This window comes from Anolis sagrei, chromosome 12, assembly GCF_037176765.1.
Source record: "Anolis sagrei isolate rAnoSag1 chromosome 12, rAnoSag1.mat, whole genome shotgun sequence".
NCBI classification, from domain to species: Eukaryota; Metazoa; Chordata; class Lepidosauria; order Squamata; family Dactyloidae; genus Anolis; species Anolis sagrei.
Window position 1 is genome coordinate 21,191,466 of NC_090032.1, and position 128,644 is coordinate 21,320,109.

The window sequence follows — 128,644 nt, forward strand, 5'->3', positions numbered from 1 at the left end:
GTAAACAGTCAGAGAGAAGACCGAGTAAACAGTCAGAGAGAAGGCCGAGTAAACTTTCAGAAAGAAGGTCGAGTAAACTTTCAGAAAGAAGGTCGAGTAACCTTTCAGAAAGATGGAGTAACCTTTCAGAAAGACGACTAAGTAAACAGTCAGAAAGAAGACCGAATAACTTTCAGAAAGAAGGTCGAGTAAACTTTCAGAAAGATGGAGCAACCTTTCAGAAAGACGACTAAGTAAACAGTCAGAAAGAAGACCGAATAACTTTCAGAAAGACAGAGTAAACAGTCAGAGAGAAGACTGAGTAAAGTCAGAAAGAAGACCGAGTAAACTTTCAGAAAGAAAACCAAGTAAACTTTCAGAAAGACAGAGTAAACAGTCAGAGAAGACCGAGTAACCTTTCAGAAAGATGGAGTAAACTGTCAGAAAGAAGGCAGAGTAAACTTTCAGAAAGAAGGTCGAGTAACCTTTCAGAAAGACGACTGAGTAAACTTTCAGAAAGAAGACCGAGTAAACTTTCAGAAAGAAGACCGAGTAAACTTTCAGAAAGAAGATAGAGTAAACAGTCAGAAAGACAGAGTAAATTCTCAGAAAACAAGAGTGCAGAAATGATAGAAAAGACAGAGTAAATTGCCAAGACTGGACAGAATGAGTAAATGAGAAACTGTTACAGAAAGCAGGAGTAATTCCGGATGTTTTCTCCACGTTGCCGTATCCCAGCCTCCTCAGCGCCACCCTCCTTCCCGTTAGAGGGGGCCTCCGCTGGCTAGGAAATCAAGACAAGGGGGTGCTCATAGCACACTCGGGTTTCTTTATTCATGCCTGACGACCGTCACAATCTCTCTCCTCCTCTCGGGGTTTCTACTACTGGCGGAGGGCGCGGGAAACGCCCCCGCCGCATTGAGGTCCATGTTTGGGGGAGCGTTTGGGGCCGCCCCCGGGAGCGGCATCACTTGAAGATCTTGCCCTGGTTGACGGACTTGCCCACGTGCTTGAACTCCCCTTCCCACAGGAAGTACTCCTTCACCAGCGTCTTGCACTCGGCGCTCTCCGGGTCCAGCTTCCTCCAAGTGTAGGATTCGTAGTCCACCTGCCAGTCGGGGCTCAGCTGCAGGAGATACACACAGACAGAGGACCCAAGGGTTACAAGAGGAGGGCTTCTCATCCCTTATCCCAGATGGATGGAAGTTCATGCTATCAGTAGCGATGGCAGACACTCTGGCTTTACGGGGTACTGGATGGTCCTCTCATAGCAACTCTTTAGATCAGTGGTTCTCAACCTTCCTAATGCCGTGACCCCTTAATACAGTTCCTCATGTTGTGGTGACCCCCCAAAATAGAATTATTTTCGTTGCTACTTCATAACTGTAATTTTACTACTGTTATGAATAGTAATGTAAGTATCTGATATGCAGGGTGTATTTTCATTCACTGGACCAAATTTGGCACAAATACCCAATACGCCCAAATTGGGGTTGGGGGGAATTGCTTCTGTCATTTGAGAGTTTTAGTTGCTGGGATTCATAGTTCGCCTACAATCAAATTGCATTCTGAACTCCGCCAACAATGGAATTGAACTGATCTTGGTACACGAAACTCCCATGACCAACAGAAAATTCTGAAAGGGTTTGGTGGGCAATGATCTTGAATTTTGGAGTTGTAGTTCACCTACATCCAGAGAGCACTGTGGACTCAAACAATGATGGATCAGGACCAAACTTAGCACGAATACCTAATATGCCAAAATAAGAACACTAGTGGAGTTTGGGGAAAATAGACCTTCACATTTGGGAGTTGTAGTTGCTGGGATTTATAGTTCACCTACAATCACAGAGCATTCTGAACTCCACCAATGATAGAATTGGGCCAAACTTCCCATAAGAGAACACCTATGACCAAAAGAAAATACTATGTTTTCTGATGGTCTTCAGTGACCCCTCTGAAACCCCCTCATGACCCCTCCAGGGGTCCCGACCCCCAGGTTGAGAAACACTGCCTTATCCCAACTAAACATGGCTCCCCAAGCCAAAACCGGACATATTTTGTTGACGTGGGATCACCAAGTAGCAGTATACCCTGAAGCCAGCGTTCTGCATTGTTATGGTTAATAAATAAACTACAAGAGAGGAGATTCCATCTGAATATGAGGAAGAACTTCCTGACTGTGAGAGCCGTTCAGCAGTGGAACTCTCTGCCCCGGAGTGTGGTGGAGGCTCCTTCTTTGGAAGCTTTTAAGCAGAGGCTGGATGGCCATCTGTCAGGGGTGATTTGAATGCAATATTCCTGCTTCTGGGCAGAATGGGGTTGGACTGGATGGCCCAGGAGGTCTCTTCCAACTCTTTGATTCTATGACTCTATGATTCTATTACTTTATTATATTAGTATTACCATATTATATTATTAATATTACATTATTTATTTATTTACGGCATTTATACGCCGCCCTTCTCGGGGACTCAGAGAAGCTTACAAGATATATATACATACAATATATTATATTATTAGCATAGTACAATATCAGTATTAAATATTACTATATTGTACTAGACCATTATATTTTAATATTCGTAATATTACATGCAATATAAATATATTATTATAATATTATTATTATTACATTGCATTACTTATTTTAACATAATAATATATTGTACTATACCATTATATTTTAGTATTAGTAATGTTACATGCAATATAAATATATAATTATAATATATTATTATTAGTATTATAATGCATTACTTATTTTAATATAATAATATAATATATTGTACTATACCATTATATTTTAGTATTAGTAATATTACATGCAATATAAATATATAATTATAATATATTATTATTAGTATTATATTGCATTACTTATTTTAATATAATAATATAATATATTGTACTATACCATATTTTAATATTAGTAATGTTACATGCAATATAAATATATAATTATATTATTATTATTATTATTACATTGCATTACTTATTTTAACATAATATAATAATATATTGTACCATACCATTGTATTGTAATATTAGTAATATTACATGCAATATAAATATATAATTATAATATATTATTATTAGTATTACATTGCATTACTTATTTTAATATAATAATATGTTATACCATACCATTATATTTTAATATTGGTAATATTACATGCTATAAAATATATAATTATAATATTATTATTATTACATTGCATTACTTATTTTAATATAATACTATATTGTACTATACCATACTTTAATATTAGTAATATTACATGCAATATAAATATGTAATTATAATACATTATGATTATATTGCATCCTACTTATTTTAATATAATAATGTAATGCAATATAATACTACTAATAATATATTATAATTATATATTTATATTACATGTAATACTACATGTACATGTACATATTTATATTACATGTAATACTACATGTACATTGATTTGATTTGATACCATTATATTTTAATATTAGTAATATTAGTGTAATATAAATATATAATTATAATATATTATGATTATATTGCATTATTTATATAATATAATATATTGTACTATACCATTATATTTTAGTATTAGTAATATTACATGCAATATAAATATATAATTATATTATTATTATTACATTGCATTACTTATTTTAATATAATAATATAATAATATACCATACCATTATATTTTAATATTAGTAATATTACATGCTATATATATATATATATATATAATATCATATTAGTATTATATTGCATTACTATTATGTACTGTGTTGCTATTGTTATTATTATTATTACAATATGTTCAAGGCTTTCATGGCCAGAAGCACTAGGTTGCTGTGAGATTTCCGGGCTGTCTGGCCCTGCTCCAGAAGCATTCTCTCCTGACATTTCTCCCACATCTATGCAGGTACCCTCAGAGGTTGTTGGAAAAGAGGCAAGTGGGGTTGAGATATCTGTGGAATGATGCCCAGGGTGGGAGAAAGAACTCTTGTCTGTTGGGGCAAGTATGAATGTTGCCATTGGCCACCCTGATTAGCACTGAATGGCTTTGCAGCTTCAAAGCCTGGCTGCTTCCTGCCTGGGGGAATCCTATATATATATCTGTGGAAAGATGTCCAGGGTGGGAGAAAGAACTCTTGTCTGTTGGGGCAAGTATGAATGTTGCCATTGGCCAGCTTGATTAGCACTGAATGGCCTTGCAGCTTCAAAGCCTGGGGGAATCCTATATATATATATCTGTGGAATGATGTCCAGGGTTGGAGAAAGAACTCTTGTCTGTTGGGGCAAGTATGAATGTTGCCATTGGCCAGCTTGATTAGCACTGAATGGCCTTGCAGCTTCAAAGCCTGGCTGCTTCCTGCCTGGGGGAATCCTATATATATCTCTGTGGAAAGATGTCCAGGGTGGGAGAAAGAACTCTTGTCTGTTGGGGCAAGTATGAACGTTGCCACTGGCCACCTTGATTAGCACTGAATGGCCTTGCTGCTTCAAAGCCTGGCTGCTTCCTGCCCGGGGGGGGGGGGGGGGGGAATCCTTTGTCAGGAGGTGTTAGCTGGCCCTGATTTAATATTATTATAATATAATAATATGATTATTATATTAGTATTATATTATAATAATATAATAAGTATTATATTATAATAATTAGTGAAGGTCACAATTGGCCAGATTGTTTAGTACTGAATAGCTTCGCAGCTTCAAAGCCTGGCTGCTTCCTGCCTGGGGGGGGGGAATCCTTTGTCAGGAGGTGTTAGCTGGCCCCGATTTAATATTATTATAATATAATAATATATTTTTTGTATTAGTATTATATTATAATAATATAATAAGTATTATATTATAATAATTAGTGAATGTCACAATTGGCCAGATTGTTTAGTACTGAATGGCCTCGCAGCTTCAAAGCCTGGCTGCTTCCTGCTTCCTGCCTGGGGGGGGGAATCCTTTGTCAGGAGGTGTTAGCTGGCCCTGATTTAATATTATAATAATATAATATGATTATTCTATTAGTATTATATTATAATAATATAATAAGTATTATTTTATAATAATTATTATATTATTCGTATTATATTGCATTACTTATTTTAATATAATAATTTTTGTTTCTTGTCTAGAATTCCCATGTTTTGTGAGTGTTTCGTTGTGAGTCCATCCGATGGGTACAATATTTTTACTCGAGGGTTTGCGCTACCGTCGTATCTATCGTTCCCTGGACTGGAAAGCAATGGCAAAAATATTCCGGAGCCTGGGAAAGACTCACCGGGAAAGCCAGCTCCTGCCCGCGGAAGACCCACACGCCCGAAATGCTGCTGTCGTTGTTGGCGCCGAAGAGGATGACGGAGGCGAAGGCGTTCTTGCGCAGCTTGTCCAGGCGCTGGAACATGCCTGGCGGAGGGGAGCAAAGAGACGTTACTCCGAGCCTTGACCAACTTGGGCTCTCCGGGCGTTTTGGACTTCGACTCCCACAATTCCTAACAGCCGGTAGGCTGTTAGGAATTGTGGGAGTCGAAGTCCAAAACGCCCGGAGAGCCCAAGTTGGTCTCGAACGAGGAACTAAGGCAGTAGCCCCTACCACTAGCTATATACACTATGGGGCAAGTGGGCGGGGCTAACACCTAAGATTCGCAGTTGACCACGATGGGGAAACCGAGGCGCAACTCACCGGTGATGAGGTTGCAGCTCATGAAGGTCTGGGCCAGCTCCTCGGGGAAGCGGTACTCGGCGTACCAGATGGACCAGCCCTCCTTGTCAAAGTGCTCCCAGAAGTGGGGCAGGGCCACTGTCAGGGTGTCCTCGTTGGAGTACTTGCGCTTGAACTCGTCCATGACGAAGGGGCTGCAGGGGGGAGGGAGAGAGCGCACCGCCAAGGGGCAAAGCATCACACGGGGAACTCTCCGATGCAGCCGGATGCATTTCCCCACCTGTGCACCCACATTTCGGGTGCAACGCTCCAAATCGTGGAGTTGGAAGCCATCCCGCCCAACCCCATTGCTGCCAGGTAGGACGACCCCATCGAAGCCCTCCCGACAGATGGCCATCCAGCCTCTGCTCAACAACCAACATCAACATAATTATTATCATAATTATTCATAAAGATGGACGAGACTCCAAGGGCCATCCAGACCAACCCCATTTCTGCCAGGTGGGGCGATCCCATCAAAGCCCTCCCGACAGATGGCCATCCAGCCTCTGCTCAACAACCACCATCAACATAATTATTATCATAATTATTCATAAAGATGGACGAGACTCCAAGGGCCATCCAGACCAACCCCGTTTCTGCCAGGTGGGAAGCCCCCATCGAAGCCCTCCCGACAGATGGCCATCCAGCCTCTGCTTAGAAACCACCATCAACATAATTATTGTCATTATTATTCATAAAGATGGACGAGACTCCAAGGGCCATCCAGACCAACCCCGTTTCTGCCAGGTGGGAAGCCCCCATCGAAGCCCTCCCGACAGATGGCCATCCAGCCTCTGCTTAGAAACCACCATCAACATAATTATTGTCATTATTATTCATAAAGATGGACGAGATTCCAAGGGTCATCCAGACCAACCCCGTTTCTGCCAGGTGGGAAGCCCCCATCGAAGCCCTCCCGACAGATGGCCATCCAGCCTCTGCTTAGAAACCACCATCAACATAATTATTGTCATTATTATTCATAAAGATGGACGAGACTCCAAGGGCCATCCAGACCAACCCCGTTTCTGCCAGGTGGGAAGCCCCCATCGAAGCCCTCCCGACAGATGGCCATCCAGCCTCTGCTTAGAAACCACCATCAACATCTATGTCCATCTCTATGATTGAATAATAATGATGATAATAATCTATTATTATTATCATTATTATTCAATTATACAGATGGACGAGACCCCAAGGGCCATCCAGACCAACCCCATTTCTGCCAGGTGGGAAGACCCTATCAAAGCCCTCCCGGCAGATGGCCATCCAGCCTCTGCTTATAAACCACCATCAGCATAGATTATTATTATTATCATTATTATTCAATCATACAGATGGACAAGACCCGAAGGGCCATCCAGTCCAACCCCATTTCTGCCAGGTGGGACAACCCCATCGAAGCCCTCCCGACAGATGGCCATCCAGCCTCTGCTTATAAACCACCATCTGCATAGATGATTATTATCATTATTATCAAATCATACAGATGGACGAGACCTCAAGGGCCATCCCGCCCAACCTCATTTCTGCCAAATGGGATGACCCCATCAAAGCCCTCCTGACAGATGGCCACCTGGCCTCTGCTTAGAAACTGCCGGGGAAGCAGACACCATCTTCATAGACTATTATTGAGTCATCAGAGTTGGAAGAGAAGAAAGAGAAAGAAAGAGAAGGAAAGAAAGGAAGGTAGAGAAGGAAGGAAGGAGAGAGAAAATTAAAAAAGTGAAAGAAGGAAGGAAAGAGAGGGAAGGAAGGAGAGAAGGAATGAAAGAGAAAAAGAGGGAGGGAAGGAAAGAAAGAAAGAAAGAAAGGTAGAGAAGAAAGAATAGAAGGAAATAAAAAGTGAAAGAAGGAAGGAAAGAGAGGGAAGGAAACAAAGAAGAAAGAGAGAAAGAGGGAAGGAAGGAAAGAAAGAAAAGTAGAGAAGGAAGGAGAGAAGGAAGTAAAAAAGTGAAAGAAGGAAGGAAAGAGAGAGAGAAGGAAGGAGAGAAGGAAGAAAGAGGGAAAAGGGAGAGAAGGAAAGAAAGGTAGAGAGGAAAGGAAGGAGAGAAGGAAATAAAAAAGAAGGAAGGAAGGAGAGAAGGAATGAAAGAGAAAAAGAGGGAGGGAAAGAAAGAAAGGTAGAGAAGAAAGAATAGAAGGAAATAAAAAAGTGAAAGAAGGAAGGAAAGAGAGGGAAGGAAGGAAAGAAGAAAGAGAGAAAGAGGGAAGGAAGGAAAGAAAGAAAAGTAGAGAAGGAAGGAGAGAAGGAAATAAAAAAGTGAAAGAAGGAAGGAAAGAGAGAGAGAAGGAAGGAGAGAAGGAAGAAAGAGGGAAAAGGGGAGGGAAAGAAGGTAGAGAAGAAAGGAAGGAGAGAAGGAAGTAAAAAAGTGAAAGAAGGAAAGGAAAGAGAGAGAGAAGGAAGGAGAGAAGGAAGAAAGAGAAAGAGAGGGAGGGAAAGAAGGTAGAGAAGAAAGGAAGGAGAGAAGGAAATAAAAAAGTGAAAGAAGGAAGGAAAGAGAGAGAGAAGGAAGGAGAGAAGGAAGAAAGAGGGAAAGAGGGAGGGAAGGAAAGAAAGAAAGGTAGAGAAGAAAGGAAGGAGAAAAGGAAATAAAAAAGTGAAAGAAGGAAGGAAAGAGAGGGAAGGAAGGAGAGAAGGAATGAAAGAGAAAAAGAGGGAGGGAAGGAAGGAAGGAAGGAACCAAAGAGCAAAGGAAGAGAAGGAAGAAAGAAGAAGGGAAAGAAAAAGAGGGAAGGAAGGAGAGAAAGGAAGGAGAGAAAGAGGGAGGGTTGGCCACAGCAACGCATGGCGGGTACAGCTAGTAATAATAATAAGTGGATAATAATCATTTTCTGGAGGCTTTTGGCCATCTGTTGGGAGGGCTTTGATTGCATCACGGGGGCAATAATGGTGCGGCCCCTAAAGTTCAGAGGGACAAGAGTCGCTCCCTTTGGCCCCAGCCGAAGAGGAATGTGGGCTCGGTCTCAGACTGGAAGGCAGCACAAAAGGCACGTGGCAGGGCGGAGGTGGCCCAACCCACACAGCGTTCGGCTGCCTCCTAGCGGACGCTCCTTTGTAAACATTGTGTAATTCCTAGTGTTACGCAAACCTAATCACAGAATCATAGTCGGAAGAGACCCCAAAGGCCATCCAGTCCACCCCCCGACTCGCCAGTCAGGAAGACACAATCAAAGAACTCCCAATAACGTTACATATATTACTCTTTCCTTCCTCCCTTTTTTTTCCTTCCCTTTCTCTCCTTCCTTCTATGCCTCTTTCCCTCCTTCCTTTGCTTCCATCCTTCCCTCCCTCTTTCTCCCTTCTCTACCTCTTTCCCTCCTTCCTTCACCTCCTTTTTCCTTCTCCCCTTCCTTTCTTCTCTACCTCTTTCTTTCCTTCCCCTTTTACTTTTCCTCTTTCTCGTTCCTTCTCTACCTCTTTCCTTCCTTCCTTTGCTTTTTGCTTCCATCCTTCAGTCTTTCCTTCCCTCCCTCTTTCTCCCTTCTCTACCTTTCTCTCCTTCCTTCGCTTCCTCTTTCCTTCGTTTCCTTTTTTTCTTTCCTTCTCTCTTTCTTCTCCACCTTTTTATTTCCTTCCCCCTTTTTCTTTTCCTCTTTCTCGTTCCTTCTCTCTCTTTCCTTCCTTCCTTCACTTTTTGCTTCCATCCTTTCTTCTGTCTTTCCTTCCCTCCCTCTTTCTCTACCTCTTTCTCTCCTTCCTTCGCTTCCTCTTTCCTTCATTTCTTTTTCCTTCTCCCCTTCCTTTCTTCTCTACCTCTTTCTTTCCTTCCCCTTTTACTTTTCCTCTTTCTCGTTCCTTCTCTACCTCTTTCCTTCCTTCCTTTGCTTTTTGCTTCCATCCTTCCTTCTGTCTTTCCTTTCCTCCCTTTCTTCCTTCTCTACCTCTATCTCTCCTTCCTTCGCTTCCTCTTTCTTTCCTTCATTTCCTTTTTTCTTTCCTTCTCTCTTCCTTCTCTACCTCTTTCTTTCCTTCCCCCTTTTTCTTTTCCTCTTTCTCGTCCCTTCTCTACCTCTTTCTTTCCTTTGCTTTTTGCTTCCATCCTTCCTTCTGTCTTTCCTTCCCTCTTTCTCCTTTTCCTTTGCTCCCTCTTTCCTTTCCTTCCTTCCTTTTTTTCTTTCCTTCTCTCCTTCCTTCTTTCTCTACCCCTTTCTTTCCATCCCTTTTCTTTTCCTCTTTCTCTCCTTTCTTCCTTCTCTACCTCTTTCCTACCTTTCTCTTTCTTTCCTTCTTTCTTTCTCCCCTTCCTTCCCTTTTTTCCTGTATTGTCATTTAACTTTCTAGGATTTTTATGTCCTTTCCACTCTTTTTTTTGGAGGGGGGGTTATGAGTGATGGTCACTCGTTGGTCTGTTAGGGGTGTAGTGTCCAAATTTGGTGTCATTTTGTCCAGTGGTTTTTGAGTTATGTTAATCCTACAAATGAACATTACATTTTTATTTATATAGATCTTACATGATTAACACATGATTATTGTTATTATTTTATATTATTTTCACATTATTAGTATTTCATTACATTATTTTATTTTATTACATTATCATCGCATTACTTCATACTATTATTATTACAACATTATCACCTTTTTATTTATAAAGATAATATTACCAATATTATATGTATATACAATACTAGCCGTCCCCTGCCACGCGTTGCTGTGGCCCACTCTGGTGGTCATGAGGGTTCTGTGTGGGAGGTTTGGCCCAATTCTGTCGGTGGGGTTCAGAATGCTCTCTGATTGTAGGTGAACTACAAATCCCAGCAACTACAACTCCCAAATGTCAAGATTCTATTTCCCCCAAACTCCACCAATGTTCACATTTGGGCATATTGAGTATTCATGTAGAGTTTGGTCCAGATCCATCATTGTTTGAGTCCACAGTGCTCTCTGAATGTAGGTGAACTACAACTCCCAAACTCAAGGTCAATGCCCACCAAACCCTTCCAATGTGTTCTGTTGGTCAGGGACGTCCTGTATACCATGTATGGTTGAATTCCATCATTGGTGGAGTTCAAAATGATCTTTGATTGTAGGTGAACTATAAATCCCAGCAACTACAACTCCCAAATGTCAAGATTCTATTTTCCCCAAACTCCACCAATGTTCACATTTGGGCATATGGAGTATTCGTGTAGAGTTTGGCCCAGATCCATCATTGTTTGAGTCCACAGTGATCTCTGGATGTAGGTGAACTACAACTCCAAAACCAAAGGACACTGCCCACCAAAACCTTCCAGTATTTTCTGTTGGTCATGGGAGAACTGTGTGCCAAGTTTGGTTCAATTCCATCATTGGTGGGGTTCAGAATGCTCTTTGATTGTAGGTGAACTACAAATCCCAGCAACTACAACTCCCAAATGTCAAGATTCTATTTTCCCCAAACTCCACGAATGTTCACATTTGGGCATATTGAGTATTCTTGTAGAGTTTGGTCCAGATCCATCATTGTGTGAGTCCACAGTGATCTCTGGATGTAGGTGAACTACAACTCCAAAACCAAAGGACACTGCCCACCAAAACCTTCCAGTATTTTCTGTTGGTCATGGGAGAACTGTGTGCCAAGTTTGGTTCAATTCCATCGTTGGTGGGGTTCAGAATGCTCTTTGATTGTAGGTGAACTACAAATCCCAGCAACTACAACTCCCAAATGTCAAGATTCTATTTCCCCAAACTCCATCTATGTTCACATTTGGGCATATTGAGTATTCGTGTAGAGTTTGGTCCCAATCCATCATTGTTTGAGTCCACAGTGCTCTCTGGATGAAGGTGAACTACAAGTCCCAAAGTCAAGGTCAATGTCCACCAAACCCTTCCAGTGTGTTCTGTTGGTCATGGGAGAACTGTGTGCTAAGTTTGGCCCAGTGTCATCATTGGTGGAGTTCAGAATGCTCTTTGATTGTAGGTAAACTATAAATCCCAACAACGACAATTCCCAAAGGACAAAATCTATTTTTTTGAGTGGAGGACATAAATTGGACTGTTCGGTGTCTTGTGTCCAAATTTGGTGTCAATTCCCCCAGTGTTTTTTGAGTTCTGATGGTAGCACGAACTAACATTACATCTTTATTTATATATAGATTACATTGTACTATAATATTATACTGTCATATTACTAGTAATATCACATTTAATATAAAATATATAATTATAATATCATATTATTATTATTATTATTAGTAGTAGTAGTAGTAGTGTATTGTATTACATTATAATATTATCAATATTATATGTATATACAATATATTCTATTATATAAGGCCTAGTGAAGATCCCAAAGTGTTCCAATGAGTAAAGGGAGACCCTGACTTCCAATGTGTTTCCTTTGAAAGAGAATCAAAAGAAGAGCAGATCGAGGCCTCTTGAGGCGCCAACATAAACACTTAAAGTTAACCTTAAAAAATGTGGCAATAGACACTGAGAACTGGGAAGCCCTGGCTCTTAAGCACTCCAACTGGAAGTCAGCTGTGACCAGCAGTGCTGCGGAATTCGAAAAGGAATGAATTGAACACGAAAGGGAGAAACGTGCCAAGACGAAGGCGTTTCAAACCGTCTTCCACCTGGAAAACAATGTCCTCACTGTGGAAGAACATGCGGGTCAAGAATAGGGCCCCATAGTCACCTACGGACCCACAGACAGGACATAATACTCTGGACAATGAGGGATTGCCTAAGTAAGGAAATCAAAGTCAGGCGGGTGCTTACCTCTTGGGCAGGTGTGCAAAGGGGTCTTTGGACTTGGGCTCGGCAGCCAAGGCCTGCTCACACTCATCCAGCTCTTCCTCGGGCTCCGCCTTCTTCTCCTCTTTCTTCTCGGCCTTCTTCTCCTCTTTGGCCTGCTTCTCCTTCTTGGGCGCCTCTTTCTTCGGCTGGGTTTCGGCAAACTTCTTGGCTGCAAAGGCAAAAGCCCAAGTTTTGCTTACACGACATGGAGCCAAATGCAGAACAGAGTTATTTTAGGTAAAGGTTTCCCCTTGACACTAAGTCTAGTTGAGCTATTAACCTCAGCAGACTGAAAGCCAAAACCAAGGTCACAACAACATCTGTTATAGAACTCCAATATGCCGATGACAACACAGTCTCTGTGCATTCAGAAGACCAACAATGTTTGTTATGGAACTCCAAAATGCCAATGACAACATAATCTGTGCACATTCAGAGGACCTACAATGTTTGTTATGGAACTCCAGTATGCAGATGATAACGTCATCTGTGCACATCCAGAGGAAGACCTACAATGTCTGTTATAGAACTCCAATATGCAGATGATAACGTAGTCTGTGCACATTCAGAGGAAGACCTACAATGTCTGTTATGGAACGCCAATGAAAGTCAATATGGAACGCCAATATGGAACGCCAATGAAAGCCAAAACCAAGGTCACAACATCTGTTACATAACTCCAATATGTCGATGACAACATAGTCTATACACATTCAGCCAATATGGAAAGCCAATATGGAACGCCAATGAAAGCCAAAACCAAGGTCACAACATCTGTTACATAACTCCAATATGTCGATGACAACATAGTCTGTGCGCATTCAGAAGGTCTACAATGTCTGTTATGGAACTCCAATATGCCGATGATAACGTAGTCTGTGCGCTTTCAGAAGAAGACCTACAAGGTCTGTTATGGGCCTCCAATATGCCAATGATAATGTAGTCTGTGCGCATTCAGAAGACCTACAATGTCTGTTATGGAACTCCAATATGCCAATGATAAAGAAGTCTGTGCGCATTCAGAAGACCTACAATGCCTGTTATGGAACTCCAATATGCCGATGACAACGAAGTCTGTGCGCATTCAGAAGAAGACCTACGATGTCTGTTATGGAACTCCAATATGCCAATGACAACACAATCTGTGCGCATTCAGAAGACCTACAATGTCTGTTATGGAATACCAATATGCTGATAACATAGTCTGTGCGCATTCACAAGAAGACCTACAATGTCTGTTATGGAACTCCAGTATGCAGATGATAACGTCATCTGTGCACATCCAGAGGAAGACCTACAATGTCTGTTATAGAACTCCAATATGCAGATGATAACGTAGTCTGTGCACATTCAGAGGAAGACCTACAATGTCTGTTATGGAACGCCAATATGCCAATGAAAGCCAAAACCAAGGTCACAACATCTGTTACATAACTCCAATATGTCGATGACAACATAGTCTGTGCGCATTCAGAAGGTCTACAATGTCTGTTATGGAACTCCAATATGCCGATGATAACGTAGTCTGTGCGCTTTCAGAAGAAGACCTACAAGGTCTGTTATGGGCCTCCAATATGCCAATGATAATGTAGTAACAGACATACAATGTCTGTTTTAGAACTCCAATATGCCGATGATAACATAGTCTATACACATTCAGAAGAAGATTTACAGTGTCTGCTATGGAACTCCAATATGGCAATGATAATGTAGTCTGTGCGCATTCAGAAGACCTACAATGTCTGTTATGGAACTCCAATATGCCAATGATAAAGAAGTCTATGCGCATTCAGAAGACCTACAATGCCTGTTATGGAACTCCAATATGCCGATGACAACGAAGTCTGTGCGCATTCAGAAGAAGACCTACGATGTCTGTTATGGAACTCCAATATGCCAATGACAACACAATCTGTGCGCATTCAGAAGACCTACAATGTCTGTTATGGAATACCAATATGCTGATAACATAGTCTGTGCGCATTCACAAGAAGACCTACAATGTCTGTTATGGAACTCCAATATGCCAATAACAACAGAGTCTGTGCGCTTTTCCAAGAATGGAAAACGGAATGTTGGCGGGTAGGAAAAGAGATTGAAAGATGGGCTTAAAGCCAACCTTAAAAACTGTGACAGAGACACCGAGAACTGGGAAGCCCTGGCTGTTGAGCGCTCTAGCTGGAGGTCAGCTGTGACCAGCAGTGCTGTGGAATTCGGAGAGGCACGAATGGAGGGTGATAGGGAGGAATGTGCTAAGAGGAAGAAGGCGCCTCAAGCCAAGCCTGACCGGGACTGCCTTCCACCTGGAAAACAATGTCCTCACTGCGGAAGAACATGATGGTCAAGAATAGGGCTCCACAGCCACCTACGGACCCACTGTCAAGACACCGCTCTTGGAGGGCCATCATCCTCAGGCTATGAGGGATTGCCTAATATGGGACTGTGAAAAGTTACAATTTTAAAAATCAAAATATAAATAAACGCAGATCCCGGAGGTCTTCTTTGTAGCCCTCTTACCGTCAAACTGGGCCATTTTCTCGCAGAGCTTCACTTCTCCCAGGACTGCCTTGAATTGCGGCTGGTTGATGCAGGTCACAAACCAGCGGTTCACATTCCCATAAGACTGGCGGAAGGATGGCTCCAGAACCTGAGGACAATTGGGGGGGGGGGGGGGGGGCATTAGGAAACGTCAGGCAAATCAAAGTAGGCAATTTTTTTGAATTCTTCTTTGGTGATTTCTCCCCTTTTCCACTTCTTGTGTATGTCTCTTTGGAGTCTCAGCCCATTTAGAAGTTCTTTAGACATCCATTCTGGCTTCTTTGCACTTGTCTGATTTTTTTCTCTTCATTGCCATTGTTTCCAATTGCGCCTTGAGTAATTCCCATCCATGCATAACTCCCTTGTCTTTTAGACCTGCAATTAATGATACAGCACTGCACTTTCATCCCATCCTTTGTTCCTTGGCTACAATTTGCACTATCCCATTCCCTTGTCTGGTTTACAGTCTGGCCATGTCTTATATACTCAAGTATAAGCCGACCCGAATATAATCCGAGGCCCCTAATTCTACTGCCAAAAAATGGGAAAACTTATTGACTCGAGTATAAGTCGAGGGTGGGAAATGCAGCCGCTACTGGTAATACAAAATAAATATAGATACCAATAAAATTACATTGAGAAAACAGTAGGTTAAATGTTTTTCAATGTTTACATAAAACTGTAATTTAAAATAAGACTGACCAACTTTGATTAAACCATTATTCTAACCTTTTCCAGTGTCAATGTGCTTACTTATCCTTCCAATAATAATAAAGAAAGTAAAATAATAAATGTAATAACAATAATAATAAAGTAAAATAATAAATGTAATAATAATAATAAAGTAAAATAATAAATGTAATAATAATAATAAAGTAAAATAATAAATGTAATAATAATAATAAAGTAAAATAATAAATGTAATAATAATAATAATAAAGTAAAATAATAAATGTAATAATAATAATAGAGTAAAATAAATGTAATAAAATAATGAAAGAGTAAAAGAATGCAAATGTAAATAAATGTAATAATAAATAAAAAGAGTAAAATAATGCAAATGTAAATAATAAATGTAATAATAATAATAACAAATAGAGTAAAATAATAAATGTAATAACAATAATAATAAAGTAAAATAATAAATGTAATAATAATAATAAATGGAGTAAAATAAATGTAATAAAATAATAAGAGTAAAAGAATGCAAATGTAATAACGCCAAAAATAGATAAATGTAAAATAATAAATGTAATAACAATAATACTAAAGCAAAATAATAAATGTAATAATAATAATAAATGGAGTAAAATAAATGTAATAAAATAATAGAGTAAAATAATGCAAATGTAATAATGCCAATAACAGAGTACAATAATAAATGTAATAACAATAATAATAAAGTAAAATTATAAATGTAATTATAATAATAATAGAGTAAAATAATGGAGATGTAATAACAATAATAATAAAGTAAAATTATAAATGTAATTATAATAATAATAGAGTAAAATAATGGAGATGTAATAATACCAATAAATAGAGTAAAATAATAAATGTAATTATAATAATAACAGAGTAAAATAAATGGGATAAAATAATAATGTAAATGTAATAATACCAATAATAGAGTAAAATAAGGCTGGGTTGCGGCCTTGCCGGAAGGCGGGACCAAGGCCCAGCCAAAGGAGCCTTCATGCGAGGAGAGCCCTCGGCTGGGTCGCAGCATTGGGGGCAGAGCCTAAGGAGGCGGCCTCGCGACCCCTCCGAAATGGCCCAACGACCCCCCTGGGGGTTGCGACCCTGGGGTTGAGAACCACTGATATAACCCTTTGGCCTTGAGGAGACTGAGATGGCCTGTCTCAGTCCTTCCATTGTGTATTGATAGTATAGAAACCAGCTCTTCCTCTTTTCTTTCTTTCTTTCCCATTTCTCCACAATGGGCCACAGCAACGCATGCCCGGGTACAGCTAGTCCAGGGGTTCTCAACCTTCCTAATGCCGTGACCCCTTAATACAGTCCCTCATGTTGTGGTGACCCCCAACCATAATATTGTTTTCGTTGCTACTTCGTAACAGTCATTTTACTACTGTTATCAATCATAATGTAAATATCTGATATGCAGGATGCATTTTCATTCACTGGACCAAACTTGGCACAAATACCCAAAACATCAAATGTGAATGCTAGTGGGGTTGGGGGAGGATTGATTTTGTAATTTGGGAGTTGTAGTTGCTGAGATTTATAGTTAACCTACAATCAAAGAGCATTCTGAACTCCACCAGCGATGGATTTGAACCAAACCTGGCTCCCATGACCAATGGAAAACACTGGAAGGGTTTGATGGGCATGGACCTTGAGTTTGGGAGTTGTAGTTCACCTATATCCAGGGAGCACTGTGGACTCATGCAATGATGGAACTGGACCAAACTTGGCACGAATCCTCAATATGCCCAAATGTGAACACTGGTGGAGTCTGGGAAAAATAGATCTTGACATTTGGGAGTTGTAGTTGCTGGGATTTCTAGTTCATTACAATCAAAGAGGATTTTGAACTCCACCAACGATAGAATTGGCTCCAACTTCCCACATGGAATCCCCATGACCATCAGAAAATACTGTTTTTTCTTATGATCTTTGGCGACCCCTCTGACACCCCCTCGCGACCCCCTCAGGGGTCCCGACCCCCAGGTTGAGAAACACTGAGCTAGTCTATAATAATTTTAATAATAATAATAGCAGCAGCCTCGGCCCCTCACCTGTTTGTAGAGCCAAAGGAGGGTGCAGACCACGGTGATGTCGGCCAAGGTGACCCGCTCGCCCACCAGGAACGTCCGGGTCTTGAGGTGGGAGTCCAGGAGGCTCAGGATCCGCTTCACTTCGTCCTTTGCACTCTCTGTGGCCTGTCAAGGGAGGACGACAAGGACTGGCAACACTTCATCAAATGCATCACATAACATTAAATCAAATCTCTCGTTACATCTAGGATAGACTACTGCAACGCACTCTATGTGGGGCTGCCTTTGAAGACTGCTCGGAAGCTTCGACTAGTCCAACGAGAGGCAGACAGATTACTAATCTGGGCGGCATACAGGGAGCACACAACTCCCATGTTATGCCAGCTCTACTGGCTAACTGTTTGCTTCTGGGCGCAATTCAAAGTGCTGGCTTTGGCCTAGAAAGCCCTAAACAGCCCCGGCCCAAATTACTTGTCCGAACGCATCTCCCCCTATGAACCATCGCGGAGATTAAGATCCTCCGGGGAGCCCCTGCTTTCCGTCCCACCATTCTCACAAGGACGAGAGACGGGGTCTTTTCGGTGATTGCTCCCCGGCGATGGAACTCCCTTCCTGGTGAGATCAGGTCGGCCCCCTCCCTCCTGTCCTTTAGAAGGATGGTCAAAACTTGGCTGTGGGACCAAGCTTTCAGGACAATAGGAAAGATGGCCAGGCAATTGGATTTGACACAAATGGCTAGGACGGTTTTAAATGGTGTATCTATATAAATAAAAATGTAATGTTCGTTTGTGGGATTAAGATAACTCAAAAACCACTGGACGAATGGACACCAAATTTGGACACAAGACACCTCTCAGGCCAACGAGTGACCATCACTCATCAAAACACTGAAAAACACAGCGGAAGGGACTTAAAAAGCCAAAAATTAAAAATTACATGACAATCCATGCACAAAACCACAAATATACACAAACACACATACACAAATAAATATACACACATATATGCATATATACACACACAAAACACAGAAAGGGGGAAGGAAGGAAGGAAGGAAGGAAGGAGAGAAAGGTAGAGAAGGAAGGAGAGAAGGAAATAAAAAAGTGAAAGAAGGAAGGAAAGAAGGAAGGAAAGAGAGAAAGAGGGAGCGAAGGAAGGAAGGAAAGAAACTGGTAGAGAAGGAAGAAAAAGGGAAAGAAGGAAAAGAAAAAGGGGGAAAGAAGGAAGGAAAGAGGGAAGGAAGGAGAGAAGGAAGGAAAGAGAGAAAGAGGGAGCGAAGGAAGGAAGGAAAGAGAGGATGGAACCAAAGAGCAAAGGAAGGGAGGAAAGAAACTGTTAGAGAAGGAAGGAAGAAAAAGGGAAAGAAGGAAAAGAAAAAGAGGGAAAGAAGGAGAGAAGGAAGAAAAGAGAAAGAGGGAGGGAGGGAAGGAAGGAAAGAGAGAAGGAAGGATGGAACCAAAGAGCAAAGGGAGGGAGGAAAGAAACTGGTAGAGAAGGAAGAAAGAAAAAGGGAAAGAAGAAGGAAAAGAAAAAGAGGGAAAGAAGGAAGGAAAGAGGGAAGGAAGGAAAGAGGGAAGAAAAGAGAGAAAGAGGGAGGGAGGGAAGGATGGAAGGAGAGAGAAAGAACGATGGAACCAAAGAGCAAAGGAAGGAAGGAAAGAAACTGGTAAAGAAGGAAGAAAGAAAAAGGGAAAGAAAAGAAAAAGAGGGAAGGAAGTAAAGAGGAAGGGAAGGAAGGAGAGAAGGAAATAAAAAAGTGAAAGAAGTAAGGAAAGAGGGAGAGAAGGGAGGAGAGAAGGAAATTAAAAAATGAAAGAAGGAAGGAAAGAGGGAGGGAAGGAAGGAAGGAAGGAAAGAGGGAAGGGAGGAGAGAAGGAAATAAAAAATGAAAGAAGGAAGGAAAGAGAGAGAGAAGGAAGGAAGGATACAGAGAGGGAAAGAAGGAGAGAAGGAAGAAAAGAGAGAAAGAGGGAGGGAGGGAAGGTGAGAAGAAAGGATGGAACCAAAGAGCAAAGGAAGGGAAGAAAGAAACTGGTAGAGAAGGAAGAAAAAGGGAAAGAAGAAGGAAAAGAAAAAGAGGGAAGGAAGTAAAGAGGGAGGGAAGGAAGGAGAGAAGGAAATAAAAAAGTGAAAGAAGGAAGGAAAGAGAGAATGAAGGAAGGAAGGAAAGAGAGAGGGAAGGAAGGAGAGAAGGAAGAAAAGAGAAAGAGGAAGGGAGGAAAGAAACTGGTAGAGAAGGAAAGAAGAAAAAGGGAAAGAAGGAGGAAAAGAAAAAGAGGGAAAGAAGGAAAGAGGGAGGGAGGGAAGGAAGGGAGAAGAAAATATCTGAGTGACCATCACTCATAAAAACACTGAGAAGCATAGTGGAAGAGAGTTTAAAAGTCAAAAAACAAAAATTAAAATACAACACATGCGCAAAACCACAAATACACACATATATATACACACAAAACACATATACACGGACCGGGCCACAGCAACGCGTGGCAGGGGATGGCTAGTTTGATATAAAGGCGATGGTGTATGGTGCGGACTTTACCTGCTTGTTGTAATGCATGATGCCCAAGGTTGGGAAGACCCAGGTACTGGCGGGAGGCACAATATCGCTGTCGGCAAAGCTCACCCACTGGAGGACCTGGGCGGCCGCCTCTTTGGTGGCTCCTCGCAGCTCTTCGTTGCTGACTGAAGGAATGAAGGAGACGGTCACCACAATAGGCCTTGCTTGGATTCCTGAGCTGAATTCCCACAAACTATAAATCCCCCTTTATGGAGGTAATGACAAAGACACATGGGGGAATACTGTTACCGTAGTGTGCAATGGCGTTGCTCTCAAACACGCAGAACCCATCGTCCCCTTCAAAAGCTGGGACCTACAAAGAAAGAGCTGTCGTAAGCCACCAAAGGGATGTAAACAATGACGCTAAGTCTCCCAGTGCTCCCAAGAATACGCTTCCCAGTCTTGACAGGTCCCAGCTCCATCCCAGAGACCCACCTTCCCAACTGGGAATTTCTTCAGGAACTCGGGGGTCTTGTTGGTCTGCCCGAAGTGGAACTGGGGCGGGCTGGAGAGGACCTTGATCTTGGCGCCGCTGTACTGGGCCGCAATGAGGACCTTGAAAGCCCGCCAGTTTTCGGGGTAAGTGTAGAGAGTCTGCAGAAGGATAATATTAATATTATTATTATTACTATTACTATTATTTTACTGACACCAAACCACAGTATGTCACAGCAAACGAGATCTATATGCTGGATTTCCTATCACAAAATCACAAGTCGAACACTTCCCAAGCATCTAGGACTGTGTGATGTATACATATTTATTATTATTATTATTATTATTATTATTATTATTATTATACCCCACTTATTCTCTTCACAAACAAGACCCAAAGAGGTTATGTATCTATTATTAGTATTATCATTTATTATTTATTATTTATTAATTTATTATTTATTATTATTATATTATATTATTATAAAGGAGAGAAAGAGGGATGAAAAGAAAAAGGGGGAGGAAAGAAAGAGGTAGAGAAGGATGGAAGAGAAGGTAAAAAAAAGGAAAGGAATGAAAGAGGTAGAGAAGTAAGAAAGGAGAGAAAGAGGAAGGGAAGGAAAAAAGAAAAGACAAGTATGGATAGAAGCAAAAAGCAAAGGAAGGAAGGAAAGAGGTAGAGAAGGAAGAAAGGAGAGAAAGAGGAATGAAAAGAAAAAGGGGAAAAGAAAGAGGTAGAGAAGGAAGGAAGAGAAGGTAAGAAAAAGGAAAGGAAGGAAAGAGGTAGAGAAGGAAGAAAGGAGAGAAAGGGGGAGGGAAGGAAAGAAGGAAAGACCAAAGTATGGATAGAAGCAAAAAGCTAAGGAATTTATTATTATTATTATTATATTATGTTTATACCCTGCTTATTCTCGCCACAAACAAGACCCAAATTGGCTACGCATCTATTATTAGTTTTAGTATGCATTATTATTACTATTATGTTTATACTCTGCTTATTCTCTCCCCAAACAAGACCCAAAGTGGCTATATATCTATTATTATGTTTATATCTATTATTAGTATTAATATGTATTATAATTATTATTGTTTATACTCTGCTTATTATCTCCACAAACAGTGGCTATGTATCTATTTTTAGTATTAGATGTATAATAGTAATAGCAATTATAATTATTATTGTTTATATTCTGCTTATTCTCTCCCCAAGGAAGACCCAAAGCAACTATGTATCTATATTAGTATGTATGTATTATTATGTTTGTACTCTGCTTATTCTCTCCCCAAGGAAGAACGAAAGTGCCTATGTATCTATTATTATTATTATTATACCTGCTTTTCTCTCCAGAAACAAGACTCAAAGTGGTTATGTATCTATTATTATTATGTTTATACCCTGCTTATTTTCTCTACAAAAAAGACCCAAAGTGCCTATGTATCTATTATTATTACTATTATTATTATTATTATTATTATTATACTCTGCTTATTCTCTCCACAAGCAAGACCCAAAGTGCCTATGTATCTATTATTATTATTATTTATCTATTGTTATTATTATTATTATGTTTATACGCTGCTTACTCTCCACAAACAAGACCCAAAGAGGCTATGTATCTATTATTATTATTATGATGTTTATATCTATAATTAGTATTAGTATTATTATTATGTTTATACTCTGCTTATTCTCTCCACAAACAAGACCCAAAGTGCCTATGTATTATTATTATTATGTATTATTATGTATATATTATTATTTTTATACTCTGCTTATTCTCACCACAAACAAAACCCAAAGTGCCTATATATCTATTATTATTATTATTATTATGTATATATTATTATTATTATTATTATTATTATGTTTATACTCTGCTTATTCTCTCCACAAACAAAACCCAAAGTGCCTATATATCTATTATTATTATGTATATATTATTATTATGTATTATTATGTATATATTATTATTATTATTATTATTATTATGTTTATACTCTGCTTATTCTCACCACAAACAAAACCCAAAGTGCCTATATATCTATTATTATTATGTATATATTATTATTATGTATTATTATGTATATATTATTATTATTATTATTATGTTTATACTCTGCTTATTCTCACCACAAACAAAACCCAAAGTGCCTATATATCTATTATTATTATGTATATATTATTATTATGTATTATTATGTATATATTATTATTATTATTATTATTATTATTATTATTATTATTATGTTTATACTCTGCTTATTCTCTCCACAAACAAGACCCAAAGTGCCTATGTATCTATTACTATTACTATTATTATTAGGGATGAGGGGAAGGACAAGAAAGACATGAAAAGGAGCAGAGGAACAGGATGATGGGCAATGTAGTCCCACAATGGCTAGCAATACAAAGTATTAGACAGCAAAAGGAACAGGATGATGGGCAATGCAGTCCCACAATGGCTAGCAATACAAAGTATTAGACAGCAAAAGAACAGGATGATGGGCAATGTAGTCCCACAATGGCTAGCAAGACAAAGTATTAGACAGCAAAGGAACAGGATGATGGGCACCAGATTGCCCCAAGGCTTCTCAGTCCCAGTTGTCACAACAGGCCAAAGAACAGCCTGCAAGCTTGGGCCCTCTGAGTGTTTGGGACTACAACTCCCATCATTCCTCGCAGCCTCAGGCCCCTTCCTTTTCCCCCTCAGCCGCTTAAGGAATGATGGGAGTTGTAGTCCCAAACACCAGGAGGGCCCAGGGGGGAAAGGAAAGGGCCTGACGCTGTGAGGGATGATGGGAGTTGTAGTCCCAAACACCTGGAGGGCCCAGGGGGGAAATGAAAGGGCCTGAGGCTGTGAGGAATGATGGGAGTTGTAGTCCCAAACACCAGGAGAGCCCAGGGGGGAAAGGAAGGGGCCTGAGGCTGTGAAGAATGATGGGAGTTGTAGTCCCAAACACCTGGAGGGCCCAGGGGGGAAAGGAAAGGGCCTGAGGCTGTGAGGAATGATGGGAGTTGTAGTCCCAAACACCTGGAGGGCCCAGGGGGAAAAGGAAAGGGCCTGAGGTTGTGAGGAATGATGGGAATTGTAGTCCCAAACACCTGGAGGGCCCAGGGGGGAAAGGAAAGGTCCTGAGGCTGTGAGGAATGATGGGAATTGTAGTCCCAAACACCTGGAGGGCCCAGGGGGGAAGGAAAGGGCCTGAGGTTGTGAGGAATGATGGGAATTGTAGTCCCAAACACCTGGAGGGCCCAGGGGGGAAGGAAAGGGCCTGAGGTTGTGAGGAATGATGGGAGTTGTAGTCCCAAACACCTGGAGGGCCCAGGGGGGAAAGGAAAGGTCCTGAGGCTGTGAGGAATGATGGGAATTGTAGTCCCAAACACCTGGAGGGCCCAGGGGGGAAAGGAAAGGTCCTGAGGCTGTGAGGAATGATGGGAGTTGTAGTCCCAAACACCAGGAGTGTCCAAGCTTGGGCCCAAGCCTGCTTCTAGACTCCCTCCACTCCACTGAGGCCTAAGAAGCCACTTCGACGTGGATAGAGTGACCCGACACTCCCCCCCGGAGGCCCTTCTCGCCCCCATTTCTCGCCCTTCATCCGCTTCCTCGCCCCCATATAGGCCCCAAAACCTCCGCCGGGGTCCCCTCTCCCCACTCGTCCCGCTTCGGGGCCCCTCCGTGGCTCCCCGGCCCCGATGGAAGCGGATGGAGGCCGGCTCCCCCTCCGGAAAGCGAGCTCACCCCGGCCGCCGCCATCTTCGCGAGGAGAGGAAAAGGAGGAGCGTCGCACGGCGCGGCCGTAAAGCGCAGCAGTGCGACATTCCCCGCCGGCCTCTTCTGTGACGTCACCAGAGAGAGAGAGGCGGGGCCTTGCGGAGGAGAAATGCCCAAGGAAACATAGAGCTAGCCAAAAAATAGTAGACAACCATCACCCTCAATCGGAGAGGGAGTTTCCGGGTTGCTCAGAAATTCTTTCCCAGAAACGCCCAAGGAAACATAGAGCTAGCCAAAAAATAGTAGACAACTATCACCCTCAATCGAAGAGGGAGTTTCCAGGTTGCGCAGAAGGAAATGCACAAGGAAACATAGAGCTAGCAAAAAAAGTAGTAAACAACCATTACTCTCAATTGGAGAGGGAGTTTCCAGGTTGCTCAGAAAGAAATGCCCAAGGAAACATAGAGCTAGCCAAAAATAGTAGACAACCATCACCCTCAATCAGAGAGGGAGTTTCCGGGTTGCTCAGAAAGAAATGCCCCAAGGAAACATAGAGCTAGCTAAAAAATAGTAGACAACCATCACCCTCAATCGGAGAGGGAGTTTCCGGGTTGCTTATAAATTATTTCGCAGAAATGCCCAAGGAAACATAGAGCTATCCAAAAAATGGTAGACAACCATCACCCTCAATCGGAGAGGGAGTTTCCGGGTTGCTTATAAATTATTTCGCAGAAATGCCCAAGGAAACATAGAGCTATCCAAAAAATAGTAGACAACCATCACCCTCAATCGGAGAGGGAGTTTCCCGGTTGCTCAGAAATCCTTTCCCAGAAATGCCCAAGGAGACATAGAGCTAGCCAAAAAATAATAGACAACTATCACCCTCAATCGGAGAGGGAGTTTCCGGGTTCCTCAGAAATCCTTTCCCAGAAATGTCCAAGGAAACATAGAGCTAGCCAAAAAATAGTAGACAACCATCACCCTCAATCGGAGAGGGAGCTTCCGGGTTCCTCAGAAATTCTTTCCCACCATATGGTTACAGTCTTATTATTATTGGTACATATTATTATTATTATTATTATTATTATTATTATATGTTACATTACATTATGTTACATTGTTATAGTGCTATTACTGGAATATTATATTATTATTATAATTATTATATTATTATATTATGTTACATGGTGAAAGTGCTATTATTGGTATAGTATTATTATTATTATTATTATTATTATATTATATTGCATTGTTGTAGTGTTATTATTGGAATATTATTATTATATTATTATATTATTATTATATTATGTTACATGGTTAAAGTGCTATTCCTGGTATATTATTATATTATTATTATATTATATTGCATTGTTGTAGTGTTATTATTGGCATATTATTATAATATTATATTATGTTACATTACATTATATTACATTGTTATAGTGATATTCTTTGTATATTATTATTATATTATTATATTACATATTATATTTATATTATTATATTATATATTATATTATACTATATTTCATTGTTATAGTATTGGTATATTATTATTATTACATCACATTACATTATATTACATATTACATTGTCATAGTGGTATTATTCGTAGATTATTAGAATATAATATTATATTATGTGACTTACATTATATTACATTGTTATAGTGCTATTCTTGGTATATTATTATAATATTATTATTATATTATATTGCATTCTTATAGTGTTATTATTGGCATATTATTATAATATTATATTACGTTACATTACATTATATTACATTGTATGTTTTGCATGTTTTGATATGGTCAAAATTGACTAATCAATAAAGAATTGTTGTTGTTGTATATTACATTGTTGTAGTGCTATTATTGGCATATTATTATAATATTATTGTATTATATTACATTATGTTATACTACATTGTTATAGTGCTATTATTGGTATATATAATAATAATAATAATAAATAATAATCTTAAATCGGCATATTATTATAATATTATTGTATTATATTACATTATGTTATACTACATTGTTATAGTGCTATTATTGGTATATATAATAATAATAATAATAATAAATAATAATCTTAAATCGGCATATTATTATAATATTATTGTATTATATTACATTATGTTATACTACATTGTTATAGTGCTATTATTGGTATATATAATAATAATAATAATAAATAATAATCTTAAATCGGCATATTATTATAATATTATTGTATTATTTTACATTACGTTATATTACATTGTTATAGTGCTATTATTGGCATATTATATAATCATAATAATAAATCTTATTATTTATTATAATAATAAATAATTATTATATTTTTATATTATATTATACATATTATTATATTTATAATAAATAATATATTATGAAGGTGGCTCCCTCCACCTTCCTGACTGTTTACACAAATCTCAGCACGCAATCAAAGATAAGAATCCCCGTAAAAGTCCAGAGAGCGAAGGCTGGGCTTCCTCCTCCTTCTTCCTCCCGGAGAAGAAGACGGGCCACCAACCGTGCCCTGCCCAGTGGTCATAAACAGGGGTTGTCCTTGGTCTTGAGGCAGGTTCCAGCCTTCCTTTGGCAGGTTAGATCTTCCCTTCCTTTCTCAAAGGAAGACCTGGAGAAGCGGAAGAGAACGAAAAGCCAAGGGAGACGTATCATCTGGGAGGCCACCACCCATGGAGGAGCATTCCTTTTGGTGATCCAGCGGGCAACGTGGTCCAAACCAAAGTATCTTTTGGAGAAGATGGAGGCCAGGAGGGATCTGGAACTCAAGAACCAGACCTCCCTTGACCACAGCGTTTGGAATTGGTCCTCCGTTGGTGCCTTCAATGAGGATGAAGACCTTCAGATGCCTTCTGACGTTGCCTTTGGCTTGCGGATGACCATCGTCGTGGTCTATGCGTTGGTCTGTGCCATGGGGCTGTTGGGAAACGCGTTGGTGATGTACTTAATCCGAGCACAGAAGATCCGCCCCGCGCCGGCCATTAATATCTTCGTCTTTGGCTTGGCGGCGGCCGACTTCCAGTTCTCCTTGACCCTTCCCTTCTGGGCAACCGAGATGGCGCTGGACTTCAGCTGGCCCTTTGGCATAACCTTATGCAAGATAGTCCCATCGATGACCGTCCTCAGCATCTACACCAACGTCTTCTTGCTCACGGCCATGAGCGTTGCCCGCTACCAGTTGGTGGCTTCAGCCATCAAGGATGGTTCCAGAATCACAATGCGCGTGGCCAAGTGGACAACGTTGGCTCTTTGGGTCTTAGCCATGGGAGCCACCATTCCGACCATGATCTACACCTCTGTGGTGGACGTCCTTGGGGTGGAAATCTGCGTTTTCAAGTTCCCGTCGCCGTTTTGGTTGGGCGCCTACCAACTCCAGAGGGTGGTCTTCACCTTCGTGGTGCCATTAGTGGTCATCTTGACCTCCTACCTGCTCCTCCTGAGGTTCCTCCACGTCCGCCGTGTCTCCGGTGAGAACTCAAAGAGGCGGAAACAAGTCATGGCTACGGTCGGCTTAGTGGTGGGGTGCTTCTTCGTCTGCTGGTTCCCCAACCACGCCGTGACCTTTTGGGGCATCCTAATCAAGTTCAAGGTGGTCTCTCTGGGGAAGGCCTTCTACGTCGTCCACACGTACTTTTTCCCCATCTCCACTTGCTTGGCTCACGCCAGCAGTTGCCTCAACCCGGTCCTATACTGTCTGATGCGCCGTGAATTCCGGGAAGCCCTCAAAGACACCTTCCGGAGGTTCTCCTCCTCCGTGGCGAACTACCAGTACTTCTCTTCTCACCGGACGCTGGAGGAAGTCGTGGTCCTGCCCTTGAACCGCAGGAGTCCAAGCGAACAGTAGGGTTTCCCCACCTTCTCTGGATCCCAGGACTCCAAGGAACGTGAGGTTGAGAGGATACCAGGGGTTGGGTGTCTACAAACTCCAGAGGGTGGTCTTCATGGTCCCATTAGTGGTCATCTTGACCTCCTACCTGCTCCTGAGGTTCCTCCAAGTCCGTCGTGTCTCTGGTGGGAACACAAGTCAAGTTCCTAGTCAAGTTTGAGGTGGTTTCTCTGAGGAAGACCTCCTACATTGTCCACACCTACTTTGCTTCTCACCAGACGATGGAGGAAGTCGTGGTCCTGCCCTTGAACCGCAGGAGTCCAAGCAAACAGTAGGGTTTCCTCTGGATCCCAGGACTCCAAGGAACGTGAGGTTGAGAGGATACCAGGGGTTGGGTGTCTACAAACTCCAGAGGGTAGTCTTCATGGTCCCATTAGTGGTCATCTTGACCTCCTACCTGCTCCTGAGGTTCCTCCAAGTCCGTCGTGTCTCTGGTGGGAACACAAGTCAAGTTCCTAGTCAAGTTCGAGGTGGTCTCTCTGAGGAAAGCTTCCTACGTTGTCCACACCTACTTCTCACCAGAAGCTGGAGAAAGTTGTGGTCCTGTCCTTGAGCCGCAGAAGTCCAAGCGAACAGAAGGAGGGTTTTCCAACCTTTTCTGGATGCCTGGACTCCAAGGAACGTGAGACGATACCAGGGGTTGGGCGTCTACAAACTCCAGAGGGTGGTCTTCACCTTCGTGGTCCAATTAGTGGTCATCTTGACCTCCTACCTGCTCCTCCTGAGGTTCCTCCAAGTCTGTTGTGTCTTTGGTGAGAACGTCTACCAACCCCAGAGCTTGGTCTTCACCTTCATGGTCCCATTAGTGGTCATCTTGACCTCCTACCTGCTCCTCCTGAGGTTCCTCCAAGTCCATCGTGTCTCTGGTGAGATTGTCTACCAACTCCAGAGCTTGGTCTTCACCTTTGTGGTCCAATTAGTGGTCATCTTGACCTCCTACCTGCTCCTCCTGAGTTTCCTCCAAGTCTGTTGTGTCTTTGGTGAGAACGTCTACCAACTCCAGAGCTTGGTCTTCCCCTTCATGGTCCCATTAGTGGTCATCTTGACCTCCTACCTGCTCCTCCTGAGGTTCCTCCAAGTCCGTCGTGTCTCTGGTGAGAACGTCTACCAACTCCAGAGGGTGGTCTTCCCCTTCATGGTCCCATTAGTGGTCATCTTGACCTCCTACCTGCTCCTCCTGAGGTTCCTCCAAGTCCGTCGTGTCTCTGGTGAGAACGTCTACGAACTCCAGAGGGTGGTCTTCCCCTTCATGGTCCCATTAGTGGTCATCTTGACCTCCTACCTGCTCCTCCTGAGGTTCCTCCAAGTCCGTCGTGTCTCTGGTGAGAACGTCTACGAACTCCAGAGGGTGGTCTTCCCCTTCATGGTCCCATTAGTGGTCATCTTGACCTCCTACCTGCTCCTCCTGAGGTTCCTCCAAGTCCGTCGTGTCTCTGGTGAGAACGCAAGTCAAGTTCCTAGTCAAGTTCAAGGTGGTCTCTCTGAGGAAGGCCTTCTACGTTGTCCACACGTACTTCTCTTCTCACCAGACGCTGGAGGAAGTTGTGGTCCTGTTCTTGAGCCGCAGGAGTCCAGCGAACAGTAGGGTTTCCCGACCTTCTCTGGATGCCAGGACTCCAAGGAACGTGAGGTTGAGAGGATACCAGGGGTAGAAATGCCAATGTGACCCCAAAAGAAACATGGAACTTGAAGGCATTTGGGTAGGATCACAGTTGGAAGAGGATCCAAGCACCAAACCATGCTCCAGGGCAAAGTTTCTGAAGGACACTGGTTCATTGTTGCATCCTTTGAGGAAACAACAACAACAACAATAATTTTATTGGGATGCTGGGAGTTTTTCTGGCTATATGGCCATGTTCCAGTAGCATTATCTCCTGACGTTTCGCCTGCATCTGTGAGAGGTCTGTTGGAAGTAAGGCAAGTGGTGTGCTTGTGTGTGTATATATACATATATCTCTCTTTGGGAGAAAGAAAACTTATCTGTGCATTGACTTGCCATGCAGCTGCAAAGTCAATCAGTGAGGGCATCGGCATAGGGGTCACAAGTGGAGTGTATATATATATATATATATATATATATATATATATATATACCTGTGGAATGATGTCCAGGGTGGGAGAACAAACCCTTGTCTATTAAAAGCCAGTTTGGATGTTGCAATGAGCAAGCTTGAATAACATTGAGTAGCCATGAAGCTGCAAAGTCAATCAATGAAGGTATCTGCATAGAGGTTGCAAGTGGAGTGTAGATATACCTGTGGAATGATGTCCAGTGTAGGAGGATGAACCCTTGTCTGTTGAAGCAAGGATGTTGCAATGAACAAGCTTGAATAACATTGAGTAGACATGAAGTTGCAAAGTCAATTGGTGAGGGTATCTGCATTCAGGTAGCAAGTGAAATGTATATACCTGTGGAATATGTCTGGAGTGGGAGGACGAACCATTGTCTGTTGAAGCAAGTGTGGAGGTTGCAATGAGCAAGCTTGACTAGCATTGAGTAGCCATAAAGCTGCAAAGTCAATCGGTGAGGGTATGTGCATTGAGGTAGCAAATGAAGTGTATATATAACTATCTGTGGAATGTCCAGGGTGGGAGAATAAACCCTGGTCTATTTAAAGCCAATGTGGATGTTGCAATGAGCAAGCTTGAATAATATTGAGTAGCCATGCAGCTGCAAAGTCAATCAGTAAAGGTATCTGCATAGAGGTAGCAAACGAAGTGTATATACATATATCTGTGGAATGATGTCCTGGGTGGGAGGAAGAACCTTTGTCTGTTTGAAGCAAGTATGGATGTTGCATTGAGCAAGCTTGAATAGCATTGAGTAGCCATGCAGCTGCAAAGTCAATCAGTGAGGGTATCTGCATAGATATGGCAAGTGGAGTGTATTAATAATAATAATAATAATAGTAATAATAATAATTTACTCTCTTGAAGTGTGTGTGCTGCATTGAGCAAGCTTGAATAGTATTGAGCAGCCATGCAGCTGCAAAGTCAATCAGTGAGGGTATCTGCATAGATACGGCAAGTGGAGTGTATTATTAATAATAGTAGTAGTAATAATAACAATTTACTCTCTTGAAGTGTGTGTGCTGCATTGAGCAAGCTTGAATAGCATTGAGTATCCATGCAGCTGCAAAGTCAATCAGTGAGGGTATCTGCATAGATATGGCAAGTGGAGTGTATTAATAATAATAATAATAATAATAATAGTAATAGTAATAATTTACTCTCTTGAAGTGTGTGTGCTGCATTGAGCAAGCTTGAATAGCATTGAGTATCCATGCAGCTGCAAAGTCAATCAGTGAGGGTATCTGCATAGAGGTAGCAAGTGGAGTGTGGAATGATGTCCAGGGTGGGAGGATGAACCCTTGTCTGTTTGAAGCCAGTGTGGATGTTGCAATGAGTAAGCTTGAATAGAACTGAGTAGATATGAAGCTGCAAAGTCAATCAGTGAGGGTATCTGCATAGAGGTAACCTGGCCCCTGTTGCCTGGAGGCACCCTCAGTTTGAGAGGTGTCTGGGGTTCCCCTTTCTGAGTGGAGTCCTTTATTTAACTGTATTATTTTGCCGACAGGTGGAATGTTCGTGCCATTGACGGCTTTAGTGTTCATGCAAAACAGCCCGTAAAGTCTGAAGGTCGCAATAAGTTTTGTTTCTTGCCTTCCGGCCTCCAAGTTTTACGAGAGGCGAACCCTTTGATCCTAGTCTGTGTACAATATTTGGAATGGAAACAGAACCAGGTGAGTTGCTGTGAGTTCTGGCCCTGTTCCAGAAGCACTCTCTCCTGACGTTTCGCCCACATCTATGGCAGGCATCCTCAGAGGTTGTCTGTTGGAAACTAGGCCAGTGGGGTCTATATATCTGTGGAATGGGGTCGAGTGTAGGAGAAAGAATTCTTGTCTGGCTGCTTGGGGGAATCCTTTGTTGGGAAGTGTTAGCTGGCCCTGATTGTTACCTGCCTGGAATCCCCCTGTTTTCTGCAAGGCCGTTCAATACTATTCAAGGTGGCTGATGGCAACATTCACACAGAGTTCTGGACATAATTCCACAGGAAAATATACAGTCTCTTGCTTCATTTCCAACCGACTTCTATGCAAATACCCTCACTGATTGACTTTGCACCTGCAAGGCCATTCAATGCTAATCAAGGTGGCCGACGGCAACACTCACGCAGAGTTCCGGACATCATTCAGCAGGAAAATATGCAGTCTACTTGCCTAATTTCCAATAGATCTCTATGCAGATACTCTCACTGATTGACTTTGCAGCTGCAAGGCCATTCAATGATAATCAAGCTGACCAATGGCTACATTCACATTTGTCTCCAACATACAACAGTTCCTTCTCCCACCCTGGTCATCATTCCACAAATATATAAACCCCACTTGACTAGTTTCTAACAGACTTTATGCATATACCCTTACTGGTTGACTTTGAAGTTGCAAGGCCATTCAATGCTAGACAAGGTAGCCAATGGCAACATTCGCACTTGCCTCCAACAGACAAGAGTTCTTTCTCCCACCCTGGACATCATTCCACAGGGATATTTACAGTCTACTTGCCTCATTTCCAATAGATCTCTATGCAGATACCCTCACTGATTGGATTCCCTCGGGCAGGAAGCAGTGAGTCTTTGCAGCTGCAAGTCCATTCGGTACTAATCAAGTTGGCCAATGGCATCATTCACACTTGCCTCCAACAGACAAGAGTTCTTTCTCCCACCCTGGACATCATTCCACAGCGTTATATACAATCTACTTGCTTGATTTCCAATAAATCTCTATGCAGATACCCTCACTGATTGACTTTGCAGCTGCAAGGCCATTCAACACCTGCCTCCAACAGACAAGAGTTCTTTTCCCCACCAGGATATATACAGTCTATTTGCTTCATCTCCAATAAATCTCTATGCAGATACCCTCACTGATTGACTTTGCAGCTGCAAGGCCATTCAACACCTGCCTCCAACAGACAAGAGTTCTTTTCCCCACCCTGGACATCATTCCACAGGGATATATACAGTCTACTTGCTTAATTTCCAATAAGTCTCTATGCAGATACCCTCACTGATTGACTTTGCAGCTGCAAGGCCATTCAACACGTGCCTCCAACAGACAAGAGTTTTTTCTCCCTCCCTGGACATCATTCCACAGGGATATATACAGTCTACTTGCTTCATTCCAATAAATCTCTATGCAGATACCCTCACTGATTGACTTTGCAGCTGCAGGGCCATTCAACACCTGCCTCCAACAGACAAGAGTTCTTTCTCCCACCCTGGACATCATTCCACAGGGATATATACAGTCTATTTGCTTCATCTCCAATAAATCTCTATGCAGATACCCTCACTGATTGACTTTGCAGCTGCAGGGCCATTCAACACCTGCCTCCAACAGACAAGACTTCTTTCTCCCACAGATATATAAAAATGCTTTTCCTAGTTCCAACAGATCTCACAACCTCTGAGGATGCCTGCCATAGATGTGGGTGAAACGTCAGGAGAGAATGCTTCTGGAACAGCCCAGAAAACTCATAGCAACCTCTGATTAATTCCTTCTTTTAATTATTTGGGATTGGACTCAATTTCCTCCTTCTTCCGCCTGACAAACACGGAACATCATGTCTGGATAAATTTAGAAAGTATCTCAGGCTGTGATTAGGCCTCCGTGTGCGTGTTTTCCTTTTCTGTGTACATACCATTAAAAATAAACAGACACCATGTTTTATTACGTGCTTTGGTTCCTTGTTCCCTGGGGTGGAAAAGAACAGGAAGGTCTATGCTGAACTGTATTTCAATGTTGAACTGTGGAACTCACTGCCCCTAGAAACCCATTTGTCCGGGTGACAATGAGTTTCAAGATGGCAATGGTCTGGTCAATGATATTGATGCAGAAAATGACCAGGAGATCCCTGTGCAACCAGAGAATTCTCATGATTTGGAGCTTGAAAACAGCTCGGCACCTGGCCCAGCGGCAGGAATTAATGAGCAAATAGATAGACGGGAGGAGATTAGTCAAAACAGAAGAGCCGAACAGTGGCTTCGGCGTTCTGCCAGTCTCCGAGAGAAAAAGATAAGAGACTCAAAGCTAAAGCGAAACCAATTTCTGAGCGCTTGGGACATAACTTAATGAGAAGATAAAAGTCTCAAGTACAGAATATGTAGTCAGATGAAGCATCATTTGGAATCAAGTCAAGTTCTCATCCTTGTTTCTTGGAAACAGGTATATATATGCCCAAATACACACATGAACACACATACATATCCACATACATACATATATACACACAAATATGCATATAGACAAGCACACACATATACACAATGTGCATGGACACATATAAACACACAATTACACAAATATATACACATATATATATACGCAAACACATATATACACAGATATATACAAACACAAACATATAAGCAAACACACATAGGTTCTTGTGGGTTTCTTCGGGCTATAGAGCCATGTTCTAGAGGCATTTCTCCTGACGTTTCGCCTGCATCTATGGCAAGCATCCTCAGAGGTAGTGAGGTGCTTGCCATAGATGTAGGCAAAACGTCAGGAGAAATGCCTCTAGAACATGGCCATATAGCCCGAAAAAAACCACAAGAACCTAGTGATTCCAGCCATGAAAGCCTTCGACAATATATTAAACACACATATATACACAAATATATACACACATATACACAATATGCATGTACACATATACACACACAAATATATACACATATATATACACCCACATATATATATATGCAAACACACATATATACACAGATATATACACACATATGCACAATATGCATGTACACATATAAACACACAAATATATACACACATATATACACCCACATATATATATGCAAACACACACATATACACAGATATATACACACATATATACAATATGCATGTACACATATAAACACACAAATAGACAAATATACACACACATATATATATACACACATGCATATATATATATATGCATATGCAAACACATATATATACACACACATATATATAAGCAATCACACATACACATACAATCACACATATATATAAGCAAACACACATATACACACAAATATATACACACATATACACAATATGCATGTACACATATAAACACATAAATATATACACACATATACACAATATGCATGTACACATATAAACACACAAATATATACACACATATATACACCCACATATATATATGCAAACACACATATATACACAGATATATACACACATATACACAATATGCATGGACACACAAAAACACACAAATACACAAATATACACACACACACACACATATATATACATACACACACATGCATATATCTATATATCTATATATCTATATATCTATATATCTATATATATACACACACACAAACACATATATACACATATATACACCCACATATATATATATATATAAGCAAACACACATATATACACAGATATATACACACATATACGCAATATGCATGTACACATATAAACACACCAATACACAAATACACACACACACACATATATATATGCAAACACACAAATACACAAATATATACACAGATATATACACACACATATATATAAGCAAACACACATATATACACAAATATATACACACATACACACAATATGCATGTACACATATAAACACACAAATATACACACACACACACATATATATACGCAAACACACAAATACACAAATATATACACACATATACACAATATGTATGTACACATATAAACACACACACACACACATATATATATACACACACACGTATATATATATATATATATATATATATATATACAAACACATATATACACAGATATACACACACACACATATATATGCAAATATGCATGTACACACACAAATATATACCTATATATATATATATATATATATATATATATATATATATATATAAGCAAACACACATATATACACAGATATATGCACACACAGATATACACACTCTAAACACATATACACAGACTGGGCCACAGCAATGCGTGGCAGGAGACGGCTAGTTCTTCTTAAAGAACATTGGTGTGTTTGTGGGTTCAAAGGTGCGCAACGAGACAAAAGGAAACGGTCCCTCTCCGGAATCGACCACAACTGCATTTATTTGGGGGCGATGCTCATATAAGGGAGACTGTACATTGCAGTGGCGTAAGGAAGAGGGGATCCGGAGTGGCTTCGGAGCGGGGCGGAGACGGCCATCGCTAGCTCCCGGGGTCGGGAGAGGAGGCCGAGCCTTTGGGGGGAGGCTCCGCGGGGCGCCCGGTCTCGGCGTTCTTCTTCTCCTGCCGGGCCAGGAGGACGTTCATGGACTCGCGCATGTCCTCCAGGAGGGAAAGCTGCGCCTGAGCAATTTGGGTCTGGGTCTGCAGGTTGTTGTGCATGCACTCCAGCAGGCCAAAGCATTCCTGGGGTTGGTGGTCCGGCGCTGCGGGAAGCAGAGAGACAACAATGACGACGACGACAACAACGATATAAATAACAATACCCGCCTCTCCGGGGTCAAAACAGAGCAACAAAACACAATGCTATTAAAATACACACAGGCAGTCCCCAAGTTGTGACTTAAGTCTGTTCTTAAGTTGAGTTTGTAGGTAAGTCGGAACAGGGACATCCTTTAAGGCAGTGTTTCTCAACCTGGGGGTCGGCACCCATGCGGGTTTCCGAGGGGGCACTGAAGACCATCAGAAAACCCATATTTCCGATGGTCTTTGGAACCCCTTTGGCATAGTTGTTTGGGTTCACAGTGCTCGCCGGATCCCTAAATCACTGTCAATTCATCCCAAATCCCTCCAGTATTTTCCATTAGTTATGGTAGTTCTGTGTGAGTAGTTTGGCATAATTCTATCATTTCTGGGGTTCAGAAGGCTCTTTAATTGTAGGTGAACTATACATTACAGCAACTACTCCCAAATGACAAGGTATATTTTCCCCAAGCTCCACCACTGTTCACATTTGGGCATATTGAGTCTTCATGTCAATTTTGGTCCAGATCCATCATTGTTCGAGTCCACAGTGCTCTCTGCAGGTAGGTGAACTACAACTCCCAAACTCAAGGTCAATGCCCACCACACCCTTTCAGTATTCTCTGTTGGCCATGGGAGTTCTGTGTGCCAAGTTTGGATCAATTCCATCGTTAGTGGAGTTCAGAATGCTCTTTGATAGTAGGTGAACTATAAATTCCAGCAACTACAATTCCCAAATGTCACAGTCTATTTTCCCCAAACTCCACCAGCGTTCACATTTCCGCATATTGAGTATTCATGCCAAGTTTGGTCCAGTTCCATCATTGTTTGAGTCCACAGTGCTCTCTGCAGGTAGGTGAACTACAACTCCCAAACTCAAGGTCAATGCCCACCACACCCTTTCAGTATTCTCTGTTGGCCATGGGAGTTCTGTGTGCCAAGTTTGGATCAATTCCATCGTTAGTGGAGTTCAGAATGCTCTTTGATAGTAAGTGAACTATAAATTCCAGCAACTACAATTCCCAAATGTCACAGTCTTTTTTCCCCAAACTCCACCAGCGTTCACATTTCCGCATATTGAGTATTCATGCCAAGTTTGGTCCAGATCCATCATTGTTTGAGTCCACAGTGCTCTCTGCAGGTAGGTGAACTACAACTCCCAAACTCAAGGTCAATGCCCACCACACCCTTTCAGTATTTTCTGTTGGCCATGGGAGTTCTGTGTGCCAAGTTTGGATCAATTCCATCGTTAGTGGAGTTCAGATTGCTCTTTGATTGTAGGTGAACTATAAATCCCAGTAACCAGAACTCCCAAATGTCAAGGTCTATTTTTCCCAAGCAGTATTCACATTTGGGCATATTGAGTATTCATGCCAAGTTGGTCCAGATCTATCATTGTTAGAGTCCACAGTGCTCTCTGGAGGTAGGTGAACTACAACTCCCAAATGACAAAAGGTTGAGAACCACTGCTTTAAGAGTAGCCCTTGACGGACCTTTCCTTCACTTGAAGATGTAAAATAGTGCGTAACTGCTAAAATAATCTATAAATATTGAAATAAATATAGCGTCCCTACATTGTGGTGTTTCGCTTATAGCGGGAGGTCCTGGAACGGAATATAAATGACTAGCTGTACTCGCCACGCGTTGCTGTGGCCAACCTTCCCTCCCTCTTTCTCTCCTTTTTTCCTATCTTTCCTTCCCTCCCTCTTTCATTCCTTCCCTCTTTTTTCTTTCTTTTTCTTTCCCTTCTTCTTTCTTCCTTCTCTACGTGTTTCTTTTCTCACCTCTTTTGCTCTTTGGTTCCACCCTTCCTTGTCTCTTTCCTTCCTTCCCTCCCTCTTTCTCTCTTTCGTTCCTTCTCTCCTTCCTCCCCTCTTTCACTTTTTTATTTCATTCTCTCCCTCCTCTCCTTCCTTCCTTCTCTACTCTTCTTTCTTTCCTTCTTTATCTCCTTCCCTCCGTCTTTCCCTCCTTCTCTCCTTCCTTCCTTCTCTACCCTTTTCTTTCCTTCCTTCTCTCCTTCCTTCTTTCTCTCCCTCCTTCTCTTCCTCCTTCTCTCCTTCCTTCCTTCTTTACCCTTCTTTTTCCTTCTTTCTCTCCTTCCTTCCTTCTCTACTCTTCTTTCTTTCCTTCTTTATCTCCTTCCCTCCGTCTTTCCCTCCTTCTCTCCTTCCTTCCTTCTCTACCCTTTTCTTTCCTTCCTTCTCTTCTTCCCTCTTTCTCTCCCTCCTTCTCTCCTTCCTTCCTTCTCTACCCTTTTCTTTCCTTCCTTCTCTTCTCCCTCCTTCTCTCCTTCCTTCCTTCTTTACCCTTCTTTTTTTTCCTTCCTTCTCTCCTTCTTTCCCTTCTTCTCTCACACTTTCTATCCTTCCTTCTCTCCTTCCTTCCTTCTTTATCTTTCTTTCTTTCTCTCCTTCCCTCCGTCTTTCCCTCCTTCTCTCCTTCCTTCCTTCTCTACCCTTTTCTTTCCTTCCTTCTCTCCTTCCTTCTTTCTCTCCCTCCTTCTCTTCCTCCTTCTCTCCTTCCTTCCTTCTTTACCCTTCTTTTTCCTTCTTTCTCTCCTTCCTTCTCTCCTTCCTTCCTTCTCTACCCTTTTCTTTCCTTCCTTCTCTTCTCCCTCCTTCTCTCCCTCCTTCTCTCCTTCCTTCCTTCTCTACCCTTTTCTTTCCTTCCTTCTCTTCTCCCTCCTTCTCTCCTTCCTTCCTTCTCTACCCTTTTCTTTCCTTCCTTCTCTTCTTCCCTCTTTCTCTCCCTCCTTCTCTCCTTCCTTCCTTCTCTACCCTTTTCTTTCCTTCCTTCTCTTCTCCCTCCTTCTCTCCTTCCTTCCTTCTTTACCCTTCTTTTTTTTCCTTCCTTCTCTCCTTCTTTCCCTTCTTCTCTCACACTTTCTATCCTTCCTTCTCTCCTTCCTTCCTTCTTTATCTTTCTTTCTTTCTCTCCTTCCCTCCGTCTTTCCCTCCTTCTCTCCTTCCTTCCTTCTCTACCCTTTTCTTTCCTTCCTTCTCTCCTTCCTTCTTTCTCTCCCTCCTTCTCTTCCTCCTTCTCTCCTTCCTTCCTTCTTTACCCTTCTTTTTCCTTCCTTCTCTCCTTCCTTCCTTCTCTACTCTTCTTTCTTTCCTTCTTTATCTCCTTCCCTCCGTCTTTCCCTCCTTCTCTCCTTCCTTCCTTCTTTACCCTTCTTTTTTTCCTTCCTTCTCTCCTTCTTTCCCTTCTTCTCTCACACTTTCTATCCTTCCTTCTCTCCTTCCTTCCTTCTTTATCTTTCTTTCTTTCTCTCCTTCCCTCCGTCTTTCCCTCCTTCTCTCCCTCCTTCTCTCCTTCCTTCCGTGGGGGGCGTGGCCGGGGGAAGAAGAAGGAGGGGGAGGAGGGATGGATTTGGAAAGGGCGGGAAGGGGCGGAGCGGGGTTTGGAGGGGGTGTGGCTTCCTTGGAGGGGGCGTGGGTGGGGGAAGAAGAAGGAGGAGGAGGAGGGATGGATTTAGAGGCGGGGCAGGGGAGGGGAGGGGCGTGCCGTGAACGTGGGGGGTGTGGCATGAACGGAGGGTGCGTTGGAAAGAGGGCGTATGGGAGGGTAGGGGCGGAGCGACGGAGGATGGGGGCGTGACTTGCACGGAGGGTGCTTTGGCCGGCCGGCCATGTGTGTGCGCCGGGGATTTGCGGCGGGGCGCCATTGTGCATGCTCAGTTGTTTTGTCTAATTGTGAGTGTGTTTTAATGTTGTTTAGAATTTTGAATCGATTTGTGCATACCTTGTGGGTTGAGGTATGTGCATGGTAAATTTGGTTAATTTTCATCAGGGTTTTTTCTTAGTTTTGCTGTCCCGTTGGACGCCCTTTCTCTTTTTATATATATAGATATACAACTCTTTCGCAGGTTTTTGTAAATATAAATATTTAAATTAATATAGCATCCCTCCTTTGCGGATTTTCATTTATCGCGGGTGGTCCTGGAGCGGAACACTACCGTGGAGAGGTGCGTGCCAGTGTGATGGAACGGTTTTAATATCCTGAGCCCCTATCACAGAATCCTAGACTTGGAAGAGATTCCTAGGGCCAATCTAAGTCTAACCCCCTTCTGCCAGGCAGGGAGACCCCATCAAAGCCCTCCCGACAGATGGCCATCCACCTGTCTGCACAACTTACAGAAATGCTTCTTTCCTTTCCCGAGCCGGATTGCCTGGGCATAGGAGAGACCCTGGCTGGGCCTCCAGGGAGTGGAAGGGAGTTCCAGGAAACTGGGCGAGGGTTTGGCCGGGCAGAGCGGCTTGAACGAAGCACCCGCCGGACCGTCGACGTCTTCTCCTGTTGAGAAAGAAATCGGGTCGGACCGTAAATCCCAGAAAGCCCTTAAGGTTAAAGAATGACGAGAGAAAAGATTTCTAGAACAGTGATTCTCAACCTGGGGGTCGGGACCCCTGTGGGGGTCGCAAGGGTGTGTCAGAGGGGTCGCCAAAGACCATCAGAAAAAATAGTATTTTCTGTTGGTCATGGGGGTTCTGTGTGGGAAGTTTGGTCCAATTCTATCATTGGTGGGGTTCAGAATGTTATTTCATTATGGGTGAACTATAAATCCTAGCAACTACAACTCCCAAAATGTCAAGATCTATTTTCCTCAAAGTCCTCCAGTGTTCACATTTGGGCATATTGTGTATTCATGCCAAGTTTGGTCCAGATCCTTAATTGTTTACATCCGCAGTGCTCTCTGGATGGAGGTGAACTACAACTCCAAAAATTCAAGGTCAATGTCTCCACCAGGCTCTCCCAGTATTTTCTCTTGGTCATGAGAGTTCTGTGTGCCAAATTTGGTTCAATTCCATCACTGGTGGTGTTCAGAATGTGCTTTGATTGTAGGTGAACTATAAATCCCAGTGACTACAACTCCCAAATGACAAAATCAATCCCCCCCCAACCCCATCAGTATTCAAATTTGGGCATATGGGGTATTTGGGATTTGAAAATACATCCCGCATATCAGATATTTACATTACAATTCATAACAGTAGCAATATTACAGTTATGAAATAGCAACGAAAATAATGTTATGGTTGGGGGTCACCACCACATGAGGAACTGTACTAAGGGGTCGCGGCATTCGGAAGGTTGAGAACCACTGTTCTAGAAGATTCCGATCTGACTGCGCAGACACAGGAAATACCAAATGTGCGATTTCACAGAGACCACGATGAAGAAAAGCTTCTAATAATGATGTCTGTAGTAGAGAGTTTGCAAAGGTAATCTAAAGACACTGAATGTGAAACCACTCACGTGTGACTTGGGAAGGTCTTCTCGGCGTACCTGAAAAATATAAGACAATGTAAACAAGCATTTAAGAAATAGGTAACCCCCTGATATATAACCCAATATTATACTAATAATAATAATAATAATAATAATAATAATAATATATTTTATATGACATGAAATATTACTAATAATATTACAATGGTATAGTACAATGTAGTAATATATAATACTGATATTGTCCAATGCTAATAATATTTTAAAAAGGTTGGGTGAGAGGATGCAGCCTTGCTGGACGCCTTTCCCAATCTTGACCCAGTCTCCTGTTCCGTGGTCAGTTCTGACTGTTGCTCCTTGGTCCTGGTACAGATTCCTCAGGAGAGAGGGAAGGGGGCTTGGGATGCCCATCCCGCCCAGAACTTGCCACAATTTATTATGATCCACACAGTCAAAGGCTTTAGAAGAGTCAATGAAGCAGAAGTCGATGTTTTTCTGAAACTCCCTGCCTTTCTCCATTCTCCAGCGGATATTGGCAATCTGGTCTCTGGTTCCTCTGCCTTTTCTAAACCCAGCTTGAACATCTGGCCACTCTCGCTCCATGTCTGGCTGGAGTCTTCTTCCTTGCAGGATCTTGAGCATTCCCTTCCTGGCATGAGAAATAAGGGCAACTGTACGGAAGTTTGAGCAGTCTTTCGCATTTCCCTTTTTTGGTATGGGGATATAAGTTGATTTTTTCCAGTCTGATGGTCATTCTTGTGTTTTCCATATTTGCTGGCAAATGGCATGCATCACCTTGGCAGCATCATCTTTTAAGATTTTAAACAGTTCAGCTGGGATCCCATCATCTCCTGCTGCCTTGTTGTTAGCAATGCTTCTTAAGGCCCATTCAACCTCACTCCTCAGGATGTCTGGTTCTAATTCATTCACCACACCATGCGATGTGCGGGGCTGGATGAATGCAAAGCTGGGGTGAAAATTGCTGGAAGAAACATTAACAACCTCAGATATGCAGATGACACCACTCTGATGGCCGAAAGCGAGGAGGAGCTGAGGAGCCTTCTAATCAAGGTGAAAGAAGAAAGCGCAAAAGCCGGGTTGCAGCTAAACATCAAAAAAGCCAAGATCATGACAACAAGAGTGATTGACAACTGGGAAATAGAGGGAGAAAATGTGGAGGCCGTGACAGGGTTTGTATTTCTAGGTGCAAAGATTACTGCAGATGCAGACTGTGGCCAGGAAATCAGAAGACGCTTCCTTCTTGGGAGGAGAGCAAGGTCCAGTCTCGATAAAATAGTGAAGAGTAGAGACATCAGACTGGCAACAAAGATCCGCCTAGTCAAAGCCATGGTCTTCCCTGTAGTCACCTACGGATGTGAGAGCTGGACCTTAGGGAAGGCTGAGCGAAGGAAGAGAGATGCTTTTGAGCTGTGGTGTTGGAGGAAAGTGCTGAGAGTGCCTTGGACTGCGAGAAGATCCAACCAGTCCATCCTCCAGGAAAGAAAGCCTGACTGTTCACTGGAGGGAAGGAGACTAGAGACAAAGTTGAAGTACTTTGGCCACATCATGAGGAGACAGCAAAGCCTAGAGAAGACAATGATGCTGGGGAAAGTGGAAGGCAAAAGGAAGAGGGGCCGACCAAGGGCAAGATGGATGGATGGCATCCTTGAAGTGACTGGACTGACCTTGAGGGAGCTGAGGGTGGTAACGGCCGACAGGGAGCTCTGGCGTAGGCTGGTCCATGAGGTCACGAAGAGTTGGAGACGACTGAACGAATGAACAACAACAACAACAAATAATATTTTAGAAATATATAAAACATATATACTTATAGTATAATATTGCATATACATATAACATACACCAACTCTTGAAGAATGGGAAACCCAACCTTGCCACCAAAGTAGGAAAGAAACCAATAGCCAGACAACCAGAGATTGAGAACAACAACCTCCATGAACCCTTTACATCAGTGTTTCTCAACCTGGGGGTCGGGACCCCTGGAGGGGTCGCACTGGGGTGTCAGAGGGGTCACCAAAGACCATTAGAAAAGTGTTTTCTGTTGGTCATGGGGGTTCTGTGTGGGAAGTTTGGCCCAATTCTATCGTTGGTGGGGTTCAGAATGCTCTTTGATTGTAGGTGAACTATAAATCCCAGTGACTACAACTCCCAAATGTCAAGATCCATTTCCCCCAAACTCCACCAATGTTCACATTTGAGCATATGGAGTATCCATGCCACGTTTGGTCCAGATTCCTCATTGTTTGAGTGCAAAGTGGATACAGGTGAACTACAACTCCAAAACTCAAGATCAATACCTACCAAACCCTTCCATTATTTTCTGTTGGTTATGGGAGCTCTGTGTGCCAAGTTTGGTTCAATTCCATCATTGGCAGAGTTCGGAATACTCTTTGGTTTTGTAGGTTAACTATTAATCCCAGCACTACATCTCCCAAATGACAAAATCAATCTCCCCTACCCCACCAGTATTCAAGTGTGGGTGTATTTGTGCCAAATTTGATCCAGTGAATTAAAATACATCCTACATATCAGATATTTACCTTACAATTCATAACAGGAGCAAAAATACTGTTGTGAAGTAGCAACGAAAATAATGTTATGGTTGGGGGTCACCACAGCATGAGAATCTGTATTAAGGGGTCACGGCATTCGGAAGGTTGAGAAACACTGCTTTACATCTACTGAATTGGACAAGGCTCTCAATAAATGTAAAAATGGCAAAGCAGATGGCCTGGATGATCTACGGATGGAACAAATCAAGAACTTTGGTCCAAAAGCAAGGCTCTGGCTGCTGGAGCTGATGAACAACTGCACTGCATCCTGTCGGATCCCCAAAATCTGGAGGAAAGCAAGAGTCATCGCCATCTTGAAGCCAGGCAAAGACCTCAATGACCCAAAAAGCTACAGACCAATCTCCCTGTTGTGCCACCTCTACAAAGTTCTGGAGAGACTCATTTTGCATAGAATTATGGAAAAAATAGACCCCTGTCTGATTCCACAGCAAGCTGGCTTCAGGAAAGGCAGAAGCTGCACATCGCAAGTGCTGAACCTAACTCAACACATAGAAGATGGCTTTGAAAGGCAGCCGATCACAGGAGCTGTCTTCATAGACCTGTCAGCGGCTTATGAGACTGTGAACCACCCCCTCCTCCTGAGAAAAATGTATAGTATCACCAAGGACGACCACCTCACCCGCCTCAGAGGAAACCTGCTACAAAACAGGAGCTTTTTTGTTGAGTTCCAGGGCCAGAGAAGCAGATGGCGGAAACAGAAGAACGGCCTGCCTCAGGGGAGCATGCTTGCCCCATCCATGTTCAACATCTACACAAATGACCAGCCACTGCCAGAAGGGACAGAGAGCTTCATCTATGCTGATGATCGTGCCATCACCACTCAAGGAAATCAGCTACCGAACAGGAGCTTTTTTGTTGAGTTCCAGGGCCAGAGAAGCAGGTGGCGGAAACAGAACGGCCTGCCTCCAGGGAGCGTGCTTGCTCCATCCATGTTCAACATCTACACAAATGACCAGCCACTGCCAGAAGGGACGGAGAGATTCATCTATGCTGATGATCGTGCCATTACTGCTCAAGCAGGGAGCTTTGAGATGGTTGAACAGAAGCTCTCCAAAGCTCTAGGTGCTCTTACTGCCTATTACAGGGAAAACCAGCTTGCTCTATCAATTTATAATGTTTACACAAATGCCCAGCCACTGCCAGAAGGGATGGAGAGTTTCATCTATGCTGACGATTGTGCCATCACTGCTCAAGCAGGGAGCTTTGAGATGGTTGAACAGAAGCTCTCCGAAGCTCTGGGTGCTCTTACTGCCTATTACAAGGAAAACCAGCTGATCCCTAATCCATCTAAAACACAGACATGTGCTTTTCACCTTAAGAACAGACAAGCATCCCGAGCTCTGAGGATTATGACCTGGGAAGGGATCCCACTGGAGAATTGCAACACACCCAAATACCTGGGAGGAGTCACTTTGGACCGTGCTCTGACCTACAAGAAGCACTGCCTGAACATCAAGCAAAAAGTGGGCGCTAGAAACAATATCATACGAAAGCTGACTGGCACAACCTGGGGATCACAACCAGACACAGTGAAGACATCTGCCCTTGCGCTGTGCTACTCTGCTGCTGAGTATGCATGCCCAGTGTGGAACACATCCCACCACGCTAAAACAGTGGATGTGGCTCTTAATGAGACATGCCGCATTATCACGGGGTGTCTGCGCCCCACACCACTGGAGAAATTACACTGCTTAGCCGGAATTGCACCACCTGACATCCGCCGGGAAGTAGCAGCCAATAGTGAAAGGATCAAGGCAGAGACATCTCCAGCTCATCCCCTGTTTGGGTATCAGCCAGCACGCCAACGATTTAAATCAAGAAATGGTTTTCTAAGATCTACAGAGACACTCGCTGGAACACCTCAGCAAGCGAGAGTCCAAAAGTGGCAGGCTCAAACCCAGAACCCAAATGAGAGTCTCCCCCCCCCCCCCCCCCCCGGGCACACAGAAAACTAAGCGACTTGGAAGGTGCTGAACAGACTGTGCTCTGGCGCCACAAGATGCAGAGCCAACCTCAAGAAATGGGGCCACAAAGTGGAGTCCACGACATGCGAGTGGGGAGAAGAGCAAACCGCTGACCACCTGCTGCAATGCAACCTGAGCCCTGCCACACGCGCAAGGGAGGACCTTCTTGTGGCAACACCAGAGGCACTCCAAGGGGCCAGATAGTGTTCAAAGGACATTGAATCAACTACCAAACTTGCAAATTTTGTATTCTGTCTGTTTGTTTTGTTCTGTTAGAAATGTAATACAATTGACTGGTTGCCCTGACACGACAAATAAATAAAATAAAATAAAATATTTTATATTACATGTAATATTACTAATAATGTTACAATATAATGGTATAGTACAGTGTTTCTCAACCTTCCAAATGCCGCGACCCCTTAACACAGTTTCTCATGTTGTGGGGACCCCCCCTCCCCAAAATATTTTTTTCCATTGCTACGTCATAACTGTAATTTTGCTACTATTATCAATTGTAATGTAAATATCTGATATGGAGGATGTATTTTCATTCACTGGACCAAATCTGGCACAAATACGTGATACGCCCAAATTTGAATACTGGTGAAGTTGTGGGGGATTGATTTTGTCATTTGGGAGTTGTACTTGCTGGGATTTATAGTTAACCTACAATCAAAGAGCAAGCATTCTGAACCCCCCAACAATGGAATTCAACCAAACTTGGCACACAGAACTCCCATGACCAAAAGAAAATACGGGAAGGGTTTAGTGAGCATTGACCTTGGGTTTTGGAGTTGTAGTTCATCTACATCCAGAGAGCACTGTGGACTCAAAAAATGATGGATCTGGATGAAACTTGGCAGGGATACCCATTATGCCCAAATGTGAACACTGGGAAAAGAGACATTGACATTTGGGAGTTGTAGTTGCTGGGATGTATCGTTCACCTACCATGAAAGAGCATTCTGAACCCCACCAACAATAGAATTGGGCCAAACTTCCCACACAGAACCCTATGACCAACAGAAAATACTGTATTTTCTTATGGTCTTTGGTGACCCCACTGACACCCCCTTGTGACCCCCCCGGGGTCCTGACCCCCAGGTTGAGAAATACTGGTATAGTACAATATAGCAATATATAATACTGATATTGTACTATGCTAATAATATTTTACATATATAAAACATATATATTTATATTATAATATTGTATACACATTAAAAAAGGTAAAGGTAGTCCCCTGACATTAAGTCCAGTCATGTCTGACTCTGGTTTATATTATAATATTGTATATACATATAATATTTATATTATAATTTAATACAATAGAATACTAATAATATTATATTATATTATTATTATTAATATAATTCGTCCAGTGGTTTTTTGAGTTCTGTTAATCCCACAAACGAACATTACATTTTTATTTATATAGATTGTCAGTATCTCCCATCAATGGTTGTGCCCAGAATTGTTTTTCCCTTTTTATATTTTCTTTTCTCAATAAACTTTTTCATTAATGCTCTTGGACTCCTTTGTGAGTTGAGCGTAAAGGTGGATTCCAGCCAAGAGTGCAACTGGCTTACTTTTCCGGTGCGGTTTCTCATCTTGGGGGTCGACTTCCGGCTCCATCCGAACGGGACCCGACTCAGTCCCTAGAAAGGGAGGATACGAAAAAAGAAGAGAATATGGATTGAGGAAGAAGAGGAATCCCTTAGGGATGTCTTTTTCTTAAAGGAGGGAAAAATGGAAGAAGGTCCAAGACTGGAAAACAACTCCCCTTTGATTTGAACCGGAGGGAGAGGCTTATGTTTCTTATTTAGGGTCAAGCCGGTCTTCCGGGATCTTTCCGGTTTCATACTGTCAGAGATAAATAAATAGTAAAAATTAGAACACTCCTCCTAAGGATGCAACCTAGCATCGCATTGGCCTTTTTAGCTACACTGTAAGGGATCACGGGTTTAGGGTGCGGGGTCCCTTTTCTAAGAAATCCAGAGTCCAATAGGTTCAGGTAAGACACCGTTTATTCAAGCTGATCAGCATGAGGCGAACAGACAGCACCTTTGTAAGTGCACCCACAGACTGCTGCGCCCCTCCTTGGCTATTTGCAAACCTTTATACCATCATGTAAACAAGAATATTTTTGTCATGGAAAGTACTTTGACCTTTGCTCTTCCTGTCCCATCAACCTCTTGATGGAAAGTACCTTCTTGTACCTGCAGACTTTGCGCTTAACCACAAACCAACTTCCTATGTAAGCTTGAACTTTGTATGACCTCTATATGTCACCTCTTGTTTTTTAAAACATTTTCTTTTGTGCTGCTCCTTTTCTACAGGGAAGGGGTACATTGCTCTTCCTATCCCATCAACCTCTTGATGGAAAGTACCTTCTCACACCTGCAGACTTTGCACTTAACCACAAACCAACTTCCTATGTAAGCTTGAACTTTGTATGACCTCTACATGTCACCTCTTGTTTTTTAAAACATTTTCCTTCATGCTGTTCCTTTTCTACAGGGAAGGGGTACATTGCTCTTCCTGTCCCATCAACCTCTTGATGGAAAGTACCTTCTCACACTTGCAGACTTTGCACTTAACCACAAACCAACTTCCTATGTAAGCTTGAACTTTGTATAACCTCTACATGTCACCTCTTGTTTTTTTAAAATATTTTCCTTCGTGCTGCTCCTTTTCTACAGGGAAGGGGTACATTGCTCTTCCTGTCCCATCAACCTCTTGATGGAGAGTACCTTCTCACACCTGCAGACTTTGCACTTAACCACAAACCAACTTCCTATGTAAGCTTGAACTTTGTACGACCTCTACATGTCACCTCTTGTTTTTTTTAAACATTTTCCTTCATGCTGCTCCTTTTCTACAGGGAAGGGGTATATTGCTCTTCCTGTCCCATCAGCCTCTTGATGGAAAGTTCCTTCTCACACATGCAGATTTTGCGCTTAACCACAAACCAACTTCCCATTTAAGTTTGAACTTTATATGACCTGTACATGTCACCTCTTGTTTTTTTAAAATATTTTCCATCGTGCTGCTCCTTTTCTACAGGGAAGGGGTACATTGCTCTTCCTGTCCCATCAACCTCTTGATGGAGAGTACCTTCTCACACCTGCAGACTTTGTGCTTAACCACAAACCAACTTCCTATGTAAGCTTGAACTTTGTATGACCTCTACATGTCACCTCTTGTTTTTTAAAACATTTTCCTTCGTGCTGCTCCTTTTCTACAGGGAAGGGGTATATTGCTCTTCCTGTCCCATCAGCCTCTTGATGGAGAGTACCTTCTCACACCTGCAGACTTTGCACTTAACCACAAACCAACTTCCTATGTAAGCTTGAACTTTGTATAACCTCTACATGTCACCTCCTGTTTTTTTAAAAACATTTTCTTTTGTGTTGCTCCTTTTCTACAGGGAAAGGGTACACAGTGGATCTGGCCACAGTGGTCCACACTCTTGTTACATCCCGAATAGATTACTGCAACGCACTCTACATGGGGTTGTTTTTGAAGACTGTTCAGAAACTTCAATTAGTCCAGCGGGAGGCAGCCAGATTACTCACCGGAGCATCATACAGGGAGCATACCATCCCTCTGTTATGTCAGCTCCACTGGCTGCCAATCCAGTTCCGAGCACAATTCAAAGTGCTGGTTTTGACCTACAAAACCCTATACGGTTCCGGCCCAGTGTATCTGTCCGAACGCATCTCCCTTTACGACTCGGAGTTTAAGATCTTCTGGTGAGGCCCTGCTCTCAGCCCCGCCTCTATCACAAGTGAGACTGTCGGGGACGAGGAGCAGGACCTTCTCGGTGGTGGCCCCTCACCTGTGGAATTCACTCCCCGGGGAAATTAGATCATCGACAACCCTCCTTTCCTTTAGAAGGAAACTAAAAACGTGGATTTGGGACCAGGCGTTTGGGCAATCCGGCAGATAAATAAAAGACGATGACGACTGATAGGAATGGACAAGGTGGAACTAATTTATGGACTCTGAGTTGGCGAACGTTGAGCATGAGATTGATTTTTTATTGATTGTGAATATAATTGTTTTTAACTGTTATAATTGTTTTAATTGTTGTTTATATATGTTTATCTGTATTATTGTGTAGGCATCAAATTGTGCCTTTTGTAAGCCGCCCTGAGTCCCCCCTCGGGGGTTGAGAAGGGCGGGGTAGAAATATGTGAAATAAATAAATAAATATACATTGCTCTTCCTGTCCCATCAACTTCTTGATGAAAAGTACCTTCTCGCACCTGCAGACTTTGCGCTTAACCACAAACCAACTTCCCATTTAAGCTTGAACTTTGTATTCATTTGGGGATTGTAGTTGCTGGGATTTATAGTTCACCTAAAATCAAAGAGCATTCTGAACTCCACTAACGATAGAATTGAACCAAGCTTGGTACACAGAACTCTCATGACCAACAAAAAATACTGGGTTTGGTGGCCATTGACCTTGAGTTTGGGAGTCGTAGTTCACCTACATCCAGAGACTCAAACGATGATAGATCTGGACCAAACTTGGCACAAATAATCAATATGATCAAATGTGAACACTGGTGGAGTTTGGGGGAAAACAGACCTTGACATTTGGGGATTGTAGTTGCTGGGATTTATAGTTCACCTAAAATCAAAGAGCATTCTGAACTCCATCAATGATAGAATTGAACCAATCTTGGCACACAAAACTCCCATGAGCAACGGAAAATACTGGAAGGGTTTCGTGGGCTTTGACCTTGAGTTTTGGATTTGTAGTTCACCTACATCCAGAGAGCACTGTGGACTCAAACAATAATGGATCTGGTGGAGGAAACACATGTCCCTGAAAGAAAGCCTTCCCTTGGGTGGTGGGCAGTGTTGGTGGAGGACATCGACAGGGCTGTTGGACCTGTTTACACTGTGATGTCTATGGTGGAGGGAACACATACAATCTAGGATGGAATCGTCCCCGAATGAAAGCCTTCCCTTGGGTGGTGGGCAGTCCGGTGTTGGTGGAGGACATTGGCAGGGCTCTTGGACCTGTTTACACTGTGATGTCTCTGGTGGAGGAAACACATACAATCTAGGATGGAATTTTCCCGGTGTGAAAGCCTTCCCTTGGGTGGTGGGCAGTCCAGTGTTGGTGGAGGACATTGGCAGGGCTCTTGGACATGTTTACACTGTGGTGTCTGTGGTGGAGGAAACACATACAATCTAGGATGGAATTGTCCCCGAAGGAAAGCCTTCCCTTGGGTGGTGGGCAGTCTGGTGTTGGTGGGGGACATTGGCAGGGCTCTTGGACATGTTCATGGTGCTCGCTATGACCTGCAATGTCACTGGAGGGAGGGCTTTTGTTGTCTCCTGAGTAGTGGGAACTATAGCTCTTTGTGGAGGCAGGAGCTTGTCTGTGTAAGTGGGCACCCCAGTCACATATATATTTTCACTTTTATTATGTGTACTGATAAGTCATAGTCCAAACTGCCTGGGTCAGGCCATTGAGTCATTGAAGAGTCATAGGTTGTAATAATTGAAATCTGTGATATTTGTTTAACTATATTTACTAATAATAATTTATGTGATATTTGGGTTGTTGTAAGTTTTTCGGGTTGTCTGACCCTGTTCCAGAAGCATTCTCTCCTGACGTTTCGCCTGGATCCATGGCAGGTTGTGTCTGTATATTCTGCAATAACAATTTAAGTGCCCAAGTTGGCCCATGCCTGGTCTAGGTAAAGGTTTTCCCCTGACATTAAGTCCCGTCGGGACCGACTATGCGACTTTGGTGCTCATCTCCATTTCTAAACCGAAGAGTTGGCACTATCCGTAGACACCTCCAAGGTCATGTGGCCAGCATGATTGCATGGAGCGCTGTTACCTTCCCGTCGGAGCAATATCTATTGATCTACTCACATGTGCATGCTTTCAAACTACTAGGTTGGCAGAAGCTGGGGCTAACAGCAGAAGCTCACCCCGCAACCCAGATTCGAATCATCAACCTTTCAGTCAGCAAGTTCAGCAGGTCAGCACTTTAACCCACTGCTCCACTGGGGGCTCCTAATATTATTATTCTTACTATTATTATTATATTTCTTACCTGCTCCCCCCTAAGGCTTCAAACTATTAGTAGTAGCAGTATTAATGATATTACTTTATTATTATTATATTTCTTACCTATTCCTCCCTAAGGCTTCAAACTATTAGTAGTAGTAGTATTAATAATATTACTTTATTATTATTATTATATTTCTTACCTGCTCCTCCCTAAAGCTTCAGGCTATTAGTAGTAGTATTAATGATATTTATTATTATTACCATTTTCTTATTATATTTCTTACCTGCTCCTCCCTAAGGCTTCAGGCTATTATTATTATTATTTTATTATTATTAATATTATTATTATAATCTAACCCACTGTGCCACCGGGGGCTTCACAGCTGGTCTACACAGCTATATAATCTAGTTCAAACCTGGATTTTACTCCATGGCAGTGTGGAATCCAGATTATCTGCTCTGAACTGGATTATCTGGCAGTGCAGACTCACATAACCCAGTTCAGAGCAGATTATGTGGAGGATGTGCTCTGATAACCTGGATTCAATGGCAGGGTTCAAGAGGCCTGCTAGGAACTGCCTCCCTTCAACCAAAGCAGGCTCAGGAGGGCCGCAAACTACAGCTCCCATCATGCCCCGCGCGGAAGGGGCGTGGCCTAGGCCTGGGCATGACTCAGCCGCCATTGAGACTCCAACGGACAGGAGACACGGAGGACTACAAATCCCATCTGGCCAATGGGGTGCCAAATGTTGTCTCTGGGGGGTTTCTCCCCCAAAAAACTCGCCTCTGGGGGAACGCCGGGCCGGAGGGCGTGAAGGCTCCATCTAGCAACCGCTGACTAAAACCGCGCAGGCGCATTAGCAACGCTTTCCCTTCTGCGCAGGCGCATTAGCCGCCCTTTCTCTGCGAAAACTAGCCACTCTTTCCCTTCTGCGCAGGCGCATTAGCAACTCTTTCTCTTCTGCGCAGGCGCATTATAAGCCTTTTGTTGCCGCTTAAACTACTTAGCAGTCCTTTCCCTTCTGCGCAGGCGCATTAGCAGCCTTTTCACTTCCGTGTAGGCTATTTAGCAGCCATTTCCCTTCCGCGCAGGCGCATTAGGAACTCTTTTCCTTCTGCGCAGGCGTATTAGCAACTCTTTAGCTCCTGCATAGTCTACTTAGCAGCCTTTTCCCTTCTGCGCAGGCGCATTAGCAACTCTTTTGCTTCTGCTTAAACCTTAGCCGCCCTTTCTCTTCTGCGCAAGCGCATTAGAAGCCTTTTCATTTCTGCGTAAGCTACTTAGCAGCGCTTTCCCTTCTGCGCAGGCGCATTAGCAACTCTTTCTCTTACGCGCAGCCGCATTAGAAATCTTTTGTTTCTGCTTAAGCTACTTAGCCGCCCTTTCCCTTCTGCGCAGGCGCAATAGCAGCCTTTTGGCTTCAGTGTAGGCTACTTAGCAGCCCTTTCCCTTCTGCGCAGGCGCATTAGCAGCCCTGTCGCTTCAGTGTAGGCTTAGCAGCTCTTTCCCTTCTGCGCAGGCGCATTAGCAGCCTTTTCGCTTCAGTGTATACTACTTAGCAGCCCTTTCCTTTCTGCGCAGGCGCATTAGCAGCCCTGTCGCTTCAGTGTAGGCTTAGCAGCTCTTTCCCTTCTGCGCAGGCGCATTAGCAGCCTTGCGTTTTTCCTTCCCCGTCTCCTCAACGCATGCGCATGTGTGGAAGAGGACTCCGCGCACGCGCATTACTCCCCCTCCCTTCATTCTTCACAACCGTGCGGCCCGTTGTCCCTCTCAACCTACCATGCTGGGGAAGTAGGCGTGGCCGTTATGAGGAGACGCGTTTTCCTATTGGCGCAGAGCCGGAGAGAGAGGCCTCTGATTGGCGGAGTGCCCCAGCGGGCGAGTTAGGCTGCGCGGGGCGCGGTGAAACGGCGCTTTCCCGTCCCCTCCTCCTTTCTTTCCTCCAGAAGGTTCCGCGGCGACGTGAGGGAAAAGATGCTGGGCCAGCGCCCCGTCCTGGTGCTCAGTAAGTCCGGGGAAACCGAGGAGGGAGGAAGGAGGGAAGAAAACCCCCTCGGGGGGCTATTTTCCCCTGACGCGTGTCTTCTTTTGCACGTGTGAATGCCTCTTTAAGCCGGGCAGGGGCCTCCCAATGGGCCTGGCGGGGTTTCCTCACCCAGGAGGGCCTCAAGCTCTGTTCTGCTCCATTCTTGCTCCAAATTATGGCCCAGATCTGTAGTTCTGCTTTGTCAGTCTCCCACCCAAGATACTCGCCAGGGCTGGCCCTGCTTAGCAGCCAAGATCAGGCAGGATTGGGTGCTTTGGGGGGCAGTTGAGGAGAGAGAAGGTGTTACAACAGCAAAACAACAAAGGCTAAACAATCAGGCACATCTAATCGCCTCTCAACAAAAGATTCCCCCAGGCACTTCCAAGCAATTAAATGCTAATTAATTTGTGGGTGAACTATAATTCCCAAACCCTTCCAGTTTTTTCTGTTGGCCATGGGAGCCCTGTGTGCTAAGTTTGGCCCAATTCCATCGTTGGTGGAGTTCAGAATGCTCTTTGATTGTAAGTGAACTATAAATCCCAGCAACTACAACTCCCAAATCTCAAGATTCTATTTTCCCCAAACTCCACCAGTGTTCACATTTGGGCATATTGAGTATTCTTGTACAGTTTGGTCCAGATCCATCATTGTTCGAGTCCACAGTGATCTCTGGATGTAGGTGAACTACAACTCCCAAACTCAACGTGAATGCCCACCAAACCCTTCCAGTATTTTCTTGGTCATGGGAGAACTGTGTGCCAAGTTTGGCCCAATTCCATCGTTGGTGGAGTTCAGAATGCTCTTTGATTGTAGGTAAACTATAAATCCCAGCAACGACAATTCCCAAATGACAGAATCATTTTTTTTGAGTGAAAGACATACATTGGGTTATAGCAGGTATCTTGTGTCCAAATTTGGTGTCAATTCATCCAGTGGTTTTTGAGATTTGTTAATCCCACAAATGAACATTACATTTTTATTTATATAGATTGCACTATACCATTATATTGTAATATTATTAATAATGTTACATGTAATGTAAACATATAATTATAATTATAATATTGTATTATTATTACTAGTATTATATTGCATTACATTATAATATTATAAATATTATATATATACACACACACACACAATATACTATATTATTTGTAGCCAGCTTTTGTTCATTTTCATGGTTTCCTCCTTTCTGTTGAAATTTAAAATATTACAAAAAACTCTAAAATTACAACAGCAAAACAACAGAGAGTAAACAATCAGGCACATCGAATCACCTCTCAACAAAAGATTCCTCCAGGCACTTCCAAGCCATTAAATGCTAATCAAGGTGGTCAGTTGAAACACATAGCTCCAGCAGACAAGAGTCCTTTGTCCCACCCTGGTCATTCCACAAATATATAAACCCTTTTTCCTAGTTCCAACAGACCTCACTACCTCTGAGGATGCTTGCCATAGATGCAGGCGAAACGTCAGGGGAGAATGCCTCTAGACCATGGCCATACAACCCGGAAAAACCCACAACAACCCAGACATCTAATCACCTCTCAACAAAAGGTTGCCCCAGGCACTTCCAAGCCATTAAGCGACTAAAATGATAAAAGGTCTGGAGAACAAGCCCTATGAGGAGCGGCTCAAGGAGCTGGGCATGTTTAGCCTGAAGAAGAGAAGGCTGAGAGGAGATATGATGATAGCCATGTATAAATATGTGAGAGGAAGCCACAGGGAGGAGGAGGGAGCAAGCTTGTTTACTGCTTCCCTGGAGATTAGGACAAGGAACAATGGCTTCAAACTCCAAGAGAGGAGATTCCATCTGAACATGAGGAAGAACTTCCTGACTGTGAGAGCCGTTCAGCAGTGGAACTCTCTGCCCCGGAGTGTGGTGGAGGCTCCTTCTTTGGAAGCTTTTAAGCAGAGGCTGGATGGCCATCTGTCAGGGGTGATTTGAATGCAATATTCCTGCTTCTTGGCAGAATGGGGTTGGACTGGATGGCCCATGAGGTCTCTTCCAACTCTTTGATTCTATGATTCTATGATTAAATGCTAATCAAGGTGGTCAGTTGAAACATTCCCACCTAGCTCCAGCAGACAAGAGTCCTTTGTCCCACCCTGGTCATTCCACAGATATATAAACCCCTTTTCCTACTTCCAACAGACCTCACAACCTCTGAGGATGCTTGCCATAGATGTAGGTGAAAGGTCAGGAGAGAATGCCTCTAGACCATGGCCATACAGCCCGGAAAAACCTACAACAACCCAGACATCTAATCACCTCTTAACAAAAGATTTCCCCAGGCACTGCCAATCCTTTCCTGGTGATTCAAATATAATAATATATTGAATATACATGTCATATTGATACTATTATAGTGTGACACAATATACTACTACAATAATAAAATGATATTATAATCATATTTTTATATTAAATGTAATATTGCTAATAATAATAACAACAGTATAATGTTATAGTACAATGTAATATATAATATTGTGCTATGATAATAATAAAAATAATAATATATTATTATCGAAGGCTTGTTTTGTCGAAGGCTTTCATGGCCAGAATCACTGGGTTGTTGTAGGTTTTTTCGGGCTATATGGCCATGTTCCAGAGGCATTCTCTCCTGACGTTTCGCCTGCATCTATGGCAAGCATCCTCAGAGGTCGTGAGGTCTGTTGGAACTAGTAAAGTGGGTTTATATATCTGTGGAATGGCCAGGGTGGGACAAAGGACTCTTGTCTGCTGGAGCTAGGTGTGAATGTTTCAACTAACCACATTGATTAGCATTTGGTGGCCTGGCAGTGCCTGGGGAAATCTTTTGTTGAGAGGTGATTAGATGTCTGGGTTGTTGTAGGTTTTTCTGGGCTATATGGCCATGGTCTAGAGAGGCATTCTCTCCTGACGTTTTGCCTGCATCTATGGCAAGCATCCTCAGAGGTAGTGAGGTCTGTTGGAACTAGGAAAAAAAGGGGTTTATATATCTGTGGAATGACCAGGGTGGGACAAAGGACTCTTGTCTGCTGGAGCTAGGTGTGAATGTTTCAACTGACCACCTTGATTAGCATTTGATGGCCCGGCAGTGCCTGGGGAAATCTTTTGTTGAGAGGTGATTAGATGTATGGGTTGTTGTAGGTTTTTCTGGGCTGTATGGCCATGTTCTAGAGGCATTCCCTCCTGACGTTTCGCCTGCATCTATGGCAAGCATCCTCAGAGGTAGTGAGGTCTGTTGGAAGTAGGAAAATGGGTTTATATATCTGTGGAATGACTGGGGTGGGACAAAGGACTCTTGTCTGCTGGAGCTAGGTGTGTATGTTTCAACTGACCACCTTGATTAGCATTTGATGGCTTGGCAGTGCCTGGAGCAATTTTTTGTTGAGAGATGATTCGATGTGCCTGATTGTTTACTCTCTTGTAATTTTAGAGTTTTTTAATATTTTAAATTTCAACAGAAAGGAGGAAACCATGAAAATGAACAAAATCTGGCTACCAATATTAAAAAAACTAAAATTACAACAAATTGGGACATGATGCAGGGAATGGTTGGTATTTCTATAAAACACATATTAAAATACACAAAACAAAATACACGTTTTCCTACGTCTTTCCCTGCTCATATTTATTTACATTTATTAAATAGTCCAGTGTATTTTCGGTTGTCTTTGTTCCACTTCTCTATTGTCCGGCGTCTTGTCTACATCATTAAATAACCTGGTGCGCTTTCCAGAATTAATACAGGTTTTGTATGTTGTTTTCCCTTTCTATGCCTTTTGCTAAATGGAAGTTTTGATTTTGCATATCCAAAAAGGGTTTTTGTTCTATTCTTCCTCAAGTTCTATTCTTCTTTCTTGTCGTGCCTCCCTTCCATTCATAAAGGCAGAATCAGAGGGAGATTTGAATGGATTTGTGGGAGGAGAGAAAGAGCAGAGGAAATGGCCTAATATGGATGTCAGATTCCTCAAGTGGAACAACACATGTTTGTGACAGATAAAGATGTGAGTCAGGAAGATTTTACACAAGCAAAGTGTCATTTTTTTTTGAAGGACGGTGGAGTCCTTCAAGTTAAACTTTCTTTGCAAGCATAAATATTAAGATAAGTAAGGCAAGGGCTCAGTTTCCCATAGAGCAGTGGTTCATCAACCTGTGGGTCCCCAGATGTCTTGGCCTTCGACTCCCAGAAATCTGGTGAACTGTATTGCCGAAGGCTCTCATGGCTGGAATCACTAGGTTCTTGTGGGTTTTTTCGGGCTATAGGGCCATGTTCCAGAGGCATTCTCTCCTGACGTTTCGCCTGCATCTATGGCAAGCATCCTCAGAGGTAGTGAGGTCTGTTGGAATTAGGACAATGGGTTTATATATCTGTGGAATGGCTGGGGTGGGGCAAAGAGGGACAGGGCCTTCTCTGTGGTGGCCCCTCGGCTGTGGGATGCCCTTCCCATGGACATTAGATCAGCCCCTTCCCTAATGGTGTTTCGAAGAAAACAAAAACCTGGCTGTTTGAACAGGCGTTCGGATAAATAGTGCAATGAACACGATGAATATAGGAAACGGAATTATGGATGACAAATTGGATCACGATTTTAGTTACGAGATGTTAATGTGTTGTTATTGAGATGTCATTAGTTTGTATTTTATACTGTTAATGGTTTTAATATTGTATGTTGTTGGACTGACTTTTGCTCTTGTTGTGAACCGCGTTGGGTCGCCTACGGGCTGAGAAACTGCGGTATACAAGCAAAGTAAATAAATAAATAAATGAAGAGCTCTTCTCTGCTGGAGCTGGGTGTGAATGTTTCAACTGACCACCTTCATTAGCATTTGAAGGCCTGGCTGAGCCTGGGAAAATCTTTTGTTGAGAGGTGTTAAGATGCGCCTGGTTGTTTCCTCTCTGCTGTTTTGCTGTTGTAATTTTAGAGTTTTTTAATACTGGTAGCCAACTGAAGGTGGTCAGTTGAATGAAACATTCACACCTAGCTCCAGCAGAGAAGAGCTCTTTGCCCCACCCCAGCCATTCCACAGATATATAAACCCATTGTCCTACTTCCAACAGACCTCACTACGTCTGAGGACGCTTGCCATAGATGCAGGCGAAACGTCAGGAGAAATGCCTCTAGACCAGTGGTTCTCAACCTTCCTAATACCGCGACCCCTTAATCCAGTCCCTCATGTTGTGGTGACCCCCAACCATAACATTATTTTTGTTGCTACTTCATTACTGTAATTTTGCTCCTGTTATAAATTGTCATGTAAATATCTGATATGCAGGATGTACTTGCATTCACAAACACCCGATACACCCAAATTGAATACTGGTGGGATTGGGCAAGGGGATTGATTTTGTCATTTGGGAGTTGTAGTTGCTGGGATTTATAGTTCACCTACAATCAAAGAGTATTCCAAACTCCACCAGCAATAGAATTGGGCCAATCTTTCCACACAGAGCTCCCATGCCCAACAGAAAATATTGGAAGGGTTTGGTGGGCATTGACCTTGAGTTTGGGAGTTGTAGTTCACCTACATCCAGAGAGCACTGTGGACTCAAACAATTATGGCTCTGAACCAAATTTGGCACAAATACTTAATATGTCCACATGTGAACACTGGTGGTGTTCGAGGGAAGTAGACCATGACATTTGGGAGTTGTAATGGCTGGGATTTATAGTTCACCTACAATCAAGGAGCAGTCTGAGCCCCACCAGCGATATTTATTTATCGTGTCATCAGCAACCATTGTATTACAATTCTAACAGAGCAAAACAAACACAGAGATTAAAAAGAGAAAGAAAAAGAAAAAAAAACCACACAGATTTTGTAAATTTGGTATTTGGTTAAATGTCCTTTGACCAGTATCTGGCCACTTGGAGTGCCTCTGGGGTTGCCGCAAGAAGGTCCTCCATCGTGCATGTGGCAGGGCTCAGGGTGCATTGCAGCAGGTGGTCAGTGGTTTGTTCTTCTCCGCACTCGCATGCCGAGGATTCCACCCTGTAGCCCCATTTCTTAAGATTGGCTCTGCATCTCGTGGTGCCAGAGCGCAATCTGTTCAGCGCCTTCCAAGTCGCCCAGTCCTCTGAGTGCCCAGGGGGGAGTCTCTCATCTGGTATCACCCATGAATTGAGGTGCTGGGTTTGGGCCTGCCACTTTTGGACTCTCGCTTGCTGGGGTGTTCCAGCGAGTGTCTCTGTAGTTCTAAGAAAACTATGTCTTGATTTAAGTCGTTGACATGCTGGCTGATACCCAAACAGGGGATGAGCTGGAGATGTCTCTGCCTTGGTCCTTTCACTATTGGCTGCTACTTCCCGGCGGATGTCAGGTGGTGCAATACCGGCCAAGCAGTGTAATTTCTCCAGTGGTGTGGGTCGCAGACACCCCGTGATAATGCGGCATGTCTCATTAAGAGCCACATCCACTGTTTTAGTGTGATGAGATGTGTTCCACACTGGGCATGCATACTCAGCAGCAGAGTAGCATAGCGCAAGGGCAGATGTCTTCACTGTGTCTGGTTGTGATCCCCAGGTTGTGCCAGTCAGCTTTCGTATGATGTTGTTTCTAGCGCCCACTTTTTGTTTGATGTTCAGGCAGTGCTTCTTGTAGGTCAGAGCACGGTCCAAAGTGACTCCCCCCACCAGCGATAGAATTGGGCCAATCTTTCCACACAGAGCTCCCATGCCCAACAGAAAGTACTGCGTTTTCTGATGGTCTTTGGCGACCCCTCTGACACCCCCTCGCAACCCCCCCCCCCCGGGGTCCTGACCCCCAGGCTGAGAAATGCTGCTCTAGAACATGGCTCTATAGCCCTTAAAAACCCACAAGAACCTAGTGATTCCAGCCATGAAAGCCTTCGATAATATATTATATTATTAGCATAGTCCCAGCAACTACAACTCCCAAATGTCAAGAGTCTATTTTTCCAAAACTCCACCAGTGTTCGCATTGGGGCAGATTGAGTATTCGTGGCAGCGTTTCTCAACCTGGGGGTCGGGACCCGGGGGGGGGTCGCGAGGGGGTTTCAGAGGGGTTGCCAAAGACCGTAAGAAAACACAGTATTTTCTGTGGGTCATGGGGGTTCTGTGTGAGAAGTTTGGCCCAATTCTATCGTTGGTGGGGTTCGGAATGCTCTTGGTCGTTGGTAGAATGTCAAGGTCTATTTTCCTCAAACCCCACTAGTGTTCACATTTGGGCATATTGAGTACTCATGCTAAGTTTGGTCCAGATCCATCATTGTTTGAGTCCACAGTGCTCCCTGGTTGTGGGTGAACTACAACTCCAAAACTCAATGCCCACCAGACCCTTCTAGTATTTTCTGTTGGTCATGGGAGATCTGTGTGCCAAGTTTGGTTCAATTCCATTGTTGGTGGAGTTCAGAATGCTCTTTGATTGTAAGTGAACTCTAAATCCCAGCAACTACAACTCCCAAATGATGAAATCATCCCCCCCCCCCCCCAAAACCCCACCAGTATTCAAATTTGGGCGTATTGGGTATTTTGTCCAGTGAATGAAAATACATCCTGCATATCAGATATTTACATTATAACTCACAACAGTAGGAAAATTACAGTTGTAAAGTAGCAATGAAAATAATTTTATGATTATGGGGTCACCATAACATGAGGAACTGTATTAAGGGGTCGCAGCATTAGGAAGGTTGAGAAACATTGGTGTAGAGTTTGGTCCAGATCCGTCATTGTTTGAGTCCACAGTGATCTCTGGATGTAGGTGAACTACAACTCCAAAAACAAAGGACACTACCCACCAAACCCTTCCAGTATTTTCTGTTGGTCATGGGAGAACTGTGTGCCAAGTTTGGTTCAATTCCATCGTTGGTGGGGTATAGAACGTTCTTTGATTGTAGGTGAACTATAAATCCCAGCAACTACAACTCCCAAATGACGAAATCAATTTTTTTGATTGGCTTATGGTAGGTATCTTGTGTCCAAATTTGGTGTCAATTCATCCAGTGGTTTTTGAGATTTGTTAATCCCACAAATGAACACTACATTTTTGTTTATATAGATTGCACTATACTATTATATTGTAATATTATGAATATTACAATATTAATATAATACTAGTAATAATATGACAATATATTACAATATTAATATAATACTAGTAATAATATAATAGTATAAGTATAATTATACTTATACTATTATATTATTATTATTACTAGTATTATATTGTATTACATTATAATATTATAAATATTATATGTATATACAATATACTATATTATATTATTAGTAAAGACAAGATGGAAATGTCTTCTGCTCCCCTTTGTCTTCACTCTGGCCAGAGTAGCAGTATCAGACTTTAGATTAATTGTCCTTTTTCTCGCAGGTCAGAACACAAAGCGGGAGTCTGGAAGAAAAGTCCAATCCGGAAACATTAATGCTGCTAAGGTAGGCTTTCCTTTGTTCTTGTTATTACTAGCGTGGTCACTGGATATTGCCCAGGGTTATTTGAAAAAGCAATTTTAATGGTACAAAATGCATAAGATTGTGGAATAACTACAACTCCCATCATGTCAGGTTAACCCCGTGGAATTCCATCAGTTTGTTATGTTGGGCAAGTTTGCTCTAGATGTGTCGTTGGTGGGGTTCAGTCTGCTCTCAGGCTATACGGTAAACTACAACTCCCACTATGGTGAGTCAACCCCCTCAAACCCCTCCAGTAGGTTGAGTGAGTCCTAGGGGTTCTGCGTGCCAAATTTGGCCCAGGTCCATCATGGGTGGAGATCACTATTTCTCTGGTTGGGTGAACTACAACTCCCAGAAAGAAGGTCAGTCCCCTGTCTACCCCCCCCCCCCCCCAAAAACAAACCCCTCCAGTAATCAATTTTCAGCATATCAGGTCTGTGTGCCATTTGGTGTTTGGGTTCACAGTGCTCTCTGGATGTACGTGAACTACAACTCCCCCAAATCAAGGTGAAATATCCCCAAAGACCTCCAGGATTCTTTGCTGGCCATGGGAGCTCCGTGTGCCAAGTCAGGTCCAATTCAGTCTTTGGTGAAGTTCAGAGTGCTCATTAATTGCAAGTGAACTATACATCCCAGTACTTACAATGCAAAAATGCCCAAGCCAATTCCCCTCAAGTTCCACCAGTATTCAAATGTGGGCATATTGGGTATGCATTCCAAGTTTGGTCCAGATCCATCATTGTTTGGGCTCATGGTGCTTTCTGAATGTAGGTGAACTATAGCTCCTATAAATCCCTCCAAAGACCTCTAGAACATGGCCATATAGCCCAAAAAAACCTACAACAACCCAGTGATTTCGGCCATGAAAGCCTTCGACAATACCCCCAGTATGCTTTGTTGCTCATGGGGGTTCTGTATGCCAAGTTAGTCCCAGCTCTTAGATTGCAGGTGAACTATACATCCCAGTACCTGCAACTCCTATAAATCATGGTGAATTCTCCCCACACCTCTCTAGCATGTTCAATTGCTGATCGATTCCTCTGTTGTCTGTGTGCCATAGAAAAGGACAGGAAAGGGTTATTGGAGAGGCTGTGGGTGGGGTCATGCAAATTCCACACCAGTGGAGAGAGTAAGAAACACTGGGATGTCTGTGGTGGAGGAAACACATAACATCTAGGATGCAATTGCCTCCATATGAAAGCCTTCAGTTGGGTGGTGGGCAGTGTGGTGTTTGTGGAGGACATTGGCAGGGATCTTGGACATCTTTACACTGGGATGTCTGTGGTGGAGGAAACACATACAATCTAGGATGGAATTGCCTCCATATGAAAGCCTTCAGTTGGGTGGTGGACAGTGTGGTGTTTGTGGAGGACATTGGCAGGGCTCTTGGACATGTTTTCACTGGGATGTCTGTGGTGGAGGAAACACGTAACATCTAGGATGGAATTGCCTCCATATGAAAGCCTTCACCTGGGTGGTGGACAGTCTGGTGTTGGTGGAGGACATTGGACATTGACATCTTTACACTGGGATGTCTGTGGCGGAGGAAACCCTATTTCCCCCAAACCCCATCTGTGTTCATATTTGGGCATATGGAATATTCGTGCCAAGGTTGGTGCAGATCCATCATTGTTTGAGTCCACAATGCTCTCTGGATGTAGGTGAACTACAGCTCCCAAACTCAAGGCCAATGCCCACCAAATCTTTCTACTCTTTTCTGTTGGTCTTGGAAGTCCTGTGTGCCAAGTTTGGTTCAATTCCATCGTTAGTGAGGTTCAGAATGCGCTTTGGTTGTAGGGGAACTATAAATCCCAGCAACTACAATCCCCAAATGAATACAAAGTTGAAGCTTACATAGGAAGTTGGTTTGTGGTTAAGCGCAAAGAGCAATGTATATTCTGTTTCCTTTTCCTTGCAGACCATTGCCGATATTATCCGAACATGTTTAGGACCAAGGGCCATGATGAAGGTGAGAGAACGCTTTCTGTGCTTCCTTAGGCTTTGATTCGGCTTGCGCTTCAGTCTAATAATAATAATAATAATAATAATAATAATAATAATATAACAACAAATAACAGAAATAATCCCAAAATCCCCAATACAGATGCTGTTGGACCCCATGGGCGGAATTGTCATGACCAACGATGGCAACGCGATCCTCAGGGAAGTAAGTTTGTCTCAGTGGGTTTTTTTTTATGGTTATTATTAATTTGGGTTTAATGTTGACATTCCCATGTTTTTAATTGTAGTATTTAAAGTACATGATTACCTTGAGTCCAAGTTTTTGAGAAACAACGGGACTGTGGCACAGCTGCATTAAGATCACTTCTGACCGAAAGGTCATGAGTTCGTAGCCAGCCCGGGTTGGAGTGAGCTTCCGGCCAATTTGTGTAGCTTGTTGTCGACCTTTGCAACCCGAAAGACAGTTGCATCTGTCAAGTAGGAAAATTAGGTACCACTTATGTGGGGAGGCTAATTTAAATAATTTACGAGGCCATATAAATCTCCAGCAAGCAAGCAAAGGAATGAGGAAGTACTCCGTCAGTGCCTCAGATGGAAGCGACAGCTCCCCTGGTGGCACTCCTGGCAGGCTCCTCCTGCCGTGTATGTGTACATTGTAATCCGCCCTGGGGCTCATCTCCATTTCTAAGCCGAAGAGCCGGCGTTCTCCGTAGACACCTCCAAGGTCATGTGGCCACTGGCATGACAGCACGGAGCGCCGTTACCTTCCTGCCAAAGCGTTATCTAGTGATCTACTCACATTTGGAAGTTGGGGCTAACAGCGGAAGCTCACCCCACTCCCCAGATTCGAACCGCCGACTTTTTTGTCAGTGAGCTCAGCACCTCAGCGGTTTAACCCATTGCGTGAACCGGGGGAAAGGAAGTTGAGGTATTAAAGAAAATAGAGGTATAATCCAAAATATGTATTTATTATTATTTATTTATGCTATTTCTATCCCGCCCATATCCAAACAGTAATCCACCTGTCTCATGCTGATCCCAAGGAATACCCCAAAAGTCACAAGTACTGCATAAGTCCACAAGCAAAAGGTATACTTAGTAAAACTTGAGCAGGAATATAAAGACAAGAACATAGACAACTTCCAGGAAACTAAAATCGAAAACCGAGTCTTCTCTTGAATCAAGAACCAGAGAACTCAGGCCTAGCTTCTCACTTGAACGCTACATTGCCTGGACTGACTCTTAGGTAAACAACTTGCTAATTCATAGGCACCCATGAAATCATTTTTTCCCCTATGAAATCTATTTATTATTTATTTACGACATTTCTATGCTTCCCTTCTCACCCCGAAGGGGACTCAGAGCGTCTTACAAGATACAATATATTATATTATTAGCATAGTACAATATCAGTATTAAATATTACTATTATACCATTATAGTGTGATATTATTAGTAATATTACATGTAATATAAATATAGAATTATAATACCATATTATTAGTATTATATTGCATTACATTATAATATTAGGACAATATTAGGAGCCTCCGGTGGCGCAGTGGGTTAAACCCCTGTGCCGGCAGGACTGAAGACCGACAGGTCACAGGTTCAAATCCGGGGAGAGGCGGATGAGCTCCCTCTATCAGCTCCAGCTCCTCATGTGGGGACATGAGAGAAGCCTCCCACAAAGATGATAAAAACATCAAATCATCTGGGCGTCCCCTGGGCAACGTCCTTGCAGACGGCCAATTCTCTCACACCAGAAGCGACTTGCAGTTTCTCAAGTCTCTCCTGACACGACAAAAAATATATAATATTATAAATATTAAATGTATATACAATATATTATATTATATTATATTATATTATATTATATTATGAACATAGCACAGGAGTGGCAGCTGGTGCTGGGGAGAGGGGTCCCCAGCTGATGACATATGCAGGAGACAAGATGGCACTGTCCCCTGGACCCCTCTCTCTTCACTCTGGCCCAGACAAGAACATAGACAACTTCCAGGAAACTAAAATCCAAAACCAAGGCTTCGCTTGAATCAAGAACCAGAGAACTCAGGCCTAGCTTCTCACTTGAACGCTACGTTGCCTGGACTGACTCTTAGGTAAACAACTTGCTAATTCATAGGCACCCATGAAATCATTTTTTTCCCCTACGAAATCTCTTCCCAACTTTCCTGCATAATGGCTGTGCCCCATGATGCCTATTTTCTGCTCTGATATGTAAACGAAGACCTTTGTTGATCTCCGTATCTCCAGGTATTTTCTCCTGAGAGCCTTCCGTATCGCTTATCTGTTTGCCCGACTCCTTATCTAATGTTGCCGTTTCTGGCTCCTCCGACTGACTTTGAAGTTCTGCACTTTTCTGAGTCAGATTTTTCACAGAGAGAAGCATCATTCCCCTGACTTGAATCTCCATCACTTCGGATGGATATAAATAAAGTTTCTTGGGATGATGATAATAATAAAATAATAATAATAATAATAATAATAATAATAGGGATTTAATTTAATTTGGGTTTAACGTAGGCGTTCCCATGTTTTTAATTGTAATATTGAAAGTACGTGATATTTTCATTGCTTCTTTCGTCCAGATCCAAGTCCAGCATCCGGCGGCCAAGTCCATGATCGAAATCAGCCGCACTCAGGACGAAGAGGTGGGAGACGGGACCACGTCTGTCATTATCCTCGGTAAGATGGGGACATTTAATAATGGGGCTTATATATAATTAGATATAATATATATAATTATTAATTATAATAATTATAATTAATATAATAATTAATTATATATAATATAATATATTAATTATTAATAAAAATTAATAGGTAAGTAATATAATATATAATTATGCATAACTATACAATTATATATAATTATAATATACAATTCTATTACAATTATATATTTTATGTTATATTTAATAGTACTAATAATATTACAGTACAATGGTATAGTACAATGTAGTAATATATAATACTGATATTGTGCTTCGCTAATAGTATAATATATTATATGTATATATATCTTGTAAGCCGCTCTGAGTCCCTTTCGGGGTGAGAAGGGCGGCATAGAAATGCCATAAATAAATAAAATAATAAATAAATAAATTTATAATATTTTATATAATATATTATAATTTATTTTATACAATATATTATAATATAATGCTAATACATTATTTTAATTATATATTTAATATTGCAATTTAATGGTATAAGTACAATATAGTAATATAAATACTGATATTGTGCTATTCTAATAATATAATATATTGTGTATGTGTGTGTGTGTGTGTGTGTATATATATATAAAAAAGCTGCTCTGAGTCCCCTTCGGGGTGAGAAGAGTGGCATATAAATGCCGTAAATAAATAAAATAATAAATAAATAAATTTTATAATATTTTATATAATATTATAATTTATTTTATACAATATATTATAATATAATGCTAATAATAATACATTATTATTATATATTTAATATTACAATATAATGGTATAAGTACAATATAGTAATATAAATATTGATATTGTGCTATGCTAATAATATAATATATTGTATGCATATATATCTTGTAAGCCTCTCTGAGTCCCCCTTGGGGTGAGAAAAGCGGTGTATAAATACTGTAAATAAATCAATAAATTTATAATATTTTATATAATATAATATTATAATTTATTTTATACAATATATTATATTATAATGCTAATACAATATTATAATTATACATTTAATATTAAAATATAATGGTATAAGTACTGATATTGTGCTATGCTAATGATATTATATATTGTATGTATATATCTTGTAACCTGCTCTGAGTGCCCTTCGGGGTGAGGAGGGCGGCATAGAAATGGTGCAAATAAATAAAATAATTAATAAATAAATTTTATAACATTTTATATAATATAATATTATAATTTATTTTATACAATATTTTATATTATATTATAATGCTAATAATAATACAATATTATAATTATATATTTAATATTACAATATAATGGTATAAGTACAATATAGTAATATAAATATTGATATTGTGCTATGCTAATAAGATAATATATTGTGTGTGTGTGTATGTGTGTATGTATATGTGTGTTTGTGTGTGTGTATAATATAATATATATATTATAAGCTGCTCTGAGCCCTCTTCGGGGTGAGAAGGGCGGCATATAAATGCGGTAAATAAATAAAACAATAAATAAATAAATTTATAATATTTTATATAATATTATAATTTAGTTTATACAATATTTTATATTATATTATAATGCTTATAATAATACAATATTATATATTTAATTTTACAATTTAGTGGTATAAGTACAATATAGTAATATAAATACTGATATTGTGCTCTGCTAATAATATAATATATTGTATGTGTATATATATATATATATATATTTATCTTGTAAGCCGCTCTGAATCCACTTTGGGGTGAGAAGGGCGGCATAGAAATGCCGCAAATAAATAAAATAATAAATAAATTTATAATATTTTATATAATATAATAATATAATTTATTTTATACAATATTTTATATTATATTATAATGCTAATAACAATACAATATTATAATTATAATATTTAATTATAATAATATAATTATTTTATATTATATGTTATATAAATAGAATCATAATATATTATAATATAATATATTGCTAATAATAATACAATATTATAATTATATATTTAATATTACAATTTAATGGTAAAAGTAATTTTATATTGTTATGTATTGATATGTTTTATGTAATTATGATGTGTTGTTTATTGTTTTGCGTTTTCGGTTTGTGTTTTTTGGTTTCATACTATTGTATTTTGTTGTTTGGGCTTGGCCTCATGTAAGCCGTTCCGAGTCCCCATTGGGGAGATGGTGGCGGGGTATAAATAAAGATTATTATTATTATTATTAGTGCAATATAGTAATATAAATAAATAAATAAATTTATAATATTTTATATAATATAATATTATAATTTATTTTATACAATATTTTATATTATATTATAATGCTAATAATAATACAATATTATAATTATATATTTAATATTACAATTTCATGTAAGCCGCTCCGAGTTCCCATTGGGGAGATAGTGGCGGGATATAAATAAAGATTATTATTATTAGTAGTAGTACAATATAGTAATATAAATACTGGTATTGTGCTATGCATATAAATGGCGTAAATAAATAATAAATAAATAAATAATAAAATAAATAATAAAATAAATAATAAATAAATTTATAATATTTATAAATTACCTCTCATAATTGTCTTCGGTTTGCTCTCCAGCCGGAGAGATGTTGTCCGTGGCGGAGCATTTCCTGGAGCAGCAGATGCACCCCACGGTGATCATCAGCGCCTACAGAAAGGCCTTGGATGACATGATCAGCGCCCTGAAAAAGATCAGGTGAGCGGCGGAAAGAGAGGGGCGCCCCAGTCTGAGACTGCCTTTGTTGTTGTTGTCGTTGTGCACTTTCAAGTCGTTTCTAACTTAGAGTGACCCCAAAGTGAACATATCCAGCCATAGATGAGATTTATTTATTATTAATTTATTATTATTATTAGTATTATTATTTATAGATGAGATTTATTATTGGGTTGTTGTAGGTTTTTCGGGCTATATGGCCATGTTCTTAGAGGCATTCTCTCCTGACGTTTCGCCTGCATCTATGGCAAGCATCCTCAGAAGTAGTGAGGTCTGTTGGAACTAGGAAGGTGGGTTTATATATCTGGAATGACCAGAGTGGGGCAAAGGACTCTTGTCTGCTGGAGCTAGGTGTGAATGTTTCAACTGACCACCTTGATTAGCATTTGATGGCCTGGCAGTGCCTGGGGAAATCTTTTGTTGAGAGGTGTTTAGATGTCCTTGTTTGTCTGTTGGAACTAGGAAAAGGGGTTTATATATCTGTGGAATGACCAGAGTGGGGCAAAGGACTCTTGTCTGCTGGAGCTAGGTGTGAATGTTTCAACTGACCACCTTGATTAGCATTTGGTGGCCTGGCAGTGCCTGGGGAAATCTTTTGTTGAGAGGTGTTTAGATGTCCTTGTTTGTCTGTTGGAACTAGGAAAAGGGGTTTATATATCTGTGGAATGACCAGGGTGGGGCAAAGGACTCTTGTCTGCTGGAGCTAGGTGTGAATGTTTCAACTGACCACCTTGATTAGCATTTGGTGGCCTGGCAGTGCCTGGGGAAATCTTTTGTTGAGAGGTGTTTAGATGTCCTTGTTTGTCTGTTGGAACTAGGAAAAGGGGTTTATATATCTGTGGAATGACCCGGGTGGGGCGAAGGACTCTTGTCTGCTGGAGCTAGGTGTGAATGTTTCCTGTATTGTCGGAATCACTGGGTTGTTGTAGTTTTTTCTGGGCTATAGAGCCATGTTCTAGAGGCATTCTCTCCTGACGTTTCGCCTGCATCTATGGCAAGCATCCTCAGTGGTAGTGAGGTCTATTGAAACTAGGAAAATGGGTTTATATATCTGTGGAATGCCCCGGGTGGGACAAAGGACTCTTGTCTGCTGGAGCTAGGTGTGAATGTTTCAACTGACCACCTGGATTAGCATTTCATAGCCTGGCAGTGCCAGGAGCAATCTTTTGTTGAGAGGTGATTAGATGTCCCTGATTGTTTTCCCTCTGCTGTTTTGCTGTTGTGATTTTAGACAGCAAGTTTTAGACAGTATATATAGTTTGTAAGCCGCTCTGAGTCCCCGAGAAGGGTGGCATATAAATAAATAAATGTTAAAAGCCTTTTAAGAAAGATATATATGAGAGGGCATCGTCTAGAAGGGGATTCGCCACAGCTCAATAATTTTCAGATAGATTTTGGTCCGTTGATGTGTGGCCGTATGCTGAGCCAATTGAGGACTGTGGGTGAAGCTTTATTCTCTCCCGGAATCACCCGCTCTTTGCCCCTTGGCGTCCGCAGCACCCCCGTCGACGTCAACAACCGCGAGGCCATGCTCAAGATCATCCACAGCGCCATCGGCACCAAGGCCATCAGCCACTGGTCCAGCCTGGCCTGCAGCATCGCCCTCGACGCGGTCAAGACCGTGGAGTTCGAGGAGAACGGCAGGAAGGAGATCGACATCAAGAAATACGCCAAAGTGGAAAAGGTACCGCAGGGAGGGCAGGTCCTTCACGACATTTACAGTATTTTACCCTATTATTATTATTATTATTATTATTATTATTACATTTATTATTTTACTCTATCATTACTGTTATTGCATTTCCATTATTTTACTCTATTCTTCTTCTTATTATTACATTTATTATTGTACTCTATTATTACTGTTACTATTGCGGTTCCATTATTTTACTCTATCATTATTCTTATTATTACATTTATTACTTTACTCTATTATAATTGCATTTATTATTTTACATTATTATTATTGCATTTATTATTTTATTCTATTATTATTACAATTATTATTTTACTCTATTATTACTGTTATTTTCATTTCCATTATTTTATTCTATTATTATTACATTTATTATTTTACTCTATTACTGTTATTATTTCACGTCCATAATTTTACTCTATTATTTTATTCTATTATTATTTTATTTTATTCTATTATTATTACAATTATTATTATTATTATTATTTTATTCTATTATTACAATTATTATTATTATTATTTTATTCTATTATTACTGTTATTTTCATTTCCATTATTTTATTCTATTATTATTACATTCATTATTTTACTCTATTATTCTTATTATTATTATTACATTTATTATTTTACTCTATTACTGTTATTATTTCACTTCCATTATTTTACACTATTATTATTGCATTTATTATTTTACATTATTATTTTTGCATTTATTATTTTACTCTATGATTATTACATTTATTATTTTACTCATTACTGTTAATTTTGCATTTCCATTATTTTACTCTATTATTATTATTCTTATTATTACATTTATTATTTTACTCTATTATTATTTCATTTATTATTTTACTCTATTATTACTGTTATCATTGCATTTCCATTATTATTATTATTATTGTTACTATTATTACATTTATTATTTTACTCTATTATTATTATTATTATTATTATTATTTATTTTACTCTATTATTATTGGAAGGACACGTAAGCACATTTACATTGAAGAAGGTTAGAATAATGGTTTAATCAGAGTTGGGCAGTCTTATCTTAAATCTTAAATTATTCAAAACCATTTAACTTGCTGGTGCCTCAAGTAATATAATTTTATTGGTATCTATTTTTATTTCGAAATTTACCCGTATCGGCTGCATTTTCCACCCTCGGCTTAGAATCGAGTCAAAACATTTCCCAGTTTTTTGTGATAAAATTAGGTGCCTCGGCTTAGATTCAGGTCAGCTTATCCTCGAGTATATTTTCAATAATACTTTGTCATCTCTTCCTGTTGCTGTTTGGAGAGGGATTGCAGAAAAACTCCTTATTAAGCCTCACTTCCTCAAGGGACTGTTGGGGTTCAACCTGATTCTCTGATAGTTTTTCCAACCGAACAAGCTCTCCCTGACAGTGTGGAAACTGTTGTGGAAACTGTTGCGGCGAAGAAACTGAAACTGAACAGCTGGAGGAAAATGTTTTGGAATCCAGCCGTGATAGCTCTCCGCCTGGGTTTTTTAATGAGGACCGAAGAGAACAGATAGTTAGAGACAGGAATGATTCACAGTTTCTACGAAGGTCAAATAGATTACAGGAGAGACAGGCCCAGGCTTCAAAGTCAAGGGGCGTTTCACGGAATAGCATCTTTGGTTTGAGGGGCCTCCTGCCGGGTGTCTCTTTAGATCAAGCACCGATCTAAAGAGATCTAAAGTGTCTCTTTAGATCAGGCTGTGGCTGTGCCTTGGCAGAATTCCTGTGTTCCATGGCCGGTCATCCCAGAGGCTTCTAGTTTTCAAGTTCATGGTTAGCGAAAGGCTAACAGGTTCCTGGTTCTTGTATTGTGGCTTTTGGAATTTTGCTCAAGTTCAGAGATTTTCCTGACTGCTGTGTTTCTGTTGTGGCTTTTTGACTTTACATTTACCTTTCTTTTGTAACCAATTTTCCATCAATAAACCAGGATTGTTTTTCCTACAGTCCAGTGTGGTGGATTTTATTTATTTATTTATTTATTTATTTGCTATACTTGTATACCACTGTTTCTCAGCCTAGCCGGCGACTCAACGTGGTTTACAACAAAATACAACAATCAACAGTATACAGTTTAAATCCATAAAACGCATAATACACAATATTCGCATATCAATAACAATCCAATGCATCTCCTAACTAAAAATCGTGATCCAGTTCCGTCGTCCATATTACCAATCCTTTAGTCATTACATTCATTGCACCGAATTAACCAAATGCCTGTTGGAACATCCAGGTTTTTAATCTTCTTCGGAACATCATCAGCGAGGGGGCTGATCTTATCTCTATGGGAAGGGCGTTCCATAGCTGAGGGGCCACCACAGAAAAGGCCCTGTCTCTCGTCCCCGCCAGCCGCACCTGTGAAGCAGGCGGGATAGAGAGCAGGGCGCCCCCAGAAGATCTTAGGGACCTGGTGGGCTGATAGGCCGAGATACGTTCGGATAGGTAGGTTGGGCCAGAACCATTTAGGGCTTTAAAGGCCAACGCCAGCACTTTGAATTGAGCCCGGTAGCAGATCGGCAGCCAGTGGAGCTGGTGCAGCAGAGGAGTGGTATGCTCCCTGCGCTCCGCTCCTGTTAGTATCATGGCTGCCGAGCGTTGGACTAATTGGAGCTTCCGGGCCGTCTTCAAAGGCAACCCCACGTAGAGAGCGTTGCAGTAGTCTAAACGGGATCTAACCAGAGCGTGGACCACCGTGGCCAAGTCAGACTTCCCAAGGTACGGGCGCAGTTTGGTCTTATGGTCTCATTTCTTGATCTGGGATGCCACAGGGACGTCAATTGTAAGCATTTGCAAGAGTCTCAATGGCTCCTGGCTTTGTGTTTCCTCCCAAAAGATTCCCGGCGGGATCATTGAGGATTCCAGCGTCCTGCGCGGCGTCATGATCAACAAGGACATCACCCACCCCCGGATGCGCCGCACCATCAAGACCCCCCGCATCGTCTTGCTGGACTGTTCGCTGGAGTACAAGAAGGGCGAGAGTCAGGTAGGCCGCTCTTTGCCAGACCCCTCAGGCGCTCATTTCTGAGTTTCCATCCATATCTTTCCAAAATTTTGGACATTTTCATAGGCACAGATTGAAGCAGATACAATCTGCGTTATACCAATTGGTCGGTGCGTTCGTATTTCTCTCATTTAGACTGACGTCGAGATTACTCGCGAGGAGGACTTTGCCCGCATCCTGCAGATGGAGGAGGAGTTCATCCAGCAGATGTGTGAGCACTTGATCCGAGTGAAGCCGGACCTCATCATCACCGAAAAGGGGATCTCAGGTACAGCGCAGGGTTGGCGTGTTGTCGTAGGGGCGCATCTTCCATTCCATTAATGCATTTTGGACTCATTTTGCGACGCTTTCTGACTCCAGACCTGGCCCAGCACTTCCTGATGAGAGCCAACATCACCGCCATCCGGCGCGTGAGGAAGACCGACAACAACCGGATTGCAAGGTCAGTAATATCAATTATTATTATTATTATTATTATTATTATTATTATTATTTTATGTGTTATCCTCCTATCCTGGTGGCTTGAGGCGGGTTACAGCATAATTAAAACATGTAAACATTGTAAAAATTATATAAATACATATATTAAAATGCATTTCTATGGAAGATACATATTAAAACATATTTCCATAATAATAATAGTAATAATAATAATAATTTTATGTGTTATCCTCCTATCCTGGTGGCTCGAGGCGGGTTACAGCATAATTAAAACACATAAACATTGTAAAAAAAATTATAAATACACATTAAAATGCATTTCTACAGAAGATACATATTAAAATATATTTCCATAATAATAATAGTAATAATAATAATAATAATTTTGTGTGTTATCCTCCTATCCTGGTGGCTCGAGTTTGATTACAGCATAATTAAAACACATAAACATTGTAAAAAGTATATAAATACACATATTAAAATATATTTCCATAATAATAATAGTAATAATAATAATAATTTTATGTGTTATTCTCCTATCCTGGTGGCTCAAGGTTGGTTACAGCATAATTAAAACACATACATATTGTAAAAATTATATAAATACACAATCCAGAAAAACACGAATCAAAACATGAGCATAATTTAAGGAAACAAGAATCAAAACATGAACATGATTCCAGAAAAACAAGAATCAAGACATGAGCATAATTTAAGGAAACAAGAATCAAAACATGAACACGAATCCAGAAAAACAAGAATCAAAACTTGAACATAATCCAGGGAAACAAGAATCAAAACATGAACATGAATCCAGAAAAGAATCATAATATGAGCATAATTTAAGGAAACAAGAATCAAAGCAGCAATACAAATCCAGAAAAACAAGAATCGAAACATGAACAAAATCTAAGGAAACAAGAATCAAAACATGAACACGAATCCAGAAAAACAAGAATCGAAACATGAGCATAATCCAAGGAAACAAGAATCAAAACATGAACATGAATCCAGAAAAGAATCATAATATGAGCATAATTTAAGGAAACAAGAATCAAAGCAGCAATACAAATCCAGAAAAACAAGAATCGAAACATGAGCATAATCCAAGGAAACAAGAATCAAAACATGAACATGAATCCAGAAAAGAATCATAATATGAGCATAATTTAAGGAAACAAGAATCAAAGCAGCAATACAAATCCAGAAAAACAAGAATCGAAACATGAACAAAATCTAAGGAAACAAGAATCAAAACATGAACACGAATCCAGAAAAACAAGAATCGAAACATGAGCATAATCCAAGGAAACAAGAATCAAAACATGAACATGAATCCAGAAAAGAATCATAACATGAGCATAATTTAAGGAAACAAGAATCAAAACATGAACACGAATCCAGGGAAACAAGAATCAAAACATGAACACGAACCCAGAAAAACAAGAATCAAAACATGAACACGAATCCAGAAAAACAAGAATCGAAACAGGAGCATAATCCAAGGAAACAAGAATCAAAACATGAACATGAATCCAGAAAAGAATCATAACATGAGCATAATTTAAGGAAACAAGAATCAAAACATGAACACGAATCCAGGGAAACAAGAATCAAAACATGAACACGAATCCAGAAAAACAAGAATCAAAACATGAACACGAATCCAGAAAAACAAGAATCGAAACAGGAGCATAATCCAAGGAAACAAGAATCAAAACATGAGCATGAGTCCAAAACCAAGGCTATAAGAACTATAAAAACTCCCAAGAACTTAGACTAAAAACATGAACAGGAAACCAAACTTGATATCCCTACTATTACGCAGCGTTGCCTGATCTGAATTCTCAAAGGGACACTCTAATTCAGCGGGTCTCAACCTGGGGGTCGCGACCCCCAGGGGGGTCACCTGGCCATTTCGGAGGGGTCGCGAGGCAGCCTCCATTGACCTGGCCTCGCGTCCTCACCATTTCAAGGGCCACAAAACATTAAGTTATTTCTTTATCCTTGACTTTCTGGCTTGGGAAACTTTCTCCGTGCTTCTTTCCCACTTGAGTATTTTGGGATTTCCTGAGCTTGGATGTTTTCCTCCCTAAGATCAAGCCTGATACAAGATCCAGGGTCTGGAATCCCAATCCCCTCGTCTTCACCTGTCTGAACCACAGCACACATTGATTTACTGTATTGTTAGAAGTGTTTGATAGAGAGTGTAATCAAGTCTTTATCAAGCCTTTTTGTTTTCTTTGGTGTTGTGAGATGGCCTAAGAGCTAATCCAGTGGTTCCCAACCTTGCCAATGCAAACATCGGGGTCTTCAGTGAGTCTGGAACACACTACTACCTGGAGAAATTGGGAAAGCCCCTACCTTAGAAACCTTTAAAAAGGACCTTAAAACCCGGCTCTTCCGCTGTCTATTTACAGGACGTGCTTTCTGAATGCCCAACGGGACGCCGGGGGTGCCTCGGCTGAGAGGCCCTTTAGATTTCCCCACACAGTGGTTCTCAACCTTGCCAATGCCGTGACCCCTTAATGCCGTTCCATATGTTGTGGTGACCCCCAACCATAATATTGTTTTCGTTGCTACTTGATACCTGTCATTTTAGTACTGTTATAAATCGTAATATAAATATCCGATATACAGGATGTATTTTCATTCACTGGACTAAATTGAGCACAAATACCCAATATGCCCAAATGTGAATGCTAGTGGGGTTGGGGGGAGGGGGAGGATTGATTTTGCCATTTGGGAGTTGTAGTTGCTGGGATTTATAGTTCACCTATAATCAAAAAGCATTCTGAACTCCACCAGCAATGGATTTAAACCAAACTTGGCACAAAGAACTCGCATGACCAACAGAAAACACTGGAAGGGTTTGGTGGGCATTGACCTTGAGTTTGGGAGTTGTAGTTCACCTATATCCAGAGGAGCGCAGTGGATTCATGCAATGATGGATCTGGACCAAACTTGGCACGAATACTCAGTATGCCCAAATGTAATTACTGGTGGAGTCTGGGGAAAATAGATCTTGACATTTGGGAGTTGTAGTTGTTGGGATTTATAGTTCACCTATAATCAAAAAGCATTCTGAACACTGGAAGGGTTTTGTGGGCATTGACCTTGAGTTTGGGAGTTGTAGTTCACCTATATCCAGAGGAGCGCTGTGGATTCATGCAATGATGGATCTGGACCAAACTTGGCACAAATACTCAGTATGCCCAAATGTGAACACTGGTAGAGTCTGGGGAAAATAGACCTTGACATTTGGGAGTTGTCGTTGTTGGGATTTATAGTTCACCTACAATCAAAGAGCATTCTGAACTCCACCAACGATAGAATTGGGTCAACCTTCCCACATAGAACCCCCATGACCACCAGAAAATACTATGTTTTCTGATGGTCTTTGACGACTCCTTTGGCACCCCGTCACGACCCCCTCAGGGGTCGCGACCCCCAGGTTGAGAAGCACTGGGCTAATCAATAAAATTTACTATATTAAAATGCACTGGGTGAATCCAAGGTGAGCTGGGAGGCCCATTGTATGGAATCGTAGAATGATAAGAGATGAAAGAGACCCCGAGGGCCATCCAGTCCACCCCCCTTCTGCCATAAAGGAAGGCACCATCCAAGCCCTCCCGACAGATGGACATCCAGCCTCTGCTTAACGAATCCTAGAGTTGGAAGAGACTCCACTCCAACCCCATTGGCAGGAAGACAATTAAATCACCCCTGACAGATGGTCATCCAGCACCTCTGCTCAAAGACCCTGTGATATGGAGGCGAGGTGGAGCTTCAATGCCGGAGGGGGATTCTCGTTTCCTTTGCAGGGCTTGTGGCGCTCGCATTGTCAGCCGCCCGGATGAGCTGCGCGAAGAGGATGTGGGGACCGGAGCGGGACTCTTCGAAGTGAAGAAGATTGGGGATGAGTACTTCACCTTCATCACCGACTGCAAGGAGCCCAAGGCTTGCACCATCCTGCTCCGGGGGGCCAGCAAGGAGATCCTGGCGGTGAGTCCAGCAAGGCGGGGGTTGGTAATAATATAACTCCACTCCTTCTCTCCCTCACTCCCTTCCCTTCTTTCCTCCCCCCTCCCTTTCTTCCTTCCTTCCCCTTCCTTTTCTTCCCCCTCCTTCCTTCCTTCCTTCCTTCCTTCTCCTTCCTTTCCTTCTTTCCCTCCTTCCCTTCCTTCCTGTCCCTTCTTCCTTTCCTTCCTCCCTCCCTTTCCTCCTTCCTTTCCCTCCCCCTTCCTTCCTTCTCCTTCCTTCCTTTCCTTCTTTCCCTCCTTCCCTTCCTTCCTGTCCCTTCTTCCTTTCCCTCCCCCTTCCTTCCTCCTTCCTTCCTTTCCTTCTTTCCCTCCTTCCCTTCCTTCCTGTCCCTTCTTCCTTTCCTTCCTCCCTCCCTTTCCTCCTTCCTTTCCCTCCCCCTTCCTTCCTCCTTCCTTCCTTTCCTTCTTTCCCTCCTTCCCTTCCTTCCTGTCCCTTCTTCCTTTCCTTCCTCCCTCCCTTTCCTCCTCCTTTCCCTCCCCCTTCCTTCCTCCTTCCTTCTTTTTCCTTCCTTTCCTTCTTTCCCTCCTTCCCTTCCTTCCTGTCCCTTCTTCCTTTCCTCCCTCCCTCCCTTTCCTCCTTCCTTTCCCTCCCCCTTCCTTCCTCCTTCCTTCTTTTTCCTTCCTTTCCTACTTTCCCTCCTTCCCTTGCTTCCTGTCCCTTCTTCCTTTCCTTCCTCCCTCCCTTTCCTCCTCCTTTCCCTCCCCCTTCCTTCCTCCTTCCTTCTCCTTCCTTTCCTTCTTTCCCTCCTTCCCTTCCTTCCTGTCCCTTCTTCCTTTCCTTCCTCCCTCCCTTTCCTCCTCCTTTCCCTCCCCCTTCCTTCCTCCTTCCTTCTTTTTCCTTCCTTTCCTTCTTTCCCTCCTTCCCTTCCTTCCTGTCCCTTCTTCCTTTCCTCCCTCCCTCCCTTTCCTCCTTCCTTTCCCTCCCCCTTCCTTCCTTCCTTTTCCTTCCTTTCCTTCTTTCCCTCCTTCCCTTCCTTCCTGTCCCTTCTTCCTTTCCTCCCTCCCTCCCTTTCCTCCTTCCTTTCCCTCCCCCTTCCTTCCTTCCTTTTCCTTCCTTTCCTTCTTTCCCTCCTTCCCTTCCTTCCTGTCCCTGCTTCCTTCTCCTTCCTTTCCTTCTTTCCCTCCTTCCTTTCCTTCCTGTCCCTTCTTCCTTTCCTTCCTCCCTCCCTTTCCTCCTTCCTTCTCCTTCTTTCCCTCCTTCCCTTGTTCCTGTCCCTTCTTCCTTTCCTTCCCCCCTCCCTTTCCTCCTCCTTTCCCTTTCTTCATTTCCTTCCCCTTACTTTCCTTCCCTCCCTCCTTTCTTTACACCCCTCCTTCCTTTCCCTCCCCCTTCCTTCCTCCTTCCTTCCTTCTCCTTCCTTTCCTTCTTTCCCTCCTTCCCTTCCTTCCTGTCCCTGCTTCCTTCTCCTTCCTTTCCTTCTTTCCCTCCTTCCTTTCCTTCCTGTCCCTTCTTCCTTTCCTTCCTCCCTCCCTTTCCTCCTTCCTTCTCCTTCTTTCCCTCCTTCCCTTATTCCTGTCCCTTCTTCCTTTCCTTCCCCCCTCCCTTTCCTCCTTTCCCTTTCTTCATTTCCTTCCCCTTACTTTCCTTCCCTCCCTCCTTTCTTTACACCCCTCCTTCCTTTCCCTCCCCCTTCCTTCCTCCTTCCTTCCTTCTCCTTCCTTTCCTTCTTTCCCTCCTTCCCTTCCTTCCTGTCCCTTCTTCCTTCTCCTTCCTTTCCTTCTTTCCCTCCTTCCCTTCCTTCCTGTCCCTTCTTCCTTTCCTCCCTCCCTCCCTTTCCTCCTTCCTTCTCCTTCCTTTCCTTCTTTCCCTCCTTCCCTTCCTTCCTGTCCCTTCTTTTCCTTCCTCCCTCCCTTTCCTCCTCCTTTCCCTTTCTTCATTTCCATCCCGTTACTTTCCTTCCCTCCCTCCTTTCTTCATCCCCCTCCTTCCTTTCCCTCCCCCTTCCTTCCTCCTTCCTTCCTTTCCTTCCTTTTTCCTTCCTTCCTGTCCCTCCTTCTTTCCTTTCCTTCCTTCCTTCCTGTCCCTCCTTCTTTCCTTTCCTTCCTTCCTTCCCTTCTTTCCCTCCTCCCTCCCTTTTCCTTTTTTCTATGTAAGATATAAATACAATATTTTATATATTGTTATATAATTACTATATAATATGTTACTATTATATATTACTACATAATACTAGTTATATAGACTTACAGAATAGAGTTGGAAGGGACAGTCAAGTAACGAGAGAAGGAGGGAAAGAGGGAAGGAATGAAGGAGGGAAGGGGGGAGGGAAAGAAGGAAGGAAGGAAGGAAAGAAAGAAAGGTAGAAAAGCAAGAAAGGAGAGAAGAAAATAAAAAAAGGTGAAAGGAAAAAGACAGGGAAGGAAGGATGTAACCAAAGAGCAAAGAAAGGGAGGAAAGAAACAGGTAGAGATGGAAGAAAGAAGAAGATAAATAGGAAGGGAAAGAAAAAGAGGAAAGGAAGGGTAGAAAGGCGGAGGGAAGATTGGCCACAGCAACGTGTGACGGGTACAGCTAGTAATAATAATAAATGGAATCCTAGAGTAGGAAAAGATCCCAAGGGGCCATCTAGTCCAGCCCCACTATGTAGGAAGACACCTTCAAAGCCCTCCCTATCGATAGCCAGTCTCTTCTTAATAATAATATAGGATCCTAGGACTTGGCATGTTGGGAGCTCTAAGCGTAAACCATAGAATCAAAGCCTTCCTGGTGGATACCCAATCTACTTAACAACAACAACAATAAATAGAAGCATAGAATCTTTGAGTTATTCTCCTCGTCTCTGTATTTGTACCCCTAATCTGTTCGCATTGTTGCAACCCAGACCATAAGATAACAATCCACCACGCTTGACTGTGGGAAAAAATAATCCCTTTTTATTGATCAAAAATGGTTACAAAATAGAGGAAAATGCAAAGTCTTAAAAAGCCACAATAAAATTCAGCGGTCAGGAATATCTATGAACTAGATCAAAATTCCAAAAGCAACACTGTAAAAACCTGGAACCTATTAGCATTGCACTAACCGTACTTGGAGCACTAGAAGCCTCTTTGGATGTAGGCCACGGGAAACGGGAGATCTGGCAAGGTAATGCCTCAGTCTAAACGATACCTGATCTAACGAGACACCCCGGCGAGAGGCACTTAAAACTGAAGAAACTGTTTCGTGACACGCCTCCAGGCTTTGAAGCCTGTGCTTCCTTTTCCCTTAATCTGCTTGACCTTCGCAGACTCTGCGATTCACTCCTGTTTTTCCAAATCTGTCCTTTTCTATCCTCATTAAGGAAGCCAGGTGTTAAAGTCCTCTGAAGAGCTATCACCACTTGGCTCTGCAACTGTTTCGTGACACGCCTCCAGGCTTTGAAGCCTGTGTTTCCTTTTCCCTTAATCTGCTTGACCTTCGCAGACTCTGTGATTCACTCCTGTATTTCCAAATCTGTCCTTTTCTATCCTCATTAAGGAAGCCAGGTGTTAAACTCCTCTGAAGAGCTATCACTACTTGGCTCTGCAACTGTTTCGTGACACGCCTCCAGGCTTTGCAGCCTGTGTTTCCTTTTCCCTTAATCTGCTTGACCTTCGCAGACTCTGCGATTCACTCCTGTTTTTCCAAATCTGTCTTTTTCTATCCTCATTAAGGAAGCCAGGTTTTAGCTCCTCTGGAGAGCTATCACCGCTTGGCTCTGCAACATTCTCATCCGAATGCGTAGTTTCACTTTCCAAGCCACTGATCTCAGAATCAACATTTTCAATACCATCAGGGAAAAATACATGTTCAGTAGCATCAGGAAATACAATCAGAGAATCAGGTTCAGGTACACACGCAGGCTGAACCCCAACACGCATGCGCTTCCTCATGCTTCCTTTGCTCAATAATAAAGGGCGTCCTTCTTCTTCTGCCCGCCTTCTTTCTCTCAGGAAGTGGAGCGCAACCTCCAGGACGCCATGCAGGTCTGCCGCAACGTCCTGATCGACCCGCAACTGGTGCCGGGGGGCGGGGCTTCCGAGATGGCGGTGGCCCACTACCTGACGGAGAAGTCAAAGGTCATGACCGGCGTGGAGCAGTGGCCCTACCGAGCCGTGGCCCAAGCCCTGGAGGTCATCCCCAGGACACTCATCCAGAACTGCGGCGCCAGCACCATCCGCACACTGACCTCCTTGCGGGTAAGCGAGCGGCACTCTCCCCTCTTTGGAAATAATAATAAATCTGAATTATATTATTTATTATTTATTATTTATTTATTTCCTGCATTTATTAACCGCCGCTCTCAGCCCTAGGGCGACTCGCGGCGGTGTACAGCACATAAAAGACAATTTACAATGAGCCAAGACGACAAAACTAACATATCACTAATACACAAACATCTAATTATACTAAAATAATCCGCTCCGTCTTATCGTGGAATCATAATCTCGTAGTCGTAATCCATTCCAGTTGTATATATATATACACACACATATACATACACACACACACACACATAATATTAATATATTATATAATATATATAGTTGTATATATATATATATATACACACACACACATATACATACACACACACACACACACAATATTAATATATATATACTGTGTTTTTGTGTCAGTAAAATAATAATAATAATAATGGGGGTGGTGGTAATAAACTGAAATAACAATAAAACTGAATTATATATATATATATATATATATATATATTATTAATATAATAATACTGTGTCAGTAAAATAATAATGGTGGTAATAATAAACTGAAATAATAAGAAAACTGAATTATATATATATATATACTGTGTTTTGTGTCAGTAAAATAATAATAATAATAATAATAATAATAATGGTGGTAATAATAAATTGAATTTATACACACACACACATATATCTGTGTTTTTGTGTCAGTAAAATAATAATAATTATGGTGGTGGTAATAAACTGAAATAACAATAAAACTGAATTATATATTTTATTTATTTATTTATTTGGGGGTTCTTTTACCCCGCCCTTCTCACCCCGAAGGGGACTCAGGGCGGCTTACAGGAGCAAGGCACAATTTGATGCCTGCATCATAAACAATCGTACACAAAATTACACCAAATTACAACAATTCGCAGTTGACATGCATGCAATATAACCATAAAATCATTAAAATCAAATACAAACCCAGTTTCTCCTCTTACATGGTCAGTGTTTGTTAGCACCTAGATCTAGTTTTTCATTCCATTCCATTCATCCATCCTGCTGGTCTTACTTGCCTGATTGACTGATTTAATTGCCAGAGTGCCCAAAGGCCTGGTCCCATAACCAAGTTTTCACCCTCCTCCTGAAGGCGAGGAGGGATGATGATGCCCTAATCTCCCCCGGGAGTGAGTTCCACAGGCTGGGGGCTACCACCGAGAAAGCCCTGCTCCTCGTCCCCACCAGCCTCACTTGGGACAGTGGTGGGGTCGAGAGCAGGGCCTCCCCGGATGATCTCAGACTCCGGGGTGGGACGTAGAGGGAGATACGTTCGGACAGATACACTGGACCGGAACCGTATAGGGTTTTGTAGGTCAAAACCAGCACTGTGTTTTTGTGTCAGTGAAATAATAATGGTGGTAATAATAAACTGAAATAATAATAAAACTGAATTTTATTTATATATATATATATATAACTGTTTTGTGTCAGTAATAATAATAATAATGGTAATAACTGATATATATATATATATATTGTGGTTTTGTGTCAGTAAAATAATAATAATAATGGTAATAATTAATTGAATTTATACACACACATATATATATCTGTTTTTGTGTCAGTAAAATAATAATAATAATAATAATAACAACAATAACAATAACAATAATGGTGGTAACAAACTGAAATAATAATAATGAAACTGAATATATATATATAATACTGTGTTTTTGTGTCAGTAAAATAATAATAATAATAATGGTGCTAATAATAAACAGAAAAATATATATATACACACACACACAAATGCTGTGTTTTTGTGTTAGTAAAATTATAATGGTGGTAATAATACACTGAAATAATAATAATAAAACTGAATTATATTATATATATATATATAGTAACACTGTTTTGTGTCAGTAAAATAATAATAATAATAATAATGGTGGTAATACACTGAAATAATAATAAAACTGAATATATATATATATATATATACACACACACACACACACACACACACACACACTGTGTTTTTGTGCCAGTAAAATAATAATAATGGTGGTGATAATAAACTGAAACAATAATAATAAGACTGAAATAATAATAATTATAATATAAATATAATATTGTAATAATAATAATGCTAGGTTCTTGTGGGTTTTTTCGGGCTATATGGCCATGTTCTAGAGGCATTTCTCCTGACGTTTCGCCTGCATCTATGGCAAGCATCCTTAGAGGATGCTTGCCATAGATGCAGGCGAAATGTCAGGAGAGAATGCCTCTAGATCATGGCCATATAGCCCGAAAAAACCCACAAGAACCTAGTGATTCCGGCCATGAAAGCCTTCGACAATACAATAATAATAATACTAATTAATAATAATACTAATAATATATATATATATATATATAGTAACACTGTTTTTGTGTCAGTAAAATAATAATAATTATAATGGTGGTGGTAATAATAAAATGAAAATAAACTGTTTATTATCACTGATGACGATGATGGTAAATGATGATGCCTGGGAGGCAGGGAGGTAGATTTAGGGTGAAATCACGGCCTTTGGGTCTTTGGCACTCATTGCCACCGCGTCTTGCAGGCCAAGCACACCCAGGAAGGCAGCCAGACCTGGGGCGTCAATGGCGAGACGGGTGCCTTGGCCGACATGAAGGAGCTGGGCATCTGGGAGCCCCTGTCCGTCAAGCTGCAAACCTACAAGACGGCCGTGGAGGTAAGCAGAGGCGCTCCACTCGAGGGAAGCGTCCCAAAAACACTTCCTTCTTGTCTTTTAGTCTGCTATCATAATCATAATCACACACAAAAAATGTGGAGGGATGACCGGGATTGTGGCGCAGCTGGCTGGGTTTCAGCTGCATTAGGATCACTTGGTCGGAGTGAGCTTCCGGCCAATTTGTGTAGCTTGTTGTCGACCTTTGCAACCCGAAAGACAGTTGAATAAGGTTTTAAATTATGTGTATTATTATTATTATTATTATTATTATTATTATTATTATCAAGTAGGAAATTTAGGTACCGCTTATGCGGAGAGGCTAATTTAAGCAATTTGTGATGCCATAAAATCTCCAGCAAGCAAGCAAAAGAATGAGGAAGTACACAATCAGTGTCGCAGATGGAAGCGACAGCTCCCCTGGTGGCCAGAAAATTGGAATGTTAGCTGTCTGTCTATATGTGTTGTGTGTCTATGGCAGTGTTTCTCAACCTTGCGAATGCCGCGACCCCTTAATACAGTTCCTCATGTGGTGGTGACCCCCAACCATAAAATTATTTTCATTGTTACTTCATAAATGTAATTTTGCTCCTGTTATGAATCGTAATGTAAACATCTGATATGCAGGATGTATTTTCATTCACTGGACCAAGTTTGGCACAAATACCCAATAGGCCCAAATTTGGATACTGGTGGAGTTGGGGGAGGGACTGGTTTTATCATTTGAGAGTTGTACTTGCTGGGACTTATAGTTCATCTACAATCAAAGAGCATTCTGATCTCCACCAATGATGGAACTGAACCAGTCTTGGCGCACAGGACTCCCATGACCAACATAAACATTGGCAGGGTTTGGTGGGCATGGATCTTGAGTTTGGGAGTTGTAGTTCACCTACATCTGTGGACTCAAACAATGATGGATCAGGACCAAATTTGGCACAAATACTCAATATGTCCAAATGTGAACACTAGTGGAGTTTGGGGGAAATAGACCTTGGCATTTGGGAGTTGTACTTGCTGGGATTTATAGTTCACCTACAATCAAAGAGCATTCTGAACCCCACCAACAATAGAATTGGATCTAACTTTCCAAATGTAACCCAGATGACTAAGAGAAAATACTGTGTTTTCTGATGGTCTTTGGCGACCCCTCGGACACTCTCTCGCGACCCCCCCAGGGGTCCCGACCCCCAGGTTGAGAAACACTGGTCTATGGCATTGTTTGCCATGTATATGTACATTGTAATCCGCCCCGAGGCCCCTGCGGGGTGAGAAGGGCGGAATATAAATACTGTAAATAGATAAATATATTGGATTCATGTTCCCTGGTTTCTTGGATTTCATTAGAGAAGTTTGCCTTCATGGACTTTGATGGGCTATTACTCTGGACTATTTTGTTCCTGCTTATCTTCTTCCCTAATTGGATTTACCTATTTCTTTAAAGTCCTTTTTTACTGTAGATAATAATACTGGCTATAAAGTAAATAGATAAAAAATTGGATTCATGTTCCCTGGTTTCTTGGATTTCATTAGAGAAGTTTGCCTTCATGGACTTTGTTGGGCTATTACTCTGGACTATTTTGTTCCTGCTTATCTTCTTCCCTAATTGGATTTACCTATTTCTTTAAAGTCCTTTTTTACTGTAGATAATAATACTGGCTATAAAGTAAATAGATAAAAAATTGGATTCATGTTCCCTGGTTTCTTGGATTTCATTAGAGAAGTTTGCCTTCATGGACTTTGATGGGCTATTACTCTGGACTATTTTGTTCCTGCTTATCTTCTTCCCTAATTGGATTTACCTATTTCTTTAAAGTCCTTTTTTACTGTAGATAATAATACCGGCTATAAAGTAAATAGATAAAAAATTGGATTCATGTTCCCTGGTTTCTTGGATTTTATTAGAGAATGTTGCCTTCATGGGATTTGTTGGACTATTACTCTGGACTATTTTGTTCCTTCTTATCTTCCTTCCTAATTGGATTTACCTATTTCTTTAAAGTGCTTTTTTACTCTAAATAATAATAATACTGGCTGGCTATAAATACAGTTGCTTGTCTTGTGAGGCCAAAGTATCGTATCCAACTCGGGGGGGTTGGTGCTCATCTCCACTTCTAAGCCGAAGAGCCGGCGTTGTCCGTAGACACCTCCAAGGCTAAGTGGCCACTGGCATGACTGCATGGAGCACCGTTACCTTCCTGCTGAAGGGCTACCTATTGATCTACTCCAGCGATTCTCAACCTGGGCGTTGCGGCCTCCGAGGGGGTCGTTCTGCCATTTTTGGGGGGTCGCGAATCCGCCTTGGCTGGCCCCGCCCCCTCCAAAATGGCTGCCGACCCCCTGAGCCAGCCAAATGGCACTCCCGCCATGTATGTGTACATTGTAATCCGCCCTGAGTCCCCTGCGGGGTGAGTAGGGCGGAATATAAATACTGTAAATAGATAAATACATTGGATTCATGTTCCCGGGTTTCTTGGATTTCATTAGAGAAGTTTGCCTTCATGGACTTTGTTGGACTATTACTCTGGACTATTTTATTCCTGCTTATCTTCTTCCCTAATTGGATTTACCTATTTCTTTAAAGTGCTTTTTTACTCTAAATAATAATAATACTGGCTGGCTATAAATACAGTTGCTTGTCTTGTTAAGGTCAAGGTTTCTCCTTGACATTAAGTGTACTCGTATCTGACTCAGGGGGTTGGTGCTCATCTCCACTTCTAAGCCAAAGAGCCGGCATTGTCCGTAGACACCTCCAAGGTCATGTGGCCACTGGCATGACTGCGTGGAGCGCCGTTACCTTCCTGCTGAAGTGGTACCTATTGATCTATTCCAGTGGTTCTCAACCTGGGGGTCGCGGCCCCTGCGGGGGTTGTTCGGCCATTTTCGAGGGGTCGCGAATTCACCTTGGCTGGCCCCGCCCCCTCCAAAATGGCTGCCGACCTCCTGAGCCAGCCAAATGGCACTCCCACCATGTATGTGTACATTGTAATCTGCCCCGAGTCCCTTGTGGGGTGAGAAAGGCGGAATAGAAATACTGTAAATAGATAAATACATTGGATTCATGTTCCCTGGTTTCTTGGATTTTATTGGAGAAGTTTGCCTTCATGGACTTTATTGGGCTATTACTCTGGACTATTTTGTTCCTGCTTATCTTCTTCCCTAATTGGATTTACCTATTTCTTTAAAGTGCTTTTTTTTTTACTGTAGATAATAATACCAGCTATAAAGTAAATAGATAAATAAATTGGATTCATGTTCCCTGGTTTCTTGGATTTTATTAGAGAAGTTTGCCTTCATGGACTTTGTTGGACTATTACTCTGGACTATTTTGTTCCTGCTTATCTTCCTTCCTAATTGGTTTTACCTATTTCTTTAAAGTGCTTTTTTACTGTAGATAATAATACCGGCTATACTGTAAATAGATAAATAAATTGGATTCATGTTCCTGGGTTTCTTGGATTTTATTAGAGAATGTTGCCTTCATGGGATTTGTTGGACTATTACTCTGGACTATTTTGTTCCTGCTTATCTTCTTCCCTAATTGGATTTACCTATTTCTTTAAAGTGCTTTTTTACTCTAAATAACAATAATACTGGCTGGCTATAAATACAGTTGCTTGTCTTGTTAAGGCCAAGGTATCGTATCCGACTCGGGGGGTTGGGGCTCATCTCCACTTCTAAGCCGAAGAGCCGGCGTTGTCCGCAGACACCTCCAAGGTCATGTGGCCACTGGCATGACTGCATGGAGCACCGTTACCTTCCTGCTGAAGGGCTACCTATTGATCTACTCCTGCGGTTCTCAACCTGGGGGTTGCGGCCTCCGAGGGGGTCGTTCGGCCATTTTTGGGGGGTCACAAATCCGCCCGAAAATGGCCGAACGACGGTGAGAAGCGCGGAATATCAATATTGTCAATTAGTAAATAAATAAATGACGGTATCGGGTGCAAATTCGACCTCTCTTTCAATGCTCTCGTTTTCTGCAGACGGCTGTCCTCCTCCTGCGCATCGACGACATCGTTTCGGGCCATAAGAAGAAAGGGGACGAGCAGAACAAGCCGGCGGGAGCCCCGGACGCGGGTCAGGAATAACAAGGTCTTGGGTCGTCGGACGTTGGAACCACCGGCTCCCCCGGTTGAAGGCGCCTCCGGAGCCCACGTTGTTTGCAAGTTGGCAGGAGAGCGGGAGGAAACGGAGGAGGAGGAGGAGGGACCCCCCTTCGGTTAGGAGACCCCGGGCGCGTTAACTTAAGAGCGTATACTGTAGCTTCTTTGTGGCTTTGTTAATAAAAAGGAAATCACATTCATGGGTGGGTGCGTCTCGCTTTCTCTCCTTCGTGGCCCCTGTGCGTGGGTCTTTGCGCATCAGCGCATTCCCATGTCCTTTCTGACTTATTTTCACAAACCCCGATGGCACCTAGACATTTGATAATCCAACAATGTGGCAGTGAGTCAAATTCATTATTATTATTAGCTGACAGATGGTAATTTTGCCAATGCCGATTGTGTGTAAGTGCAGGCCAAGGTCTTGAGGCACTGCGCCCAGTGTGCCGATCACCACTGGGAGCCCCTTGACTGGCTCATTCTAATATTTTCACAAACCCCGATGACAACTAGACATTTGATAATCCAACAATGTGGCAGTGAGTCAAATTCATTATTATTATTAGCTGACAGATGGTAATTTTGCCAGTGCTGATTGTGTGTAAGTGCAGGCCAAGGTCTTGAGGCACTGCACCCAGCATGCCGATCACCACTGGGACCCCCTTGACTTGTTCCAATATTTTCACAAACCCCGATGACATCTAGACATTTGATAATCCAACAATGCGGAAGTGAGTCAAATGCATTATTATTATTATTATTATTATTATTAGCTGACAGATGATAATTTTGTCAGTGCTGATTGTGTGTAAGTGCAGGCCAAGGTCTTGAGGCACTGCGCCCAGTGTGCCGATCACCACTGGGACCCCCTTGTCTGGCTCATTCTAATATTTTCACAAACCCCGATGACATCTAGACATTTGATAATCCAACAATGTGGCTGTGCGTCAAATTCTTTATTATTATTATTATTATTATTATTATTAGCTGATAGATGATAATTTTGTCAGTGCCGATTGTGTGTAAGTGCAGGCCAAGGTCTTGAGGCACTGCACCCAGTTTGTCGATCACCACTGGGATCACCTTGACTGGCTTGTTCTAATATTTTCACAAACCCCGATGACATCTAGGCATGTGATAATCCAACAATGTGGCCGTACGTCAAATTTTTTATTCTTATTATTCTTATTATTCTTATTCTTATTAGCTGACAGATGGTAATTTTGTCAGTGCTGATTGTGTGTAAGTGCAGGCCAAGGTCTTGAGGCACTGTACCCAGTATGCCGATCACCACTGGGACCCCCTTGACTGGCTTGTTCTAATATTTTCACAAACCCCGATGACATCTAGACATTTGATAATCCAACAATGTGGCAGTGAGTCAAATTCATTATTATTATTATTAGCTGACAGACAGTAATTTTGTCGGTGCCGATTGTGTTTAAGTGCAAGCCAAGGTCTTGAAGCACTGTGCCCAGTGTACCGATCACCACTGGCACCACCTTTGACTGGCTTCTAATATTTTCACAAACCCCGATGACAACTAGGCATTTGATAATCCAACAATGTTGCAGTGAGTCAAATTCTTTATTATTATTATTATTATTATTATTAGCTGACAGATGGTAATTTTGTCAGTGCTGATTGTGTGTAAATGCAAGCCAAGGTCTTGAGGCACTGCGCCCAGTGTGCCGATCACCACTGGCACCACCTTTGACTGGCTTGTTCTAATATTTTCACAAACCCCGATGACATCTAGACATTTGATAATCCAACAATGTGGCAGTGAGTCAAATTCTTTATTATTATTATTATTATTATTATTATTATTAGCTGACAGATGGTAATTTTGTTAGTGCCGATTGTGTTTAAGTGCAAGCCAAGGTCTTGAGGCACTGTACCCAGTGTACCAATCTCCACAGGCACCACCTTTGATTGGCTTGCTCTAATATTTTCACAAACCCCAATGACAACTAGACATTTGATAATCCAACAATGCGGAAGTGAGTCAAATGCATTATTATTATTATTATTATTATTATTATTATTAGCTGACAGATGATAATTTTGTCAGTGCCGATTGTGTTTAAGAGCAAGCCAAGGTCTTGAGGCACTGCGCCCAGTGTGCCGATCACCACTGGGACCCCCTTGACTGGCTTGATCTGATATTTTCACAAACCCCAATGACATCTAGACATTTGATAATCCAACAATGTGGCCGTGAGTCAAATGCTTTATTATTATCATTATCATTATTATTATTATTAGCTGAGAGATGGTAATTTTGTCAGTGCTGATTGTGTGTAAGTGCAGGCCAAGGTCTTGAGGCACTGCGCCCAGTGTGCCGATCACCACTGGGACCCCCTTGTCTGGCTCATTCTAATATTTTCACAAACCCCGATGACATCTAGACATTTGATAATCCAACAATGTGGCTGTGCGTCAAATTCTTTATTATTATTATTATTATTATTATTATTAGCTGATAGATGATAATTTTGTCAGTGCCGATTGTGTGTAAGTGCAGGCCAAGGTCTTGAGGCACTGCACCCAGTTTGTCGATCACCACTGGGATCACCTTGACTGGCTTGTTCTAATATTTTCACAAACCCCGATGACATCTAGGCATGTGATAATCCAACAATGTGGCCTGGCATCAAATTCTTTATTATTATTATTATTAGCTGACAGGTGGTAATTTTGCCAGTGCCGATTGTGTTTAAGTGCCGGCCAATCACCACTGGGACCCCCTTGACTGGCTTCTAATATTTTCACAAACCCCGATGACATCTAGGCATTTGATGATCCAACAATGTGGCAGTGAGTCAAATGCTTTATATTATTATTAGTTGACAGGTGGTAATTTTGCCAATGCCGATTGTGTGTAAGTGCAGGCCAAGGTCTTGAGGCACTGCACCCAGTGTGCCCATCACCACTGGGACCCCCTTGTCTGGCTCGTTCTAATATTTTCACAAACCCTGATGACATCTAGACATTTGATAATCCAACAATGTGGAAGTGAGTCAAATGCTTTATTATTGTTATTAGTTGACAGGTGGTAATTTTGCCAGTGCCGATTGTGTTTAAGTGCAGGCCAAGGTCTTGAGGCACCGCACCCAGTATGCCGCTCACCACTGGGACCACCTTGACCGGCTTGTGCCAGAGTCTTTGCAGTTCGATCTTTAAATCCTCATATCGTGTCAGCTTTATTATTATTATTATTATTATTATTATTATTATTATTAAACTGCTGGAATTGTGAACTGGAAATTGTTTGTTGTGAACTTGTGTGTCAAATAATAATAATAATAATAATAATAATAATAATTTATGGTGTAATAATAATTTATTAGTAATAATAATAGTAATAATAATTTAAGGCTCTCAACCCCTGCTGCAAGAAGATCGTGGACAGACTCCAAGCAGAGGCACAACACCATTGCTCAGATGATCCATCGCAACTTGTGCCACAAACACCATCGGTATGCGACAAAGAACTGGTGGGATCACAAGCCAGAAAACATTACAGGCTGCCTGGCCCATGTTGCAGAAGCATTCTCTCCTGATGTTTTGCCCAGACAGTAAACAATCAAGGCCAGCTAACAACCCCCTCCCCAAGGAAATATCCCCCAGGCAGGAAGCAGCCAAGCTTCGAAACTGCAAAGCTATTCAATGCTAATCAAGATGCCCAATGGCAACATACACACTTGCCTCCAACAGACAAGAGTTCTTTCTCCCACCCTGGACATCAATTCAAAGATATATAAACCCTATTTTCCTAGGTTCCAACGGACCTCACAACCTCTGAGGATGCCGGGCTGCTTTCTGCCTGAGGGAATCCTTTGTTGGGAGTCGTAAATCAAGAGCAACACTCGGAAAACGGGAATTCCAGGCAGGAAACAATCGGGGCCAGATAACACCTAACAAAGGATTCCCCCCAGGCAGGAAGCAGCCAGGCTTTGAAGCTGCGAGTCCATGGAATGCTAATCAAGCTGGCCAATGACAGCAACAGACAAGAGTCCTTTCTCCCACCCTGGACATTGTTCCACAGGTATAAATATATGTAGGATTCCCTCAGGCAGGAAGCAGCCAGGCTTTGAAGCTGCAAAGCTATTCAGTGCTAATCAAAGCAACTAATTGCAATATTCACACTTGCCTTCCACAGACAAGAGTTCTTTCTCCCACCCTGGACATCATTCAACGGATATATATATATGTAGGATTCCTCCAGGAAGGAAGCAGCCTGGCTTTGAGACTGCAAGGCCATTCAGTGCTAATCAAGCTGGCCAATGGCAACATTCACACTTGCCTCCAACACACGAGTTCTTCCACCCTGGACATAATTCCATAGATAGATAGATAGATAGATAGATAGATAGATAGATAGATAGATAGATATGGGATTCCCTTAGGCAGGAAGCAGCCAGGCTTTGAAGCTGCAAGGCCATTCAGTGCTAATCGAGCTGGCCAATGGCAACATTCACGCTTGCCTCAATCAGACAAGAATTCTTTCTCCCACCCTGGACACCATTCCACAGATAGATAGATAGATAGATAGATAGATAGATAGATAGATATGGGATTCCCTCAGGCAGGAAGCAGCCAGGCTTTGAAGCTGCAAGACCATTCAGTGCTAATCAAGGCAACTAATTGCAATATTCACACTTGCTTTCAACACACAGAGTTCTTTCTCCCACCCTGGACACCATTCCGGAGAGTGAGAGAGAGAGATGGGATTCCCCCAGGCAGGAAGCAGCCAGGCTTTGCAGCTGCAAGGCCATTCAGCGCTTACCAAGCTGGCCAATAACAACATTCAGACTTGCCTCTTGTCTGCTTGAATGTTGTCATTGGCCAGCTTGATAAGTACTGAATGGCCTTGCAGCTTCAAAGCCTGGCTGCTTCCTGCCTGAGGGAATCCCATCTCTCTCTCTCTCTCTCTCTCCGGAATGGTGTCCAGGGTGGGAGAAAGAACTCTCGTCTGTTGGAGCCAAGTGTGAATATTGCAATTAGTTGCCTTGATTAGCACTGAATTGCCTTGCAGCTTCAAAGCCTGGCTGCTTCCTGCCTGAGGGAATCCCATCTCTCTCTCTCTCTCTCTCTCCGGAATGGTGTCCAGGGTGGGAGAAAGAACTCTCGTCTGTTGGAGCCAAGTGTGAATATTGCAATTAGTTGCCTTGATTAGCACTGAATGGTCTTGCAGCTTCAAAGCCTGGCTGCTTCCTGCCTGGGGGAATCCCATATTTATCTATCTATCTATCTATCTATCTATCTGTGGAATGATGCCCAGGGTGGGAGAAAGAACTCTTGTCTGTTGGAGGTAAGTGTGTATGTTGCCATTGGCCAGCTTAATGAGCACTGAATGGCCTTGCAGCTTCAAAGCCTGGCTGCTTCCTGCCTGGGGGAATCCCATATCTATCTATCTATCTATCTATCTATCTATCTATCTATCTATCTATCTGTGGAATGATGTCCAGGGTGGAAGAAAGAACTCTTGTCTGTTGGAGGTAAGTGTGAATGTTGCCATTGGCCAGCTTGATGAGCACTGAATGGCCTTGCAGCTTCAAAGCCTGGCTGCTTCCTGTCTTAGGGAATACTCTATATCTATCTATCTATCTATCTATCTATCTATCTATCTATCTATCTGTGGAATGAAGAACTCTTCTCTGTTGGAGGCAAGTGTGAATGTTGCATTGACCAGCTTGATTACAATTGCAAAGCCTTGCAGCTTCAAAGCCTGGCTGCTTCCTGCCTGGGGGAATCTATCTATCTATCTATCTATCTATCTATCTATCTATCTATCTCAGGCAGGAAGCAGCCAGGCTTTGAAGCTGCAAGGCTTTGCAATGGTAATCAAGCTGGCCAATGCCTCCAACAGACAAAGAGTTCTATATATAGGATTTCCCCCAGGCAGGAAGCAGCCAGGCTTTGCAGCTGCGAGGCCATTGAGTGCTAACACTGGCTGCATTTGGGGAGCCCCCTCCCACCCTGAAGGCTTTGGCCCCTCCCCTCTTGCTTTGCTAAGACGAGCAGGGGAGGTCAGCTGACTCAGAGTCACATGACCAGCCCGGCCAGGAAGGAGGCAACCAGGAAGCAGCCATGCTGTTGCTGCTCCTACTTCTCCTTTTTGGCCTCTGCTCTGCTGGGCCTGGCTTGGGAGGAGAGGAAGGAACCCAGGGATACCGCAGGAAGGTGAGGTGCTTGAGGGGTGGGGGGCTCCCTCCTTTGTGTGGGGCCCAGGGAGATGTAGTTCCACAAGGTCCAAATCCCCTCCACTGCTTGGCCCCACTTTAATGCTATGGGGTCCTGGGAGATGTAGTTCCTTAAGGTCCAAATCCCCTCCACTGCTTGGCCCCACTTTAATGCTTTGGAGTCCTGGGAGATGTAGTTCCACAAGGTCCAAATTGCCCACCTTCTCTCCTGGGCTGGCCTTGGCCCTTTTGGCCCTTTTGGTTTCACTTCTGCTGCCCTTCTTCCCTTTTTCTTTGGAGGAGGAAGTACATCTGCCATGGCTCAATGCTAGGGAGTCTTGGGAGATGTAGTTCCACAAGGTCCACTGCAGAATGAATGGTGTTTGGCCCCACTTTAATGCTATGGAGTCCTGGGAGATATAGTTCCACAAGGTCCAAATCTCCTCCACTTCAGAATAAATGTGGTTTGGCCCCACTTTAATGCTAGGGATTCCCAAGAGATGTAGTTCGACGAAGTCCAAATCCCCTCCACTGCAGAATGAATGCTGTTTGGCCCCACTTTAATGCTAGGGACTCCTGGGAGATGTAGTCCCACAAGGTCCAAATCCCCCTCCACTGCTTGGTCCCACTTTAATGCTATAGAGTCCTGGGAGATGTAGTTCCACAAGGTCCAAATCCCCTCCACTGTAGAATGAGTGCAGTTTGGTCCCACTTTAATGCTGTGGAGTCCTGGGAGATGTAGTTCCACAAGGTCCAAATTGCCCACCTTCTCTCCTGGGCTGGCCTTGGCCCTTTTGGCTTCACTTCTGCTGCCCTTCTTCCCTTTTTCTCTGGAGGAGGAAATACATCTCCACTTTAATGCTAGGGAGTCCTGGGAGATGTAGTCCCACAAGGTCCAAATCCCCCTCCACTGCTTGGTCCCACTTTAATGCTATGGAGTCCTGGGAGATGTAGTTCGATGAGGTCCAAATCCCCATCCACTGCTTGGCCCCACTTTAATGCTGTGGAGTCCTGGGAGATGTAGTTCCACAAGGTCCAAATTGCCCACCTTCTCTCCTGGGCTGGCCTTGGCCCTTTTGGCTTCACTTCTGCTGCCCTTCTTCCCTTTTTCTCTGGAGGAGGAAATACATCTCCACTTTAATGCTAGGGAGTCCTGGGAGATGTAGTCCCACAAGGTCCAAATCCCCCTCCACTGCTTGGTCCCACTTTAATGCTATGGAGTCCTGGGAGATGTAGTTCGATGAGGTCCAAATCCCCATCCACTGCTTGGCCCCACTTTAATGCTGTGGAGTCCTGGGAGATGTAGTTCCACAAGGTCCAAATCCCCCTCCACTGCTTGGCCCCACTTTAATGCTTTGGAGTCCTGGGAGATGTAGTTCCACAAGGTCCAAATTGCCCACCTTCTCTCCTGGGCTGGCCTTGGCCCTTTTGGCCCTTTTGGCTTCACTTCTGCTGCCCTTCTTCCCTTTTTCTTTGGAGGAGGAAATACATCTGGCATGGCTCAATGCTAGGGAGTCCTGGGAGATGTAGTTCCACGAGGTCCAAATCCCCTCCACTGCTTGGCCCCACTTTAATGCTGTGGAGTCCTGGGAGATGTAGTTCCACAAGGTCCAAATCCCCTCCACTGCTTGGCCCCACTTTAATGCTGTGGAGTCCTGGGAGATGTAGTTCCACAAGGTCCAAATCCCCCTCCACTGCTTGGCCCCACTTTAATGCTTTGGAGTCCTGGGAGATGTAGTTCCACAAGGTCCAAATTGCCCACCTTCTCTCCTGGGCTGGCCTTGGCCCTTTTGGCCCTTTTGGTTTCACTTCTGCTGCCCTTCTTCCCTTTTTCTTTGGAGGAGGAAATACATCTGGCATGGCTCAATGCTAGGGAGTCCTGGGAGATGTAGTTCCACAAGGTCCAAACCCCCCTCCACTGCTTGGCCCCACTTTAATGCTAGGGAGTCATGGGAGATGTAGTTCCTTAAGGTCCAAATCCCCTCCACTGCTTGGCCCCACTTTAATGCTGTGGAGTCCTGGGAGATGTAGTTCCACAAGGTCCAAATTGCCCACCTTCTCTCCTGGGGAGGCCTTGGCCCTTTTGGCCCTTTTGGTTTCACTTCTGCTGCCCTTCTTCCCTTTTTCTTTGGAGGAGGAAGTGCATCTGCCATGGCTCAATGCTAGGGAGTCCTGGGAGATGTAGTTCTACAAGGTCCAAACCCCCCTCCACTGCTTGGCCCCACTTTAATGCTAGGGAGTCATGGGAGATGTAGTTCCACAAGGTCCAAATCCCCTCCACTGTAGAATGAGTGCAGTTTGGTCCCACTTTAATGCTATGGAGTCCTGGGAGATGTAGTTCCACAAGGTCCAAATTGCCCACCTTCTCTCCTGGGCTGGCCTTGGCCCTTTTGGTTTCACTTCTGCTGCCCTTCTTCCCTTTTTCTTTGGAGGAGGAAGTACATCTCCACTTTAATGCCATGGAGTCCTGGGAGATGTAGTTCCACAAGTTCCAAATCCCCTCCACTGTTTGGTCCCACTTTAATGCTGTGGAGTCCTGGGAGATGTAGTTCGACAAGGTCCAAATCCCCTCCACTGCAAAATGAATGCAGTTCCACGAGGTCCAAATCCCCTCCACTGTTTGGTCCCACTTTAATGCTAGGGAGTCATGGGAGATGTAGTTCCACAAGGTCCAAATCCCCTCCACTGTAGAATGAGTGCAGTTTGGTCCCACTTTAATGCTATGGAGTCCTGGGAGATGTAGTTCCACAAGGTCCAAATTGCCCACCTTCTCTCCTGGGCTGGCCTTGGCCCTTTTGGTTTCACTTCTGCTGCCCTTCTTCCCTTTTTCTTTGGAGGAGGAAATACATCTGGCCAATGCCAGGGTGTCCTGGGAGATGTAGTTCCACGAGTTCCAAAACCCCCTCCACTGCTTGGCCCCACTTTAACGCTAGGGAGTCCTGGGAGATGTAGTTCCACGAGGTCCAAATCCCCTCCACTGTAGAATGAGTGCAGTTTGGTCCCACTTTAATGCTATGGAGTCCTGGGAGATGTAGTTCCACAAGGTCCAAATTGCCCACCTTCTCTCCTGGGCTGGCCTTGGCCCTTTTGGTTTCACTTCTGCTGCCCTTCTTCCCTTTTTCTTTGGAGGAGGAAATACATCTGGCCAATGCCAGGGTGTCCTGGGAGATGTAGTTCCACGAGTTCCAAAACCCCCTCCACTGCTTGGCCCCACTTTAACGCTAGGGAGTCCTGGGAGATGTAGTTCCACGAGGTCCAAATCCCCTCCACTGTAGAATGAGTGCAGTTTGGTCCCACTTTAATGCTATGGAGTCCTGGGAGATGTAGTTCCACAAGGTCCAAATTGCCCACCTTCTCTCCTGGGCTGGCCTTGGCCCTTTTGGTTTCACTTCTGCTGCCCTCTTCCCTTTTTCTTTGGAGGAGGAAATACAGCTGCCATGGCTCAAAGCTAGGGAGGCCTGGGAGATGTAGTTCCACAAGGTCCAAATCCCCTCCACTGTTTGGTCCCACTTTAATGCTAGGGAGTCCTGGGAGGTGTAGTTCCACAAGGTCCACATCCCCCTCCACTGCTTGGCCCCACTTTAATGCTATAGAGTCCTGGGAGATGTAGTTCCACAAGGTCCAAATTGCCCACCTTCTCTCCTGGGCTGGCCTTGGCCCTTTTGGCCCTTTTGGTTTCACTTCTGCTGCCCTTCTTCCCTTTTTCTTTGGAGGAGGAAGTACATCTGCCATGGCTCAATGCTAGGGAGTCTTGGGAGATGTAGTTCCACAAGGTCCACTGCAGAATGAATGGTGTTTGGCCCCACTTTAATGCTATGGAGTCCTGGGAGATATAGTTCCACAAGGTCCAAATCTCCTCCACTTCAGAATAAATGTGGTTTGGCCCCACTTTAATGCTAGGGATTCCCAAGAGATGTAGTTCGACGAAGTCCAAATCCCCTCCACTGCAGAATGAATGCTGTTTGGCCCCACTTTAATGCTAGGGACTCCTGGGAGATGTAGTCCCACAAGGTCCAAATCCCCCTCCACTGCTTGGTCCCACTTTAATGCTATAGAGTCCTGGGAGATGTAGTTCCACAAGGTCCAAATCCCCTCCACTGTAGAATGAGTGCAGTTTGGTCCCACTTTAATGCTGTGGAGTCCTGGGAGATGTAGTTCCACAAGGTCCAAATTGCCCACCTTCTCTCCTGGGCTGGCCTTGGCCCTTTTGGCTTCACTTCTGCTGCCCTTCTTCCCTTTTTCTCTGGAGGAGGAAATACATCTCCACTTTAATGCTAGGGAGTCCTGGGAGATGTAGTCCCACAAGGTCCAAATCCCCCTCCACTGCTTGGTCCCACTTTAATGCTATGGAGTCCTGGGAGATGTAGTTCGATGAGGTCCAAATCCCCATCCACTGCTTGGCCCCACTTTAATGCTGTGGAGTCCTGGGAGATGTAGTTCCACAAGGTCCAAATTGCCCACCTTCTCTCCTGGGCTGGCCTTGGCCCTTTTGGCTTCACTTCTGCTGCCCTTCTTCCCTTTTTCTCTGGAGGAGGAAATACATCTCCACTTTAATGCTAGGGAGTCCTGGGAGATGTAGTCCCACAAGGTCCAAATCCCCCTCCACTGCTTGGTCCCACTTTAATGCTATGGAGTCCTGGGAGATGTAGTTCGATGAGGTCCAAATCCCCATCCACTGCTTGGCCCCACTTTAATGCTGTGGAGTCCTGGGAGATGTAGTTCCACAAGGTCCAAATCCCCCTCCACTGCTTGGCCCCACTTTAATGCTTTGGAGTCCTGGGAGATGTAGTTCCACAAGGTCCAAATTGCCCACCTTCTCTCCTGGGCTGGCCTTGGCCCTTTTGGCCCTTTTGGCTTCACTTCTGCTGCCCTTCTTCCCTTTTTCTTTGGAGGAGGAAATACATCTGGCATGGCTCAATGCTAGGGAGTCCTGGGAGATGTAGTTCCACGAGGTCCAAATCCCCTCCACTGCTTGGCCCCACTTTAATGCTGTGGAGTCCTGGGAGATGTAGTTCCACAAGGTCCAAATCCCCTCCACTGCTTGGCCCCACTTTAATGCTGTGGAGTCCTGGGAGATGTAGTTCCACAAGGTCCAAATCCCCCTCCACTGCTTGGCCCCACTTTAATGCTTTGGAGTCCTGGGAGATGTAGTTCCACAAGGTCCAAATTGCCCACCTTCTCTCCTGGGCTGGCCTTGGCCCTTTTGGCCCTTTTGGTTTCACTTCTGCTGCCCTTCTTCCCTTTTTCTTTGGAGGAGGAAATACATCTGGCATGGCTCAATGCTAGGGAGTCCTGGGAGATGTAGTTCCACAAGGTCCAAACCCCCCTCCACTGCTTGGCCCCACTTTAATGCTAGGGAGTCATGGGAGATGTAGTTCCTTAAGGTCCAAATCCCCTCCACTGCTTGGCCCCACTTTAATGCTGTGGAGTCCTGGGAGATGTAGTTCCACAAGGTCCAAATTGCCCACCTTCTCTCCTGGGGAGGCCTTGGCCCTTTTGGCCCTTTTGGTTTCACTTCTGCTGCCCTTCTTCCCTTTTTCTTTGGAGGAGGAAGTGCATCTGCCATGGCTCAATGCTAGGGAGTCCTGGGAGATGTAGTTCTACAAGGTCCAAACCCCCCTCCACTGCTTGGCCCCACTTTAATGCTAGGGAGTCATGGGAGATGTAGTTCCACAAGGTCCAAATCCCCTCCACTGTAGAATGAGTGCAGTTTGGTCCCACTTTAATGCTATGGAGTCCTGGGAGATGTAGTTCCACAAGGTCCAAATTGCCCACCTTCTCTCCTGGGCTGGCCTTGGCCCTTTTGGTTTCACTTCTGCTGCCCTTCTTCCCTTTTTCTTTGGAGGAGGAAGTACATCTCCACTTTAATGCCATGGAGTCCTGGGAGATGTAGTTCCACAAGTTCCAAATCCCCTCCACTGTTTGGTCCCACTTTAATGCTGTGGAGTCCTGGGAGATGTAGTTCGACAAGGTCCAAATCCCCTCCACTGCAAAATGAATGCAGTTCCACGAGGTCCAAATCCCCTCCACTGTTTGGTCCCACTTTAATGCTAGGGAGTCATGGGAGATGTAGTTCCACAAGGTCCAAATCCCCTCCACTGTAGAATGAGTGCAGTTTGGTCCCACTTTAATGCTATGGAGTCCTGGGAGATGTAGTTCCACAAGGTCCAAATTGCCCACCTTCTCTCCTGGGCTGGCCTTGGCCCTTTTGGTTTCACTTCTGCTGCCCTTCTTCCCTTTTTCTTTGGAGGAGGAAATACATCTGGCCAATGCCAGGGTGTCCTGGGAGATGTAGTTCCACGAGTTCCAAAACCCCCTCCACTGCTTGGCCCCACTTTAACGCTAGGGAGTCCTGGGAGATGTAGTTCCACGAGGTCCAAATCCCCTCCACTGTAGAATGAGTGCAGTTTGGTCCCACTTTAATGCTATGGAGTCCTGGGAGATGTAGTTCCACAAGGTCCAAATTGCCCACCTTCTCTCCTGGGCTGGCCTTGGCCCTTTTGGTTTCACTTCTGCTGCCCTTCTTCCCTTTTTCTTTGGAGGAGGAAATACATCTGGCCAATGCCAGGGTGTCCTGGGAGATGTAGTTCCACGAGTTCCAAAACCCCCTCCACTGCTTGGCCCCACTTTAACGCTAGGGAGTCCTGGGAGATGTAGTTCCACGAGGTCCAAATCCCCTCCACTGTAGAATGAGTGCAGTTTGGTCCCACTTTAATGCTATGGAGTCCTGGGAGATGTAGTTCCACAAGGTCCAAATTGCCCACCTTCTCTCCTGGGCTGGCCTTGGCCCTTTTGGTTTCACTTCTGCTGCCCTCTTCCCTTTTTCTTTGGAGGAGGAAATACAGCTGCCATGGCTCAAAGCTAGGGAGGCCTGGGAGATGTAGTTCCACAAGGTCCAAATCCCCTCCACTGTTTGGTCCCACTTTAATGCTAGGGAGTCCTGGGAGGTGTAGTTCCACAAGGTCCACATCCCCCTCCACTGCTTGGCCCCACTTTAATGCTATAGAGTCCTGGGAGATGTAGTTCCACAAGGTCCAAATTGCCCACCTTCTCTCCTGGGCTGGCCTTGGCCCTTTTGGCCCTTTTGGTTTCACTTCTGCTGCCCTTCTTCCTTTTTTCTTTGGAGGAGGAAATACAGCTGCCATGGCTCAATGCTAGGGAGTCCTGGGAGATGTAGTTCCACAAGGTCCAAACCCCCCTCCACTGCTTGGCCCCACTTTAATGCTAGGGAGTCATGGGAGATGTAGTTCCTTAAGGTCCAAATCCCCTCCACTGCTTGGCCCCACTTTAATGCTGTGGAGTCCTGGGAGATGTAGTTCCACAAGGTCCAAATTGCCCACCTTCTCTCCTGGGGAGGCCTTGGCCCTTTTGGCCCTTTTGGTTTCACTTCTGCTGCCCTTCTTCCCTTTTTCTTTGGAGGAGGAAGTGCATCTGCCATGGCTCAATGCTAGGGAGTCCTGGGAGATGTAGTTCTACAAGGTCCAAACCCCCCTCCACTGCTTGGCCCCACTTTAATGCTAGGGAGTCATGGGAGATGTAGTTCCACAAGGTCCAAATCCCCTCCACTGTAGAATGAGTGCAGTTTGGTCCCACTTTAATGCTATGGAGTCCTGGGAGATGTAGTTCCACAAGGTCCAAATTGCCCACCTTCTCTCCTGGGCTGGCCTTGGCCCTTTTGGTTTCACTTCTGCTGCCCTTCTTCCCTTTTTCTTTGGAGGAGGAAATACATCTGGCCAATGCCAGGGTGTCCTGGGAGATGTAGTTCCACGAGTTCCAAACCCCCCTCCACTGCTTGGCCCCACTTTAACGCTAGGGAGTCCTGGGAGATGTAGTTCCACGAGGTCCAAATCCCCTCCACTGTAGAATGAGTGCAGTTTGGTCCCACTTTAATGCTATGGAGTCCTGGGAGATGTAGTTCCACAAGGTCCAAATTGCCCACCTTCTCTTCTGGGCTGGCCTTGGCCCTTTTGGCCCTTTTGGTTTCACTTCTGCTGCCCCTCTTCCCTTTTTCTTTGGAGGAGGAAATACAGCTGCCATGGCTCAAAGCTAGGGAGGCCTGGGAGATGTAGTTCCACAAGGTCCAAATCCCCTCCACTGTTTGGTCCCACTTTAATGCTAGGGAGTCCTGGGAGATGTAGTTCGATGAGGTCCAAATCCCCCTCCACTGCTTGGCCCCACTTTAATGCTGTGGAGTCCTGGGAGATGTAGTTCGACAAGGTCCAAATCCCCTCCACTGGAAAATGAATGCAGTTCCACGAGGTCCAAATCCCCTCCACTGCTTGGCCCCACTTTAATGCTTTGGATCATGGGAGATGTAGTTCCACAAGGTCCAAATTGCCTACCTTCTCTCCTGGGCTGGCTTTGGCCCTTTTGGTTTCACTTCTGCTGTCCTTCTTCCCTTTTTCTTTGGAGGAGGAAGTACATCTCCACTTTAATGCCATGGAGTCCTGGGAGATGTAGTTCCACAAGTTCCAAATCCCCTCCACTGTTTGGTCCCACTTTAATGCTGTGGAGTCCTGGGAGATGTAGTTCGACAAGGTCCAAATCCCCTCCACTGCAAAATGAATGCAGTTCCACGAGGTCCAAATCCCCTCCACTGTTTGGTCCCACTTTAATGCTAGGGAGTCCTGGGAGATGTAGTTCCACAAGGTCCAAATCCCCCTCCACTGCTTGGCCCCACTTTAATGCTTTGGATCATGGGAGATGTAGTTCAACAAGGTCCAAATGGCCTCCTCTGGGCGCATTTACACTGTAGAATGAGTGTTATTTGGTCCCACTTTAATGCTAGGGATTCCTGGGAGATGTAGTTCGACAAGGTCCAAATGGCCTCCTCTGGGCGCATCTACACTGTGGAATGAATGCGGTTTGGTCCCTCTTTAAATGCAGAGTCTCTCTCTTTTCCGAGGTCTCCCTGGAATACAATCCCGGCTGGAACAGCTCGGAGGCCAACCTGCTCCACGTGCGTGCCGTGGGGCGCAACGACACCCTCCACTTGGTCTGGAGCACCATTGGGGCGCCCACCGCCCTCCTCGTTTACACCGGGAGCGACACCAGCGCCCTCCACGTCAACTGGACTACGTTGCTCTCCACGTCGCCCTCCGGGGCCATCCGGGTCGAGCCCCCAGAGAGCGTCCTGTACTCCACGGCGGTCGTCTTTGCCAAGGTGCGCCCGGGTGGAGGAGATGCATAGGAAGCAAGTGTGGGTGTTGCAATGAGCAAGCATTGAGTAGCCACGAAGCTGCAAAGTCAACCAGTGAGGGTATCTGCATAGAGATAGTGAAGCAAGTGTATATATCCCTTTGGAAGAATGTCCAGGGTGGGAAAAAGAAGCCTTGTCTGTTTGAAGCAAGTGTAGGTGTTGCAGTGAGCAGCCATGCAGTTGCAAAGTCAATCAGTGAGGGTATCTGCATAGAGATAGTAAAGCAAGTGTATATATCCCTTTGGAATAATGTCCAGGCTGGGAAAAAGAATCCTTGTCTGTTAAAGCAAGTGTGAATGTTGGAATGAGCAAGCATGAATAGCATTGAGTAGCCATTGAGTTTGCAAAGTCAATCAGTGAAGGTATCTGCATTCAGGTATCAAGTGGAGTGTATATATAGCTGTGGAATAATGTCCAGGGTGGGAGAAAGAATCCTTATCTGTGTAAAGCAAATGTGGCTCTTCCTATGACCAAGCTTGAATAGCATTGAGTAGCCATGGAGTTTGCAAAGTCAGTCAGTGAGGGTCTCTGCTTAGAGATAATGAAGCAAGTGGAGTGCATATATTGCTGTGGAATGATGTCCAGGGTGGGAGAAAGAACCCTTGTCTATTTGAAGCAAGACTGAATGTTGCCATTGGCCAGCTAGGCACTGAGTAGCCATGAAGCTGCAAAGTCAATCAGTGAGAGTATCTGCATGGATATTTTGAAGCGAGTGGAGTGTATGTATCCCTGTAGAATGATGTCCAGGGTGTCTGATTGAAGTAAGTGTGAATGCTGCAGTGAGCAAGCTAGGATAGCATTGAGTACCCATGAAGCTGCAAAGTCAACCAGTGAGGGTATCTCCATAGAAGTAGCAAATGGAGTGTAGATATCCCTATTGAATGATGTCCAGGATGGGAAGGAGAACTCTTGTCTGTTTGAAGCAAGTGTGAGTGTTGCAATGAGCAAGTTTAAATAGCATTGAGTAGCCATGGAGTTTGCAACGTCAATCAGTGAAGGTATCTGCATACAGGTAGCAAGTGGAGTGTATATATAGCTGTGGAATAATGTCTAGGGTTGGAAAAAAATCCTTGTCTGTTTGAAGCAAGTGTGAATGTTGCAATGAGCAAGCTTGAATTGTATTGATTAGCCATGGAGTTTGCAAAGTCAATCAGTGAGGGTATCTGCAAAGAGATAGTAAAGCAAGTGGAGCGTATATATACTTGTAGAATAATGTCCAGGGTGGGAGAAAGAACCCTTGTCTGTTTGAAGCAAGTGTGAATGTTGAAATGAGCAAACTAGGATAGCATTGAATAGCCATGGTTTGCAATGTCAGTCAGTGAGGGTATCTGCATAGAGGTAGCAAAGCAAGTGGAGCGTATATATACTTTTAGAATAATGCCCAATGTGGGACCCTTGTCTATTAAAGCAACCGTGACTGTTGTGACGAGCAAACTTCATAGCTTAAGTAGCTATGATTATTGATTAGCCATGGAGTTTGCAAAGTCAATCAGTGAGGGTATCTGAAAAGAGGTAGTAAAGCAAGTGGAGCGTATATATACTTGTAGAATAATGTCCAGGGTGAGAGAAAGAACCTTTTGTCTCCGTGAAGCAAGTATGGATGTTGCAATGAACAAGCTTGAATAGCATTGGGTAGACATGATGTTTGCAAAGTCAATCAGTGAGGATATCTGCATAGTGGTAGTGAAGCAAGTGGAGTGTATATATCCTTGTGGAGTGATGTCTATTCTGGACTTGATATTTTTCCAAAGGTGTACGAGTACAACGGCGCCAACACGTCGGATCTCTCCCAAGCGCAGGCGGGTGACTTCTACCCCGCTTACGACTTGGCCAACTTCACTTGGGACAGTCTGGATGGGAAGTGGAACCGGTCAGATCTGTCGGCGACCTTTCGGGGGGTTGTCTCCGATCACGGAGGGACCGCTTGGAATGGGAGCATCTCTTTCCAGGTAAAGAAAAAAGGTGTCATGGCTTCTGCTTTTCCAAAATGGAGTCTGAGTCCTGAACAAGCCCAGATCTGATCACATCGTCTGCAGCCCCTCCCACAACATAGAGTTAAGGAACACTGCACACCGATATACACATATGCAATACAGTAATGGCTTCTGCCTTTCTAAAATGGAGTCTTAGTCCTGAACAAGCCCAGATCTGATCACATCGTCTGTAGCTCCTCCCACAACACAGGGTTAAAGAACACTGCATACCGATATACAAATATACAATACAGTAATGGCTTCTGCCTTTCTGAAATGGAGTCTGAGTCCTGAACAAGCCCAGATCTGATCACATCGTCTGCAGCCCCTCCCACAACATAGAGTTAAGGAACACTGCATACCGATATACAAATATGCAATACAGTAATGGCTTCTGCCTTTCTGAAATGGAGTCTGAGTCCTGAACAAGCCCAGATCTGATCACATCGTCTGCAGCCCCTCCCAGAACATAGAGTTAAGGAATACTGCATACCGATATACACATATACAATACAGTAATGGCTTCTGCTTTTCCAAAATGGAGTCTGAGTCCTGGACAAGCCCAGATCTGATCACATTGTCTGCAGCCCCTCCCACAACATAGAGTTAAGGAACACTGCATACCGATATACAAATATGCAATACAGTAATGGTTTCTGCCTTTCTCAAATGGAGTCTGAGTCCTGAATAAGCCCAGACCTGATCACATCGTCTGCAGGTCCTCCCACAACATAGAGTTAAGGAATACTGCATACCGATATACACATATACAATACAGTAATGGCTTCTGCTTTTCTAAAATGGAGTCTGAGTCCTGAACAAGCCCAGATCTGATCACATTGTCTGCAGCCCCTCCCACAACATAGAGTTAAGGAACACTGCACACCGATATACACATATGCAATACAGTAATGGCTTCTACCTTTCTAAAATGGAGTCTGAGACCTGAACAAGCCCAGATCTGATCACATCATCTGCAGCCCCTCCCACAACATAGAGTTAAGGAACACTGCACACCGATATACACATATGCAATACAGTAATGGCTTCTGGCTTTCTAAAATGGAGTCTGAGACCTGAACAAGCCCAGATCTGATCACATCATCTGCAGCCCCTCCCACAACATAGAGTTAAGGAACACTGCACACCGATATACACATATGCAATACAGTAATGGCTTCTACCTTTCTAAAATGGAGTCTGAGACCTGAACAAGCCCAGATCTGATCACATCATCTGCAGCCCCTCCCACAACATAGAGTTAAGGAACACTGCACACCGATATACACATATGCAATACAGTAATGGCTTCTGGCTTTCTAAAATGGAGTCTGAGACCTGAACAAGCCCAGATCTGATCACATCATCTGCAGCCCCTCCCACAACATAGAGTTAAGGAACACTGCACACCGATATACACATATGCAATACAGTAATGGCTTCTACCTTTCTAAAATGGAGTCTGAGACCTGAACAAGCCCAGACCTGATCACAACGTCTGCAGCCCCTCCCACAACATAGAGTTAAGGAACACTGCATACCGATATACAAATATGCAATACAGTAATGGCTTCTGTCTTTCTAAAATGGAATCTGAGTCCTGAATAAGCCCAGATCTGATCACATCGTCTGCAGCCCCTCCCACAACATAGAGTTAAGGAACACTGCATACCGATATACACATATACAATACAATAATGGCTTCTGCCTTTCCAAAATGGAGTCTGAGTCCTGAACAAGCCCAGATCTGATCACATCGTCTGCAGCCCCTCCCACAATATAGAATTAAGGAACATTATATGCCAATATACACATATACAATACAGTAATGGCTTCTGCCTTTCTAAAATGGAGTCTGAGTCCTGAACAGGCCCAGATCACATGGATTAAACCGCATACTAATGCACACATATTTTGTCAGGTGATGGCTTTTGAAGGGAGCGACCGGGACGCGTCCCTCCCGCGCCTGCTGCATTCCGCAAACACCTCCAAAGTGGCCTTCATCATGCACGGGGTGGCCCCCCGGAGCAAGCGGTCCCGCTTCGCACTGGAGATTTTCACGGTGGAAGAGGGAAGCGGCCGCAAAGAGCTGCAGTCCATCCGCTCAATCGACGATGAGTATACGCCGACGATATTCGAGGTACGTTCGAGGGATTTATTTATCGTTGGCTCTGCATCTCATAGTCTGTTCAGCCTCTTCCAAGTCCAGGAAGGGAGTCTCTCGTTTGGTCCCAGGCATTGACTGCGGTTCTGGGTTTGAGCCTGCCACTTTTGGACTCTCGCTTGCTGAGGTGTTCCTGCAAGTATCTCTCTAGACTTTAGGAAGCTATTTCTTGATTTAAGGCATTGTCTTAAACAGAGGCTGGGCTGGAGATGTCACTGCCTCGGTCCAACCATTTCAAAGCTCCTGATTGGGTGGTGATGACATGATCGTCAGCGTAGGTGGATGAGGAATCAGCTGGTATTCCCTGTCATAAGCAGTAAGAGCACCTAAAACTTCGGCGAGCTTCTGTCCACATTGTGGACACTTGAACAGTCTGTTATCAGCACTAGTCCACACCTCCTGCATTCCAGAGTGACGTATGATGTATGATGCTGCGTCCATTGCTCTATACACTTTGATTTGTGATCTCTCTAGGAATGCTGTTCCCTCCATGGTTCAGTTAACTCTTTCCACACAGCAATACTCTCGGCATAAAGCTACTGCATTTTAAACTACATACATACTTTATAAATGGCAAACAGCTCCAACAGAACTCAACAAAAAAGCTCCTGTTTTGTAGCAGATTTCCTATGAAGCGGGAGAGGTGGTAATCCTTTGTGATATCATACATTTTTCTCAGGGAAAGGGATGGGAGTTATGGTTCTCAAAGTGTTCTAGCATACAAGTCCTGCATCCCGCATTTCCGAACCTACTGTGGGAACAGCAGACTACAGCAAACCTGGGCGTTGATGGCACTGTCGTCAGCATAGATTAAACTCTCCGTCCCTTCTGGCAGTGGCTGGTCATTTGTGTAAATGTTAATCATGAGGAAGTGTATGAAGAGGCATTAGGAAGGTTGAGAAACACTGACCTAAAGCTTCGGAGAGCTTCTGTTCAGCCATTTCAAAGCTCTCTGCTTGAGCGTTGATGGCACTGTCGTCGGCATAGATGAAACTCTCTGTCCCTTCTGGCAGTAGCTGGTCATTGGGGTAAATGTTAAATATGAGGAACTGTATTAAGAAGCATTAGGAAGGTTGAGAAATACTGACCTAAAATTTCTGAGAGCTTCTGTTCAACTCTCTGCTTGAGCGTTGATGGCACTGTCATCAGTGTAGATGAAACTCTCTGTCCCTTCTGGCAGTGGCTGGTCATTTGTGTAGATGTTGAACATTGATGGAGCAAGCACACTCCCCTGAGGCGAGCCGTTCTGCTGTTTCCGCCTTCTTCTCTGATCCTGGAACTCAACAAAAAAGCTCCTGTTTTGTAGCAGATTTCCTATGCTGACGATCGTGCCATCACTGCCCAAACAGAGTGAGTTGGTAGTAGTGTCAATGTTAAACATGAGGAACTGTATTAAGAGGCATTAGGAAGGTTGAGAAACACTGACCTAAAGCTTTGGAGAGCTTCTGTTCAGCCATTTCAAAGCTCTCTGCTTGAGCGTTGATGGCACTGTCATCGGCATAGATTAAACTCTCTGTCCCTTTTGGCAGTGGCTTTGTGTAAATGTTAAATATGAGGAACTGTATTAAGAGGTATTGGGAAGGTTGAGAAACACTGACCTAAAGCTTCGGAGAGCTTCTGTTCAGCCATTTCAAAGCTCTCTGCTTGAGCGTTGATGGCACTGTCGTCAGCATAGATGAAACTCTCTGTCCCTTCTGGCAGTGGCTGGTCATTTGTGTAGATGTTAAACATGGATGGAGCAAGTACACTTCTCTGAGGCAGGGCGTTCTTCTGTTTTTGGCATCAGCTTCTCTGATCCTGGAGCTCAACAAAAAAGCTCCTGTTTTGTAGCAGGTTTCCTACGCTGACGATCGTGCCACCACCGCCCAAACAGAGTGAGTTGGTAGTCCTTTATGATATACATTTTTCTCAGGAGGAGGCGATGATTGACAGTGTCACAGGCTGCTGACAGCTCTATGGAGACAACTCCTGCAATCTGCTGCCAGAACTTGGAAGATAGAGATGGCCCAACAAAGAGATCGGTCTATAGCTTTTCGGATTCACCTGGTCTTGCTTTCCTCCCAATTTTAGGGATCCGACAGGATGCAGTGCATTGCATTGTCTAGCATTGAGTCGTGGGGACAGAAGGGAAAACGAGGCAACGTGGGGTTCCTTTCTGTCCCGAACGGCTCTCTCTCTCGTCAGGTGTTGACGTGTCCTCCATTTTTCCTCGGCGCAGATGGCGCAGCTGGTTTCCCTTCCCCGCAACGACACCGTCGGGTCGAGCTTCCTCCAGTGGAAGACGGCAGCCTACGCCTCTCCAGACGCCCAACGAGCCGACACCATCCACTGCCGGTATTACCCGCTGCGGACGGCTAACGTGACCCTCCCCGGACACGGCATCGCACACGCTTACTTCGGCCCGGAGGCGGACTACGCCGTCGCCGGGCTCAACCTTTCCTTCGGCGGCGAGGACAGCGAAGCCTACCAGGAGAAGCGCTACCTGAGCTGGTGAGGAGGAGTCCAGGCATTTTTGGGCTCTGGTAGCATTCTCTCCTGATGTTTTGCCTGCATCTGTTGGTACTGGCACCTTCAGAGCTTGTGTTGACAATGAAACAAGTGGAGTGTGAGTGTATATAAAAGCCTGTGGGTTCGTCCTTCCACCCTGGACATTACTCCCCAGATATATACACATGCTACCTCTATGCAGATCCCCTCACTGATTGACTTTGCAAACTTCACGGCTACTTAACGCTAGTCAAGCTTGCTCATTGCAACACTCACACTTGCTTTAACAAACAAGGGTTCATCCTCCCACCCTGGACATTTTTCCACAGGGATAGATACACTCCACTTACTATCTCTATGCAGATACCTTCACTGATTGGCTTTGCAAACTTCGTGGCTACTTAACGCTAGTCAAGCTTGCTCATTGCAACACTCACACTTGCTTTAACAAACAAGGGTTCATCCTCCCACCCTGGACATTTTTCCACAGGGATAGATACACTCCACTTACTATCTCTATGCAGATACCTTCACTGATTGGCTTTGCAAACTTCGTGGCTACTTAACGCTAGTCAAGCTTGCTCATTGCAACACTCACACTTGCTTTAACAAACAAGGGTTCTTACACCACCCCGGACATTATTCCCTGGACACACACACGCTACCTCTATGCAGATACCTTCACTGATTGACTTTGCAAACTTAATGGCTACTCACTCAGTACTATTCAAGCTTGCTCATTGCAACATTCACACTTGCTTTAACAGACAAGGGTTCCTTCTCCCAACCTGGACAGTTTTCCACAGGGATATCTACACTCCACTTGCAGATCCCCTCACTGATTGACTTTGCAAACTTCGTGGCTACTTAACACTAGTCAAGCTTGCTCATTGCAACACTCACACTTGCTTTAACAAACAAGGGTTCATCCCCCCACCCTGGACATTTTTCCACAGTGATAGATACACTCCACTTGCTATCTCTATGCAGGTCCCCTCACTGATTGACTTTGCAAACTTTGTGGCTACTTAACGCTAGTCAAGCTTGCTCATTGCAACACTCACACTTGCTTTAACAAACAAGGGTTCATCCTCCCACCCTGGACATTTTTCCACAGGGATAGATACACTCCACTTGCAGATTCCCTCACTGATTGACTTTGCAAACTTAATGGCTACCCAGTACTATTCAAGCTTGCTCATTGCAACATTCACACTTGCTTTAACAGACAAGGGTTCCTTCTCCCACCCTGGACATTATTTCACACTCCACTTGCTATCTCTATGCAGATACCCTCCCTGATTGACTTTGCAAACTTCATGGCTACTCAACACTATTCAAGCTTGTTCATTGCAACATTCACACTTGCTTTAACAGGCAAGGGTTCTGTCTCTCACTCTGGACATTATTCCATATGGATATATATACTCCACTTGCGACCTCTATGCAGATACCCTCCCTGATTGACTTTGCAAACTTCATGGTTACTCAACACTATTCAAGCTTGTTCATTGCAACATTCACACTTGCTTTAACAGGCAAGGGTTCTGTCTCTCACTCTGGACATTATTCCACATGGATATATATACTCCACTTGTTACCTCTATGCAGATACCCTCACTGATTGACTTCGCAAACTTCACAGCTGTTCAATGCTATTGAAGCTTGCTCATTGCAACATTCACATTGGCTTTAACAGACAAGGGTTCATCCTCCTACCCTGGACATTGTTCCACATGTATACATACACTCCACTTGTGACCTCTATGCAGAGACCCTCCCTGATTGGCTTTGCAAACTTCATGGCTACTCAATGTTATTCAAGCTAATTGCAAAATTCACACTTACTTTAACAGACAAGGGTTCTTTCGCCACCCCGGACATTATTCCCTGGATACACACACACACAGAGTTGCTACCTCTATAGAGAGACCCTCACTGATTGACTTTGTAGCTTCATGGCTACTCAATGCTATTCAAGTTTTCTCACTGCAACATCCACACTTGCTTTAACAGACAAGGGCTCTTTCTCCCACCCTGGTGTGTGTGTCTATAGATAAGATAGATTGATAGACACTCCACTTGCCATCTCTATGTAGACACCCTCACTGATTGACTTTGCAAACTTCATGGCTGCTCAGTGCTATTTAAGCTTGCAAATGGCGACATTCACTTGTTTTAAAGCCCTCCAGACAGGTGTGTGTATAGATAAGATAGATAGACACTCCACTTGCCATCTCTATGCAGACACCCTCAGTGATTGACTTTGCAAACTTCATGGCTGCTCAGTGCTATTTAAGCTTGCAAATGGCAACATTCACTTGTTTTAAAGCCGTCCCGACAGGTGTGTGTATAGATAAGATAGATAGACACTCCACTTGCCATCTCTATGCAGACACCCTCAGTGATTGACTTTGCAAACTTCATGGCTGCTCACTGCTATTTAAGCTTGCAAATGGTGACATTCACTTGTTTTAAAGCCCTCCCGACAGATGGCCATCCACCCCCTGCCAACAACTGTTGTGTGTGTGTAAGATAGATTGATAGACACTCCACTTGCCATCTCTATGCAGACACTCTCACTGATTGACTTTGCAAACTTCATGGTTGCTCAGTGTAATTTAAGCTTGCAAATGGCAACATTTACTTGTTTTAAAGCCCTCCCGACAGATGGCCATCCACCCCCTGCCAACAACTGTTGTGTGTGTGTAAGATAGATTGATAGACACTCCACTTGCCATCTCTATGCAGACACCCTCACTGATTGACTTTGCAAACTTCATGGTTGCTCAGTGTAATTTAAGCTTGCAAATGGCAACATTCACACTTGTTTTAAAGCCCTCCCGACAGATGGCCATCCACCCCCAGCCGACAACAGTTGTGACTGTTCTGTCTTCCCTTCCAGGTCGGCACTGATAGGTTATGGGGCGCCTGCGGAAGACACGTTCTCCCCATTGGTCATGGCGATCCTGGCGGTGGCGCTGGGGACGCCGGTGCTGCTTCTCGTGGCCGGCGGCATCACGGTGTGCGTGGTGGCGCAGAAGAGGCGGTACTCCGAATACGAACCCATCAACTGAGCGGCGGTTTGAGTTGGAAGGAACCCTAGGATGCACCCCCCTGGGATTTGGGGGAGTGTTTACCTTCAGTTTGGTCCAAGGATACCGCCTTTTGCAGCATTCACGGTTCAATTTGGCTCTCACTTTTGAGAATGTTTACATCTTTTCGTAGGTTTCGTTTGGGGTGAAAGCTCACTCCCTTGCCCTTGGATCTCGGGCGGTTTTGCACAGTTTGGCCCCTTTTCCTCAACTCTTTGAGGTGCAAAGACTTTTAGGAGGGCACCATCAAATCCTTCCCGACAGATGACCATCCAGACTTGGGGTCTCTTCCAGCTTTAGGATTGTAAGAGGAGACTCCATCAGTAATAACATCCAAGAGTGGAAAGAGAACCCAAGGTGGCCACCCTTTCTGCCAGGTAGGAGGACACCATCAAAGCCCTCCCGACAGATGACCATCCAGACTTGGGGTCTCTTCCAGCCAGGTAGGAGGACACCAACAAAGCCCTCCTGACAGATGACCATCCAGACTTGGGGTCTCTTCCAGCTCTAGGATTCTAAGAGGAGACTCCATCAGTAATAACCTGCTAGAGCTTAAAGAGAACCCAAGGTGGTCACCTAGTCCACTGCCTTTCTGCCAGGTAGGAGGACACCATCAAAGCCCTCCCGACAGATGACCATCCAGACTTGGGGTCTCTTCCAGCTCTAGTATTGTAAGAGGACACTCCATCAATAATAACCTCCTAGAGCTGAAAGAGAACCCAAGGTGGTCACCTAGTCCACTGCCTTTCTGCCAGATAGGAGGACACCATCAAAGCCCTCCCGACAGATGACCATCCAGACTTGGGATCTCTTCCAGCTCGAGGATTGTAAGAGGAGACTCCATCAGTAATAACCTCCTAGAGCTGAAAGAGAACCCAAGGTGGTCACCTAGTCCACTGCCTTTCTGCCAGGTAGAAGGACACCATCAAAGCCCTCCCGATAGATGACCATCCAGACTTGGGGTCTCTTCCAGCTCTAGGATTCTAAGAGGAGACTCCATCAATAATAACATCCTAGAATGGAAAGAGAACTCAAGGTGGCCACCCTTACTGTCAGGTAGGAGGACACCATCAAAGCCCTCCCGACAGATGACCATCCTTACATGGGGTCTCTTCCAGCTCGAGGATTCTAAGAGGAGACTCCATCAATAATAACATCCTAGAGTGGAAAGAGAACCCAAGGTGGTCACCTAGTCCACTGCCTTTCTGCCAGGTAGAAGGACACCATCAAAGCCCTCCCGATAGATGACCATCCAGACTTGGGGTCTCTTCCAGCCAGGTAGGAGGACACCATCAAAGCCCTCCCGACAGATGACCATCCAGACTTGGAGTCTCTTCCAGCTGGAGGATTGTAAGAGGAGACTCCATAAATAATAATATCCTAGAGTGAAAAGAAAACCCATGGTGGCCACCTTTACTGTCAGGTAGGAGGACACCATCAAAGCCCTCCCGACAGATGACCATCCAGACTTGGGATCTCTTCCAGCTCGAGGATTGTAAGAGGAGACTCCATCAGTAATAACCTCCTAGAGCTGAAAGAGAACCCAAGGTGGTCACCTAGTCCACTGCCTTTCTGCCAGGTAGAAGGACACCATCAAAGCCCTCCCGATAGATGACCATCCAGACTTGGGGTCTCTTCCAGCTCTAGGATTCTAAGAGGAGACTCCATCAATAATAACATCCTAGAATGGAAAGAGAACTCAAGGTGGCCACCCTTACTGTCAGGTAGGAGGACACCATCAAAGCCCTCCCGACAGATGACCATCCTTACATGGGGTCTCTTCCAGCTCGAGGATTCTAAGAGGAGACTCCATCAATAATAACATCCTAGAGTGGAAAGAGAACCCAAGGTGGTCACCTAGTCCACTGCCTTTCTGCCAGGTAGAAGGACACCATCAAAGCCCTCCCGATAGATGACCATCCAGACTTGGGGTCTCTTCCAGCCAGGTAGGAGGACACCATCAAAGCCCTCCCGACAGATGACCATCCAGACTTGGGATCTCTTCCAGCTCGAGGATTGTAAGAGGAGACTCCATCAGTAATAACCTCCTAGAGCTGAAAGAGAACCCAAGGTGGTCACCTAGTCCACTGCCTTTCTGCCAGGTAGAAGGACACCATCAAAGCCCTCCCGATAGATGACCATCCAGACTTGGGGTCTCTTCCAGCTCTAGGATTCTAAGAGGAGACTCCATCAATAATAACATCCTAGAATGGAAAGAGAACTCAAGGTGGCCACCCTTACTGTCAGGTAGGAGGACACCATCAAAGCCCTCCCGACAGATGACCATCCTTACATGGGGTCTCTTCCAGCTCGAGGATTCTAAGAGGAGACTCCATCAATAATAACATCCTAGAGTGGAAAGAGAACCCAAGGTGGTCACCTAGTCCACTGCCTTTCTGCCAGGTAGAAGGACACCATCAAAGCCCTCCCGATAGATGACCATCCAGACTTGGGGTCTCTTCCAGCCAGGTAGGAGGACACCATCAAAGCCCTCCCGACAGATGACCATCCAGACTTGGAGTCTCTTCCAGCTGGAGGATTGTAAGAGGAGACTCCATAAATAATAATATCCTAGAGTGAAAAGAAAACCCATGGTGGCCACCTTTACTGTCAGGTAGGAGGACACCATCAAAGCCCTCTTGACAGATGACCATCCAGACTCGGGGTCTCTTCCAGCTTTAGGAGTGTAAGAGGAGACGCCATCAATAATAACATCCTAGAGTGGAAAGAGAACCCAAGATGAACGCCCCTCGTAGTTTATTGAGGATGTGATGGAGGGAATATATATATATATATATATATATACACACACACACACTTTTTATTTCGTTCCGTGGCACAAGCAATACTCGAAACGGTGGTCTTCGATAATGTCATACGTCAATCACAGGGAGATATTTGGGATCATTCTCTCCGCAAGCGGGTTTTGGGGCTTTGTTTACTCTTTGTTTACCCAGTCATTTCCTATTACTACCATTTTCTGTCCACAGGGAGCAAAAAAACATCTCTCAGGGAACGCTCCATTTCAGGGCCTTAAGTTTCTCATCCTTTGCAGGCTTGCTTGTGTTTACATGCCGCTTATATAATACGAATGGGATCTCTTATATGGGAAATGGCTTAGTTCTCCACATCCTTCGGACGTAAACACAAGAACCCCTTCGTCCCAATACGATTCCCACTTTAGTTCTCGACTCCGCAGTAGCAATGTTAGCTTCAATGACTGCTTCCACGATGGCTTTGACTGCTGCCAACTCTTTCTCTCCTTGAGGCTCCTGTGCCGATAGAAAAAGACTTTTGGAGCATTGGGGATGATTTTAGAACGTGGTTAGAGCCTCCCACTGGACCACATCAAAACAACGTATTTTTCTTAAAGGGGCAAACCACTATTTGACGTTGTTTACTAGCTGGTGTTGTTTACAATTGCACTATTGCTTATATATAAAGGAGATGCACCTTTCTTGAATGGAAACTCATTCCAGATGTTGTTGGGACTACACTTCCCAGCAGTTTTAGCCTATTCAAGCAATGGTTGAGGATGATGGGTTGTTGGGATTGCACTTCCCAGCAGCTTTTGCCTATATAACCAATGGTTGTGGATGATGGGAATTGTATCTCACAAAGAAAACAAATGGTAAACTAGGAACGTGTTGTCAAAGGCTTTCAAGGCCGAAATCACTGGGTTGCTGTGAGTTTTTCGAGCTTTCTGGACATGTTCCGGAAGCACCCTCTCCTGACATTTCGCCCACATCTATGACCAGCATCCTCAGAGGTTGTGAGGAATGTTGGAAACTAGGAAAGTGGGTTTATGTATCTGTGGAATGATGTCCAGGGTGGGAGAAAGAACTCTTGTCTGTTGGAGGCAAGTGTTAATGTTGCCATTTGGCCAGCTTGATTATCATTAAATGGCCTTGCAGCTGCAAAGCCTGGCTGCTTCCTGCCCAAGGGAATCCTCTATATATTTATACCTGTGGAAAGGTGTCCAGGGTGGGAGAAAGAACTCTTGTCTGCTGGAGTCAAGTCTGAATGTTGCCATTGGCCAGCTTGATTAGCACTGAATGGCCTTGCAGCATCAAAGTCTGGATGCTTCCTGCCTGAGGGAAACATACACACACACATACATATATATATATATATATATATACACACACACACCTGTGAAATGATGCCCAGGGTGGGAGAAAGGACTCTTGTCTGTTGGATGCAAGTCTGAATGTTGCCATTGGCCAGCTTGATTAGCATTGAATGGCTTTGCAGCTTCAAAGCCTGGCTGATTCCTGCCTGAGGGAATCCCATATCTATCTATCTATCTATCTATCTATCTATCTATCTATCTATCTATCTATCTGTGGAATGATGTCCAGGGTGGGGGAAAGAACTCTTGTCTGTTGGAGGCAAGTATGAATGTTGTCATTGGCCAGCTTGATTAGCACTGAATGGCCCTGCAGCTTCAAAGCCCGGCTGCTTCCTGCCTGGGGGAATCCTACACACACACACACACATATATATATATCCGTGGAATGATGTCCAGGGTGGGAGAAAGGACTCTTGTCTGTAGTGCATGTGTCTCATTTCCAACAGACCTCTCTGCAGATACCCTCACTGATTGACCTTGGAGCAGCAAGGCCATTCAGTGCTAATCAAGGTGGCCAATGGCAACGTTCACACTTTCTCCCTCGCTGGACCTCATTCCACACATACACACACACCGAGTCCACTTACTTCATTTCCAAGAGGCGTCTCTGCAGATACCCTCACTGATTGACTTTGCAGCTGCAATGCTATTCAGTGTTAACCAAGGTGGCCAATGGCAACATTCAGCCTTGCCTCCAACAGACAAGGGTTCTTTCTCCCACCCTGGATATCATTCCACAGGTATAAATATATATAGGATTCCCTCAGGCAGGAAGCAGCCAGGCTTTGAAGCTGCAAGTCCATTCAGTGCTAATCAAGCTGGCCAATGGCAACATTCACACTTTGCCTCAAGCAGAAAAGAGTTCTTTCTCCCACCCTGGACATCATTACACACACACACACACACACACATATATATATACACACACATGCACAAACACAGAGGCAGGAAGCAGCCAGGCTTTGAAGCTGCAAGGCCATTCAATACTAATCAAGGCGGGCAATGGTAACAGTCACACTTGCCTCCAACAGACAAGAGTTCTTTCCCCCACCCTGGTCATCATCCCATATATATATATGTGTGTGTGTGTGTGTGTGTGTGTGAATGATTCCTCTGGGCAGGAAGCAGCCAGGCTTTGAAGCTGCAAGGCCATTCAGTACTAATCAAGGCAGGCAATGGCAGGATTCACACTTGCCTCCAACAGACAAGAGTTCTTTCTCTCACCCTGGTCATCATCCCATATATATATATATATATATATATATATATATATATATATGAGAATGATTCCCTGGGAAGGAAGCAGCCAGGCTTTGAAGCTGCAAGACCATTCAGTGCTAATCAAGCTGGCCAATGGCAACATTCACACTTGCCTCCAACAGACAAGAGTTCTTTCCCCCACCCTGGACATATCAACCCCACTTGCTTAGTTTCCAAGAGACCTCACAACCTCTGAGGATGCCTACTGTAGATGTGGGAGAAACGTCAGGAGAGAATGCTTCTGGAACGTGGCCAGGCAGTCCAGAAGACTCACAGCAACCCCAAGTTTGCACTCAAGCGATTCACAAATGTCTGTAACCAAAATGAGGGTCTCTGTTTTTGGGACGGGATCACAAACTCGTCTTTCGCGGACCAAATAAAGAATGTATTGCCTCCTTTTTGTGGAAACGTTGTATGTGGTTGCAGCTTCTCAGTGTATTCCCAATGGAGAGAAAAAGGAACACTGGGATGTCAGTGACGGAGGAGAAAACCAGAAAATCTAGGATGGAACTGTCCCTGTATGAATGCCTTCACTTGGGTGGTGGTTTGTATTGTTTGTGGAGGATAATAGCAGAAATCCCAGAAGCCATCCACTCCAATGGAGAGAGTCAGGAACACTAGGATGTCTGCGGTGGAGGAAACACATAGAACCTAGGATGAAATGGTCCTCAAATGAAAGGAATCTAGTGTCTAGATTAGGCATGGGCAAACTTGGGCCTTGAGGTGTTTTAGGTGGTGGGCAGTGTGGTGGTGGAGTACATTGGCAGGGCTCTTGGACATGTTTACACTGGGGTGTCTGTGGTGGAGGAAACACATATAACCTAGGTTGGAATTGTCCCCGAATGAAAGCCTTCCCTGGGTGGTGGGCAGTGTGGTGTTGGTGGAGTACATTGGCAGGGCTCTTGGACATGTTTACACTGGGGTGTCTGTGGTGGAGGAAACACATATAACCTAGGTTGGAATTGTCCCCGAATGAAAGCCTTCCCTGGGTGGTGGGCAGTGTGGTGTTGGTGGAGGACATTGGCAGGGCTCTTGGACATGTTTACACTGGGATGTCTGTGGTGGAGGAAACACATATAACCTAGGTTGGAATTGTCCCCGAATGAAAGCCTTCCCTGGGTGGTGGGCAGTGTGGTGTTGGTGGAGTACATTGGCAGGGCTCTTGGACATGTTTACACTGGGGTGTCTGTGGTGGAGGAAACACATATAACCTAGGTTGGAATTGTCCCCGAATGAAAGCCTTCCCTGGGTGGTGGGCAGTGTGGTGTTGGTGGAGGACATTGGCAGGGCTCTGGGACATTTTTACACTGGGGTGTCTGTGGTGGAGGAAACACATATAACCTAGGTTGGAATTGTCCCCGAATGAAAGCCTTCCCTGGGTGGTGGGCAGTGTGGTGTTGGTGGAGTACATTGGCAGGGCTCTTGGACATGTTTACACTGGGGTGTCTGTGGTGGAGGAAACACATATAACCTAGGTTGGAATTGTCCCCGAATGAAAGCCTTCCCTGGGTGGTGGGCAGTGTGGTGTTGGTGGAGGACATTGGCAGGGCTCTGGGACATTTTTACACTGGGGTGTCTGTGGTGGAGGAAACACATATAACCTAGGTTGGAATTGTCCCCGAATGAAAGCCTTCCCTTGGGTGGTGGTCAGTGTGGTGTTGGTGGAGGACGTTGGCAGGGCTCTTGGACATGTTGACACTGGGATGTCTGTGGTGGAGGAAACACATATAACCTAGGTTGGAATTGTCCCCGTATGAAAGCCTTCCCTTGGGTGGTGGTCAGTGTGGTGTTGGTGGAGGACGTTGGCAGGGCTCTTGGACATGTTGACACTGGGATGTCTGTGGTGGAGGAAACACATATAACCTAGGTTGGAATTGTCCCCGAATGAAAGCCTTCCCTGGGTGGTGGGCAGTGTGGTGTTGGTGGAGGACATTGGCAGGGCTCTGGGACATTTTTACACTGGGGTGTCTGTGGTGGAGGAAACACATATAACCTAGGTTGGAATTGTCCCCGAATGAAAGCCTTCCCTTGGGTGGTGGTCAGTGTGGTGTTGGTGGAGGACGTTAGCAGGGCTCTTGGACATGTTGACACTGGGATGTCTGTGGTGGAGGAAACACATATAACCTAGGTTGGAATTGTCCCCGTATGAAAGCCTTCCCTGGGTGGTGGGCAGTGTGGTGTTGGTGGATGATATTGGCAGGGCTCTTGGACATGTTCCATACCAGTGGAGACAGTCCGAACCACTGAGGTGTCTGTGGTGGAGGAAACACATTCAATCTAGGATGGAATTGTCCCCGTCTGAAAGCCTTCACTTGGGTGGTGGTCAGTGTGGTGTTGGTGGAGGACATTGGCAGTGCTCTTGGACATGTTGACACTGGGATGTCTGTGGTGGAGGAAACACATACAATCTAGGTACACAAAGACATATTTTCACTTTTATTAGGTGTATAGATAGATTGATAACCAGCCTTTTCCCCCCTCTTGAAAAGGCATTTCGTAGCCAACCACCAGCTGAACACGAGCCAACAATGTGATGCGCCAGCGAAAAGAGGCCAATGCGATTCTAGTCTGCATCAATAGCATGAGATCAAAGGAAATCGTATTCTTCTTTGGTCAGTAGGTAACGTTTTCCCCTTGACATTAAATCTAGTCGTGTCCGACTCTGGGACTCTGGTGCTCATCTCCATTTCGAAGCCAAAGAGCCGGTGTCGTCCACAGACACCTCCAAGGTCATATGGCCAGCATGACTGCATGGAGCGCCATTACCTTCCCGCCGAAGCAGTACCTATTGATCTATTCACATTTGCATGTTTTCGAACTGCTAGGTTGGCAGAAGCTGGGGCTGACAGTGGAAGCTCACCCCACTCCCCGGATTCAAAGCGCTGATCTTTTAGTCAGCAAGTTCAGCAACTCAGCAGTGACCTTCCCATCGAAGTGGTACCTACTGATCTACTCACATTTGCATGTTTTTGAACTGCTAGGTTGGCAAAAGCTGGGGCTAACAGCAGGAGCTCACCCTGCTCCCTGGATCCAAACCGCTGATCTTTCAGTCAGCAAATTCAGAAACCCAGTGGTGACATTCCTGCCAAAGCAGTACCTATTAATCTACTCACATTTGCATGTTTTTGACAGCAGGAGCTCACCCCACTCCCCGTATTCGAACTTCTGATCTTTCAGTCAGCAAGTTCAGAGACCCAGCGGTGACCTTCTTGCCAAAGTGGTACCTACTGATCTACTCACATTTGCATGTTTTCGAACTGCTAGGTTAGCAGGAGCTGGGGCTAACAGCAGGAGCTCCCCCTGCTTCCTGGATTCAAACGGCCGATCTTTCGGTCAGCAGCTCAGCGGTGACCTTCCCACCAAAGCAGTACCTATTCACATTTGCATTTTTTCGAACTGCTAGGTTGGCAGGAGCTGGGGCTGACAGCGGGAGCTCACCAACCTTTCGGCCAGCATGTTCTGCAGCTCAGCGGTTTAACCCGCTGTGCCACCATAGCCTCTATTCTTTGGTCCGATCTCATCTGAAATAATATTGTGACACAATTCACGAAGGAGAGGGGGACAAAAAAATGTAAATATTGGAAAGGATATCCTATTGAGGACGGCACAAATATTGTCTCTTGCTGAAACAGAGGAAAACCCTGGATGGCCATCTGTCGGGAGGGCTTGGATGGAGTCTTCCTGCACGGCGGAATGAAGGAGGTTGGACTGGATGTCCCTTGGGGTCCCGGCCCTTTTCAGCCCCAGTATCGAGGCTTGACGGCCTTGTCCTGCTCTCCCATGGCATCGTCTACGGCAAACATGCTCTCCGAATCGTTGAGGAACATGCTGTAGAGGTTGAAGAGGAGCATGGTGACCAGCGGCAGGAAGGTCAAGCCGAAGCCGAACCCGCGGAAGGAGCGCCCCATGGCATAGGCCAACCAGTAGAGGAGCCTGGGGAGGAGACAGGACACGGCAACAGGAGTCCAGAGACAGCACTTTCCACATGATATACAAATATAGAACATACATTTCTGATGGCCTTAGGAACCTCTTTGGCAGAGAAGGCTGAAGATCTCCCCGCCTGATGTCCTTCTCTTCCTCTATCTATCTCTCTATCTATCTCTCTGTCTGTATCCGAGTTGGACTGGATGGCCCTTATGATTGCTTCCCAGTCTATGATTTGATCCATCCATCCATCTCCCTATCCATCCATCCATCCATTCATGTATTTCCCCATCCATCCATCCCCTGTCTGTCTATCCATCCATCCATCCATCCATCCATCTCCCTATCCATCCATTCATCCATTCATGTATTTCCCCATCCATCCATCCCCTGTCTGTCTATCCATCCATCCATCCATCCATCCATCCATCCATCCATCCATCCATCCATCCATCCATCTCCCTATCCATCTATCCATCCATCCATCCATTCATGTAGCTCCCTATCCATCCAGCCATTTCCCTATCCATCCATCCATCCATCCATCCATCTCCCTATCTAGCCATCCATCCATCCATCCATCCATCCATCCATCCATCCATCTCTCTCTCTCTCTCTCTCTATCTATCTATCTATCTATCTATCCATCCATTCATCCATGTATCTCCCCATCCATCCATCTCCCTATCCATCCATCCAATCATGTATCTCCCTATGCATCTATCCATCCATTTCCCCATCTATCCATCCATTTCCCTATCCATCCATCCATGTATCTCCCCATCCATCCATCCCCTGTCTGTCCATCCGTCCATCCGTCCATCCATCTCCCTATCCATCCATCTCCCTATCCATCCATCCAATCATGTATCTCCCTATGCATCCATCCATCCATTTCCCTATCCATCCATCCATCCATCCATCCATCCATCCCGTCTGTCTGTCCGTCCGTCCGTCCATCCATCCATCCATCCATCTCCCCATCCATCCATCCATCCATCCATCTATCCATCTATCTCCCTATCCATCCATCCAACCATGTATCTCCCTATGCATCCATCCATCCATCCATCTCCCTATCTATCCATCCATCCATCCATCCATCCATCCATTTCCCTATCCATCTATCTCCCCATCCATCCATCCCCTGTCTGTCCGTCCATCCATCCATCCATCTCCCCATCCATCCACCCATCCATCCATCTTTCTCCCTATCTAGCCATCCATACATCCATGTATCTCCCCATCCATCCATCCCCTGTCTGTCCGTCTGTCCGTCCGTTCATCCATCCATCCATCCATCTCCCTATTCATCCATCCAATCATGTATCTCCCTATGCATCCATCCATCCATTTCCCTATCCATCCATCCATCCATCCATCCCGTCTGTCCGTCCATCCATCTATCTCCCTATCCATCCATCCAACCATGTATCTCCCTATGCATCCATCCATCCATCTCCCTATCCATCCATCCATCCATCCATGTATCTCCCCATCCATCCATCCCCTGTCTGTCCGTCCGTCCGTCTGTCCGTCCATCTATCCATGTCCCCATCCATCCATCCATCCATCCATCCATCTATCTCCCTATCTAGCCATCCATACATCCATCTATCTCCCTATCTATCTCCCTATCTATCTATCTATCTATCTATCTATATATCTATCCATCCATTCATCCATGTATCTCCCCATCCATCCATCCCCTGTCTGTCTGTCTGTCCATCCGTCCATCCATCCAATCACGTATCTCCCTATCTATCCATCCATCTATCTCCCTATCCATCCATCTTGCTATCCATCCATCCATCCATCCATCCATGTATCTCCCCATCCATCCATCCCCTGTCTGTCTGTCCGTCCGTCCATCCATCCATTCATCCATCCATCTACCTATTCATCCATCCATCTCCCTATCTATCCACCCACCCACCCAACCATCCACCCATCTATCTCCCCATCCATCCATCTCCCTATCTACCTATCTATATCTGAGTTGGATTGGATGACCCTAATGGTCTCTTCCAAATCTATGGTTCGATCGATCGGTCTGTCTATCTTTCTATCTACCTATCTGGCTATCTATCTATCTATCTATCTATCTATCTATCTATCCATCCATCTATCTATCTATCCCTTACCGTGCGATGGCAAAAAGGGCGGTCAGGAGCGGGATGAGTTTGAGTCCTTCCTGGGGCAGGTAAGTGGAGAGGACGGCGATGTTGAAGAAGTAGAGGATGAAGAGGTGGACCGACTGGGAGACGTAGTGCCTGTGGATCTCCACCTCCCTGCGCAGCTCCCCAAAGGGCTGGAGGGAGGAGAAGCAGAGGCGGGAAACCCCGTAGACAATCATGCCTGCAAGACGGAAAGGGGCGTGTTCCTGAACGACACTCTACGGAAACATATAGCGCACAATTCCAGGGTAAACAACCATGGCTGTCTTGAGTAGCGTCCTGGGATCCACAATTGCAGCTAGAGCTCTTCTAAGAGCTCGGTCTAATGGAGTTGGATGGTCCTTATGGTCTCTTCCAAGTCTAGGGTTCTATCTATCTGGCTGGACGTCCATCAGTCCATCCATCCATCCATCTAACTGTCTGAGTTGGACTGGATGATCCTTATGGTCTCTTCTAAGTCTATGGTTCTATCTATCTATCTATCTATCTATCTATCTATCTATCTATCTAGATGGATAGAACAATAGACCATAAGGACCATCCAGTCCAACTCAGATAGACAGATGGATGGACGGATGGACTGACAGCCAGATAGATAGATAGGTAAGTAAGTAGATAGATAGATAGATAGATAGATAGATAGACCTAGAAGAGACCATAAGGACCATCCAGTCCAATTCAGACAGATAGATGGATGGATGGATGGATGGATGGATGGACGGATGGATGGTCAGCCAGATAAATAGAACCATAGACTTAGAAGAGACCATGAGGACCATCCAGCTCAGATAGACAGATGGATGGATGGACGGATGGATGGACTGATGGATGGTCAGCCAGATAAATAGAACCATAGACTTAGAAGAGACCATGAGGACCATCCAGTCCAGCTCAGATAGACAGATGGATGGATGGACGGATGGACGGCCAACCAGATAGATAGAACCATAGACTTGGAAGAGACCATAAGGACCATCCAGTCCAACTCAGATAGAGATAGGCAGATGGATGGACGGACAGACGGACAGCCAAACAGATAGATAGATAGATAGATAGATAGATAGATAGATAGATAGATGGATGAATGGATAGATAGAACCATAGACCATAAGGACCATCCAGTCCAACTCAGATAGACAGATGAATGGACGGATGGACTGACAGCCAGATAGATAGATAGGTAGGTAGGTAGGTAGGTAGGTAGGTAGGTAGGTAGATAGATAGATAGATAGATAGATTATCTATCTATCTATCTATCTGTCTGGTTGGCTGTCCATCTGTCTGTC

The 128,644-nt window shown here is 43.6% G+C and overlaps 6 protein-coding genes across 10 annotated transcripts in view; 3 read left to right on the forward strand and 3 right to left on the reverse strand.

The window, feature by feature from the left end:
* Nucleotides 1-788: 788 nt before the first annotated feature.
* On the reverse strand, nucleotides 789-24,518 carry EEF1G (eukaryotic translation elongation factor 1 gamma). Its single transcript, XM_060757872.2, has 10 exons — nucleotides 24,411-24,518; nucleotides 20,671-20,829; nucleotides 20,485-20,548; nucleotides 20,218-20,360; nucleotides 17,700-17,843; nucleotides 14,920-15,049; nucleotides 12,385-12,571; nucleotides 5,661-5,833; nucleotides 5,259-5,383; nucleotides 789-1,105 (listed from the first exon to the last, which is right to left on the reverse strand). The coding sequence occupies exons 1-10, from the start codon at nucleotides 24,423-24,425 to the stop codon at nucleotides 947-949; spliced, it is 1,299 nt and encodes a 432-aa protein (XP_060613855.2). The 5' UTR covers nucleotides 24,426-24,518; the 3' UTR covers nucleotides 789-946.
* A 2,259-nt stretch (nucleotides 24,519-26,777) lies between these two features.
* On the forward strand, nucleotides 26,778-28,259 carry RXFP4 (relaxin family peptide/INSL5 receptor 4). The gene has a single exon (XM_060758584.2). The coding sequence runs from the start codon at nucleotides 26,778-26,780 to the stop codon at nucleotides 28,257-28,259; it is 1,482 nt and encodes a 493-aa protein (XP_060614567.2).
* Nucleotides 28,260-36,457: 8,198 nt separating this feature from the next.
* On the reverse strand, nucleotides 36,458-53,577 carry TSACC (TSSK6 activating cochaperone). The gene is made up of 5 exons (XM_060758485.2): nucleotides 53,461-53,577; nucleotides 48,221-48,494; nucleotides 42,098-42,127; nucleotides 40,976-41,134; nucleotides 36,458-36,798 (listed from the first exon to the last, which is right to left on the reverse strand). The coding sequence occupies exons 2-5, from the start codon at nucleotides 48,264-48,266 to the stop codon at nucleotides 36,575-36,577; spliced, it is 459 nt and encodes a 152-aa protein (XP_060614468.2). The 5' UTR covers nucleotides 48,267-48,494; nucleotides 53,461-53,577; the 3' UTR covers nucleotides 36,458-36,574.
* Nucleotides 53,578-54,550: 973 nt separating this feature from the next.
* On the forward strand, nucleotides 54,551-90,959 carry CCT3 (chaperonin containing TCP1 subunit 3). Its single transcript, XM_060757873.2, has 14 exons — nucleotides 54,551-54,682; nucleotides 63,045-63,106; nucleotides 65,043-65,093; nucleotides 65,229-65,291; nucleotides 67,696-67,792; nucleotides 70,413-70,530; nucleotides 72,046-72,232; nucleotides 75,100-75,249; nucleotides 75,403-75,535; nucleotides 75,628-75,709; nucleotides 79,533-79,713; nucleotides 83,664-83,909; nucleotides 86,528-86,659; nucleotides 90,640-90,959. The coding sequence occupies exons 1-14, from the start codon at nucleotides 54,652-54,654 to the stop codon at nucleotides 90,742-90,744; spliced, it is 1,638 nt and encodes a 545-aa protein (XP_060613856.2). The 5' UTR covers nucleotides 54,551-54,651; the 3' UTR covers nucleotides 90,745-90,959.
* A 5,796-nt stretch (nucleotides 90,960-96,755) lies between these two features.
* On the forward strand, nucleotides 96,756-121,651 carry GLMP (glycosylated lysosomal membrane protein). Of its 4 annotated transcripts, none has more exons than XR_010910401.1 (7): nucleotides 96,756-96,945; nucleotides 105,850-106,107; nucleotides 107,895-108,092; nucleotides 110,038-110,256; nucleotides 112,499-112,770; nucleotides 115,673-118,265; nucleotides 118,332-121,651. XR_010910401.1 is itself a non-coding variant. In XM_060757874.2 (6 exons), the coding sequence occupies exons 1-6, from the start codon at nucleotides 96,853-96,855 to the stop codon at nucleotides 115,842-115,844; spliced, it is 1,212 nt and encodes a 403-aa protein (XP_060613857.2). In that variant the 5' UTR covers nucleotides 96,756-96,852; the 3' UTR covers nucleotides 115,845-121,651. The 4 variants fall into 4 exon arrangements, 1 of the variants encoding a protein (XP_060613857.2); XR_010910403.1 differs by having other exon boundaries at nucleotides 115,673-117,742; nucleotides 117,809-121,651; XR_010910402.1 differs by having other exon boundaries at nucleotides 115,673-117,074; nucleotides 117,141-121,651.
* Nucleotides 121,652-124,580: 2,929 nt separating this feature from the next.
* TMEM79 (transmembrane protein 79) overlaps nucleotides 124,581-128,644 on the reverse strand; it is a 9,252-nt gene continuing 5,188 nt past the window's right edge. Inside the window, exons 2-3 of one of the 2 annotated variants that reach the window (XM_060757887.2) lie at nucleotides 127,326-127,576; nucleotides 124,581-125,187 (exon numbers count right to left, since the gene is read on the reverse strand). In XM_060757887.2, the coding sequence (XP_060613870.2) occupies nucleotides 124,729-125,187; nucleotides 127,326-127,576 (710 nt within the window). In that variant the 3' untranslated portion in view covers nucleotides 124,581-124,728. The remainder of the gene's footprint in view (nucleotides 125,188-127,325; nucleotides 127,577-128,644) is intronic. The other variant, XM_060757888.2, reaches the window with a different exon arrangement.

What these genes read in the sequence shown, in the direction of transcription:
- EEF1G (XM_060757872.2), bottom strand. An exon ending in TCATGCATTACAACAAGCAG is followed by an intron (nt 17,844 to 20,217) that starts GTAAAGTCCGCA and finishes CTCCCTTGACAG; the next exon opens with GCCACAGAGAGTGCAAAGGA. An exon ending in GAGCTGCAACCTCATCACCG is followed by an intron (nt 5,384 to 5,660) that starts GTGAGTTGCGCC and finishes CCCCTCCGCCAG; the next exon opens with GCATGTTCCAGCGCCTGGAC.
- RXFP4 (XM_060758584.2), top strand. Translation starts at nt 26,778, where the DNA reads ATGAAGGTGGCTCCCTCCACCTTCCTGACTGTTTACACAAATCTCAGC.
- TSACC (XM_060758485.2), bottom strand. Translation starts at nt 48,266, where the DNA reads ATGGAGCCGGAAGTCGACCCCCAAGATGAGAAACCGCACCGGAAAA. An exon ending in TGAGAAACCGCACCGGAAAA is followed by an intron (nt 42,128 to 48,220) that starts GTAAGCCAGTTG and finishes TATATTTTTCAG; the next exon opens with GTACGCCGAGAAGACCTTCC. An exon ending in AAGACCTTCCCAAGTCACAC is followed by an intron (nt 41,135 to 42,097) that starts GTGAGTGGTTTC and finishes CTTTCTCAACAG; the next exon opens with GAGAAGACGTCGACGGTCCG.
- CCT3 (XM_060757873.2), top strand. Translation starts at nt 54,652, where the DNA reads ATGCTGGGCCAGCGCCCCGTCCTGGTGCTCA. An exon ending in GAAACATTAATGCTGCTAAG is followed by an intron (nt 63,107 to 65,042) that starts GTAGGCTTTCCT and finishes TTTTCCTTGCAG; the next exon opens with ACCATTGCCGATATTATCCG. An exon ending in GCAACGCGATCCTCAGGGAA is followed by an intron (nt 65,292 to 67,695) that starts GTAAGTTTGTCT and finishes TCTTTCGTCCAG; the next exon opens with ATCCAAGTCCAGCATCCGGC.
- GLMP (XM_060757874.2), top strand. Translation starts at nt 96,853, where the DNA reads ATGCTGTTGCTGCTCCTACTTCTCCTTTTTGGCCTCTGCTCTGCTGGG. An exon ending in CCCAGGGATACCGCAGGAAG is followed by an intron (nt 96,946 to 105,849) that starts GTGAGGTGCTTG and finishes CTCTTTTCCGAG; the next exon opens with GTCTCCCTGGAATACAATCC. An exon ending in ATGGGAGCATCTCTTTCCAG is followed by an intron (nt 108,093 to 110,037) that starts GTAAAGAAAAAA and finishes ATATTTTGTCAG; the next exon opens with GTGATGGCTTTTGAAGGGAG.